Here is a 144,179-nt window from a genome sequence, read left to right as displayed (position 1 = left end):
TGCAAAGAATATAATCAATCTGATTTTGGTATTGACCACCTGGTGATGTCCTTGTGTAGAGTCTTCTCTTTTGATGTTGGAAGAGGGTTTGCTATGACCAGTGTGTTCTCTTGGCAAAACTTTGTTAGCCTTTGACCTGCTTCATTTTGTACTCCAAGGCCAAATTTGCCTGTTACTCCAGGTATCTCTTGACTTCCTACTTTTGCATTCCAGCCCCCTAAAATGAAAAGGACATCTTTTGGGGGTGTTAGTTCTAGAAGGTCTTATAGGTCTTCATAGAACCATTCAACTTCAGCTTCTTCAGCATTACTGGTTGGGGCATAGACTTGGATTACTGTGATACTGAATAATTTGCCTTGGAAACCAACAGAGATTATTCTGTTGTTTTTGAGATTGTATCCGAGTACTTCATTTCAGACTCTTTTGTGTGACTATGATGACTACTCCATTTCTTCTAAGGGATTCTTGCCCACAGTAGTAGATATAATGGTCATCTGAATTAAATTCACCCATTCCAGTCCATCTTAGTCTGCTGATTCCTAAAATGTTGATGTTCACTCCTGCCATCTCCTGTTTGACCACTTCCAATTTGCCTTGATTCATGGACCTTGATTGAGGACTCACGCATCCTCAAACAGATAATTGAGAATAATATTTAAACATCAAGGTCTTTTCTCCTAATCGTTTACACTCTGTTTATCAGTAGCTGACGTGCAGGTGCATTGTTTGATATATTAAAATTATCTTTATTAATAAATATAGTCTCTTCAGCAGAAAAAATTCTTTGAAAAGACTTAATGGGGGAAATAATGTAAGGTCAATTGGTATAGAAATGTTGAAACCAAGAGTAAAAAATAAATTGCTTCTACCATAAAATACTTATGTTTTTTAAAACTTTTGATGTAAATCTTTTCTGTACTTTTTATTTTCAAAAAGTAAGAATTTAAAATTCCAAAAATGTGCCGAAATGTTATCTCCTATATATGAATCAGCAGCCTAAGAGCTATAGAACCATATGCCCTTTAAATTCTTCATTTGTAAAACTTCAGCCAAATATAAATTTTTAACTTACTCTAATTTAAAATGTATTGGTAAACTTTTCTTTTAATATCATCCTGTCCATAGCTAGTATTCTTTATATATTATCTTATTCTATTAGGAAGAAATAAATATTCTCCATTTACAAAGAGGCAAAACAAGCCTGAAAAGAAATTTGATTGAGACCCTATAGCCTGAAAGCCAGGATCAGAGGTCAACACCTTGACATTTTCTAGTTCCATTTTCTTTTCTTGACATTATCTTCTGCCTCTTGGGTATGAATTAGGAAACATTATATTAGCACTGTTTGAAAATTAGGTTATAAATCTTAAATGTATTTTTCTTCTTTTCAGGAAAGGTTCCTGTGTTTCAGGACTTTTATAATTACTACTCCTTTTTCCTTAAATGCTCTCCTACCAGGTCTTGGACAGCCGCCCCCTTTGCGTCATTGAGCTGTGACTCTTCACAAAGAGGCATTCTTTGGTGGCACTGTTCTTTCTTTACCAGTCAGTTTCTATCCCACTTTTTTTTTTTCTTAATATTTATCATCATCCAAAAAATACATTATTTTAAAATGCTTTTATTTTTAGCTTCCATGATTAGAACATAAGGTCTTTAGTGATGGGTCTGTATCCTTCACGTCTGCAACAGTGATGTACATACCACATGCTCAGTAAAGACTTGTCTAATAACTAAATGGCTTTTTAAAATAAAATGATAAATGAATTTTATTTTGATACTTTGAAAATTTTTAAATGAAAACAATATGTTCTAATAAAAAATAAATTTTAAGAATAAATAAAAATAAAATTTAGAGAATTTGAAAGCAACAATATATAAACAATAAACTCCTTAGAAATCATGAATTTTAATTTTTTTTTTAAAAGGTAAGCATGTGCTCCAGCTCAGACTGAGCTGGGCAGTGCTCACTGGATGCTCCCATCCTGTAACCTCCTTCCTGCTGCTCCCCCTGCCCACCTCCTCCTCCCCTCGCTCCTTTCCTCCAGCTCAAGTTCCCTGTTGCCTGAACCCAGAGCTGAAATCTGATGGAACCACCGCAATGTTTGCTTCTAGATTCCTGGTTTCCCAGAAGATGAAATACCCAAGGCAGCACTGCTGATCAACCAAGGTAAAGATGGTCTGTTGAATAAATGATACTGTGACAACTGGTTGAAAGTGAAAAGTAAATGTGTTAGTCCAGGCTCCTCTGTCCCTGGGATTCTCTAGGCAAGAATACTGGAGAGGGTATCCATTCCCTTCTCCAGGGGATCTTCCAGGAGACCCCTCTTTGCAGGCAGATTCTTTACTGTATGAGCCAGCAAGGAATATTCAGGTGGAAATAATGAAACTGGAGGCCTGCCTCATACCATACAGAAAAAGTACTTCTAGGTAGATTAATATTTTTAAAACGTTGAAAACTCTTTTAAAAATATTAAGAAGATCTTTTGGACTTCAGGGTAGGTAAAGATTTCTGAAGACACAAAAAGTCCAGATTATACAAGAAGTGATTGAGAAACTAGATTACATTAAAAATTAAGAGTTTCTATTCACCAAATAATGCCATGAAGAAAACCCAGAAGACAAACCACAACCTTGAAAGACATATTTGCAAACACATTTAATCAACGAGCTTCTCTGGTGGCTCAGATGGTAAAGCGTCTGCCTGTGATAAGGAAGACCCGGGTTCGATCCCGGGGTTGGGAAAATCTCCTGGAGAAGGAAACGGCAACCCACTCCAGTACTCTTGCCTGGAGAATCCCATGGATGGAGGAGCCTAGTAGGCTACAGTCCATGGGTCGCAAAGAGTCGGACACGACAGAGCAACTTCACTTTCACTTTTCAATTAATATACAGAATATACAGAACTACAATAAGAAAACAGAAATAACTCAATAAAAAATGAGAAAATCAAGGACAGTCATTTCATTTCACCAAAGAGAGAACACCACTGAGCAGTAAGCAGGTGAGAAGCTGCTCACTCATCGGTAGTCAAGGAAATGCAAAAGAACAGGATGAGATGCTGTTTTTACATTCAGTTTAAAAGAGCTCTGACAATATGATTTTAACTACTTTGGAGAACAGAAATTATCATGTGAACTTGGACACATCGTAAGATATGTCTTTTCTCTTCAGGGTATTTACCCTAAAGAAATTTCTGCACATGTGTGCCGAGGGCAATGGACAAGGATTTTCTTTCTCAGCAGTGTTGTACAAGGTAAGCAAGACCCAAAGACAACCCAAATATCCATCTTTGGTAGGTGGTGTGTGCTTATACAGTGGAATAGTATCCTGCAATAAAAACGAACTCCAGTTCCAGGAAATGAAATGGATAAATCTCAAAGACATGTTGCTGCTGCTGCTGCTGCTGCTAAGTTGCTTCATTCATGTCTGACTCTATGTGACCCCATAGACGGCAACCCACCAGGCTCCTCCATCCATGGGATTTTCCAGGCAAGAGTACTGGAGTGGCATGCCATCGCCTTCTCCGCAAAGACATGTTAAGCAACATCAAAACACAAAAGGAAATATGAATCTCACCATGGAACACTGAAAAACATACAAACCAGCTATATTGTTAGGAATACAGAAGAAAGTATACCAAAAGCCAGAAAAAGATTATTGTAAAATCAGGTCACTGGTCACCTGTAAGGGAGGGAAGAGGTTAGTGCTAGAAAGGGTACACAGGGTGCTTTGGGGTCCTAGAAATCTTCTAATAATTTTTTTGTCTTGCTGGTATAAGGGATCTTAGTTCCCTGACCAGAGATTGAACCCACACCCGCTAGAGTGGAAGCACAGAGTCTTAACCACTGGACCACCAGGGAAGTCTCCATTCAGTGTTCTAATTCTTGACTTGGGAGGAAAAACAAGCTAGATTCTGTGTGTGCTAAAGGATAGCACACTGCTCACATTTCCTGGAGGAGACTTAGGTAGCCACACCTAGTTGTAAGGGAGGCTGGCTTTGTAGTCTAGCTGTCTGTGTCCACTGCTCCCACCCTCAGGTCCAGAACAGAACCTGACATTTGAGCAGACACCAGTCAAAATATGTTGAATGAATACTGGCTGTGTGACTCTGGATAAGTAAATCAACCTCTAAAGACATTTGTCCTGTCTCTTACTTAATGCCATGTGATTTTAAACACAGGTCATTATAAAACAACTCTCTGACTATAAATGTAGCATGTGCTCCGTGAAGAAAAATTTAATTGAAAAATTAAAATGAAGGCAACAGTTATCCTTAATGCCACCATCTCAAAGTTTTCACTGTTATACATTCTGATTTCTTTTTCTCCAGTCTTTGTTCTCCTTTTCTAAATTTATATTTATTTATTTGGCTATGCCGGGTCTTAGTTGTCGCATGCAGGATCTTCAGTCTTTGTTGCTGCACATGGGGTCTTTAGTTGCAGCATGTGGGATCTAGTTCCCTGATCAGGGATTGAACTTGGGCCCCTGCATTGGGAGCATGCAATCTTTAACTACTGGACCACCAGGGAAGTCGCTCCAGTCTTTTTCTATAGATACATCATAGATAGCATCATGCTCCTGCTGCTGCTAAGTCGCTTCAGTCATGTCCAACTCTGTTCGACCCCATAGATGGCAGCCCACCAGGCTCCCCCATCCCTGGGATTCTCCAGGCAAGAACATTGGAGTGGGTTGTCATTTCCTTCTCCAATGCATGAAAGTGAAAAGTGAAAGTGAAGTCGCTCAGTCATGTCTGACTCTTAGCGACCTCGTGAACTGCAGCCTACCAGGCTCCTCCGTCCATGGGATTTTCCAAGCAAGAGTACTGGAGTGGGGTGCCATTGCCTTCTCTGAGATAGCATCATACCCTAATTTTAAAAATTTGACGTGTTGCAAAAAAGAATTTGAAAAGAAAAATTGGAAGTCATCACTCATAATTTTCCTTCTTAGAAATACAATGTTTTCAAGTGTCCTAGGACTTAGAGATTGTTTTACTAAACCTTTTATTTTATCAATGAGGACACCTGAAGCAGAGAAGTTAAACCACCTGCCCAAGGTCACAATGTTAGTTATTAGTAAAACCTGATGCCTAATAATATTCTTCCCACCAACGTTTTGCTTTCCTTCATTAGTGGATCGTATTTTAAATAGACCACCCTCTAGTGCTATATTATTATGCAGTTTATTTCAGCCTATACTTCAGAAGTAAACAAAAAATTACTTATTAAAAAAAAAGAATAAAGGCACATTCATAGTCTTTCTCCAAAGATATTTGTTAAAATACATCATTACTAGCTTAGGCATCTTAAAAATTGCACTAATCAGTTCAGTTCAGTTCAGTCGCTCAGTCGTGTCCGACTCTTTGTGACCCCATGAATCGCAGCACGCCAGGCCTCCCTGTCCATCACCAACTCCTGGCGTTCACTCAGACTCACGTCCATCGAGTCAGTGATGCCATCCAGCCATCTCATCCTCTGTCGTCCCCTTCTCCTCCTGTCCCCAAATCTCTCCCAGGATCAGAGTCTTTTCTAGTGAGTTAACTCTTCACATGAGGTGGCCAAAGTACTGGAGTTTCAGCTTTAGCATCAGTCCTTCCAAAGAACTCCCAGGGATGATCTCCTTCAGAATGGACTGGTTGGATCTCCTTGCAGTCCAAGGGACTCTCAAGAGTCTTCTCCAACACCACAGTTCAAAAGCATCAATTCTTCGGCGCTCAGCCTTCTTCACAGTCCAACTCTCACATCCATATACATAACCACAGGAAAAACCATAGCCTTGACTAGTCAGACCTTAGTCGGCAAACTAATGTCTCTGCTTTTGAATATACTGTCTAGGTTGGTCATAACTTTTCTTCCAAGGAGTAAGCGTCTTTTAATTTCATGGCTGCAGTCACCATCTGCAGTGATTTTGGAGCCCCCCAAAATAAAGTCTGACACTGTTTCTACTGTTTCCCCATCTATTTCCCATGAAGTGATGGGACTGGATGCCATGATCTTCATTTTCTGAATGTTGAGCTTTAGGCCAACATTTTTACTCTCCTCTTTCACTTTCATCAAGAGGCTTTTTAGTTCCTCTTCACTTTCTGCCATAAGGGTGGTGTCAACTGCATATCTGAGGTGATTGATATTTCTCCCGGCAATCTTGATTCCAGCTTGTGTTTCTTCCAGTCCAGTGTTTATCATGATGTACTCTGCATATAAGCTAAATAAGCAGGGTGACAATATACAGCCTTGACATACTCCTTTTCCTGTTTGGAACCAGTCTGTTGTTCCATGTCCAGTTCTAACTACCGCTTCCTGACCTGCATACAGATTTCTCAAGAGGCAGGTCAGGTGGTCTGGTATTCCCATCTCTTTCACAATTTTCCACAGTTTCTTGTGATCACACAGTCAAAGGCTTTGCCATAGTCAATAAAGCAGAAGTAGATGTTTTTCTGGAACTCTCTTGCTTTTTCCATGATCCAGCGGATGTTGGCAATTAGATCTCTGGTTCCTCTGCCTTTTCTAAAACCGGCTTGAACATCAGAGAGTTCATGGTTCTCTTATTGCCAAAGCCTGGCTTAGAGAATTTTGAGCATTATGAAAAACAAAAAAAAAGCTTTAGGCAGAACCCTAAGATGTCAGATTTTTATTTTTCATCTTTCTTTTCTTGGATTTGAGACTTTAAAATCCAAACTTGAAAATACTGGTGTTCCTTTCTATTGTAGTTTATGCTTCCTTACCCCTAGTTCTGCCCCACCCTCACCAAAAGCAAAGCAAGTTCATTACAGAAAAATCAGAAAATCTAAATAAGGTAAAGAGGAATCACACATCCACACACACAAAGAGGAAACACACACACAAACAGGAAATGTGCGTGTACACACATATACATTTTCAATACAGATGCAAAGGCAGAGACTGACCCTGGCTGTGTGGGTCACACCCAGGCACCTGCTGGCCACACTACGGTTTGTAACTGACCTTGTGTTTTTAACGACCTCTCAAACAGGAACCTCTGGATGGCTCCAAACTTTTCTCCCCATAAACACCACAAAACAGGAACAACTTGCTTAAAGAAACAGAAACGACCCCACCTAAAGTTTCTGAAGAGATGGACAAAAATGCACACACACACACACACACCTGCCACCCTCCACTGAGGATATCACACAGAAATACAGACCCTCAGAAGCCCCAGCCTGGGCATATGGGTTTCCAACTGAATTGTCATCATATTCAAGGGGTTCTTAGATTAATGTTTTTCTAGGAACTGTGACGTGGGGAAGGTGGATTGGCACCCCAGCCCCAGCAGCCAGGCCCTCTGATGAGGCCCAGCACTCGCCCTTCCTCTGGCCAGTGAATCTGCCTGGCCAGAGCCAGGCTCAGCCACTGCGTAGCAAGGGCCTGGGGGCTGCCCTAGGAGGGGCTGTGAATATGTAGGAAGGGGTGGGTGAGAAGAGGGGATCCCATGTACCAAAGGGCATGAAGAGCCCTTGAGAAGAGAGGCCAGGGAAATGGGGTCACCAGAGGTGGGTTGGTCAATGTGTATGTTCCTGGGAGTCGGGGGAACTCAACCAGAGGGACAAGGCGGTGCAGGTGGTGGGGGGCTGTGGCCCGGAGATGGCACCCAGTCCTATGGAGGGTGGGGAGGAGGTCCGCCCAGAGGAGAGCATGGTTCTCCTGAGCAGGGGGTGTGGGGCTGCCCAGGAGTGGGGCACATTTTGACAGGCCTGGAATGGGAGAGATTTGAATGAGGTGGGTGGGGGATCTAGGTTGGGGTGGCGGCTGCACCCAGAAGTCAGTTTTAATGCTAACTAAAATGATGGTTCAAGCTGATTCCTGATGTTCAAGCTGGTTTTAGATAAGGCAGAGGAACCAGAGATCTAATTGCCAACATCCGCTGGATCATGGAAAAAGCAAGAGAGTTCCAGAAAAACATCTACTTCTGCTTTATTGACTATGGCAAAGCCTTTGACTGTGTGATCACAAGAAACTGTGGAAAATTGTGAAAGAGATGGGAATACCAGACCACCTGACCTGCCTCTTGAGAAATCTGTATGCAGGTCAGGAAGCGGTAGTTAGAACTGGACATGGAACAGACTGGTTCCAAACAGGAAAAGGAGTACATCAAGGCTGTATATTGTCACCCTGCTTATTAAACTTCTATGCAGAGTACATCATGAGAAACGCTGGACTGGAAGAAACACAAGCTGGAATCAAGATTGCCGGGAGAAATATCAATCACCTCAGATATGCAGTTGACACCACCCTTATGGCAGAAAGTGAAGAGGAACTAAAAAGCCTCTTGATGAAAGTGAAAGAGGAGAGTGAAAACGTTGGCCTAAAGCTCAACATTCAGAAAACGAAGATCATGGCATCCGGTCCCATCACTTCATGGGAAATAGATGGGGAAACAGTAGAAACAGTGTCAGACTTTATTTTGGGGGGCTCCAAAATCACTGCAGATGGTGACTGCAGCCATGAAATTAAAAGACGCTTACTCCTTGGAAGAAAAGTTATGACCAACCTAGACAGTATATTCAAAAGCGGAGACATTACTTTGCCGACTAAGGTCTGACTAGTCAAGGCTATGGTTTTTCCTGTGGTCTTGTGTGGATGTGAGAGTTGGACTGTGAAGAAGGCTGAGCGCTGAAGAATTGATGCTTTTGAACTATCGTGTTGGAGAAGACTCTTGAGAGTCCCTTGGACTGCAAGGAGATCCAACCAGTCCATTCTGAAGGAGAACAGCCCTGGGAGTTCTTTGGAAGGAATGATGCTAAAGCTGAAACTCCAGTACTTTGGCCACCTCACGCGAAGAGGTGACTCATTGGAAAAGACTCTGATGCTGGGAGGGATTTGGGGACAGGAGGAGAAGGGGACGACAGAGGATGAGATGGCTGGATGGCATCACTGACTCGATGGACCTGAATCTGAATGAACGCCAGGAGTTGGTGATGGACAGGGAGGCCTGGTGTGCTGTGATTCATGGGGTCGCAAGAGTCAGACACGACTGAGCGACTGAACTGAACTGAAAATGATGGTTGTACTAAATAAAAAGTGATATTTATATTTTTAATTAGTAATAAATATGGTTTACCATTCCTTGGTTTCTAGAAACTTTTCAGGATCTCTCATTCTCACAGTTTCCATAAGATGCTTGCAAATTTATTTTTACTTTGTTAGATAATAGACATATAAAGAAGGCAATTAATAAAAAGAAACCTACCCTCATTCCAAAAGTTTCATATTTTCCAAGTTTTAGGATTCTCAGTTAATCCCATTTCTTGAACCCCTTCATTCCCAGTCCCGGATATGAAAAATATATACTTGAGATTAAAAACCCTGTGCAAACTTTAATCTATTAGATAAACAAAACTAAATATTTCTCAAGCTCTTCTCTAACATAGACCTCCTATTATAATTTAATACAGGAGTACTTCTGGTCCAAGTGTTTTATCTTCATCTCAGTGACATCCCTTTAACAGAAACAGGAGTAGAGTTGTTTGCCTCTGTTTTATTTCTCATGTTTAAGGTTGCATCCAAAACTGACATAAATCTCCAGTTTTGTTTTCCTAAATCTCCAGTTTCTTCTTTATAAGAATGGCTAAGAACTACATTTACATAAACTGAGAATTCCCTGGCAGCCCAGTGGTTAGGACTCAGTGCTGTCACAGCCCATAGGCTGGGGTTTCATCCCAGGTCAAGATCCAGCAAGACATGTGGTGGGGCCAAAAGAAAAAAGAAAAGAACTACATTCACAAAACCCAAAACTCTAATAGCTACAGAGATGATGTACTAAATTTTAGTTGTAGGACAGGTAATATTTTATCTATTAGCTTACTAAGATCCACAATACTTTCAGAACTATTCCAGGTATCCAAGAACCTGGTTTAACGTAAAGAGAACCTTTTAAAATCAAAAGTACCTTCATAAGATAAGCAAGTAAGAAAACTTTAAAACTCTACTTCTACATTAAGTCAACACTCAGCAAATGAAAACTGGGCACTTACTACATATGAAGGCATTACTGACACCCTTTAAGACCCGGGAGATACTGAGATACCGTTTTGTTTTGTTTTGTTTTGTTTGGCCTGTGCTGCGCATTTTGTGGGATCTTAGTCCTCTGACGAGGGATTGAACCTAGGGCCTTGGCAGTGACAGCGCACAGTCCTAACCACTGGACCACCAGGGTATCCCCGATAAACTATTTATATAGCAATAACAATTAATTTTTTTTTACTATTAGAATAATTCTGTACTTTAACAAATACTCTTTAATCCAAAGATCATTCATCTATCTAATCTACAAATCATGTTTGGGAACGCATGTAACAATTAAAGATTTTAAAATTAAAAAAAATAAAAAATAAATTAAAAAATAAAAATAAAAAAAAAGAAAATAATGACAGAGGGTTTAAAATAGAAACCATGCCTACCAATCTCACTGATGCTTTTCAGCTCTTATCTCTTTAGATGTGAGAAAATCTCCATGATGTTCCCACCTCCTTAAGAGTTTTAACTGTCATTTAGAGAAAGTTATAAAGGAATCATTTATAAATTAATGGAATAATATGCATGATTATGAATTCTCTGACATTGTCAAGCATTTTCCATTTGCAATTAAAGTATATGGTTATCCCCACCAATTTTATTCTTAGGTATATACCCAAGAAAATTAAAAAATTATGTACAGAAAAAGTGGTACAAAAATGTTCAGAGTTGTATTATTCATTATAGCCCAAAAAGTGGAAATAACCTAAATGCCCATCAATTAATGAATGGATAAACAGAATGTAGTATATCCAAACAACAGAATATTATCCAGCCATAAAACAAGGAACGAAGTACTGAATGATACAACATGGGTGTATCTTGAAAACATTATGCTAAGTGAAAGAAACAAACAAAAAAGCCAAGTATTGTTTAATCCCACTTATAAGAAATGTCCAGAATAGATGAATCCATAGAAGCAGAAAGTAGATTAGTGTTTGCCAGGGGCTAGAGGAATGGGAAGTGAGTGCTAATGGTTATGTGGTTTCTTTTTAGGGTGATGTAAATGTTCTGAAATTATAAAGTGGCTATATAAGGTGAATATACAAAAACAACTGGATTGTGTACTTTAAAATGGTAAACTTTTTAGCATGAGAATTATATCTCAATAAAGCTGTAAAGTATATGGTGATTAAAACCTATGTTTTGAATTTATAAAAGACCATATTCTGCTAAAAGGTGATAGGGTCCAATAAACCTTGTATACCAATTATCCTGAAAATTTCTTTTGAACCAAAATCTTTGTTTCAAAATATCATTCTTACTATAGCTATAAAACAGAAAACAGAATTTTTTAAATGTAAATATATTTAAAAAATTAAAACACCTAAGAAATGCAATCTATACATATGAAAAAGTAAAATATTTATATGCATAGCAAGTAGTAGCAACATCATTCATAAGCAGCAGTTAGTGTTTATTTTCCCCATATTTTGGTTTAACACCATAGTGGTAGTTTATTCTTTTTAGGGAAATTGCATATGGTACATATAGCATATTATGAGTAAGTTATAGAAGACTGTGTAATTGGAAAATTAATTCCAAGTAACAATATTTCCTCTAAAAACACGTTTATTATCAAACAAATTATCCTTAACTAATGGACAATAAAATGTACCTATAATTTATTAAGTCCAAGATATATAGTTAATTTGCATAAAATTATATGTGGCATTTTAAAAACAACCTATTTCTAAAATATCAGTAATTCAGGCAATTGGGATTTCCACAGGAGATAAATTGCCATTAATTTCCTTTTTATGAAGAAAAGGTCTGTCTTAAGAACATTATAACTATGTTATTAAGAAATGCTACAGCACACTTTAAAAATCAAAATGGTGAAATATATGTATTAGGATACTCTTTTATGGGTACCAGCCCTATAGCAGCATTTCATATGATTTTAATCTAGTTAACCAGATTTCCAAGTAACTTGGGTTCTTCTTTACTAGAAGTACCTATCACATGTATAGTTAAGAATTTAAATTTCCATTATAAACGAGAAGCTACCACACTTACAGTGTAAATATATAAGAAATAAAGTACTTGGATAGCCTGGTACTTTATTAGAAATACATCTATTAACTCCACAGAAATGAATTTTACATGTACGCAAAATACTAAAAAATTCTGACTTGGGAGAAATGAAATAAAATACAGTGAATGGTTTTCTCTTTATCTCTAACTGCAAAAATCCCTTTTGCCTTTTTATTTGACCCGTCTCTATTCATGCAATGTAATGAACCCTCAAAATAATTTACATGTCTTTATACAGAATTCACATCTACATCAGTAAATGGCCAGTCCTTTTATATTTTCAGTGCCTTATCAAAATATGGTTAACAAAGTTTTTCATTCTATGAGGCAGGAAGATGTTTCCTAAGTACTTCTTTGGACGATGAGGATATAGTATCCGGGAAGGAAACCTCAAATTCTATTAGAAGGTCACCACGTTGGTCAGGATTTTTCGGGAATGGTAGCCCATATCCAATAATTCTTCGCCTCATTCCAGGTTTCACAATATCATTTATTGTCATAGGTATGGTTCTTCCATCCATGGTTGGCACATTAATTGAGCAGCCGCACAATGCCTAAAATGAACCAAATAATATTAACAAACTTCAAAATATAAAAGTCTAAACCAGCTGTAAAGAATGATTCTAAGGTAAAGTTTTAACCTCCAAAAGAATATCAATAATTTTAAGACTTTTTCCCCCATTAGAAAGTCCCTTCAGGACACACAAAATCAGATAGTTTACAAAAGAAGGAAAGGAGAAGGGGAAGAAAAGGAAAAGGAAAAAGGAAAAGAGGAAGAAAGAATGTCTTTCACATTGTCCTAGAATGAAATGAATTGTTTGAGGCTGCTATTACAACATTCAAGTTGCAAGGATGGAATGGGAGAAGAGAAGAGGGAGAAATTAAGAACCAGAAAGAAAAAGATAGGAGCAACTACATACTTCTCCAGAGTGAAAACGTTAGGACAATATATTCATTGTTTTAGTCAGTAAATATTTACTGAGTACCGTATATGCCATATATTTCTGCTAGATGCTGAACATATAGGACCATGAACACAGACCCTACCTCAAGGAATGCACAAAGAATTCAGAAGCAAACCAGTAATTATAACTTTACAGTATAAAGTTGTCAGAGAAGGATGTGTAGAATTCTTGTCTGAGACAAAGGGCACCCAATATACTCCCTTAGCTTCTGGGAATACAGATTGCTTGAGGTAAGCACTGGACCATTAGTAAGTGTTGAGGTAGAGCAAGGAACAGCAGTGTTCCATAGAGGACAACTCAGACAAAGACAGAGGTATACAAGATAATATATCAAACTTAGGGAAATGTATACACATGTATGGGTAGAAATTAGATTAAAAACAATCTGTTAGTTTAAGCTAAAGAGTTTAGACTTTATGGTAGATACTCTATGAAGTTATTTAAGAATTTTAAGCAGGGAACTGACATGGGCATATTTGCAGGATTATAATCCAATTTGAGAAACAGTGCCTAAAAGTAGAATAAATACAAACTAATGTATTAAAGCAGTACCCTCGTAACTTATTTTGTCTTTTAATGCCTTGTTTGTTATATAATTATTAACTCAAGTTAACAACTTTGGAAGAAATCTTATACATGGACTAAGGTAATGAGATTACAATGCAGATTTGACAAACTGCAAAAACAAAGTGCAGATAATCCATACTAGGTAGGCCTCATAGTATATAATCTCGTCAGCACTTAAAACTGGCATTTAAATTGTTAGTATAAATAACTAAACTTAGAAAATATTATCCACAAAAGAGGCAAAATAGTAGTACTACTTTAGAGGGTTCTTATGAAAATTGTAAGAATGCTTGTGTAGTAAACATTAATGTTTGCTACTATTTAGATAAATTCCCAAAGATTACCTGCATAATTCTGTTTGGTTTCAGAATCTGATATCCTACTAACTTACCTCTCGTAAACTAATTTTAGCAGTATAAATTATATTTGACCCATCCCTTTTGAATTTGGGGTGATCTTTATCTTTAATGACAAAAACAATGTCTGCTGGAATACTAGTTGGTGTTTCATCTCCTTCCCTTGGAAAAGTAATTTTGGTGCCTTCTTTCCACCCTTTTTTAATCTCGATGGTGAGAATTTTGTCCTCAGTTCTGTAACTCCTCCCATCAGGGTTTAACCTCTTCCGAGAAATCTTCATTCGTTTGGTACAACCACTATATATTTCTTCAAGTGATACTCTAAGTTCATGAATAACTGGAGGATCTTGTTTGAGGCGGGATGGCCCCACAGAATTCCTGTCTCTTGGATATCCATTCATGCTGAATCCAAAGGCGCCAAAAGGATCTCCATCTACTTCCATTTCATCAGAATCTCTACCACCACCCATCCGTCTTCCAAAGAAAATTTCAAAGGGGTTGGAACCTCCAAAAAATGCTGCAAATGTGGCATGAGGATCACCATGAAAGGTGTACCGGAAGGTACCTCCTTGTCCATCAGTACCTCCTGCTCCTCCTTTCAACCCTAAATGAGAAGATAAGCATGGTTAGAAAAATACTTACAACTCTTGAAAGTTAAACTTTTAAAAATTATATTACTCATAAACTTTGGCTAACTTCGGTTGCTACTTATTAATATTGGTCAGAAATGCCATTATAACTAAATACAAAACAGCCATATAACTACCAATCATTCCACCCTAAGTTAAATTTTTAGCTTTCAAATTCTTTCTCCAAATCCCCATCTTTAACAATAATTTATTTCCAACTCTTTGTTCCATGCAAAAAAAAGAAAATAAATAAAAATTGGAAACCTCTTATAAGCTGCTGGTTTGATGATCTAAAGTATATAAATTTAGGTTTTTAAAAAATGTCATTCAAGGGGTGGAGGGAGGGAAGGATTGGGAGTTTGGGATTAGCAGATGCAAACTACGATATATAGGATGGATAAACAACAAGGTCCTACTGTATAACACAGAAACTATATTCAATATCCTGTGACAAACCATAATGGAAAAGAATATGTACATGTATAACTGAATTACTTTGCTGCATAGCAGAAATTAATACAACATTGTAAATCAACTATATTTTAAATATAATTTTAAAAATAGCAAAGAAAAAAAAAGATGTCAATCAAAAGGTCTTCAGTAATCAATGCAAACAAAATATATAACCTAAATCTTTGAGCACCATCATTATCAGTGAACACAAATCAGTGATTAAAATGTCATATTCAAAATAACTATCTTTATTTCAAATCATCTTTCACTGCTTAAGAATTAAAATAGACCTCATTCATGGCAGAAAGGGAAAAAATTCCATTAACAAAATTTTAGACACTAAAATTACTATCCACATCCTAAATAATGAAATTTTTACCTAGGCATATCACATGATAGCATTAATTTCAACAGCATGTAAAAAGAAAACTGAAATCATGAGCTGTAAACCCTTTTGACCTGTAAGACCTTTGGGCTGGTTATTTTTGTCTATTATGGACAACCTGCTTCCTACACCAAGACTCTGATCCTGTTCCCTAAGACTCAACTAAGCAATTAGTAGTTCACAAGAAATAACATATTTGAAATAGCATTTTCTACTACATAGTGACGAAAGATTCTACTAAAACCTACAAAACAACAGTATAGTGATTTTCTAAGGGATCGACAGTGACAAGGATTTATATCATTACAGTCTCAGCAAAGTTTCTGGATGATCCTTATGGGTATTCCTGACCAAGGAGACAAGCAGGAACAGAACCTAAAAATTATAAAACTGTAAAAAAAAAAAAAAAAAAACACCAAGAGAATTAAACTAACAGGTTCAGATATGTTCATCAGTGAGTAATTTGAGGGCAGGAAATACATTTTATTCATTTTTGCACCGTTCATGCATACAGTTCTGAAAATGACGGCCACTCATGTTTGCTGAATAAAGGGAAGAACTAATTCTTAAAGTGTTCAAAAGAAACACTAAAATGTGTGCTCGGTATCAAGACAGAGAAAAGGCAGAAACAAAAACTATATAAAGTATAATTACACATACACATATGAGAAATTTAAGAGTAAAAAACTCTACTGAAGTCACTCAGCATGCTTTCCCAGAGAGTTTAAAATTTTTTATTCTATTTGGCATCTTTCACTCAGGATATGCCTTGTAGAAAACAATGACAAGGATAAGTAGGACAAGAACTTTTAACAAACAGCTCATTCAAAACTCCTTTCTCTAAATTTTAGTGGTATAGTTATAACTCCAAATGTTAAAAAAAGCTAGTGGCAGATTATTTTTTTTAATGATAGAATATGTGTATAACTCAAGGTCATTACCAATGTGATTAAACCAATACTAAATTATTTCAATCACTCCACTTTCACCCCACAGAGTATAACGATTTAACAGAGTTCATAAAGTAAACTGAGTAAACTAGCCTGCCCAACTGAACCCTTTACAAGACAAAATCTAAACGTTTTGGATGTGTAATGGATTCATGAAAAGAAAGAATTACATTTTGTTATTACATCATGGGTTTGGCTTTTCCCTAAAAGCCCTTTGCCAAAAATGGTAACTCAATCAGGATTACTGAGTCCCTGAGAAGATTCACACACTGTCTGAACTGACATTCATCAAAGATAACAAACAGCCTCCAATAAAGCTTTGACACTAAATAGTCAACTGTGTACTACTGTGACTGAGAAAATCCTACCAAAATTCACACTAATATAACATGAATTATTATGCAAGTATCACTTGCGCTGCCCAGCACTTGAACAAGCCTGTCATCAACTATACAGTCAACTTTTCACTACGTACATTTTGATTGCTCATGGAAAATTTTAGTATGCAGCTAGACTACCTATGCTATCCAAAATTTTTTCTAAACACCATCATCACTTCGTGTGAGCAAGAAATGTACCCCAGAGTCAACATTTACTTATGTTGTACCAAGACTGCTATTATTTAAAACACAAGCAACCAACCAATTTGCAATCAAAAAAAAAATTATGTGTCTGGGATATTATTCAAAACAACGATATCCATTTAATTAGTTGATTAAAGTTTATTAAAAGCAGCAGCACTGGAGAAAAATTAGGACCGCAAGGAAAAAAATTATATGACTTTAATAACTTCTTTTAAGGAGATCTAATATGTAAAACTGGAGAAGGCAATGGCACCCCACTCCAGTACTCTTGCCTGGAAAATCCCATGGACGGAGGAGCCTGGTAGGCTGCATTCCATAGGGTCGCTAAGAGTTGGACATGACTGAGCGACTTCACTTTCACTTTTCACTTTCATACATTGGAGAAGGAAATGGCAACCCACTCCAGTGTTCTTGCCTGGAGAATTCCAGGGACGGGGGAGCCTGGTGGGCTGCCATCTATGGGGTCGCACAGAGTTGGACACGACTGAAGCGACTTAGCAGCAGCAGCAATATGTAAAAATCCAAATTTATAACAACACTTAGAGTTAACGAGCACAATGAGATTCTTTAAAGTTTTGATTCATAGAAATCCAATTTACTTTTTAAAATATATAGTAGATTGTTAATTAACTATATAAAGAACAGAAGCAGCAAACTAGCATAAAGATTAATAGCTAGTATAAAGATTACTGTACTAAACACAGATTTGATTATATAAATACTATCTTTCAGTATTTAAATTTTAAGTTATTGAGTGAAACATAAACAATAAAAAAAGGAAGATATGAAGAGAAAGAAATGTTAGAAAACTAGGCTACTATAAGGATGTGTTACTGAAAATCTGTTTTTAAGTCTTTTAATATGAAATTCTGTTGACATTCACAGAACAATTCAGAACTAAACCTAAAACTTTGGAGGAGAAATTAGATCAAAATCCAATTTCAAGTTTCAGTAGTCCTGTTTTTTGTTTTCAAATTATTCAACTATGGAGAAATGTCTCTATTATAAAACAATTTTATTTATTCCATACTATAAAAGTAACCCATTGTAAATATACCATGGTCTTAGTCAAGTTATAGAACTGTGCACCCATCACCACAATCCAGTTATAAAACATTTCCATCAACCCAATGAGTATTTTCATTTCTATTTGGAGTTAATCCTTGCTACCACCTCTAGCTCTAGGCAACCACTGATCTGTTTTGTCTATAAATTTGCCTTTTCCATGCATTTCATATAAATGGAATAATAGAATATGTAGTCATTTACATATGACTTATAATGTTTGAGGTTATTTCATTTACAAAGCACGTTTCATTAACTCAGTCCTTTTAATTGCTAAGTTGTGTGTGTGTATACATATATACCACACTTCATTTATCCATTTACTAAAAGATGATACTTTCGGATATTTTCATTTGGGGCCATCACAAATGATGCTGCTATGAATACTCACGTACATGTCTTTGTGTGGACCTGTATTTTCATTTCTCTTTTATAGATTCCCAGGAGTGGAAATGCTGGGTCATATGGTAAATTTAAAACATCTCTTTTTTTATCCAGCTTTTTTAAAACCCAGCATTTAAAACTGTGGATATTAGACATTTTAAAAACACAAATATACTGGGATCGCTGGCTCTCTTAGGTCCTAAATATATAAATTTATCATGTTTAACTCATACAATTCTCAGTTCATGGTTTATTCCCACAGCTTCAGGTTGTAAAAGAGAATATAATAATTCAGGGGGAAAAGTGTACCAGGTAAATTAGCGTTTTGTTACTTCTAGAGAAACACAGAGGGCTATGCAACCAGGCCTGCAAGCACAAACAGATCAATGACAGGCAAAGAAATAAAAATATTTTTCCACGTTTTAACAGTATACTTAATGAGATATTTTGAATAAAGGATAAATAATTATAATGCTTTTCTGTAAAGGAAGAATAATTTCTAAAACATAATAAAATAACTTTCATTTTAACTGTATTTTAAAGTAATATAAGTAGAAAATAGTATTTCTGAATAATGTATTTCAATGCTTTAAAAAACTTAATTCTTCCCTCACTATTACTTCTATTGCTTGTATCAATTATCTAAAAGATTTGGGGTACATAGATGATCCTGTTTTAGTTTTTTAAAAATTCACTTCACTGATGACGCTCAGTAAAAATCAAACTGGAGAAATATAACTCAAGAAAAACACTATTAACAGGTAATGTTAGGCCGAGAAAAATGTATCATTTGGTGACATGAAAATTCTGAAGATAAATATCCTTAGAAACACTGAATCTTATGGTTTAGTTATAGACAGATTTGGGCTGTTAGTGAGGTGTGGATTAAATCAATGGATATTTGCTTTTTCATGGGAATTCATAGTGTTATACCATGTTTGTAGATTTACTTACAAAATAACTTCTTCAGAAAGAGTAGTATATAGCTAGTAGTATCTGAGAATCCTGCTTAGCTTTTGAGATGAAAGAAATCATAGTATTTTGAGTACAGCCATAAGGAACCAGCAGGACTGAACTGCCCACTACTTGCTTTTTTCAATCTTTACTTTGCAGGAACCTGACACTGCAGGTCCTCATAGCAGCAGAAACTGCAATTTGGGGCAACTCAGATCAAAAAGAAAAAGCATAACAAGAAGAAAAAAAAAAACCTCTATACAATTACCATAAATTTAACTTTTTAACTCAAAATACACAGTTACCACTTCAGTGTATTTTAAGATAGATTTTTAATTAGGGAAATTTAACACTAAATGCAATAAAGCAAAAAAAAAGTTTTCATAACTACAATGAATGATTTTAAAATAATATTTGGGGAAAAAATTAGTAATAACTTAATCCTGATATAAAAAATTGAAATTATAGAACTTATAAAAATTAAAATGTTCTTGTTGCTGTTAATTAGCAATTTTAAATCGTCTTACTTTACAGCTACATTTATATGGTGATGATGGACAATTTAAAATCCAGAATGATAAAAGGATAATCTTACATTTTACTCCCATTTACTATATTCAACTAGTTTCAGATCTCACAATCCAAGAAACAAAAGTGTGGCAGGGAGAGGAAAGGGAAGTTATCATGCCTTCCTCTACACCTAGATAGTAAAATTTCAAAAGAAATAATGTTATCTTAAAGTAAATCAGTCATTGTTCTAAGAAGGTGGCCATTTTAGGTCAAAAATTGCATTTCTGAGATCTCATTTTCTTGGCACACAATTAGTGTTTACAATTAAGCTAAAAACTTGTTCTGGTATTTTATGACATCAGGAAAATTCTTTCCTCTCCAGGCAGAATGCCAAAAACAACTACAGCTAAATGCCTGGGCCTTCGGCTTCTCAGAGAGAAGATTCTGTCTTGTTTAATCTTAACTAGCTTTGCCATAAGAAAAAAGGCAAAAAACTTCTTTTGCTTTCGTGAATAAAATATAAACTACCCAGAGTTTGAACTGCCAATCTTAAGATTTTAAATGACTGAAGAATCTTTATTGGCTCTGGCAGAAAATTCATTAGAAAAAAAAAAAAACAGGTTGCATAAGACTTTTGAAACAATTTCTTAATGAGTATGGGAATTTAAGGTTTCTTTTCAAATATAATGTTAACAGTACAAATCTAATGGCAGAACATATATGTTGCACAAAATGTCAAAATCCAAAAAAGGACAAACAAGTACATTTCATTCATAGCTATGTAACATTCATTCATATGATCAGGGATGAAATCTTGCTTTTATCCATTATCTGTCTTTCTACTTTTGAAATGTCAGAGAATTTAATAACCAGAAAGCTGATAGAGAAAAAAGAGAGACAGAAAGATATACACTGAACTCTTACCTTCCTCCCCAAACTGATCATATATTTCTCTCTTTTTAGGATCACTCAATACTTCATAAGCTTCTGCGACCTCTTTAAATTTTTCCTCTGCCTGAGGAGATTTGTTCTTGTCCGGATGAAATCTGAGGGCTTGTTTTCGGTAAGCCTTTTTAATATCTTCATCTGAAGCTCCTTTTTCAATTCCCAAAATGCAATAATAGTCTTTCCCCATTTCGAGTGCCTTGAAATGAACTTAGATTTCCCTTTGTGAAAGAAAACAGCGTCCCCAGTCTTAGCAATACAATTCTAAGAAAAATAAACCAAGCTGGGTATTTTAAAAGTTAAAGCAAATCAGCAATTCAGCTTCGCTGTCTTAAGACAGCAAGCAGACAGCGCCTCAGTATTTAATTCCTTCCCCAACGGCTCACTTACAGATAAATATACACTACACGGGAGACGGCCTCCTTCTAGATCCTCCCATTTTCACTACGTGTCTCTGCACTTTCTAGAACAGCAAATGCTACAGGACGTCACTTCCCCAGCTGCCTCTAGTACAGAGCTAGGTTTTCTCCTCCTCCACGATTAACTATTCATTTTCCTTCTGGCTCTACCATACTTGTTTCCTTTTTAAGAGGCCAAGTGGATTAAGAAACCAGTATTTCAGCATGGAATATCATAACTACACATTTACTTACTCCATTCTAAATGAAAAAGCAATAAAAAAATCATTATAGCCATTAAGTATCTTATTAAAATTAGATATATACAAATAAAAATACTTTAGTTATTTTAACTTCAAGTCATTCAAATTAAGATATACAGTATTAAAATATGGTTTACATTAAAATTGTCAAATAATGTGTCATTTTTGAAACTCCTAGGGTCTGCAACCAGAAATGCCAAGAATTTCACATTGTAAAAGGCTATATATCATAAGTATCAAAAGCAACATTTTAAAATAAGTAAAGGACTTAAATATGTCTTTAGCTCATGATTTTAATAAGTTTTGTGGGTTTTGTAGTATGCAAGAGTTAACAGTTCAGGCAGACTAATACTTGTGAAAGCTTCATATCTGATTTAGTCACTTCAACTAAAACAGAATGAGATCCGCCCTCCTCATTCCTAGGGTCACTATTTAAAGAATTTTTGTGTTGCTTCCGGAAAGACAGGAAAAAGTATCAGGTTTCAGGCAGTAAACACTCACGTTTAAGACTTTTAACTGGATCAGCTTAGAATCTGGATATGCTATTTACAAGGTATAATATGAGAAATTTTTTCTTCTTTTAAAAATACATTTTCCCTAATTATAAACACTCATTGAAGATTTTGGAAAACACAGAAAGAAAAAAGAAAAAAAGTTTTTAATCTTAAAAAACTTCCTATCTTATGACTTTAGGTAATTTCAATAAATGTCAGTATATTTCCTTCTAATTCTTTCTTTTCCTATGAATATTTATGGTTATTTTCTGTAGTTTTCTGTTTTTTATTTAAAAAAAAAAGTTTACATCATATATCATTTATACACTATTTTGATCCTGCTTTTCTAATATATATATATTTTGGATATTTATAAGAAATATTTTCAGTGTATATAACTCATCTTTTATCTTCTACATAGTTTCTTCATCTTTTCAAAGCTGTTCCTAGTTCTAATATTGGAAAGATGGATTGATAAGAAAATATCAAAAGAATTGCACAGAGCACTGTATTTAAATATCTTCTGTAAAATGAAAAGAAAAAAGAGCATTTATGAGAAAAACTAAATGTATATATATGTGTAGAGGATAATGAAAAGGCAATGATCACGTTAACCTTTAACAATATGGGAATGCCTACTCTATAAACCAAGCAGCCTTACGAAAATGATTCAGCAATTCTTTCATAATGTTCATCTTTGTGCATTTTAACAGCTAAGATTTACTATTTCTCAAAACTCTACTTTAAAAACACCTTGGTATAGAAAAGTATTATATCTATCTAGCCTACTTACAGGTTACAGAGGTTTGTAAGCTATTCAGCAAAAATTTTCAGTACCACCAAGGAATACTCCATGTCAAAAGATAGACTTTCCAAGTCCAAAAAACTTGGCGGAAAATGTTAAGATTAAAAGTCACCTTAAGACTCCTACTTTTTAGAGAAGCATATTGCAATTTGGAATCCAGTGCAAGGATCAGCACTGAGAGTAGAATAAAAATATAATAAAAATCATGTATTCTAGAATTAGTTTCTAAGAAAAGTCCATTAAATATTCATTATCAAAGAACACTGGTATAGCAGTATAAAAAGTATTAAATTGTTCTGGAGGGCAATTCTGGGAACTAAAAAAAACAAAACAGATTCTTATCTGATCCAATCATTTTCAGAGAGCTAGAAATATTATCAGGAATTGACATATTAAATGATTTCAGAAGCCAAAGACTACTAGATCTTTCACATTTCTGAAAGATGCATTACATATCAACAAATGGAAAGAAATCTGACTTATCACGCAGAGAGAAGGGTGATAAACGATTTTCATATTTTTTCAAATAGCATAAATAACAAAAGGATTAGAGTAGTAGTGTTGAAATGCAAGAATTTACCTCAACTTGGAATTCCAAGTTAATAAGGAGGCAATTATAAGACTTTAAATGAAAAAATTCTAACTAGGTTTTGTTAAAATAAGCAGTATAAATAATTCTTTCCAACATTTGGGAACGGTTTATTTAAAATGATTTTAGAAGCACTATAAATATCATACCTGGAATTTGTCCTTAGAAAATAATAAGAAAAATTATATATACAAATATACCCACAGCAATTACACACGAGGGTAATAAATCAATGTGGTCATTATTAAACTACATAGGACTTGAGAAACATTTTATTCTTACATTTACTTTTTCAGACTGAGTTGTCTCTTCTACCACTTAAGAGCTGAAAATCCATTACACAATCACTTTGAATTTTCTTCATCCAAGTTTGTTTGAGATGAATGTGGGCTGCTTTTTCTTTTGGGGGGGGGTGTGGTATAAGAGCAGTTGTTTCCCTGTAAATAATTATTATGACAAAATAGAGTGTGTAAAAGGAAAAGTAATGGCAGCCTGTAGGGTAAATGGAACAGAGATGTAAACAACATTCATTTAATAAATGTATTTTTAAAAGTAAAAATAAAAACCAAAAAAATTACATAATAAGTCTATTTGAAACACTTTAGAAATTACATAAATCATTGCTTATTTGATTTTATAGGTATGTGTATATGTGTTAGAAAACATGAAGAGAACAAAACTAACAAAAAGCATACATTTTTCCTTTAATTTCTTTAAGGATCTATTTTTAACAAAGATATGAAATTAGAATTTGTTTTTTTATTTTTACTTTTTTTATTTTACTTTTATTTTTACTACTCAAACATTGATGAGATTATTCCATGAAAACACAATTTTCTTCCTATTAAAAGAAAATTATAAACACTGAGATTCTTTAATGGTTGCAGTTTACAAGGTCAAGTTCTTATGCTAGGTAGAGGTCGTTCCTCTCTAACTGAAGGACAGTTTTTTAAATAAATTATTTTAATTTTTTCAACCAAATCATAAAACTTTAATTATTTTGCTTATAAAAGAATAGCAACAAAGCTTTTGTGCTTAATAATAAATCTGAGGGGAGCCAAGGGCCAGAATTAAGTAAATATTCTAATGACATTATATTTTATTTTTAATAGATTTAACAAAGTTCCCTTCTTGGAATTATAAGTACAGAGAAATTATAAATATGTTTAGATAATGAGAGCTAAAGGTAGTACTTTACCTACCAAAACAGTTTATAACTAATCATTCAACTGATACCATCTTTACCTTCTACTTTGGCTTTATTTATAGATGATAAGAAAACAAGTTTTATTTCTCCAACTCACAAACCATTTCAGTTTTTAGTAAATACAGAGAAAGACAGTATGCCTTCTAAAGTCTCAGATTAAAGTACTATTAAAATTTAGATCATCACTGAAATACTTGAAGACAAATGATTTCTAACAGTTTACTGATATTCCTGCTGAAAACTTCTATTAATATTTAATTATTTAATTCTTTAACTGGGTACATTCAAACCTGAAATTTCTCATCTAGTATTAATGTTAGTAAATTATGACTGCCATTCCCTGATGCTTCTTATCCAAGAATAAGTAAACCAAGTCTCTTTTATACCTTGTTAACAGTGTTTGAGATATTTGAATAGGGGCTATAAAATCTGCTAAGGTGCATCAGGGAATATTGATAGTGCAGTGGTTAAAAGCACAGACTCTGGACTTAGACTACCTGTATTAGAATCCTGGCGATACCACCTACTGGTTGTGTGGCCTTGGACTTAACCTCTCTGAGCCTCAAGTTTCCTTATCTGTAAAACAGGACTGATATTACTACTTACTTCAAAGGGCTGGGGGGAGGATTAAATGAAATAAATGTGTGATGTACTTAAATGTGACTGGCAAATAATGATGTCCATGGAAGTATTAGCTACTATTATGGTGACAGTGATCTTATCATATGAACTAGAAGAATTTTTTCCCAGAAAAATGATTACTATAACATGTGTACAATACCCTTATTTACAAGCACACGCATCCACTCACACAAAAGCTATCCAACTAAGAAGAAATGGCCTTTTCCAAATATTCCAGTTAATATTTTCTACTTACTCATCTTGACTATGTTTAAATTTTTAAATCATCTTAAATCATTATGCTGTTATAGGTGGCATTCATTGTGTTCAAATACACTGTATTTCAAATACAGTAATTAAGACAGTATGGTGCTGGTGAAAGAACAATAGATCAGAAAAGGCAAGCAGATCAATAAAACAGAATAGGGAGCCAAAAAATAGACTCATATAAATATAGTCAACTTATCTTTGACAAAGGAACAAAGGAAATACAAGAGAAAAAAAAATGTTTCACATAGTGTTTGAACCACTGGACACCCACTTGTAAAGAAATGAATCTAGATACAGACTTCATACCCTTCACAAAAAATAACTCAAAATGGATCACAGACCTAAATGGAAAATGATAAAACTCCTAGAATAGAGGAAAAAAATCTATATGACATTGGTTTTGGCAATGCTTTTTATTAAAAAATATGATAACAAAGGCACAGTTCATGAAAGAAATAGTTAATAGGATGGATTTCATTAAAATTAAAATTTTCTACTGAAAAAGACACTGATAGAAGGATGAAAAGACAAACCATAGACAGGAAGAAGGTATTTCAAAAGATATATCTAGTAAAGGATTGTTATCCAAAATACATAAATAACTCTCAAAACTCAACAATAAGAAAAGAAACAACTCAATTTAAAAGATTAGTTAACATTTTTCAGACCTTAACAAACACCTTAACACATATGTCATCAAAAAAGATATACAGATGGCAAATAAGCATATAAAAATGTGAAAGTCGCTCAGTTGTGTCTGACTCTTTGCAATCCCATGGACAGTCCATGGAATTCTCCAGGCCAGAATACTGGAGTGGGTAGCCTTTCCCTTCTCCAGGGGGACCTTCCCAACCCAAGGATCAAACCCAGGTCTCCCACATTGCAGGCAGATTCTTTACCAGCTGAGCCATAAGGGAAGCCCAAGAATACTGGAGTGGGTAGCCTATCCCTTCTCCAGTGGATCTTCCTGACTCAGGAATTAAACCGGGGTCTCCTGCATTGCAGGCGGACTCTTTACCTGAGCTATCAGGGAAGCCCTAAGCATATAAAGATGCTTCATAATGTACATCATCAGTTCAGTTCAGTCGCTCAGTCATGTCCAACTCTTTGTGACCCCATGAATTGCAGCACACCAGGCCTCCCTGTCCATCACCAACTCCCGGGGTTCACTCAGGCTCACGTCCATCGAGTCAGTGATGCCATCCAGCCATCTTATCCTCTGTTGTCCCCATTCTCCTCCTGCCCCCAGTCCCTCCCAGCATCAGAGTCTTTTCCAATGAGTCAACTCTTCACATGAGGTGGCCAAAGTATTGGAGTTTCAGTTTCAGCATCAGTTTCAGCTTCAGCATCAGTCCTTCCAATGAACACCAAAGGACTGATCTCCTTTAGGATGGACTGGTTGGATCTCCTTGCAGTCCAAGGGACTCTCAAGAGTCTTCTCCATCACCACAGTTCAAAAGCAACATCATCAGGGAAATGCAAATTAAAACAATAAAATACCATACACACCTATTAGAATGGCCAAAATTCAGAACTCTGGCAATACCAATGCTGGCATAGAATAGTTCCTCTCTTTCAGTGCCAGTAGGCATGTCTTCTACTTTGAAAGACGGTTTGGTGATTTCTTACAAAACTAAAATACATTTATTGTGTGATCTGGCAATCATGTTCCTTGGTATTCCTCCGAAGAGCTTAAAACCAATGTCCACACAAAAACCTGCACATGAATGTTTATAGCAGCTCTATTCATAATTGCCAAAACGTGGATGCAATGTCCTTCAGTAGGTAAATAAACTGTGGTAAAATTCCATTCAGACAATGGAACATTATTCAGCACTAAAAGAAATGATTTTCTCAAAATAAAATAAATTTAAAAATAAGAAAATTAAAAGAAATTATCCATCAAGCCATGTAAAAACATGGAGGAAACAAATGCATATTACTAAATGAAGAAGCCAGTCTGAAAAGGCTACATGCTATATATTATTTTCAAAAAGGTAAAACTATGAAGACAATAAAGAGATCAGCTGTTGCCAAGGGTTAGTGGGAAGGGAAGGATAAATAGGTGGGGTACAGAAGATTTTAAGGTGATGAAACTACTCAGTATGATACCGAATGGTAGGCACATGTCAATATATACATTTGTCCAAACTCACAGAATATACACCACCAAGAGTGAAACCTAATGTAAATTATGGACTCTGGGTGATAATACTTTATCAGTATAAATTCATCAGGCTACCCTGATAGCTCAGCTGGTAAAGAATCCACCTGTAATGCAGGAGACCCCGGTTCGATTCCTAGGTCAGGAAGACTGTCTGGAGAAGGGATAGGCTACCCACTCCAGTATTCTTGGGCTTCCCTGGTGGCTCAGTCAGTAAAGAATGCACCTGCAATGCAAGATTGAGACCTGGGTTTGATCCCTGGGTTGAGAAGATGCCCTGGAGGAGGGCATGGCAACCCACTCCAGTATTCATACCTAGAGAATCCCCATGGACAGAGGAGCCTGGCAAGCTATAGTCCATAGGGTCACAAAGAATTGGATACAACTAACTGACTAAGCACACACAGCATAAGTTCATCAGTTGTAAACATATGTTCCATCTAGTGGGAGATGTTGATAATGCAGGGGGGCGCTATGCATGTGTAGAGGCAGGAGGTATATGGGAAAATTCTGTATTTCTGTACCTTCCATTCAGTTGTGCTGTGAACCTAAAACTGACCTAAGAAAAGGAAGTTGTTATTTATAACAATTTAAAAATAACTGGATAAAAAGTTCAGTGTTTATTTTTTAAATATATATCTTTGATTTTAGAGTCAGATCTTTTCAGTCTTAATTTATGTTGCTGCTTCATATACTTCAATCATTCTATATTACTTGAAAGATGCCTTGAGAAAACTATTATCATTGAATTTTCAACTATTAGTGGACTAGCATAAAGGGACTACAAATGTCTAAAGAGTAAGTCAAATAATAAAGACCTTAAAAAAAAGAAAAGCAAAAATAAATAAAGACCTTCAAGTTGAAGTACAGCAGAAACCAACTAAAGTAATCAGAAACCACCTGTAAAGTAATCATCCTCCAATTAACAATTAAAAAAAAAAAAGAAAATAAAGACCTAAGGATTTCAATGCTTGGTTCCTACTCTCAGCTCTGCCATTTAATAGGTAATTTAGCAAGACATTTAATTTCTCTGAATTCCTGACAAAAGTTACTGTGAGAATCAGATAATATACACGAAAGCACTAAAATTTATACAATGACCTATATTTATCAATTGTTTTCATTATTTTAAGCTATACAAACTATTCTGCTACTACTTGGAGGTCTACTGACTAATCGTCTCTCTTCACTGAGGAAATTTTACTTAGTATAAAGCATTACAGTAACTACCAGAATCATCCCCAAAGAACTCAGGCATCCTCTAAGATCATGCCCCTTACCATGTTCCCTTTTCAGACCTTTATCTCTGAATTTTAGCCTCTTAATCAATGTTTTTTAAAAAAACTGTTCTATGTCTTCCCTTTAATAATAATTATATGTTTACAGTTTATCAAACACTACCATGTGCTTTCTCTTATGTAATCTATATACAGGCATACACATCTGATATTGAAACTAGTGGTAAGATTTCAAAGAGCTTTTTAATAGTTATCAATCTAATAGTGATTTAAGATATTTCTAACAACAGGTAAATAGACACTGTTCCAATATTAATATAAACAATATTATTGGGCTTCCCAGGTGGCATTAGTGATAAAAGAACCTGCCTGCCAATGCAGTAGACATTAGAAACTCAGGTTTGATCCTTGGGTTTGGAAGACGCCCTGGAGGAGGGCATGGCCACCTACTAAAGTATTCTTGCCTGAAGAATCCCATGGACAGAGGAGCCTGGCAGGCTACAGTCCATAGCATCACAAAGAGTCGAACACAACTGAAGCAACTTAGTAGGCACACGAGGAGTACTACTAGGCTGTGTCTGTTCTAATATTTGGCCCTCGTTTTAGATAATACCTAAATAATTACATATAATCAAACTACTGGCCATCTAATATATTTTACCTCTGCATTTTATACTTTCCTAAAATGCCTTCAAGCATTGAGGCATCATTATCATAGATTTCTTACAGCAAGCTGCTTGTGAGTTTGAAATTTGGATTCTATAATCTCATTCTTGTGGAATGAACATAAGTTATAATACCTAAAAATCTTGTCATGGTTATAAATGTAACTTTAGGAAAAAAATTAAAGTATTTTGAAAAGATTCATTTCTTACTACATCCCAGTTACAAAACAGAAAATTTAAACTAAAAGCAAGTATCTTTAAGACATTAAACAATCATCTACTTCAAATTGTTCTAGAAAGCCTGTTTTTTTTCCTTAACTCTAAATGTCCTTCTTTGGGTAATTACAGTAATTTGGACTCATATTTGGAATTAGATAGTCAACAGAAGTATTGGAGTGCCCATTTTATAGTATCTGATGGGTACTACACTTGTTTTCAAAGATGGATATGGGAATTCCCTAGTGCTCAGGTGGTTAAGAATCTGCCTGCCAATGCAGGTGACAGTTTTGATCCCTGGTCTGGGGAAGATTCCACATGCCCATGTGCTTATTAAGCCCATGTGCCCTAGAGCCTGTGCTTGGGAAAGAGAAGCTATTGCAGTGAGACACCCACACATGGAAACTAGATAGTAGTCCTTGCTCAATGAAACTAGAGAAAACCCAAGTTCAGCAATGGAGATCCAGTGCAACCAAAAATAAATTAATTTTTAAAAATCTAAGATTATAAAACAATAAATAAAAATTATACTAAAAATTTGGCACTAAGGTAGGTAGTAGCTTGACTAGAGGAAAAGCAGCAAGCCTGGGTATCATGCTTTAAAAGACATAATGCATTCAGAAGCTAATGGGCTGGTAAGGAATTCGTAATGACCTCTTCAATTGTTATTAAGAAGAGATGCATTCAGCTCTCATCATCTTTTCCATTTCCATTCCCCATGTACAAATCCGTACATATCTCAAGTCTACAGCTAGCAATCAAATTAAATAGTTTTGATACATAGACCATAAACAATTAAAAGCTAAATGGTGTGATGTAACTAAAACAGAAGTAAAGGGGCCCTTGAGGCATAGAAGAAAGAGCATCAGAGTTGGAATGAGAGAATTTGGTTCCAGTATTCTTAGTTGTGTTATTTAGTGTCTATACAAACTTCTGAAAAAATCAGGTATTATTCCCTTATTCTCCAAAATGAGTAACATCATCCACCTCACTAGACTGACATATAGAATGAGAAAATATGGAAAGGGCTTTTAAAAGGAAAACATTACACAAATATTAATTATATGCTCACTCTGGACAGAGTGGTGGGGATGAAAAAGAAAAAATGTTTCATTTTTCAGGGAAAAAAATGTGTTTCATAAAAATGTGAGCAGTATCTTGAAAGATTATTATAATTTAGAAAGAAAGGAAGGGGAAGGGTTTGTGATTTGGACCAAGAATTCAAAGCCCAGAAGAAAAAGCATAAAATTATTCATCAGATTAAATGATAAGATTTAGGAAGGCTCACTTTAAGAAGCTGACACAAAGTTGTTATGATCAGATTGTGAGAAAGTTTTAAATGTCAATTTTTTTACCTAATGACTGCTCCTTTATGACTGTCGTAATGACTGTTTCAAAAAGTGCTATTTCCATAGGTCTTTGAAGTAAACTTTGGGCTTCCCTTGTGGCTCAGCTGGTAAAGAATCCACCTGCAATGCGGGAGACCTGGGTTTGATCCCTGGAGAAAGGAAAGGCTACCCACTCCAGTATTCTGGCCTGGAGAATTCCATGGACTTCTCCATGGTACATGGGGTTGCAGAGTTGGACATGACTGAGCAACCTTCACTTTCACTTTGAAATAAACTATTTCAAACCTTGTTTCCTATCTTAAGTGTCAATTTACTTTGAAGCTAGTGAAATGACTTTTTTAGTTCTCTTAGTAAGTTAGTGAAATTATCTTAGTTCTCTTACTAAGGTAAAAAGTTTCATTAATATTTGTAAGCTTCCAAAAACACCAGGAAAAGATGTCAAACTAACATTAAAAGTTTGATAGGAACAAGAGACTTATCAATCATAATTCTCCTTGGACTACTGTCTATGCCACCTAAATTTCCCAGTATTTTAATCACTATAGTTATATTAGTAATCCCCAAGTTCTCAAATTTTGATTTTTCCAAGTTTTGATTCCATCATTGCTTTTTTACAATAGTTTTCCCAGCACAAAGCCCTATAATAGAATGTATCCATTCAAATTTACCACTTTAGCATTCTTTACCCAAAAAAAGACAATAAAATTTTAAAAAATTTAAGTATATACCCTTTAAAAAATAAATAAAATGGCTTTAATGTTTATTAAAAAAAAAAGTAGTGTTATCTGCAGACACTCAGGTATAAGAAATATTCCACACTTTTCAAGAAAGCATTTCCCTTTGGGAAATATAGAATTGATTTTATTCTGTGGTCATATTAAAATGTTTCCTAATAAAATAGCCCAATAATAACTTGCCCTTCTTTCCAACCCTCTTTTACAAGAAGTCACTGAAAAACTTACCACAGGGCTAGTGAATAGACAGCGGGCTAATCTCATACTTTCCTAATTTTTTAGCATTAAAGAGTTCTGGGACTTCCCTGGTGGTCTAGTGATTGGGACTATGCACTTTGACTGCAGGGAGCGTGGGTTCAATCCCTGGTTGAGGAACTGAGACCCACTTGCCACACAGTGCAGTCAAAAATTACAAAAAGAAGAATCAAAGTGTTCTGTACAGTATTTTTCAATACTGAATCAGAAAGTAAAAAAAGCTATAGAATTTCTTGGTCACTTTAAATGGGTCTTGTAAACCGGTATTTGATTATGTTGAAAGATCACATAATTTACAGCACTGCTGTCTAGCAGCGAGCTACAAATAAAGTGAGTTACAAATGAAAGCCACATATGTAATTAATAATTTTATAATCCACATTTTAATAAAAGAAATGTGAAATTTTAATATTTTAACTCAATAAATCTAAGATATACACTACAACATATAGTCAACATAAAAATTATCAATAAGATATTTTACAATTCTTTTTTGTTGTACTAAGTCTTCAGAATAATCCAGTGTGAATTTTACATTTATACAACATCTCAATTCAGCGAGCCACATTTCAGGTACTTTGCTTCACATGGCTAGTGGCTACTGTATTAGACAGTGTAGATCTGAGGTTTGTTCTAATTACCAGTGCTATGATCCAACTTTTCAGAAACCTTAACCTATGAACTTAAATATATCATATATACACATCTCTTACATGCACATTTGGGGAAAACAAAATCTGAACAGGTGAATACTAAAGAGAAGCTCATTTGGGGGAATTCCTCAGTGGTCCAGTGGTTAGGACTCTGCTTGGGGAACTAAAATTCCACAAGCCACACTGCATGGCCAAATAAAATTTAAAAATAAAAGTTTATTTTTACTTATAAAACAGTATCCCAGTGCTTCCAGTTGTATATTAATTGGCATAACACAGAGAAGATTATTATAGCCCTTGCCCAAGGAAACATGCATATTCATAAAACATTTTATATTTTTAAATAAGATAGGAGGGGAATTCCCTGGAATTCCAGTGGTTAGGAGTCTGAGCTTTTACTGCTAAGGGCCCAGGTTCATGGTTGGGAAAGTAGGATCCCACAAGCCACCCTGGCATGGCCCCCCCACAAAAAGATAAATATGTGAAGTGATGGATGTATCAATTAGAGGGGAGTAATAGTAATCCTTTCACAATGTATACATATATCAATTTTCACAATGTACACTTTAAATATCTTACAATATTGTCAATTATATCTCAATAAAGTTAAAAAGCAAAGCATCTCATTTTTCATCTACAAAAAAGGACTTTTTTGTGAGAATTTTTTCAAAGGAATACTTTACTTTTAGGATAAAGTAGTGGGAATTGTTCTGTTTACACATGCTCCCTCAGTATATGCTTTCACAATGTTAGAAGTAAAAGCAACACTGGGAAATGAGGAATTTATGAGATTTTTATTCTTTTCTAAAGTTTCTCCTCTCACAGGTAGCTAGGGAAGGCATCATAGTCACCTGGTAAACTTAATTGGCTGGTCAGAGAGGTAGTCTGTGGAAAAGTGAAACCAACAGCTCCTCAGGGTAAGACAAGCACTAGAAAAAAAAAAAGATGCAGCACAGAGGTAAGGCAGGAGAGGAGAGGATAAGCTGCTGCTCTGCCAAACTATTAGACTCTGGCAAGACTGCAATAAGCTTATTATTTGGCAAGTTTGTTTAGCTCTCCAACTGTTTATAACTCAATAAAATGATTTATTTTAAATTTAAAACAGTACCTAACCTTAACTACGAAATATCTTTATGTGCTGCATCTGTAAAGGCAGAAATAATTAAACCACTGCCACTGTGAAAACTAAAATATGATTCAAAGACTTCACTGAAACCTAGCAAATAGTACTAAAGACATGTATAAAATAAGCCAACCTATTCTATAGTATTCACCAACTGCTATAAAATTAGGCCGTTAATTGCCTAACTCCAAATACAATGAGCCCAAAGTACTGTAATTGCTTAAAGGAAGAAAAAGAAGTAGGATTTCAAGAATAATTTAATTTTAAATGGATTGGATTTAATGTTTGAGTTTTTAATATTTTAAAATACAGCCTTTTTATTTTCTAGGCTAAAGCAGCAAGTCAAGGCAACTGTTCAGTTCAGCTCAGTCACTCAGTCTTCTTGACTCTTTGCGACCCCATGGACTATAGCACGCCAGGCTTCCCTGTCCATCACCAACTCCCGGAGCCTACTCTGGCAACAGTTACTGAAATCAAAACAATTTTGGTCATGATCCCTCCCCTTACAAATATAAACATAAAATAGTACCTACTGTCTACTGCTGCTTTCCCCATACAGTAGCAGAGACTGTGGCCCATAAAACTTACTGTGTGGCCCTAAAGAGAAAATGTTTACCAACCCCTGCTTTATATAAATTATTCTTTGACTGGAGGCAGAGGGCAAGCTAAAACAGCAGTGAACACAATAAAAGCCTATTAAATCTAGCAAAATTTTTAAAATAACATACTTTTCACTATAAACACTTAGCTTATAAAATGTCAGCCTGGCGATGGTAAAATAAAACTTGTAAACTAAAATTCTCAACCTGGGCATGTTTGCTAAAGGGAACATATAAGAAAACTTAGGGTAGGGAGGTGAGATGTTTATCAGAAGAGGGACATGTATTTTAGAAGTTTCACAATACTTTAATAATCATACCTCTATATTGTCCAGCTTGATCTAACTCATCAATCCTAGCCATAAATGAAAAGTCAAATTTATGCTATCTCATTATTTACCATAGTTACATTCTATAAACCTGCATAACACTGAATTAGCAAATATTGAATCATTGCCCCTAAAGGAAATGCTACATTAAGTCAACTCATCAACACATAACCTTTTTTCATGTGTGTTCCTGTATAAAGACCGTTTATTACAAAACTGAACTCATGGTCAAATAGCACTTTAACTCCTACCTGAATGAAGCTTATTTTAACACATGTATTCCCTCCATAAGGCACATCACAGCTTTCTTGTGCTTAGTGGGAACATCAGCTAGCACTTCAGTACGACACTGAAATATCTCTTTAAACAGTAAAATTTTTTTTTAAAAAGCACAAAAATGCAAAAACACACTAAATACACTACAAAGACTTGTTCATGAGAGCTGAAATAAGGTTAAGGTCTTACTGGAAATCAGCTGTGAACAAAGACTCAATTTTTTTGCTGCTCTGCTCATGCACATGCACATGACCAGGAAAGCGCCCTGAGCACTAACTTCAGGGTTATAAATAAATTTTAGTGAGTGCTCAAACTGCAAGAATTGGTGGATAATGAAGGATCAACTGTGTAATGATGGACTACTACTGATAACTAAATTATGATCAGTTAAAAATTATTTTTAAGCAACAGCAAAATGAATACTACATAACCACCCAAAGTAATGTCTTTTATGTAATATTTCTTTAGTATGTATAAATCAAGTGATGTGTGTATGTGTGTGTATTTTCCTCTTCTCCACAGTCAGTTTAGTACTACTTTGAGATTCAATCTCTAATCGAGCAAATCAGACTCCCAACTTGGGTTAGGTTCCTCTGACCACAAGTTCCCACATTTTTCTCAGTATCTCTTTCACTTATCACAACTATGTAATCATCTGTTTGCCAAAACCCCACTCACTGGCTTATAGCCTCCTTAGAGTATTTGTTGTTTTTTTAAGAACAACTTCACTAGTATAAGGCCTTACTATATACTGCTGTTCAATTCACTTCTACTGAGCAAACAATTCAATGAAATGAGAAATCACAAGGACCTAAAGTATGAAGACTGTGATATAAAAAGACAAGTGGGTAAATCTGATAGAGGTAGAATACACACAATTTACCAACCAACTTTATATTGGGAATTTGGAAAGATTTTAGACTGCCCTGTTTTTCTCTTCTTCTTCTTTTTGGCCATGTGGCTTGCAGTATCCTCCCCAACCAGGGATTGAACCCAGGCACCATCTGTGAAAGCCCGGAATCATAACCATCAGGCCAAAGATGTGCAATGCTGGGCTACTAATGAACGTATAGAATATAGGAAGAGTAGATTTGAAGAAAAAGATAAGTTCCATTTAGTTGCCTATAACCCCTTCATCTATGCTACTTCTATACTTGGAAAATTTTATTGCCTGATAAAACTGGATTCCTAAGTACTAGCTGTGTTGGAATAATTTATTCCAACTATAATGTAAGATCATACAGAGCAATGTTTACTTTCTGACTCCCCAAAACCTGGCACAATATTTAATTGAATTTAATGTGGATGAAGATGTCCAGGAGACAGCTGGATATTCTAAACAGGCTTTTAGGAAAGAGGTCTTCGCTGGAGATAAAAATTTAGAAAAGATCATAACACAGGTGGTATTTTAAAAGATTAAAAGAATCACATTTGAGGGACTTCCCTGGTGGTCCTTGGTTAAGACTTCCCCATCCAATGTGTGGGGGGCGGGGGGGCAGGGTGCGGGTTCGATCCCTGGTCAGGGAGCTAAAATTCCATATGCTTCATGGCCAAAAAGCAAAACATAAACCCAAAGCAATACTGTAACAAATTCAATAAAGAGTTTAAAAATGGTCCACACCAAAAGAATCTTAAAAAAAAAAAAAGAATAACATTTGAAAGAATCAAACACAGAATGCTTTGGGATACCAGTATTTAGGGGACACATCAATAAAGAGGAGAAAATGAAAAACACTAAGAAGTCATACTCAGAGATCAACCAGGTGAGAGTAGTTATGGCAGACAGTGCTGATTATGAACCAAACAGCCATTCCTATCTTCTTCCTGGAAAACAGGTATCTAGCTTCCTCCAGAGCAATGAACCTTCGAGGAAGGTTGATGCCTCCCCCTGGCTCCTGGGGAATGACTAGTGGTTAGTCTAAGTCAATCATGTAATCACATTTCCTTTTGCCAGTGACTGGTGCACAGGTGGCCAATGAGATGCAAGGGAAATGCTCTGGGGGAGATTCTCTTCCCTATAAATAGATACCTACCCAAGAGAAAACCCAGCATTGCCTATCTGCTTTGGGATAATTAAAATATTGTACCTGCTATCTTACAACCCTGAAAGTAAACATCTGTGACACAGTGAGAATGCTAGAGTAAAAAGAAAGCAAGAGGCTGGGTTGCATCCCTGAACGAATATTGGAATCATCTATAACTGGCCTTATTGTTAAAAGAAAGTTACTTGGAGCTGAAAGCATTGTGATATCACTTGATATCACTGGTGTCCCAAAACCAAAAGAAGGACAGTGTTTCATGAAGGATAAAGAAAAGTCAACAAGGGTGACAGAAAAGTACTCACAAGAGTGAGAGCGATTTTGTTTTCAGTAGTTATAACTAATCATGGTAAGCACTCAGTCCTTAACTATGTGCAAGAATTATTCTAAAAACTTAATACATATGAACTGAACAGTAAGAGAGATATGAAATTGTAAATTTAAGCTTTTAAAGATAATCTGAGGGAAGAAGAGAGACTTGTAATAAAGTAGAGATAAGGAAGGTTTGGGGCTTCCAGGTGGCACAGAACCCGCCTGCCAATGCAGATATAAGAGACATGGGTTCAATCCCTGCCTTGGGAAGATATGCTGGAGAAGGGCATGGCAACCCACTCCAGTATTCTTGTCTGGAGAGTTCCTTGGATAGAGGAACCCAGCAGGCTGCAGTCCACTGGGTCACAAAAAGTCAGACACAACTGAAGCAACTTAGCAGCAACAGCACCAAATAAGTTAATTTTAAGATAGTAAAGAGAGGAAAAAAACAGGAAAATGAGAAATATAAAAATACACACAAATACGTAAGAAAAGAAATAATTGCCTAAGTAAAGTCTCAGAGGAGAGAGGAAGGTTTGAAATAGAGGAAACTGGAACAAACTCAGAAATAAAGGTCTGAGATTAAGAGAAAATAAATAAGGAAAAAAATTATAAATCTGAAGGCAAGAGGATTAGGACATCCACAACTAAGGAGCTAAGAATAAAAGTAGGGCATCTGATGCAGAATGATGGTTTGACACAGCAGTTATGGGAACTAGGAAGGAAACTAACCAGAAACATGTAAAGGATTACTAAGCCTCACTGAGGACCCAGCCAAAACCAGAAACCATAAGGTAAATCAACATTCATTTATTTCTTCATAAACATTTTAAGGATTTTCCATATGCCAAGGCACTTTCCTAGGTGTTGGGGATAAATTAAGAACAAAAATTCCTGCGTCATGTACTTTACATTCTAATGAAGGTATAATTTAAAATATTTTTTAAATACTATATGGAATATTAGATAACGGTAGGTACTAAGGAAAATAAAGTGGAAAAGGGAAATAAGGGAATTTAAATTTTAGATGAGGTGGCCATAAATGGCTTCACCAAGAAAATAACATTTGCACTCTGACCTAAAAGAAGGAAAGGGGAAAGCAATATAAATCTGGGGGTAGAACAAATATGGTAAAGGGAAATTTCAAGTACAAAAGCCTAGAAGTGAGGGAATGCCAGGAATCTTTGATGCTTGATTATTTAAGAATGGTGAGGCAGGGGATTTCCCTGGTGGGAACCCTGTGGAACCCTGTGGTCCAGTGGTTGAGAATCCATTGACCAGTGGGGAAGACAAGGGCTTGATCCCTGATCCGGGAAGATCCCACATGCCTCAGTGCAACTAAGCCTACGAGCCACAGCTACTGGGCCTGTGCACCTAGAGCGTGTGCTCTGCAACGAGAGAAGCCATCGCAATGAGAAGCCCGTACACCACAACTAGAGAGTAGCTCCCACTCACCACTAGAGAAAGTCTGCATGCAGCAATGAAGACCCAGCACAGCCAAAAATAAATAAATTAAAAACAATTAGGGGGTGGGAGTGGTGAAGGAGTTGGGAAATGGTCAGAGAAATAACAGATGCCTAGATGGTGTTGAGCCTTGCAGGTCACTAAAGACTTTGACTTGAATTGAGGGAAAGAAGCCATTGGAGAGTTTTATGCAGAAAAACAATAGGATTACTCTGGCTTCTAGAATGCAGAAGGACGGTAGGCAAGGATGGAAGACCAGTTAAGAATGTATTGCAATAACTGATTGCAAGTGATTTGGTCCATGATATAGTAGTGAAGGTCCTATTTTATTTATTTTAGAAGTAGAGTCAGGATTTTCTGGTGAATCAGATATGGAATGTAAGAGAAATCATAACGACTCCTAGGTTTTTCAGCTTCAGTAAATTAGAAGAACAGAATTGTTATTTACTAAAATAGTAAGATAGAAGAGCTAGATGAGGAAATTGGAGTTCAGTATAGGACATGTTAAGTTTAAGATGCCAGTTAAACATACAAATGGTAATGTCTAATAGGCAGCTGGATATGAGTTTGATATTCACAGGGCTTCCCTGGTGGCTCAGAGCTTAAAGCGTCTGCCTCCAATGCGGGAGACCTGGCTTCAATCCCTGGGTCGGGAAGATCCCCTGGAGAAAGAAATGGCAACCCACTCCAGTATTCTTGCCTGGAGAATCCCATGGATGGAGGAGCCTGGTAGGCTACAGTCCATGGGGTCGCAAAGAGTCGGACACGACTGAGCGACTTCACTTTCACTTTCATTGATATTCATAGAGGCAGTACGGAGGAAAGAAAAAAATCAGTAGAAATGAACTTTAAAATCGCAAGACTAAGGAGATTCTACTAGAGTGAATGTAGATAGCAAAAAAAAAAAAAAAAAAGGGTTCAAGTAGAGCCATAGATTTAAAAACATAGTATAGTACTAACAAAAACTATTACTAATAAGTTAGGGTCTCTCTCTTAGCCTCAGAAGATGCATCTCAATTATTCAAAGCTGAGTATGATACTTGCTAGAGTAAACCAGTGATTCCAATCTGATCGGCACAAGGTTAATCAGTCAGCATCTGGAAGGAGGTGGAGGTAGTAGAAAGGTCTCCTTGCTTTTATTATTTTAAAAAATTTTATTGGAATATAGTTACTGTACAATGTTGTATTAGTTTCTGCTGTTCAGCAAAGTGAATCAGCTATTTTGTTGTTGTTGTTCAGAAACCAAATCGTGTCCAACTCTTTGCTACCAGTGGATTGCCGCACGCCCGTCTTCCCTGTTCCCCACCATCTCCCAGAGTTGGAGAGCTATACATGTATGTATACATATATGTATATGTATACCCCTTTTTTGGATTTCCTTCCCATTTAGGTGACTACAGAGCACTGAGTAGAGTTCCCTGTGCTACACAGTAGGTTCTCATTATTTATCTACTTTATACATAGGATCAATAGTGTATGCATGTCAATCCCAATCTCCCAACTCATCCATCCCCTCTTCTCCCCCTTGGTATCCATGTTTGTTCTCTGTATCTGAGTCTCTACTTCTGCTTTGTGACTAAGATCATCCATACCAATTTTTTCAGTGGTTTCCTTGTTTTAAAGAGAAGAAACTTTTTTCCACTTTACAATCATGCCTGCATAACACTGGGAACTGTGACAACCATTATGCAATCATGAGGTGCACTAAGCCAAATGCTGTGGATGGCAGAGGGCAAAAATGAAAAAAATAAAAAATATATATATATGGATACCTCATATATTATTGAGCTGCTCAATCAACCAGCCCAAGAGTAACTCTGCATCTAAATTTTTTAGTTATTATTTAGTAAAGGTTTTCATTACTTACAGGCAATTGTATATGGTTACCATAATCTCATTTAATTTTCATAACAATCCTTAGAGCACAAAGAACAAAATGAGACTTGAAAAAGATTAAACATGGCCAGGTTAAATAACTTAACACATAGGTAACTAATGATGAATTGAAGCTTATCTAATTCCAAAATCTTTTTCAAGTGATTTAGAGTGGATTTTAAACAGTGGACATAACTGAAAGACAAAGGGCAATGGGAGTTGGGAATTCCTGGACTGCCAAATAAGACCAGGAGGTAACAGAGACTGAAAAAAAAGGGAAGTGTCAAAAGACAAGAAGAATGGAAAGAGTATGTTAGTAAAGAGTCTAAAATCATAAGACTTTTTAAGAGAATACTGGAATGGAAGGCTTTTATTGTTTGAGTGGTCTGGATGAAGATTAGATGTAGACTGTACTCATAGACTGTAGCTCTGAGTAGGAGGAAATTGCATTTTGAGTGGTCAAGGATTGAGTTATTAATATTTACTAGCATCTACTATGTGACGCATTATTTTCTGTACTTGGGATACAGTGATGACTAGACCCTGTGGAGCTCACATTATGGTATGAAACACTGACAACAAATAAACAACTAGAACTTTGGTGTGTACAGAGTTTTGGGCCCTAGAGTCAGAGGCACTCAGTGCTATCTGATTTTTTATGAAGTTCCCTGGCTTGCAACTGAGGCCTTTACTCAGAATTACAAACAGAACATTTTACTCAGGGTTACAAACAAAAAAACTTCTACCTCTGTTTCATTGACTATCTAAAGGCTTTGACTGTGTGGATCATAAGAAACTGTGGAAAGCTCTTAAAGAGATAGGAATACCAGACCATTTTACCTGTCTCCTCAGAAACCCGTATGTGGGTCAAGAAGCAACAGTTAGAACCCTATATGGAACACCTGACTCGTTCAGGATTGAGAAAGGCGTATGACAGGGCTGTCTGCTATCACCCTGTTAATTTAACCTATATGCTGAGCACATTAAGAGAAATGCTGGGCTGGATGAGTTTCAAGCGGGAATCAAGACAGGTGGGAAAAACAAGAACCTGACATGTGGATGATTCATGAAATCAGAAGACAACTGCTTCTTGACAGGAAAGCTATGACAAACCTAGACAGTGTGTTGAAAAGCAGAGACATCACTCTGCCGACAAAGGTCCATATAGTAAGGCTATGGTCTTCTCAGTGGTCACATATGGTTGTGAGAGCTGGACCATAAATAAAGGCGGCAGAGCACCAAAGAACTGATACCTTTGAACTGTGGTACTGGAGAAGATTCCTGAGAGTCCCTTGGACAGCATGATCAAACAGGTCAATCTTAACGGAAATTAACCCTGAATACTTATTGGAAAGACTGATGTTGAAGCTGAAGCTCCAGTATTTTGGTCACCTGATGCAAGAGCCAACTCATTGGATAAGTCCCTCATGATGGCAAAGACTGAGGGCAGAAGAAGAGAGTGTCAGAGGATGAAATGGCTGGATGGCATCACCGATGTAAGGAACATGAACTTCGGCAAATTTCAGGAGATGGGAGGGGCAGGGAGGCCTAGAGTGCTGCAGTCCATGGGATCGCAGAGTTGGACATGACTGCGCAACTGAACAACAACAACAAACAAAACACAAGAATTAAATGACAACCAGGATGACAAAGACTAGCAATTATGTAATTACTTAAAATAATTTTACATCCACTAGGAAATCAATACTTAAATAATGAATGATCTTATCTTCTCCCATCCTGACTCTGCAATACACTGCTTAATAAACTACAGTCTATTCTTTTCCATTCCTTCGAAGTTTTTTTTCTTTCTTTTTTTCTTTTGGCTGCGTCTCACTCCTATGGGATTTTAGTTCCCTGACCACAGATCTAACTCAGGCCCCCAGCAGTGAAGGCACCAAGTTCTAACCACTGCACAACCAGGGAATTCTCTTTTTCAGACTGATGTAAATAACTACCTACAAACAAATACAGAGTCCTTCCAAAGTGATTCACAGTTTCATTCAACATTCACTCACTAGAATAAGCTCCCTGAGGGTAAGGATATTGTCTATTTAGTTCACTACTGTATCTCTGACACCTAGAACAATGCCCAGCATTTTCACTAAACTGAATAAATGAATAGATTAATAAGTAGCCACTAGATGCCAGATGTTATATTCATCTCAAAAGTAAATAAGACATTTCCTGCCCTTAAAGAGTATACCATTTAAAGGTTCTAACTAAAATAAAATTTCTTGATCTTTACTTATATCAGAGTACAGTTTAAAAAGCAAGTTGTTAAGACTCAAAGTAGTATCTATCCTGGATAAAAGGAATTCACTGTAGACTTCATATGTTTTTAAATTTAGAAATAAACTACCCATTCTATCTTGAAAAGTTAGTATTTCTATCATTAGGTACTATATTATATAATGTTATAAAGAATATTATGGTTAAGTCACAGGAAAATAGTAATTTCAGATACTTTTGAAATTTGTATTCCTCATTTTCCTTCTCCAGTCTTCTTTAAAGTACATTTTTTAAAAAATGAAGTGAGAATATCAGTTAATATGAAGCAACATAAAAGAACAAACAGAATCAGAAGGCAAATTCCAAAGAGATCACTGCTATAAATAGAGATGTGGAAATGTCAGGACAGAGAAGCAAAGTTCCACTAAAAACAACAACATAATTGTATGCCAAATGAGTTTTATATCTCACACCCACACATCTTCAGTTAAGGACTTCACTGGCAAAGATTCTCCATCTTCTAATTATCTTAAAAAGTAAATGTGAGTAAAGGCAGATGTCCTAATTTTAAAAACCAAGATGTTTTTGGTTCTGCACAGATTCTTCTTTCCATTGTACCTAAAAAGCAGAAAACTTCTATCTGAAACTTAACCCAATCACTGCTGCTTCAAATGAGAAGTTATTTCGTGAAATAAGAAACACTGGACTAGGAATCTAGTCTTGCAATTAATTCTGTCACTTTGTACACAGCACTCAAGTAGTCTGAGTCACAATTTCCTCCACAATAAAATGAAAGAAATGGCCTAGATGATCCTCAACATCTTTCTAAGTTCTTAGAAAAAATTTAAGTGAAGATGCTGCTCAGCACTATTTAGCCTCAAGGGGCCCCAACATTCAGAATCATATTCAACAATTTGCTTTTAGCTCTAGCTTGGCAGGAAAATGATAAAAATAACTATTACACATAAAACTCAATTCAATAAGTATTTAGGCTTCTACCAGCAGAAAAGTGTAAGCCAGATGGGGCAAGCCAAAAAATAAGAGGCAGTCCTTGACCACAGCCCTCTCTTACACAGAGGGGAAACTAGATAGGATAAGATCTCTGAATTCAGAACATTTACTACAGTCACACTCCAGTGTTCTTGCCTGGAGAATCCCAGGGACAGGGGAGCCTGGACGCCTGCCGTCTATGGGGTCGCACAGAGTTGGACACAACTGAAGTGACTTAGCAGCAGCAGCAGCAGCAGCAGCAGCAGCAGCAGCAGCAGCAGCAGCTGGGGAAACAAATTTTAATTCAGCCTCCTCATGTAAATACTTATTAAATACTTTTTTGTATAAAAGTCAGTTTTCAAACTATGATAAACGTAAGAATCTAAGATGCTTTTTTTTTTGGCCATGCCCCGTGGCTTGTGGGATCTTAGTTCCCTAATCAGATATTGAACAGGCCTCTGGCAGTGACAATATCAAGTCCTAACCACTGGACTGTCAGAGAATTTCCTTAAGATGCTTACTTTTTAAAATGTGTATTTCCCAAAAATATAATTCACTAGGTCCAGGTGAGGCTCAGGTATCCACATTTTTCAAAAAGCTGATAGGGTTTAGAAACAGAAAATGTTTCTAGAGCTTGAATTCTTAAGATTATATGCCTGTAACGACCAGAGGGCAAATTGCAAGGCATTAAGAACAAGCAAAAGTCTGATGGAGCCCATAGACTTTATATTTCAGTGGTTCTCTAGTGTGGGCTGCACTTTAAAAATCAACATTTTTACAGTTTTTACAGATACAGATATAGACCAGTTAAATCAGAGTCTCTGGGAGTGGTAGTTGGGGCTCAGGCCTAACATTTAAAAAAAAAATCTCCTGTAATCAATTGCAGACAACCACTGAATTAAGGACAAGATCATTGGAATTGGTCCTGAAGAGTCTTACAGTCTAGTTAGTGATGTGTACTACAAACACATAACCCCCTTGAACAATATATTTGAAAAATAACACAGCATCATCAAATATACAGGTATATACATATACACACACACACACACCATAAAGCACTATGTTCTTTAGTAAGGTATATTACTAATACACCAATGCAATCAACAATACAGAAAAACAAACTTCTATAACATACAACACATTGGTTCTTTAAATTCTGTAAGTAATCTAAATATTTTTATTACCTTACATAAAGAGTTGCCTTTCCATGAAGAATTTTAGCCTATATCTTGATAAAAACTAACACAAATATTTAAAAATCCAAGTAAGAAATAACTTGTGACTCATACCCTAGAAATTATAGAGAGATATGTTTCATTACTTGACTTTTTTGTAATTCTTCTTTTTTTTCCAAGTCAGGCTGCCTAAGCCCTAACATTTATTAACATGTGATCTTGGGCAAGTTAGTTAACTCATCTATACCCCAGTAAAATGGAGATATTAATAGCACCTACCTCATAAAGCCATTGTACGGATAAATGAATTAAACATATGTAAAGCACTTAGAGGTGCCTTCCCAGGTAGCTCAGCAGTGAAAAATCTGCCTGCAATGCAGGAGACACAGCAGACGTGGGTTTGATCCCTAGATTGGGAAGGTCCCCTGGAGGAGGGCACGGCAACCCACTCCAGTATTCTTGCCTGGAGAATCCCATGGAATGAGGAGCCTGGTGGACTACTGTCCACAGGGTCACAAACAGTGGGGCATGACTGAAGTGACTGACCATGCACCCATGCAAAGCACTTAGAAGAGTGCCCAGTATACAGCACTTTAGAGTGTGTTCTGCAGTAAAGATACAGGAAAAGACATAGCCCTTAATATCATAAACCTTACAATATAGTGAAATTCTAAGTAAATAATAAATGATATTACCATGACATGGTATATGAGAACAAATAGGAATCCTTAAATTTTAAGAGTTTTATACAGGTTTTTTGGAAAAATGTAAAATTTTCAACAGACAACAGGAAATAAGAGGTGAGGAAGTCTTCCTGACAAAGAGAAAGATATGGGTAAAGGCCCAGGGGCTCTGCAGTTAAGAATAGGTGGGAATGACAGGGATGGTAAAAGGCTGGATTTATGGCAAATTAATGGTCATCAGCAAAATCCTAGAGGATCTGTCAATCCGCTAACAGCCTTTCAATCAAGACACTATTAAATCTGACATACAAATCAGAGAAGAAATTTCTAATAACTGAGGGTGAGATGATACTTCTGAAAAAGAAAACAAAAATCACTGTGTAAAAACATATGACTTTAAAAAAAAATTTTTTTTTACTTTTCAAAAACAGATTAAACTGTTCTCTTTTTAGTATGCTGGTAAAAGGAAGAAGTTATGTGACTTACCAAAGGGCACATGGGTTGGACTTGAGTCTAGATAGATCCTCTGGGACCAAGTCCAGAGTTCTTTTCACTACATGAAGCTGCCTCCAATTTCAGACACTAGTCAAAATGTGGTTCTCCTCAAAGTTCCCAAGTTACCTTTGTGTTAACAACCTTGTCCTTTAAAATAAAAGTATTTCCTGCTTCCATTCACACAGTCTGAAACAGTATCCTACAAACTCAATCAGAAAGGATACACAAGTCATTAAAACCAATATTCAAACACCCTGAAACAACATTAACCATCAGATACCTTAAAATAACACTGTGGACCACTTACTTCAGTTTGAATTGGCCACTTTCTTCCTCATATCTAACCTGGATCTGTTGTGATTGTGCACTGAGAAAGCACAGGCCTGGTTCAAATGACACAGAGAGTACAGGATGAAGTTATCAGATCCTTTTGGCTAAGAGCTTTTCGGATATAGGTGATGGATAATAAAAGTGAGGTGAGAAATCTAAAATTTTGCCACTCAAACACCTATCCAAAAAGCCATAAAAGGACTGTTTTTCTTCAGGAGCTATAAAAATCTGTTACTATTTCACACAGATTTACCAAATTCAATAGTGGAAAAACTTTTATAAGCTTAAAAACACTGAATTTGTTTCATTCTAAGCACAAAATATGAAATATTAATTTCTATGTTAAGACAGTGACTATAAAATATAATTCAGCTGAACAATTAGACAATCTCTTAAAGCACAATAAACAAGTTTTAGATTATTAGCTCTTATACACCCATTTTAAAGATGATTTACATTAGGCAAAGGAAAATGAACTTACTAAAGAAAAGTCTTATTTCATCAATTATAGTGAAATTATCTAGAGTTATAAGCAAAGTACAAATGAGTCCAAAGACTGAACAGATCCAGAACTAATTCACATATAACCAAATCAAAAGTCATTGGTTATAGTTTTCCACAAGTCAGTTGTATTTCAGGATCCTGGCTTTTACAAAAACTAAGATTTGAACATAGATGTTTAATCCAAAAAGTGTATAGAAGTTGCATACCATGGATCATCCTTTCCTAATTATGAAATGTGCTGATGTGTGTTCAGTGGCTTAAGGTCACCCAGGTAGTTAGTGATGAATGTAAGATTTAAACTCAGATGCATGCTAAATCACTTCAGTAGTATCTGACTCTTTGCAACCTCATGGACTCCATGCTGCCAGGCTCCTCTGTCCATGGGATTTTCCAGGCAAGTACACTGGAGTGGGCTGACATTTCCTACTCCAGGGGATCTTCCCGACTAAGGAACAGAACCCACGTCTCCTGTGTCCTCTGCACTGGCAGGCGGATTCTTTAACCACTGTGCCACCTGGGAAGCCCCAATTATGAAATACCAGAAGACAAATTCTACATTTAATAATGCCAATTTCCATTTGATAGTATTTCCTGGTTTCTGAAGAGCTCACAGAGATATCTCATTTGAGGATACCAACACAGATTATGATCCTTATGTAGATGAGAAATCTAAGATACAGAGGCTAAGTTCACTTGACCAAGATCACAGAGTCAACTAAAATGTGGAAGTGGATTTTTTTCAATATTCATTCATTCAACAAATATGTAAGCCTACATGTTAGGGACTAGTCAATGGTAGAGACAGACAAGGTCTTTACTACCCAGGAGTTAACATTCTAATAGAAGAGAAACAATAAACAAGTGAACACCTACAACATCATACAATTTTCAATCAATTCTATAAAGAGAACATGGTAATTGGAGAGCAACTGCAAAATGGCACAACCAGAGGTCAGAGATGGTCTAAGATGACATCTAAGCTGAGACCCAAATGACAAGGAGAATTCATCCATGTGAAGGTCCCTAAGAACATCTGAATCATCTGAAAGGTAAACGCAAATATAAAACCCTAGAGGCAGGAACGATCTTGGGCAGCCAGGTGGCTCAAGTGTTTCCTGATAGTAGCCTGATTATATGGAGCCCATAGGCCATTCCAGGGGATAGGATTTAAACATAGGTGAGACTATATGACTGATGTTTTAAATAAAGCTTTTAAGCTCCTATATGAAGAAACAATTATAATACAATCAGGTAGAGGCAACTTTGAGCTTCAAAAGTATTGTTAATGGTCTGTTTCTTGGAGACCCTTCTTGGAAAGAGGATGTACGGGTGCTTGTTACTTTTGAGAACTTATGTATATAACTACACAAGCTGGAATCAAGATTGCCGGGAGAAATATCAATAACCTCAGATATGCAGATGACACCACCCTTATGGCAGAAAGTGAAGAGGAACTAAGAAGCCTCTTGATGAAAGTGAAAGAAGAGAGCGAAAAAGTTGGCCTAAAGCTCAACATTCAGAAAACGAAGATCATGGCATCCGGTCCCATCACTTCATGGCAAATAGATGGGTAAACAGTAGAAACAGGGTCAGACTTTTTTGGGGGGGCTCCAGAATCACTGCAGATAGTGACTGCAGCCATGAAATTAAGACGCTTACTCCTTAGAAGAAAAGTTATGACCAACCTAGATAGCATACTCAAAAGCAGAGACATTACTTTGCCGACTAAGGTCCATCTAGTCAAGGCTATGGTTTTTCCTGTGGTCATGTATGGATGTGAGAGTTGGACTGTGAAGAAGGCTGAGTGCTGAAGAATTGATGCTTTTGAACTGTGGTGTTGAAGACTCTTGAGAGTCCCTTGGACTGCAAGGAGATCCAACCAGTCCATTCTGAAGGAGATCAGCCCTGGGATTTCTTTGGAAGGAATGATGCTAAAGCTGAAACTCCAGTACTTTGGCTACCTTATGAGAAGAGCTGACTCATTGGAAAAAACTCTGATGCTGGGAGGGATTAGGGGCAGGAGGAGAAGGGGATGACCGAGGATGAGATGGCTGGATGGCATCACGGACAAGATGGACATGAGTCTGAGTGAAATTCTGGGAGATGGTGATGAACACGAAGGCCTGGCATGCTGTGATTCATGGGGCCGCAAAGAGTCGGACGCAACTGAGCGACTGAACTGAACTGAACTGATATACTTCGCTATACAAAATCTCATAATTTCTAAAAGTAAATTGAAGAGATGTAAGGGTACAAGCAGAAAATCTAGAATGCTACTCTAACAGCCAGGACTGACTCAGGAGCAGTGGAGGTGAAAAGTAGTGGCATGTAGAATATACCTCTGAAGGATGGCAAATACATCTTCTTGATGGAAAATCACGGACAGCTATTAAGGCTGACCAGTGGTCAGGAAATGGCAACCCACTCCAGTGTTCTTGCCTGGAGAATCCCAGGGACAGGGGAGCCTGGGGGGCTGCCGTCTATGGGGTCGCACAGAGTCGGACAGGACTGAAGCGACTTAGCAGCAGCAGTGGTCCTTACTGTGGAGTGATTTTGCCTCCCAGGGGACAGCTACAGTATCTAGAGACATTTTTGGTTATCATAATTGGTATGGGGGGGTATGTGCTTCTGGCGTCCATGGGTAGAGGCCAAGGATTCCGCTAAACATGCTACAATGCACAGTAGTGCTACAAAGCAAAGCATCTAGTTATAAAGTGTCAACAGTGCTGAGGCTGAGAAATCCTGGTCTTGACTAATTTCAAATGGTTCCCATTCTAGAATATCCATACTTCCGGAAGACTTTACAAAAAAAAAAAAAAAAAAACTAGAAACGGAGGCCTTTACTTATTCATTTCACTTCAGTTCAGTCGCTCAGTCATATCTGACTCTTTGTGACCCCATGGACTACAGCACGCCAGGCCTCCCTGTCCATCACCAACTCCCAGAGTTCGCTCAAACTCATATCCATTGAGTCCATAATGCTATCCAACCATCTCATCCTCTGTCATCCCCTTCTCCTCCTGCCCTCAATCTTTCCTAGCATCAGGGTCTTTTCCAATGAGTCAGCTCTTCGCATCAGGTGGCCGAAGTACTGGAGCATCAGCTTTAGCATCAGTCCTTCGAATGAACCTCAGAACTGATCTCCTTTAGGATGGACTGGTTGGATCTCTTTGCACTCCAAGGGACTCTCAAGAGTCTTCTCCAACACCACAGTTCAAAAGCATCAATTCTTCAGCGCTCAGCCTTCTTCACAGTCCAACTCTCACATTCATACATGACTACTGGAAAAACCACAGCTTTGACTAGACAGACCTTTGTTGGCAAAGTAATATCTCTGCTTTTTAATATGCTGTCTAGGTTGGTCATAGCTTTTCTTCTAAGGAGAAAGCGCCTTTTAATTTCATGACTGCAGTCACCACCTGCAGTGATTTTGGAGCAAAAAATAAAAGTCTGACACTGTTTCCACTGTTTCCCCATCTATTTCCCATGAAGTGATGGGACCTGATGCCATGATTTTAGTTTTCTGTTGAACTTTAAGCCAATTTTTGCACTCTCCTCTTTCACTTTCATCAAGAGACTCTTTACTTCTTCGTCCTTTTCTGCCATAAGGGTGGTGGTGTCATCTCCATATCTGAGGTTATTGATATTTCTCCCGGCAATCTTAACCCCAGCTTGTGTTTCATCCAGCCCAGCGTTTCTCATGATGTACTCTGCATAAAAATTAAATAAGCAGGTGACAATATACAGCTTTGACTACTACTTTTCCTATTTGGAACCAGTCTGTTGTTCCATGTCCAGTTCTAACTGTTGCTTCCTGACCTGCATACAGGTTTCTCAAGAGGCAGGTCAGGTGGTCTGGTATTCCCATCTCTTTCAGAATTTTTCATAGTTTGTTGTGATCCACTCAGTCAAAGGTTTTGGCACAGTCAATAAAGCAGAAATAGATGTTTTAATATTTAGAGCTAACTAAAATTGTAGTATACATAAAATCTATCTCTTTGGAGGTAAATTATAGCCCTCTGTGACTATGTCAATAAGGACTTACTGGTGTATGCCTAATTAATAAACTATTAAAAAATCAATTACTGACTAATAAATGCCGTTTATTGGGCAGACTTTCTCAAAGAACCACTGAAGAAAGTCTATTTAGCAATACCACCCAACACTGCTTTTAGATTTTCTTTTTACCGGTAAGCTTAAATCTATAGCCCAACTCACGCACTGCTTTTCCAAATACAAATTTCCCCTATATCGAAATAGATGGCCATGCTGCACCCTGAAAAAGATAATCAGAGCTGTAAGATGGTAGGAAAAGCTAATAATAAGAGAATGATGGCCCACGTGTATCTGCGTGCATGTAACTGTTTCCAGGCAAAAGTACTGGAGTGGGTTGCCATTGCCTTCTCCGTAAAGGTCCGTATAGTCAAAGTTATGGTTTTTCCAGCAGCCATGTACGAATGTGAGAGCCGGACAATAAAAAAGAACTGATGCCTTCAGAACTGTGGTGCTGGAGAAGACTCCAGAGTCCCTTGGACAGTAAGGAGATCAAATCAGTCAATCCTAAAGGATATAATCCTGAATATTCATTGGAAGGACTGATGCTGAAGCTCCAATACTTTGGCCACCTGCTGCGAAGAGCTGACTCATTGGAAAAGACCCTGATGCTGGGAAAGACTGCAGGCAGAAGGGGATGACAGAGGATGAAATGGTTGGATGGCATCACCAACTCAATGGACATGAGTTTGAGCAAGCTCCTGAAGATAGTGACCCACAGGGAAGCCTGGCGTGCTGCAGGCCATGGGGTCGCAAAGAGTCAGACACGACTGAGAGACTAAACAAAAACTCTTTGAGAACTGATTCACTAAACACAAAATACCAAAGTTGGTAAAGTTCATTTTACCTCATTCTTTGTTACCTAAGCGGAAAAAATAGGGGCAGGGAGAGAAATGCAATCATTGTAATAGACTCCTAAAGCATTGTAATGTGTCTGAAACTATTACTAATGAGTCTAAACTACTACTACTATTGCAGTAAATTACATGTGACGATATGCTCCAAAAGGAAATTACCTGGTAACTGAAGATAACAGAAAATACGTAACAATACAACCTAGCTCCCAGATGACAATAAATTACATTTGAGTTCTCACAGGTTTGGGACACTATTTCTAAGAAGCCAAGAAGCCACAAAGAATTTCTGTCAAGAAATGGATGCTGTTCAACTATAAGGACCTCAATAAAACTGGCCATGGTTACATACGATATTAGGTTACCAAGTCCGGCGAAAACTACATTTTAGGAACAATCACATTCCTAAAAATTAAAGAAACGAGCAATCATATCGTCACAGCCTCATCCAAAATATTTACACAAAACCTTTGTAAAATCAACTTTAGAACTAAGGCCTCCAGCCTGAATTCACCCCCGCTTGTGATAAAACTCCAAACTGACAATCTAGAAGTAAAATACAGGGACACTTTACTACCCTGAAAATCAGGCCGCGTTGCCGCTAGGCCGGGCGGACGTTTTCGGCAGCATCACCTCGCGGCGGCCGGGGCGCGCTCTCTCCCAGGCGCACTCCCGGCCGCAGCGCTCTCGAGACACTATTGCGCCGCCGTTGCGCCTGTCGACGTCACCTGCTTCCCCAAGGATACAACAGAATGACCCTCGGTGGAAAATCCACCCACTCTACTCCCTGAGGCGGCGGCCAATAAGACACTACTCCTTTCCTCCGAGCTTTCAAAAATTAAAGCGAACCGCAGTCGCCCCGCGAGTCTCTACCCACCACCAAAGTGGGAAAACCGTACCACCTTAGCTCAAGGATGCACAAAGAGGCGGTGCCAAAGTAAACCCCATTCTCGCGAAATATAAAGACAATTCTCGCGATGTCTCCTCGCCTTTTTCTAGCCTCACCCCTCAAGCCCGCGCGTTGCCTCAAAACTTCGCGAGATTTTCTTCTCAGTCTCCGCCCCTTTACGGCACGATGGTCGCACAAGAATGCGATACAGGCTTGACGGCCGCCATTTTCTTTCTTTCTTAGCAGTTGGCTGAGAGGTCACTGGGAAGAATCGGTAGCGGCCACTGTAGTGTAGGCATGGCAGACTATTCAACAGTGCCTCCACCCTCCTCTGGCTCAGCCGGTGGCGGAGGCGGCGGCGGCGGTGGTGGGGGAGTTAACGATGCTTTCAAAGATGCACTGCAGAGAGCCCGGCAGGTAAGTCTGGACCGCGCGGCGGGATCCCGACAGCTCACGGTAATTGGCCGCTGGCTGAGTAGGCCGCTACTTCTTCGCGCGTTAGGAAGAGGAAAGAAGTGCCCTTCCGGCCTCTGAGATGTGAGAAGACTCACGTTTCTCCACGTTGGTAATACTGATTAGAAGCTGGAATTCGGGTTTTGTGTTCATAGTGTATGTGCCACTTTGAACCCCAACGCATGTTCTGCGAAGATGGCTTTAGGTTGTTCTCCCGCTTCTGCGGTACTCGCGCTTTTTTCTCCAAAGAGTTAGCATTTCCTTTTCTTCTGAGTGAACATCCACTTCCACGGGATAAAGCGCGCGTAGTTTTACACAATAGTATGGGAGCTTCTAGTAATGAGTTTGGGAAAGGACTAGGGTCCGTCTGTAGGAGCCATCGTAAGGGAAGGGACCTGTCATTAAAGCAGTCTTTAGAGCTTCCAGCCCATTCGAACTCTCCCGCAGTTAATCTTTCGGTATCATTCACTTTCACACATTGAAGGAAGAGAATTAAGGGAGCAGCAATATCCCGGGCTGGAATCCTTCCTCAGGGCGGGATTTACGCGTATTCTCTGGCTCCTTCCCTCTTCTCAAAATGGCTTCAGGTCCTTAATACCCGAAGTTTCAGTTTGAATCTGCCTCTCAGTTCAGAGTCGTAAACTGACCAAGGACTCTTTGTATTACGTAGGTGCGCACATTAGCCCTGAAGGCACTTCTTTCCCAAACGGCAGCTGTTGAAAAGAAGTAGTAACGTTGTGCTCTAGGATTTAATTTGTACTTTACCTTCATGTAATTTTCAAATGTATGATGTCGGTATGAACTTGTGTCTAAAGCAAAAGTAAGAATCTTTGTGACACGATGCTTATTAGATGCTAGACATTTTTGGAATACAGTGTTAAGCTAATGGTAATCAGAAATCAATTTTGTGGTATGTTTTGATAACATTAGGAGTTCACTTCGTTAACTTACTTTTTAACCCCTAGTTGGATTAAAGGATCATTTGACTCAGAATCCATAAAATCTGTAGTGATGTAGCATATCGGTCATATTTTAATAATGTGAACATATTGTAAGTAAAAATGTGCCTGTACTTGTTTATAATCAGAAATTTTCCAGGTAGTCAACAGGGGGTACCATTAACACTAATTATTCGATTTGTTTACCTAGTTTTTATTTACTGTTTCTGAACGTGTTTAAAATCGTGACTGAAACGTTAATATAATGACAGCAACCCTGTTAGAGGGGTTTTTAGAGAAGACTCAACCGGAATTAATTTATTCAAGCAGCGTATTGAATTAGTTTGTTCCATACACTATACTTCGATACTGGAGAATTTTTTGAATGTGTTAATTGGATTTTTTGCTTTCTAGGAAGCCATGATATAGTCAAAGAACCAAATGCAAAAGAGTAGTAGTATCTAATGCTTTCAAAACGTAGACAAGATTTAGGCACTGTTAATTCGTCCATTTGTTCTGTAAACATTTATAGAGTTCTGCTGTGAATCAGGTACTGTACACATCACAAGGGAGTGGGGTACCCTACTGCCAAAGGACTGATATTTTAAGCAAGGCATTAAAGAATGAGAGTTTGACCAGTGGATAAAGAAGCAGCATGCGCTAAGGTATGGGGGTTTGGGGGAATAGAGTGAAGTCGTTGAAGGATAGGGTTGGGTGGGGAAGGAGGGTGGAATATGACGTGAGAAAAAGTGAAGGTGGATACCAAGTTAGAATGCTTTCTTACCAAGTTAGAATGCTCTTTTAATATAGAAATTGTCCTCAAACTATGAATTTCTTGTCCTGCAATAGAGTTTACAAGTGTCTTTTCTGTGATTTGATTATTTCTGCAGAACTGATCTTAAATCTGATATTCTCAAGTTTAGCATTTGAGTTGAATTGCCCCTTTTCGTGGTATTTGAGAATGCTTCCATATATATTGGTTGTAGCTGCTTGTCTGATTATTCAGGTGTGGAGTATAGGGAAAGGTGTTTGGGTTGAAGGAACAAGTGAGGTTAATATTTGAAGTACTTTTTTCCTTATTTATATTAAATGGATTCTGAATTGTATTTCCAAAATCTCCATCTAACCTTAAGTTTCTTTTCTTTGTCCAGAGTATTATGCTATGTTCTTTGGAAGGAAGAGGTATAAGAACAGCTTATTGCCTTCAAAGAGCTACATACTGGTGGGAAATCTATTGGCATTTCAGCTGAACAGTTCTTTCTTATGCGGGAAAGCAGCACAAATGATTAGTGTCCCTGGACCCTATCTAGTTAAAGCTAGTAGCATTTACTCCAGCTGATTGTTGCCATCTGGCAGTGGAGCTCGGTCTTTTTTTCCAGAGAATTCTAATAGTTTTATTTTTAATGTGAAGTTTTCAGATCTGTGAGCTAAATCTAACACAAGGGCACTAAATTGCTTCTCTAGGGTTTCCAACGGTATAGTTTAGAAATTATATTTGGGTATTTCAAGCGCTATCTGTGGAGGGTGATATTGAAATTATTTGACTAGATATTTAGTGATCACACTGATAACAAGTTCTGTCCCTGAAACATTGGAAAATTAGTATATATCTACTTTTTTCCCCTTAAAGTTATATGAAGATAGAAGTAAATCTGAGGCCAAGTAGTAAGTAGATCGCAGGTTAAGCAAGATTATCAACCCTCATCACTTCCCCTCTAAACTATTAAATTAGTTGTTAGGTACTCAATTCTTTAAGTCTCTTCCTTGATAATTGTGAAAGTAATTCAGACTATTATGTTTGAATAAAAAGAAAAATTTATAAAATAGAACTCTTGGCTTTTTACTTACCATTATTCTCTTCAGCATTTGAGAGTTTTGTTTTGGGGGCTTTTTTTAGTAACATATTTTGAGATAGTATAGCAAAGCTTGATTATGATAATAAAGACTTGGGACTATAGAGAGGGGACAATATTAATAAAGTGGTAGCCTAGTACTATTTCTAGCCTCTTCACATTTCTAGTACATGGAAACAATCCATTAGGATCTTTCCCATAGTAGGTACTCAGTATTTATTAAATTGAATCAACAAATCTTTAATGAATTAGTGATGAAATTTTGTTTTGAAAATAATTGCATTCTTTCAAAATGTATGTCTTGGGCCAGTATAAATAAAAGGCTGTTAAAATTTTTGAACCAAACATTTGAAGTCTTGTGAACTCTGGATTATTGTTAAATTCTAGTGTGCTGACTTGTTCATAGTAACTGGCAATTTATATGCTACATATTAGGTCTCTGTGCTAAGCATATGTGTATTAATTCATTTAATTCCCACAATTATCCTATAAGGTAAGTGGAGAAACTATTTATCTCTTTTATACACAGAAGATGAATGAGGCACAAAATGCTTAAGGAAATTTGGCAAGGACACAAAGCAGTAAAACCAGAATTACCACTGACCCCAAATCACGGTTGGACCCCAAAGCCTAAGGAAGCATGTAGACTGAAACTTAGGAGATAGTCATTTGGGGCATTTAGGTAATTACTTCTGAAAGTCAATCTTTTGTGTGCTGTTGTTTGTGGTTTTATTGTTTTATTCTTGAAAATCAGGTGGTATGACTGAATCTCTTAAATTTTCTTTCAACTCCAAAATTCTTAGATTCTAGGAATAATCAATGAAGAAAGTTGGCAAATGCTAAAACAACGAAAATACAAAAAATATTTACCCTTTTGAGAAGTAAGGAGAGTCCAAATAGAACACTCGTATTTTTATTGTAAATTAAAATCAAAGAAGTTGCCTACACTTAGTTCTACTGGTCTCATAAGAATTTTATATAGCTAAAGGTTGAATTTTAAGGATTACTATTTCTCTTAAAGTAATCCTGTGACATAACCTAGCAAATATATATTTAACTGGTTGAATAGTAGTAATTTTACTAAAAGCTTTTCACTGACGTTTTCAGTGAAGGGGGCTTCCCAGGTGACACTAGTGGTAAAGAACCCACCTGCCAATGCAGGCGACGTGGGTTTGATCCCTGGGTCAGGAAGATCCCCTGGAGAAGGAAATGGCATCCCACTTCAGTATTCTTGCCTGGGAAATCCCATGGACAGAGAAGCCTGGTGGGCTATAGTCCATGGGGTTGCAAAGAGTTGAACAGGACCAAAGCATCTAAACACACACAATATTTTTGTATTGGTTTGGAATTTTTGAGATGGTGTTAACTGGTTCTTCTGAGTGAACTTAATGATCAGTTTTCATTTGGATATTTTAGAACTATCCAATAAATGGGAAGATATCCAATTAAGTATCCTTTTTCTATCCAGAAGTTACTTGGAGTTCAAGGAGTGCTGCTTTGCAAACTCAGAGTATTTATAAAAGTAATTGCAGAAGGTATTGCCAGCCTAAACTATTTCCCTCGTGTATATTGTTGTTTCTCAGACCTGAAGTACTTCCCTTAAATCAGTGCCCAGCAGCTAAGTTCCTTTGCAACATTTCAGATGGTCATTGCTTTAAAACTGAAGTGGAAAAGCAATTTTCAGGTGTGATGAGGAAAATTTTCAGAAATAATATTAATCAGATCAAATATATAAATATGCTTTTGAGAAAGTGAAAGATGATTAAGATAGCATCAAGAAATATATACCTGTTATCAAGCATTTTTTAATTTAATCCTAATATGCTTTGTAGTGGGTGTTTGCATTTACAGATGAGAAAAAGGGAAATCTGGGAACCCTAGGAAATATATTTGGTATGTGGGAACAGATAATGTAAGTATCAGGACTTATGTGATACATTTTGAATTCAGGTTGTTAAATACACTTATCCTTCACAGTTTTCTAGTTATAATGAAGCTTGAGGCACTTAGTTTAGTTCCACATCAAGATCTCTCTTTGGAAGAATTCCAGTCATCAAAAGTTTCATTTTCTCTTTAACTTTTATCATAGAAAATTTCAAACATACTCAAAATTCAAAGGATAGCGTCAGTGCATCACCCATCTTTGGTGACTACCCCTTTAGTAATTTCTGTGGCGCTCTGTAGAAATTGGAACTTCACCATTGACTTACTATGCCTCTTGAGATGTTTTTCAGTTATAAAATGATTATCTCATAAGCACTCTATCTCATAGAATTGTTGTGGTGATTCAGTGACAAAATGAGTATAAAACATTTATTACAGATAGACAGTTTGGTCTGTTGGCACTCAGCAATTTTAGTTCCATTTCCTTTTTCGTAGAAAAATGCCATAAATATCCCCTGGTTTTGCCTCACTTGTGAGGCTGGTATTTCTTATACGACGTTTGCCCCAGAATGTGGTTCTATAATAGATGTACAACTTCCCAGGTTTCCCCCACACCTCCACATTTCCTTAGAAAAAGATTGTCCAGAAGTATTATGCAAGTAACATATTTTAACTCAACATATCTAAAATGTTGCCATTTTATTGTATTCAGTATAAAAATTTGGGGGATGCTTTGTATTTGTTCCACAGTTTCACTACTTAGGGTGTCTTTTACACTTGAAGTACATCTCAGTTTGGACTAGACATATCAAATACTCGCTGACCAGATGTGACTGGTGTTTTACACCTTGTTAGACAGCATAACCTTAGCATCTCATATGCTGTTCTCTCTGTGCCAGCCAACACATGGTCACGGAGAAGATAGAATTAGGAGTCCGACTTTCCTCAAAGTTCTTTAGTCAGTCTTCTAAAGATTCCTAATTGATTAGTTCTTTGTTTTTATAGAGATACATCAGAAATTTTCAGGTAACTGTCTGAAGTTATTAATGATATAAATTGAATTATTTTGTCTATCAAGTTCATTTTCTTACATGATAGATATTTAGCATATGTGAGGAAATTTAGTTCTGAATAGTTAAAGCTATGATGTTGTCCTTGATGATGTGTTTTGTTTTTTAAGATTGCAGCAAAAATTGGAGGTGATGCTGGTACGTCACTGAATTCAAATGACTATGGTTATGGGGGACAAAAAAGACCTTTGGAAGATGGAGGTAAGTTGTAGCCATAAATATTTTAAATTGTTTTACATGGAGTTTAGTTGAAGTAATCTTTCAAGTGTTCTTTTTTTGAAACATTGCTTTTATCATAAGGTTCCTAAAATTGTAAGGGTTATATTGGCCTCAGAAGGAGAGGGGGTAAAAAGAGACCTAAACAAGGTAGGTAAAATTTGAGTTAACCAGCCAGTTTTGTCTTAGTAGAGAACATCATTTTCCCTCTTTTAGGATTGTGCCAGATTGATAGTTTGCACAGACAACTTGTTAATATACTGAAGTAAAAGTCTAGGAAACATTTCACTGGTTTTTCTCATCATACGTGAATTAATCTGAGATGCTATATTCTCATTACTTTGTTATTTTAGATTTCACTTTAAAGGTTGAAGTTGCTGTATAGTTTGCTACTTTTGTGTGTTGCAGGTTATACCATTGTTACCTTTTTGTTTGCTTTAGTACCTTGTTTTGTGTTTCAGGTTTAACTCAAAATGTGGCTTAAAACAGTAGATATACAGTGCTTTGTATTTTTTTAAAAAAACATAATTGTTGAAGCTTCTGAACTTAGAAGTCTGCACGTATTTTTTATTTTAGATTTGATGTATGAATTTTGATACATTTTCTTTTTGCCCATTTATTCTTTTTTAAAGGAGGATTCTGAATGAGCTTATAGAATGTATTTGTAGCTTTTGATCAGGAGTACTTGGTTTCCTTTTATTTAAGTGTCTTTCACATTTATAGTGAGGTTTTAATATACAAAAAAAAAATGAGCTAATGATGCTTCAGATGTTGTATGTAATGTATTCTTTTTATTTTATGTGTAGATGGCTCTTGGACAAGTCCGAGCAGTACAACACACTGGGAGGGAATGCCCTCTCCTTTTAAAGGCAGGAATTTTTATTTATTACCTGTGTTCAGTATGTAAACGTGAAATAAACCAGTGGATTCTTAAATGGACACAAATATTTCTTGGATTATGTGTCTGAATTTTTGCTGCACAACATTCTGATGTTTAATCATTTAAGTTTGAAGGGGGGAGGAGAATGTAGTACTTTGAGCTGTAGGTTGCCTATTCTAAGGTATGCATTGTATTCATGTGTGTAAAGGATGTAGATAAAGATGAAGTCATGTAGTTGTTGAGTTTCTGCTGAAGTTTATGCTGTGAAATGTTTGGTTAGGAACAGTAGAACAGTTTAGCTTGAGATTGCCTTGTAATGTGATTTTTTTTTTTTTTTACTTATTTTGCATAGCTTTGTGTTCATTGTCAGGTACACTCAGCTTTTGATATGTCAAAATTTCACATTTTGATAGGTTCTTTTCCTTCCAATCTTCAGTTCCTACAGTGGGAAGCATCATTAGACTTTAGCATGTGATGTTTTGCTAACTAATGGACTAAATACTTTGTTGTATCATTCTAAAGTGATTGACATACATTAAGGTCAGTGATTTGATTCAGTAAAAAAGAATTTTCTTTTAATGTCTGTGCATCTTTTAAACATGAAGAGCATGAAAGAAGTGTAGTTTTCTTTGTTTCGATTCCTAAGTGTTTGGGCTGAGTTTTGGTGGTTTTGGTTCAAATGATAAACCATACCCTCAGCTACTTCCATAAATGTTTATATTGGTGTTCTTGATTGGGTATGGGGGAGCTGAGTCTTATATTATTGGCAAAAAATTAAAAGACTCTTTAATTTTGCAGATCAGCCAGATGCTAAGAAAGTTGCTCCTCAAAATGATTGTAAGTATTTATTTTAAATTTGGTTAAAAACTAGATTTTGATAACAATTTTGTTCCTGTGTTTTATGGTATCTTTGAAGTTATTTGAAGGCCATAAATTTTTTTTGAATGAATTTATTTGTAAAGATACACCTTCTATCTTTATAATCTTCCACTTCTGTTACGGCAGTGTATATATTATAAGATTTGGTTGCTGAATCATTTTATGTATTCAATTTGTTTTATAACTCCCACTTTTTAATTGATAGATAGTTGTTATATTTTCCATTATGGTCTATCATTGGATATTGAATATAGTTCCCTGTACTGTACAGTAAGAACGTATTGCTTATCCATATATATGTATAGTTTGTATCTGCTAACCCCAACCTCTCATTCCATCCCTCCACCAACACCCCCCCTCCACCAATCACAAGTCTCTTCTCTGCCTATGAGTCTATTTCTTGGATAGATTCATTTGTGTCATGTTTTAGATTCCACATATAAGTGATATCATGTGGTATTTGTCTTTCTCTTTCTGACTTCATTTAGTACAATAATATCTAGTTGCATCCATGTTCCTGTGAATGGCAATATTTCATTCTTTTTTATGGTTAATAGTATTTCACTCTGTACATATACCATGTCTTCCTTTATCCATTCTTCTGTCATCGGACGTTTAAATTGTTTTCATGTCTTGGCTATTGTGAGTCGTGCTGCTGTGAACATAAGTGTTACAATTCCATTTCTTAATCTTGGCTTAACAACACTTGAAAAGGATATTTTTTAATGCTATTGCTAATAATGTCTGCCCTTTCACTGAGTTTCTTGCTGACTGTTGATTTAAGTATTCTGCGTAAAATTTTATTCTTTTCAAGATGTTGTCTTATGTCAGGGGAAAATTGTAGAATTGCTTTAAATGATGATATTGTTAAACATCTGTCAATTTAAATAAAATAATTTGTATTTCATTTAATTTTTTGGTAGCTTTTGGAACACAGTTACCACCAATGCATCAGCAGCAAAGGTATAGTAAAATAAAAGCTTTTCTAAGAGTATTTTGCAAGTTTTAGTTGAATTCAATGTGAAATATAACCAAGTTAGTATATAGTGAATATACATGTATGTATGTGTGTGTGAATCCTTTAAAGCCCTTGACTCAAATAGGTAATCGTGATGATCAGTTTTCTTTTTGAGTGAGATACATTTATACTTTGGAAGGATTGGTGGAATTAGCCACCCTTTGGAAAAACTAAAGTGATTAAAATAACTTAAAATGATACTTCTGAACTTCACCCCAACTGCTTTTTTAGCTACATAGGCCTCATATTTTGACTTTTGAGTATTTTAAGTGTGTGCCTACAAACTCAGTTTAAGCTCTTAGAAGCTGTTAGATTTCTATGTTTATTTTTATTTGTAAACAAATTATGTTTCTTTGAAGAAAATTGTTAGTTTCTGTCATTTCTTAGCAGGTCTGTAATGACTGAAGAATACAAAGTTCCAGATGGAATGGTTGGATTTAGTAAGTAATTTTTTTGAAGCTTTGAAAAGACATACTCAAAATACACTTTAAAACCTTCCAGCAAATAATTTTCTTTTTTCTCACTAGTAATTGGCAGAGGAGGTGAACAGATCTCACGCATACAACAGGAATCTGGATGTAAAATACAGATAGCTCCTGGTAATGTTACTCTCTTGCTGTAATTTTCAAAGTCACAAATAACTAGCATTTTTAAAGTTTTTAGTGAAAATGATGCTGTTACTGTTTTCTTGGCCTAAGATTTTTGTTTGTTTTTCATTGTAGACAGTGGTGGCCTTCCAGAAAGGTCTTGTATGTTAACAGGAACACCCGAGTCTGTCCAGTAAGTATGAAAATCATGTTCCAGTCCCTCCTTCCTGAAGGATGTTGTCCCTGCAGTTGAACCAACTTTTCTTCTGCAGTTACTTTTCCCCTTTTCTAGAAAATTTCTAATAGCACATAAACATGCTTTAAAAAAATCCCTTTATCTGAACATAAAACCATCTTTGAACCCCACATTTCTATTTTTCAGGTCTCTTTTGCTAAAAAATTGGAAAGGTGGTCACTGCTTGAATCTTCAGCCTTGACTTCTTTCTCTAAATTCCAGATGTATATATCCTGTTGCTTCCTCAGTATACATCTCAAAGTTTAGCTTGTTAAAAACAGAATCATTGTTTTTCCAGTCCATACTTCTACTTGTCTAATTCATCTCATTTCATTGTATGACAACTGTTCTAATACTTTATCTTTCTTTTATGATTCATTTATCCATAAGCAACTCTTGGTCATTTTATCTGTCATAATTTATTTAGAATTCAGCCTCTTCTTGCCACCTTCCATGTCACCTTATTTCTGGCACCATTTGCCTGTATTACCGCAAGGTGTTTCGGGTTTTTTGTTTTTTTTAGCTTTGTCTGATTATAGTACAGCCACACTGATCCTTTTAAAATGTGAGTCAGTTCATATACTACTTTGTTCAAAACCCTCTAATGCTTTCCCATTTACAGTAGATGTCAGTGTCTATCATGGCTCAGGTTCCCTTCCACCTTTCTCACTGCATATTTTGCTATTCTTACAGCTCACTCTGTTCTAGTAGCCTCTTTTCTGTTTAGCCTCTTCTCTATTTTTTCAGGACACCAAGAATGTTTCTCATTTGAATCCTTTGCATTTCCTAGTTCTCCCTGGGATGTTTTTCCCTCAGATGTTTTCATAGTCACTCCTGTACTTAATTCAGGTCTTGGCTTAAATGTCTCCTTATCAGTAAAGTTTTTGTTTATTTTCATTTATTTACTTTTTGATCACTACTGTGCAGCTGCCCGGATCTTAGTTGCTTGACCAGAAATTGGACTCATGCCCCACTGCAGTGGAAATGCAGAGTCCTAACTACTGGACTGCCAGGGAATTCCTCATTCATCTATTTTACATAAAATAGCATCCCTTCACACACACATACAATCTGTCCTTCTTATCTTGCTTTAATATTCTTTATAGCACTTAACAGATGAGTTTTTATTTAACCTTCTGTGTTTACTTATTTAATAAAGTTAAGCCACATCAAAAAATACCTTAACTGTTATTTCAGTGCTGTTACCCCAACCTAGAATAGTACCTGGCATATATAGTTGACATATTTAAATTATTTTTTAAATGAACAAATAAATTTTAACATGAGTAACCAAAGTAAAGTTTTAAAAATAAATGCATCATTTAATTTTTGGATGAATGAGCTTTATTCTGAGATAACTTTAGAAGTAGGGTATGTCTTCTTGGAAGTTTCATACTGTTCTCAAAAATATTGAAGATTATATATCTGGAAAATTTGTTGCATGGTTTCAGTTTTTTATATGGATGATATTTTCTTTGAATTTTTAAAATTTACTTTTAGGCCACCTAAATCTGAATTGGGATGGACGAAATACCTGATTATTTTGTATTGACTATTAATTTGTTAATAGATCAGCAAAACGGTTACTGGACCAGATTGTTGAAAAAGGAAGACCAGCCCCTGGCTTCCATCATGGTGATGGACCAGGAAATGCAGTTCAAGAAATCATGATTCCAGCTAGCAAAGCAGGATTAGTTATTGGAAAAGGGGGAGAGACTATTAAACAACTTCAGGTATTTACTGTGTAAAACTTTCTATTTTGAAGCCTGTTTCCTCCTCCTCCCGTTTTGTTAATATATCTGATTTCTATAATTAACAGGAACGGGCTGGAGTTAAAATGGTTATGATCCAAGATGGACCTCAGAATACTGGTGCTGACAAACCTCTTAGGATTACAGGAGACCCGTACAAAGTTCAAGTAAACTTAAGTTTATATTTTACAGAGGGGGATTTCGGTTGGATAGCAGTGGGTAAAATGTGTGAATAATTACAGTGTTTCGAGACACGCTTCCTAAATCGGGTAATTTTTTTTCTACTTTAGCAAGCCAAGGAGATGGTGTTAGAGTTAATTCGTGATCAAGGTGGTTTCAGAGAAGTTCGAAATGAGTATGGGTCAAGAATAGGAGGAAATGAAGGAATAGATGTAAGTAAAAATACCAATTCAGAAATGATTGCATGATAGTCCATAAATAAACTAGGATTTTTGCTGTTTTGTGTCACATAGCCTTCTCTAACATTGTATTGTCCCCTCCCCAACTTTTCAACTTAGAATCTTACAGTGTATTTTGTATCTTTTTAATCTCTTCTATATAAATATAGTGCTTCTGTGGTTTGCGGCCGATACATTTTTCAGGAAATGGCTTTCCTAATACTTAGTTTTCTTTGCATAAGGTTCCCATTCCAAGATTTGCTGTTGGCATTGTAATAGGAAGAAATGGAGAGATGATTAAAAAAATACAAAATGATGCTGGTGTTCGAATTCAGTTTAAGCCAGGTGAGTACTTACGTTTAATTTTCTAAGCATTGCTGGCAATTTCTTTTAACACTCATTAATTTAATGTTGAATTAATCCAATTTGGTTTCATTGTTTTAAAGATGATGGAACAACACCTGATAGAATAGCACAAATAACAGGACCTCCAGACAGATGTCAGCATGCTGCAGAAATTATTACAGACCTTCTTCGAAGTGTTCAGGTTTGATAGAATGTTAATATTTTCATTGTTTTGTTTTCATTAAAGAATATTTTCCTTCATTAAGTGTGGAAGTTCCCCTTCATAGTTTTTAAATCAAAATCTGTTTGATGAAACTTTATTAATTGCTGCTGCTGCTGCTGCTAAGTTGCTTCAGTCGTGTCCTACTCTGTGCAACCCCATAGACAGCAGCCCACCACTCTCCCCCGTATTAATTGCTAGGAAGTTTAAATTGCTTTAAGGTACACATCTTGGAGCAAGAGGACAGCTGCATAAGTGCACTAGTTTATTCACCACAGTAAAAAATAAAAGGTGATGGTGGTTTGTTGATTTGGGGGTGGATGGCGTCCCCTAGCTTCTCTAACTTTAAGATTTAGGAAAATGAAAGTTGAGGAAAATAGACACGCATTAATTTTATTGTGGAAAGAAGAGTTTCTGACTCTTCTGACTTTGTCTTTGCCCCCTTTAGGCTGGTAATCCTGGTGGACCTGGACCTGGTGGTCGAGGAAGAGGTAGAGGTCAAGGCAACTGGAACATGGGACCACCTGGTGGACTACAGGAATTTAATTTCATTGTCCCAACTGGGAAAACTGGATTAATAATAGGAAAAGGCAATGTATTTAAAACTATTAATGTATGGTTAAAAATTTAATGCTTATTCTGATTTTCTGGATGCTATTTCTGTTGCTATTGTAGATGAATAGCAATGATTTTTTTTGGCTGTATTTTAGTAGCAAAGTGTTCTTATGCTGCTATGTAACAGCTAAAGCCTAAATTAAGGGCCTTATATGTACTTAAATCTAGAGTGGGATTTGAATCACATTGGTTTCTAGAGAAGAGGCTCAGCAGTTTAATTATTAGTGTAAAAAACTTTTCTTCTCACCTGGAAAATGATTTGACTGTTTTCGTTTATTTTGCTGTTTCCTGACACGTTTTTAAATTTTTGACTTTTTAAGTCATTGTGTTAGCTCCTCATTGCTTATAAAAGCAATTTCTTTGAACCAAGTGTTGATATGATAATTCATTTTAAGGTTGGCTACAGGCATATTAAATTATGTGTTAAAACTTTAAAATGTATGATTATGATTGATTATATATTATATAAATTGATTTAAAGTGTAGAATAAATGGAAACTCCTAATAGCATCTTGGCAGATGGGATACTGTTCAAAACTTCCTTAATTGTAACCAGTTCCTTTTGAATAGCTCCACTTGTATCCTATGAATCTTTAAAGAAATTACTGTGTGTTGATTTTAGGGGGTGAAACCATAAAAAGCATAAGCCAACAGTCTGGTGCAAGAATAGAACTTCAGAGAAATCCTCCACCTAACGCAGATCCTAATATGAAGTTATTTACAATTCGTGGCACTCCACAGCAAATAGACTATGCTCGGCAACTCATAGAAGAAAAGATTGGTGTGAGTATGCTTTAAACTTCCTGTTGTTAGCACAGGTTCTATTAGTTAAATAAGACATTAATTCATACATTCCTATAAGAAAAATGTTAATTTCTACTCTAAAACTATAGATCCAATCACATAACAGATACCTAACAATATAGAAAAGATTGTCCAGCAGTAAAAAAAAAAAAAAAGTTATATAGTTACAGGTATTCAAAATCTTGTACTGGAGTGTGGGTAAATAAGACAAGATGACATTACTTGAGTTATAACATTAGGGTTAGTAGAGGGTTGTGAAAAATACTAAAAGGTATAGATAGTTAACCAGAAGTCACTATTATTAAGGACTTACTTGGTGACTGTTATTACTTCCTTACTATTTATTAAGGGCAACCTTGGTGAGGCAAAGAAGAATCAGATGCCTCCCCAGTCATTAAAGTAGAACTCTACATTATCCAATTATCCTATTTCTTAGACTGGCTCCAGACAGTCGTCTAGGGGAATTTGGAATGTAGACAGCTTGTGTGCTTTACATTTCGACACGTAACATATGATTGTAGTTCAGAATGTCTGCAGTAGGGCCCAGTGTCTAATTTTTAAGAATGTTCTAGGTGATCCTGATGCCTAACCGAGTTTGAAAATAATGAGGAAGTAGTGCTTTCAGTTCAGTTCAGTCACTCAGTCGTGTCCAACTCGTTGCAGCCCAATGAACTGCAGCACTTCAGGCCTCCCTGTCCATCACCAACTCCTAGAGTTTACTCAAACTCACGCCCATTGAGTCGGTGATGCCATCCAACCATCTTATCTTCTGTCATCCCCTTCTCCTGCTTTTAATCTTTCCCAGCATCAGGGTCTTTACCACTGAGTCAGTTCTTCCCATCTGGTGGCAAAATTCCATCAAAGTATTGGAGTTTCAGCTTCAGCATCAGTCCTTCCAATGAATATTCAGGACTGATCTCCTTTAGGATGGACTGGTTGGATCTCCTTGCAGTCCAAGCGACTCTCAAAAGTCTTCTCCAATACCACAGTTCAAAAGCATCAATTCTTCAGTGCTCAGCTTTCTTTATAGTCCAACTCTCACATCGTACTTGACTACTGGGAAAGCCATAACCTTGACTAGACAGACTTTTGTTGGCAAAGTAATGTCTCTGCTTTTTAATATGCTATCTATGTTGGTCATAACTTTTCTTCCAAGGAGCAAGCATCTTTTAATTTCATGGCTGCAGTCACCATCTGCAGTGGTTTTGGAGCCCCCCAAAATACTGCTTTACTATGTTTATTTTACTGTGAAGAATTAACATTGTGAGGGAGCTTCTTAATTTATTATTAATAATTGGAATATCTTAGGAAAATTCTCCTTGATGTTTGCCACACTCTGAATGAGGTGTTTCTCCATGCTTGGGAAAACAAAAATAGATGTAGAAAAGACATTTAAGAATACCTTAAAAATATACACAAATATTCTAAGTTGTCTGATAAGGAGAATAAGTGTAATTGTTCAAAAACATGAAGAAAATAATTGTTGGACTCAGTAATGGCAAGAATTGATGCCAGAAGAATGATTAGTGCTCCTTGGTTTTGGATTTAGCTATCATTAGCAAAATTAGGATTGCATTTAGATTGATGAACATATAAGACAGGTTGTTCTAGAAAAGCAGTTAAGAACATTGACTCCTGAGTCAAGCTGTCTAGGTTCAAAATACTGTCAGTCATTTACTGACTGCGTGATCTTGGAGGAAGATATTTACACTTTTTTTGCCTCTCGTTCTTCTGAAAGTGAGGATAATTATACTTACCTTATAGGGTTATAGGGATGCAATGTTTGAAGTATGTGTGTCTATCACTTAAAAGTGTGCCTGCCCTAGAAAATGTTGCTACTTTTTTTCCAGTAATCTTTTTTTTTTTTTTTTCTTTTACTCTTTGGAAAGGATAGGTTATGGCTAATAGAAGTGAGGGATAATGTTAATAAAGGGATTTTAAAAGTGATGAAGTTTAGCTTTATTGTGAGAAAATTGACAACCAAATATAGATTAAGCATTTTTGTCCAAATTGTGACATGGTGGGTACTAACAGTATTTTATTTTAGAGCAGGTGAATCTAGTTGTCCTTACAAGTTGGGTTATCAAAAAGGAATCAACTAAGCATTAGTAATTATGCTGTAACATGAAATGGATATGAAATAGTCTGTGACTTAACTAAATCAATTAAAAGGAAATCTTTGTTGTATTTAGAAAATTATGATAAAGGGTAAGGGAGAAAATGAAATTGTTGATTCAAAAGTGGTTCAGTGACAGAAGGGCTAGGAGAAAGGCTACTTTGTTGAAGAAGAACTTGCTAAATATTATTGGTTTAGTATTCATTATTGGTAAAGTATTCATCAGGCATTACACCATGTTGTTAAGATATTTCTCTGATTAATGTTAGAGTAGATGTAGAGTTGATGCAGAGAGAGAAGAGATAAAGAAAAGAACTTGATGTTTGGTAAGCTTCTGTGATTAAGATGATAAAGGAATAATGAGAGTAAGAATTGTACAAGGAAAGGGAAATAATGGAAAAGGGAGTAGTCTGAAAAGAGTAGAAGATAAATGTATCAGGTCTTTGCGGATGAAAGGTTATTTGACCTTTGAAATGTTTAACCTTTATTGTCTTTGTGATTTTTGTCTTTTTGCAGGGCCCAGTAAATCCTTTAGGGCCACCTGTACCCCATGGGCCCCATGGTGTCCCTGGCCCCCATGGGCCTCCTGGGCCTCCTGGACCAGGAACTCCAATGGGACCATATAACCCTGCACCTTATAATCCAGGACCGCCTGGCCCTGCTCCTCAGTAAGTTTTGAGTTTTGCTCTTGGCTTTTCCTCAAAAATTACAGATTTTGGTAAATTGTATTTTTAAATTGATTTCTGTCTTTTCAGTGGCCCTCCAGCCCCTTATGCTCCCCAAGGGTGGGGAAATGCATATCCACATTGGCAGCAACAAGCCCCTCCAGATCCAGGTAAAAGATGAGTATCATTTGATATAATCTGTGTTTCTGCTTGCCACTCCTGTTACATTCATTAGGTATTCCTAGTGTTGATTCTATATTATGTGCATTCTCTGCACTTGTTTCACTCCTTTAGCAGGAGTGTTAGCTTCTGGTTCTACTATAGCAAATAAGACTGTTGTGAATATGGTCTGTTTTCATGAGTCTTTTTCTACCTGCATTTGGCTTTCTTTGTTTCTAAAATGATGCAGCTGAATGCTAAAAGCCAAAGCTATAGGAAGAAGTACAGTGTGTTAGGTTTGAGATGCTAGTGCCATCAAATTGTGACATTATCCTTGAAAGAATAATGTACATTTGTTTACAAAATTATGTGAGTCAATTGAAGTGTTTAATACTTTGGCATTAAATTTATAGATTCTCAAATAAGATATGCAAGTTGTCTATTTTAGTATTCCTGATGAAACTTCATATATTAGTAAAAGTCAGGCCTGTATTAAATATCTGCATGTTGGAACTCTTAAAATTCATTTAGATAAAGATTTTTTCTGTTCAGATCTGGATTTATGCATTTGTTACATTTTATCCTATTCTTGAATCTTTTCCTACCCTGTAGTTTACTTTCCATTACAGTCAAAGAGAGAATTCATTGAAACCAGTAATTTTTATGATTCTTGTTTCTCACCTACTGTGTACCTTTTCACTGGAATAGTTTCAGGGAAGGTACTGAATTAAGGATTCCTTTTCATACTAGTGCATATATATATTTTAAAAAACAGCTAAATTGATTTGAATAAGATTATTTTAGTGAACTTTATTAAACATTTCTAGTATATGAGAGTGGTCCTGTATTTTAACATACCTTAATTTCATAGGAGGTATGCCTTTGGTACTCGGTAGAGAATCTACCTGCAATGCAGGAAACCTGGGTTCAACCCCTGGGTCAGGAACATCCCCTGGAGAAAGGAGTGGCAACTCAGTCCGATATTCTTGCCTGGAGAATTCCATGGACAGAGGAGCCTGGTGGACTACAGTCCATGGGGTCACATAGAGTCAGGCACTACTGAGTGACACACACTTTGATTTTTCATGCTCTTTGTAATGATAAGAGGTATGCGTTTTGGAATATGATGATACAACATGACAGCAAATAACCTCAAGTGTCACACATTCAAGAAGTGTGCTGACGTCTGAGTATGAGTAATGAATTTACATTCTGTAGCAGAAGAGGGTAGGTAGCAGAAGTGTTAGCAATACTGTGCTGTTAATAGAAGGACTTACCAGAAGAAAGGTCAAATATGATTTATTGTATAATAGTCTAAAAGTTAGTCGTTAAAGAATGGAAGAACTTTTCTTTCCCTCTTGTAAGCTAAGGCATGATGTTACTAAGCTGAGGAATCACACGACTGAAGAGACTGAGAAAATTAAGGGGCAGATTTATATTGGTTAACTTGAATCTGTAGGATTGCACCTATTTAGATGCTCTGTTCAGGTAAGTAGTAAGATTGAAAGAAATGATGGAAATAAGAAGTGGCCCCGACCAACACAACATCGTAAAGCACTTGTTCTCAAAAAAAAAAAAAACAAAACTGTAGCTCCTCATATACTCTTTATGCCTAGAAAGGTTGATGTCCTTGTATGAGGCCATGCCGTTGAAGTGAGAGTTGCTGATGAAGACCAAATATCAAAAATTATATATAACTTAATTTCCTGTTCATTCAAGCTACTGAAAAAAAAGATGGTTTATATGTTTGAATATCTCTGTATAGAAAGTAAAAGCGGATCTTCCTTTGCTCTGTTTAAAAAATAAGTGGTCTCTACTATAATCTCATTTTCCCACTTGGAGTAGTGGTGAAGTCACCACTCCTAAGAATTGGTATTACTGAATGTGGCTTTCAGTAGTGCCTTTGGGAAAGAAGTTACTTAACCATTTAGCTAAAAGATAGCATCTAGGGTTAGATATTGCTTGTAAAACCAAAGTATTTTATTTAAATGAAATTGTGATTTTGTGTTAAATACCCTGGTATTTTAATGTGGCCTTGTATTGACAATAAAGTCAGTATTCTCTATATTAAGTCTTCCTATAAAAAAATCAATGGATTATGAAAGATTTGTGTAGTAAGTCCCATAACTTTGACTTCAGAAGGTAAGAGACTTGAATAAGTCCTACTCTTACAACTTACTAATTATGGGATAGCAAGCAAGTTTTGAATCGTTCTAAGTCTGTTTTATCTATAAAATGATGAATGAATATTATATTGAATGAATTTAGTAAGTTCTTGGTATGTATTAGACTGGTTTTCATATGTGTAGACTGGTTTTCATATAGATATAGACTGATTAAGGAAATTACCAGGATTTTTCTTGAGGATATAAACTAATAAAGATATAGCATCCTGTGATACTCCCAAGTATAAAAGAATCAGTAAGAGGATTTCTATTTCTGACTGAAAAGTCCCATTCTGTTAATGCATCAGTTTTTTATGAAAAATTGAGTGAGGGTCAGTCAAGTGCAGAGGAAGCGTAACATGCTAAAAGGCCCAGATAAGAGCATGATGACTTGAAAAATACAGCCAGTTTACTGTGTTCAGACCTTGAGTGTTGGAAAGATACTGACAGCAGAGAGAGGCTGGAAAGGAAAGTAAAAGCCAGGGTGTCCAAATATCTTGGTAAAAACATTGAATGATATGCTGTCCTTAAAAATTTTATTAGTCCTAAAGATAGCAGGAAATAATTTCAAATAGGACAGTGACATCAAATTTATCTCTTAGGATAATCACTGGAATATGATGAGATGAGATACGGCTAATCTCAATTTCATTTTCCAAGATTTAATTGGCTCTTCATTGAAAGAAGATAGGATAGTTCATAGTTATAGAATAATTGTTTCTTGTATGGGCTAGTTCCTGAAAATTCTTCATAAGGACTGCTGTGCTTGAGGCAAACCTGGTTTAGGAAAACCACACAGGATAGTTTGAGACAAAGCATTGGATTTGAAATCAAAAGATCTTCATTCCTATCCCAACTTTGCCACAAGCTAAGTTTCTAGGAACTTATCTGAGCCTCAGTGTTCTAAAATAATATGGCAGTAAGAATAATAGAAGAATTTGGAAGTTTCCACCTACTATTTTTTAATGTCCAGTTAACTTGGAATTCTGTTTATTTGCTAGAGACAGGTGTGTGTGTGATTAATGACTGGATTTTAGATTCAAATGTATAACTTTTGTTTATTCTAGCTAAAACAGGAACGGACCCAAATTCAGCAGCTTGGGCTGCTTATTATGCTCACTATTATCAGCAACAAGCACAGCCACCACCTGCAGCTCCTGCTGGTGCACCAACTACAACCCAAACCAATGGACAAGGTAACTATGGTAACTAAAAAATTTATTTTTTATATAGAAAGTGAAAACTTGTGTTTGGAATTATATATGAAGTACATCAGTGTATAATACCCCCATATTTATAATACTCAGTTAATAGCTTAAGTAAGTAGCCTTCGGTTTTTAAAAACAAGTTACTTTGAGATAACTGTTAAACCAATAAAAGTTGTAAGATACATTACCAAGAATATCCAGATAACCTAGCTGTTAAATGTGTATCTCCCCTGTTTGTTCCGTTACCCTATCTTATATGTCCATATCTATTGTCATTAGTCTTTTTCAGAATCATTAAGACCAAAGTGTAGACTTAATGGCCCATTACTCTTAAGTACTCCTTTCTGTGTTTCTCAAAAAATACATGTAACCATCACACTGCATTCAAAATCAGTTAATCAACACTGATTCTTTTTACTATCCCAAGGCATAGCCCTTACTCCATTTCACTAATTGTTCCAACAATGTCTCACTAGTCAAAAATAATTCCTATCTTTTTCTTTGAAAAGAGTACAGACCTTTTGTGAGAGGCTTATGGGTTAACCATAGGTCCCTTCAACCTTTTCTCATGAAGATGAGGTCATGATCAGGGTTCCAGCTTACATACAATGTGGCAAGAATACTGCAAAAAAATGAATGAGGTCTGCCAAGGTTCTATAAAATCACCATTTTTCTCTTTGAAATTAATACTGTCTAGAGAGTTAGAGCAGCAGCAGGAGAGTTATACTGTGATTATACCACTGTCCTATTCTCTTTTTGGCAGGACAAGTGGGATAATTTTATTGTTTTCCTTAAAGACACAGTAGAAGTTTTACAATTTAGTTTGATTAGATGTAATTTATAATTTTAACTTTTTTTAAAAAAATGAGAACAAAAATAAAGAACTAGTACAAATTATAAAACTGCTAGAGCAAAGAGAAATTACCTTTCTGATCAAAACATAACAGCACAGCTAAACTTCCTTAGAAAACTTTCCAAGATTTCTCAGCTGAACTTAGGATTCTGTTCCTCATTGAAGGCCTTAGCCTTCATTGATAGTACCTACCTAATTCAATTACAAATATGATAATTTCTACTTCCATCATTTTTCTACATTTATTAGGTGGTATTTTACTATAAGAAAGAGGTTTCCTGTTCTATTTCTTTATGTCAGTATGGATTTAGTAGGTTATATTTTAAACTTAGCCAGATTGCCCTAGGATTGGCCAGTCAGGAGCACCTTCAAGATGGCTCCTGTATTCTTTTGACATGCCTGTCAGTTCTTTCAGCACTTTCCTGCTTTCTTGCACAATTAGATGCTTACTTTGTGCTTTTGGAGCTTCAGCCCTTGAATTAACCATTTTTCCAAGGAGCCCTGATGTTTTTTAGTAGATGATGATATTTAGAAGCTAGATAGTTGTGTTCGTTGCCACTGAGGTGTTATTGCTACTAGCTCCATACAGTGTGCAGAGCTAGGAAATGAATTTACATGCATGCATACCTGCTGCTGCTAAGTCAGTTCAGTCATGTCCGACTCTGTGTTACCCCAGAGACGGCAGCTCACCAGGCTCCCCATCCCTGGGATTCTCCAGGCAAGAACACTGGAGTAGGTTGCCATTTCCTTCTCCAGTGCATGAAAGTGAAAAGTGAAAGTGAAGTCTCTCAGTTGTGCCCAACTCTTAGTGACCCCATGGACTGCAGCCTACCAGGCTCCTCCATCCATGGGATTTTCCAGGCAAGAGTGCTGGAGTGGGGTGCCATTGCCTTCTCCCTGCATACATATAAAAATACATAAATATCCATATGTGTATATATTTTTTAAACTGTACATTCATATAACCTGCAATTCTATTCTAAGACTTGAAAGTTTTTTCCTAGCTTTTCTATTTTCCATGCTTATACATGGTGAAAGACCTGGTGTCTTCAGTGTGTTTTCTTATTTGACCCATGAATTTACTTATATGCTCAGTGTAACTACTCTTCTAAATAGATAGACCATCTCTCTGCCCACTATCTCTGTTCCCCCAGAATCCTGGGTGGGTCTTTGGCACCAGCAAGGATGCCACTACCACACAGCATTTCCCTCTTCTCATTCCCCATGACAGACTACTCCCAACTCCTCTCACACATACACACAACAACCCCAGCAGGGCCAGAATTGCTTTCTAAAAACCTTAATCATAATTTTTTTATGTATTTCTTGAATAAGGAGATCAGCAGAATCCAGCTCCAGCTGGACAGGTTGATTATACCAAGGCTTGGGAAGAGTACTACAAGAAAATGGGTATGTTCTACATTTTATTTTTTATGCATTTTATTAAAATATTCAGTAAATACCACGCTAAAAGGTTAAAGGTTTTGATAAAAAGCATGTTTTTTCCATGGTTTTAATACTTTGGACTTCTTTCATCCAGTAATTAAAAATCTTGACGTGTAGAAGGATACATTCCAAAATCGCTGAACTCTCAGAAGTATCATGGTCGTTACAAATCATTGTTTAAATTATGGTTAAGAAACTATATTTCTAAACACATTTATCAGCCACTTACTAATTGAAACTAAAATATGGAGCACCAAGCAATAATTGGTTGTGTGCAGTGTTATTTTTTGCTGCAAAATAAACAGATACAGAAGTGACCTACAGTGATAAAGGCAGTTAATTAAATAACATTTGCTTATATGAAAAAAAACAGTCACCTAGAATTGCTATCTTCATTCAATAAACATAGAACGTGTATTACATGCTAAGCATAGAAATAGATGCTGAGAATGTTATTGTGGGCATAACACCTAGGAGTTCTGCCCTTCTGGTTATTATATTCTAATGGAGAGTACAGTTGTTAATAAAAGTACTTTGCAAATACTATATCAGTGGTTCCCTGTCCCCTCCCTTACCCATGGGGGATATGTTCGAAGTACTTCCCCTCATGGATTCCTGAAAGTGCAGATTGTCCTGAGCTCTATATATCTACTATGCTTTTTTCCTATTATAAGGTTTATTAATTAGGCACAGTAAGAGAGTAACAACATTAATAAAATAGAACAATTAGAGTATATTGAGTGAAAGTGAACATGAATGACCTCTGTCTCAAAATACCTTGTCCAAATTTAATGCCTTTTTCGTCTTAACCAACCATATGTCACACACTGTAACTATGTGTCACATACTGTAGCCGTAACTTGGATTTTGAGGAGTGACAGGAAAACTTGGAATTTGTTTTTGCCACAGTTTAATAGATTTGTTCTTCCTGTAGATCTTAGCAACCTCAGCATACAATTTTTTTCTTATTAAATAGATAACTTTTTACCTTTTCACTTAAAGGAAAAGCCTTTTTGTCATATCCCAATTGCCAGCATCACTCTCCTCTTGCAGTTTAGGGCCATTATTAAGTAAAATAAAGGTTGCTTGGACACACAAGCACTGCAATACCAGGATAGTCAACATTATATAAACAAGATGGCTGCTGAGTGACTATTGGGTGGAATATGCCAGGTAAAGGGACCGCATGAGATTTCATCTTGCTATTCAGGATGATGTGCAGTCTCAAACTTATGAATTGTTTATTTAATATTTTCAGGTCACAGTTGACTTTAGGTCACTTCACTGCAGAAAACAAAACCATGAATGGGGTGGTGTGGGGGCTACTGTCTGTTCACTGACACATGTACAGATTGGGAAATAAGTCACACAACTACACAGTGGTGGAACCAGACTTTGGAACTCTTTAAGGCCCAAGTTCCGAACCTTCTCCTAAGTTTGCATTTTGCAGGGACTATTTCATATCCAATGATGTACTTCTGGATAGATCTGGCTGTTTCTCGTGTGCTTATTCTCTTAGTCATTTAAAATTAAATGACAAGCTAATCATAAACTTGCCCATTCTGCACTGATATTGAAAGTATCTATTGGTGGTAGGTTCATCATAAAATAACAGCTTATTTGTGATTGATTCTCAGTGTAAATTTCAGGGTTATTTGCCAAAGAATATCTGCCATTTTTCACAGAAAAAAATTTCCAGAATGGTGATTCTATTAATCTTTATGTAAAAGTACATAAAACTGGTGATAAGACTGTTTTACACAGCTAATTTGTATTTTTAAAAAAAGAAAAATAATTTCTCCTGTTAGAAAGGCTTTCTAGAAAAGTTGCTGTATGTTATTCCTGAGATTGTAACAAATTCATTAATTTATGTTTTTGTGGCCCAGCTTATCTCAGGCAGACCTACAACAACTAAAACTCTGCAAAAAGAAATTTTAAAAATACTTCAAGACAGAATACTGTAATTAGGGTGATCACACAACTTACTGCCCAGATTGGGATACTGTTGAGAATAACTGGGAATGCTGTTAGTAATCTTTCCTTAACAGCATAGTGGTCGTGACCTGTGGTTATTCTAGCTTTTATGAAGTAGCATCATTACTAAAAGTTAAAGAGTTGTATTTTCACAATGGGCAGTATGCTTTATATGATCCCTACATTAATATTGAAATTGGGTAAAAACAAACCCTGTTGGTAGACTTAGGTATTTAATAAAGTCACGTGTTACTCACCTAAACTGTGTTGTATAATCTGCAAGATCTAACCATTCAAATGTTTATTTTTAAGGGTAGACATTTCACTTTGCCTTTTTAAAAGTTGTTTGTGTTCTTTTCCCTGCTGACTGCTGTATAAAATTGTAATTATAGAGGTAGTCTGCTGGTCTGTCTTGAAACCTTTGTGGGAAAAGGTGGTATAGAAATAACTTAAAACACTATGTTTGACTGAAGATCCTCCTTAACCCTTGCCTTCTTTTCACTTGTTATTTTTCTGTAGCGCTGCAAGTATAAGCTGTTAATTTTATGAGCAAAGTGAACTGGTTGAATGATTCCCCTCAAATGTAAATCTTAAATAATGTTAGGTGATCTTTAATGATAGCTGCTGCTGTTTCTGCTAAGTCGCTTCAGTCATGTCCAACTCTGTGCGACCCGGTAGACGACAGCCCGCCAGACTCCTCCTGGGATTCTCCAGGCAAGAATACTGGAGTGGGTTGCCATTTCCTTCTCCAATGCATGAATGCATGCTAAGGCGCTTTAGGCGTGTCCAACTCTGTGAAACCTCATGGACAGCAGCCCACCAGGCGCCTCTGTCCACAGGACTCTCTTGGCAAGAACACTGGAGTAGGTTGCCATTTCCTTCTCCCTTAATGATAGCTACAGGGTCTATTTTTCCTGTGGAAGTTCTCTTTTGTTTTGGATATTGTTTTGGTATATGATTGATTGCTTAACCACTTGGATTTCTTCGAAGTGCATTGCTTGTCCTTAAGACCTTTTTAGGATAACTACAAATAAGAGACCTTAAAGGATAAAACTAATCAGTTGAATCTTTGATGTTTTTAAATAGGAGGGAAAGAGTACTAGAATACCAGGGAGAGACAATGATCTTTATCTCCAAATCAACTCCTTTATTTGTAGAGATTTTTACTCTTCCAAGTGGCAGAGGTAGGATTTCCTAGGACTCTGAATGTCCTGTTTCCATCCAGTGCCCTTGTCACCATACTAGGAGAACTGTCCCAGACTTTGAAGCCTTTTCAGCTTTTTCTGTTAAGAAAATCCACAATAACACTGTAGGTTTTTCAGTTTGCTTATTAGTAAATAGACCTCTGTTGAAAACAGACAAGTTGTTTTTAACTTAGTTTTCTAAGACAATTCTAAATTACCTGCAATTAGCACAAAGAAAACTTAGGAGAGAAATTCTTAAAGATGAGATTCTTGAGGGTTACTGACAGAAACTAAGAAATTCATATTGCTGCCATATAAGGAATGACAGTAATCTGGATGTGTGTGCTTTTGAAGCTAGAATGAAAGGAAACTTTCTCAGAAGTAAACTCCCTAAAGAGAAACAGGGCTTCAAAATAGAGATATAGGAAGTTTCCATTTGAAAGAGAGTAAGTGATGACATTTGGGGATAAGTTTGACTTCAGGGAGGCCCTTTTAATGTTAAGCACTGATATGGTGAACTCTGAACCCTTAGTATATGATACCTTAAGCCTTTAAAAGAGCCAGGAGAGAGTGGTTGTGAGAAAGATAAAGGTGTCTGAGGATGGAATCTATTCAAGCAGAACTGTCTTAATCTGTAATAGAATGTTGCATGTGAACTCTAGGGTGGTAAGTCTTATCTCTGGAATGAAATGAAATTAAGATTTCATACATTGTCAAGTTATATATAAATGTTAAGTAATGTTCTACTGAAGTATAAACTAAACTGTCTCACGTCAAAACAGTTTTGGAACTGAGGAAAAGAATAAAGGGGACAAGTTAAGTACATACCTTTCCAAAGGGCAAGAGGCTAGAGGAATGGAAGATCCAAAACATAAATAGATTAGACGGGAAAAGTTCTTTCCCTACTTTTCAGCTGAGCAAAAAGAAGCGTGTTTGCCCTTCATATAGGAGTGGAATGAATTTTTCTACAGATGCTTTCAAGATTGGAGTGTCAGATGTTGATGACTTAACCAGGTGTTTATGTTTCTTGGAATTTAACATGTTTACTTTCAGGTTTACAGGAATATTTGAGTTTGGGGGTGTTTCAGTGAACATTTGAGTTTGATATTTTCTTGATATGTCTCCATGATACTGTAGTTTTTTTCCTCTCTAAAAATGAGTATCTTTTAGTGAAGTTTAGTTCTGTTTTTAAACCTGAAGTGGACGTTGTTGTTGCCTTAAATAAATTTGGCCTCAAGTCAGAAGGCTTTCCAGTGGGCAGCTGGTTTAAAAAAAAAAAAAATTGTGTGGTTTTTTATTCTTAGTACCAGGATATTTGGCAGTTGTCTAAATACTGAAACTGGTTTTAGATTTACTTGAATTGTGTCTCATAAAATCAAAATATTAAATTCATTTCCTAAAAGGAGTATGGAAAATGAAAGTATGATAATTTTGTTAAGAGAATGTAGAATTTCTCTGTGCTGCTGCCTGTATAAGTAGGGGGAGTTTCTTATGTATTTTAAGTCATACATCTTCAATTTTTATTTCCTCAGTTGCTTTTATTCTTTAACCAATTTTGTGATGATAATAGACTATTTTCTAAAACTGCCTTGGTGGCACATCTAACAAACATAAAGCGGCTTTCTCTGAGTATTTTTTGTCTGGCTGCCATAACGTCATAAAGTCAAATGAGTTACAAAATAAATAAAATTCTGTTCAAATAAAGAACTTAAATAGGAAAAATTATGTTCTCTTTCTCCCCAACTTTTAATTTTTTTAATACCTTCAGAAAGTTGGAAAACCAGTACAGCGAACACCTATATGTATATTTTCTGTCCAGACTCACCATTTTCAAAAAGTTTGTCATACGTACTTTGTGTATATATACTTGTTTTGGTGCCTGAGCCATTTCAAAGTAAGTTGCAAGCTGTTGCTCTAAATCAATTTTTAATAATATTTAAGTTTCCCTGGTTGTCAGAAAAAAATGCCTTGTAGCTACTTGTGTGTAAGAGATGGATGGGGTTGTCTTTTTTTTTTTTTTTAATGCAGAGCCCTCTCAAGTTTCATGTATTACATTTGATTATGTTTCTTTAGTCTCTTAATTCAGGAAAGTCACCTAGAAAAAAGACCTCTTTCTGAAAGCTCTTGAGCCTTGTGTTTCATTGATTTTGTTTTATTAAAAGATATCTTGAAGATTAGTGTTACACATAGTTTATAGGTTACTAATCTGGAAACAACAAATCTTGGCCAGATCTTAAAATAATAGCTTTTAACTGGGTTTTTGTTTCTCAAGAAATATTCTTTCTCTTCATTGAAGATTTTCGTTTTATTTTAAAACTTGTAGTGTAACAAATCTGAATGGAGAAGAAAACTACCAAAAATAGTGGTCCATTCATTCCCCCGAACATAACCATTGGGGAACAGTGGACTGCATGTTTCAGACTCAATTTAGAATATGAACAGTTTATAAAAACTGTGACTGAATCAAGAAACTATGTAGATAGTTTTGTTTTTTATTAAAGAGTAATGCTAAAGAACTGAAAGTTATGATAGTATGGCAAAAAGAAACTAAAGAGCATTTGGATTTTTAAATTACAGAGTAGTTTTTTGACACTAAGAAATATGAAAAATAGAACAGGAGCAATTCTGACCCTCTGTGCTTTTGTCTTTATAACCTGTACTTACAGTGGATATAATTTTGTATTAAAATTTAGGGGGTTTTTTTTAGGTCAACAAGGGCAGACACAAGATTATTCAAAGGCTTGGGAGGAATATTACAAGAAGCAAGGTATTGTTTTTATTAGAAATGAGATTCTTTGGGGCTTTTAATTGTGGTTACAGCAACAAAGTTGTTCTGTTTTCTCAAAAGGTCAAGCAGTTCCTGCTCCTACTGGTGCTCCACCAGGTGGTCAGCCAGATTATAGTGCAGCCTGGGCTGAGTACTATAGACAACAAGCAGCCTACTATGCCCAGACAAGTCCCCAGGGAATGCCACAGCATCCTCCAGCACCTCAGGTATAATAAGTTTGCTAATGTGCTGATTTCAACTTCAGTCATGTTCTATGCATGTTTACTTTTGTCTGGGATTCTGTTTGCCTTTTAAATTTTTATCTGGCAAAACTATAAATGAAGTACTGTGATATATTGTTTTGGGTTTTTTGTTTGGTTTTTTATAATGCTTTCTGGCATCTGAGTGCTGAATATTTCTATAATGCCTTTGATTTTAAAAATAAACTTTTTTCCCCCAGGGATTTGCAAATCATGCAAGAAGCCACCATCATTTATATTAACCAGTTTTTCTTTCTTAGAGGATTCACTCCTGAGTTAGCTCCATTTAAAGGATTTTCTTTAACTTTTTGTGTATTTCTTATGTATCTCTTCTGCACAGGGCCAATAATAAGAAGTGGACAATACAGTATTTGCTTCATTGTGTGGGGGAAAAAAACCTTTGTTAAATATATGGATGCAGACGGCTTGATGAAGATCTTAATTTTGTTTTTGGTTTAAATAGTGTTTTTCCTTTCTTTCTTTCTTCCTTTCTTTTTTCTTTTTTTTTGAAAATGTACAAAATATCTATCACTACTGATAGGAGGTTAATATTTCTGTGTAGAAATGAAAATTGGTTTGTTTTTAGTATTTAGTGTAGATGTACACATTCCAGCAAATGTATTTGCAACTATTATGTGGTTAATGCTTTGTGATATAAATGTACTTTTTTCAATGTATACTTTCACTTTTAAAATGCCTGTTTTGTGCTTTACAATAAATGATATGAAACCTCCTGTGTCGGTAAGTTGGATATGTGGGTATTTAAAGAATTCATAATTTCTTAGTAATGATAAATTAAGATACATATACACAAATATATAAGCTTTCCCCATGAAATATTAATTTGAGTTTTTAAACACTGGCATGTTTTCTTCCCCCTTGCAGTATAGTAGTAGATTGAAGGATCTTTTCCATTTATTGTATTTGGCTGTTTTCAGCACAAGTAATCCTGATATCTTCATTTTTTTCCTTCTGTTTGATTAAAAACTGCATGTGTGTACAATGATCTTTTGGCATACTTCCATTGCATTAACAGTGAAATTTCCTTTTATACATGACCACTGTTTCAGACCTGTACTGCTGCTATAACAGTTAACCTTTCTGTTTTTAATTTGATAATTACTTGATTTCCAAGACTGTTTCAGCATAACTAATTTTAAACAGTTTTGAAATAGTAAATATGAGTAGTCTATAATAAGAACAGTTTTTTTTTTTTTTCATGTAAAGGAGCTCTTGCAAGGTATGCAATATTAGTGTGTTTCTTTCTAAATGTAGGGTAGAAAAAGTGAATAGTATGCAAAAAGTATAGCTACAGTGCATCTGCCATTGAAACATTATTGCGGTATGAAAATGTTTGAGCTATTTTTTCCTTTTTTTTTTTTTTTTCCTTTTTGCAGTATAGATAAGCTTTGTTTTGTAAATGCACAAGTCCAATCATTGAATCAACTTAATTTTTTTATGTACTTGAAATCATTTTATTACTCTATAACACTCATGCTGAAGTTCTGATATTTTGTTGAAATCCATTGTTTTACTCTTTGCATATTTGTTGGCTCTTTGCATATTAATATATTAGACTACATGCAAATACAGTCTGTCTTGCCATTGTCTGTTGAAGTGCAGGTTTGATCCAGCCAGTATAGAACTAGCTCTGTAGGGGTGAGGAGGACTGTGCTGTGTATCATCCTTGATTGTGTTCCTTCAAGGAGCATTGCACTGTAAGTACATCAGAATGACAAATTGATGAACTGCAACAGTATCTTTTTGTCAATGTTCCACATAATGCAAATGCCATACTTTGTTTGAATATTATGTTGGAATACAGTGCTTATATCTTGGAAACCATAACTGCTTCTTAATTTAACATAGAATATTCATAGGTCTGTATTTTTTTTAAGTGAGCTTAATGGGTAAGTATTTTTGATATGCTTTAGCTATAGCTAAAGAAAACTCATCATTAACAAAGTTGAATAGTATTACTCATTGGTGCTCCTAAAATATATTGCTTTTCGGTGTAAAATAATGCATATCTTATATATTAATATGAAAGACTTGAAATGTATCAGACAGGGTGGTTTTCAGTTTGCAATATTAAGCAATGTAGTGGTTTTAATACCATTTCCTAAATATATATACTAGCTCTTTCGTTGGTAGGGGAGCACCATTTGTTGTTCTGAATATACTATAAAAGGAAGATGTACAGGACATGAATGTTGAGATTATTTATAGGGTAGAAAATAGCGGTACAGTTCATTGTAGCTATTTTGAAATGTTTTTGACTATCTTATAGAACCTAGAGTGACTTCTTCCCTTGCCCTTATTTAGATATGGATATGTAGTTCTAGTTTGAAGTTTTAATAGTTAAGGAGTTATCTGTTTAAGAGTAGGGTATTGATGTGAACAGTTTCAGTATTTTGCATGATACTGTTTTATAGATGACCTTTTAGGAAAGTGGTGCATTTATTAATTAAACTGAAGAGAGAGTTTTCAGTTGGATTCAGTATCATAACTCACGAATTGGAGGCTGTTGATTTTGATTCATTTAAGGTTTAAAATCTTTATTAATTGCAAACAGTGCAATTATTTATACTTCACAGTGCCTTCCCAGACCTTCCACCTTAGGTTCTGCTGCAAAAAGCAACAGGTAAGCACAACCTAAGGACATATATAAATAAATATTTCAGTACATTAATGTTGTCCCTGTGAGGTTTTTGTGGTTGTGTATTCAAAAGCAATCTGCTACTGCTTCCCCAAAATGTATTTTGTTATTTATGCTACCATTTCAGTGGAAAGTCTGTAAGTTGTTCAAACAACTGTTTACTTTTCTAGGTGATGTTTTTATTTTGATTTTTCTTTTTATTAAAACAAGAAAATTATGAGTAGATTGCTGCTGTAATTAAACTACATCCAAACTTTTTATAATCTTTTCCCTAATGTAGAGAAATTGTTAGGATTTTAAAAGGAAAGTTACATAGTTCTCAAGGTTTAGGAGATAAGTTGGTCAAAAACTTCAACAGCCTTCACAGTCTGTTTATGATTGACAAGACATTTTCTTTGCTCTCCAAAGCTATGGAGTCTTTACTTTTTTTCTTGTTCTTGAACTATAGCAATTCAGTAAGGGCGTTATGGGTCAGAGTTTTATTATGACCTTTTTTCCTTAAGACAACTCAGTTTTCCTAACTCTTTACTTATATACACAAGAAATACTGGCAGTATGTTTGATAAAAGGCATGTGCATCAGTGAAATGTTAACTGTATAGCAAATAACCTTTCATAATCTATATAGCAACCAATATTTTTCTGATTTATAATACTTTAATAACTTGACGCTGCATTTATTTTATTTTTTGCCAGTTTTAAATGTTTGTGTGTTCTTGTAGATAATTTTAACTGGTAAATATTTTGAGTTAAGATGAATGTATTAAAGCAGCATCATATCAGTTTTGTTTATTCGATTTCTAAAATGTGCTGATCCTTTTAAAACTCCTGCTTATCTTTGCAACAAAGAAAAATATTCAAAAATACTGCCTTCATTTTCACACACAGTGCTGAAGATGCTGCAAGCACCAAATCATAGCTCATAAAATCAGGTCCTGAGATAGTTACCCATAAAGAGGAATCCTTTGAGTGTATGCCATTGGTGAGCCGATGAGCATGGACCATAGAAGGGCTCAATGTAGAAGGTAAAATTGGCAAATCGTAACTGAGAAAAATGAAATGTTTTCCCATACGTAATATGATACAGGGTGTACTGTACCTGCTTTTGATCACTTTTCATTTTAAAGTGCTATTCACTTGATCTTAAATGTTCCATGAAATGTTAAATTTTGAAAGTTATATATAGTTATTGCACCACATTTATGTGTGTGTATATGTGTTTTAATACTCAATAATACTCAATGTTAAAATTGATAATATAAAGGAGCTCTTTGAACTTTAAGAGCCTGTCAAGTTTTGCTTAGTTGTAGTTTGCATTTTTATAAAAGAAAATACATATGAATGCTAATAGATATTGGGGCATTGTTTCTATCTCATGAGAATTTTTTTATTCATTAGCATAAGCCTTCATTGATACTGCAGGCATTTTTTAAATGGCGCTAATCTTAACCTTGAAATAAATGGAAAGCAGAAAAGGTGAGCCAGTTGATTTGAATGCAGTGGTGTTAGGAGTGGTAGAGACAATGTTTGGCTTGAAATTGATTTATTTAGCACTTAAACTTGACAATATGTTTTTGTTTTTAAGATTTCATAGTGTGGTGATAATTAGAATTCTTATAGTTTGATGTTTCTCTTAGAAATGGGAAGTATACTTTTATTTTTAATAAATGAAAATGGTTTTAATACTAAAATTAGTCATTTAATACTAGTTGTTTATGAGCATTGTAAAATATATTCTTAGACAAATACCTGAGTAGTTAATTTACAGGAGTGGGTTTGTGTAGGAGTAAACAATACCTTAAGAGGAAGATAGGAATATATTCAGAAGTGAAAATGTTTGTTTGAATACTCTTGCCAGGAGAACCACTTCTACCTGCAAAGTTATGTTCTTTAGAATAAGGTTGTAGAAATTACTAGTTAATGAAGATGTCTTTTTATTTTCTGAAAATTCTGCCTCACTTTAAAATGTATTATAACAATACCTAAAGATAATTTTGATTCTGAAAATAACCTTATTTTTTGTTTCGTCATGTGAGTTTTCTTGCCACAGTATAAACTTCTGAGGGATTTTTTTTAAAACTGGTGCTTTTAAGAAAGCAAATATGTCCCAGGATTTTATTTTCTTCAGTGATACCCCTTATAGGAACTCATAAATGTATTTGCACATATATATATTTTTTCTTATGCATGCTCAATGCATTTTCGTCCTGAGAAAAGTGTTCTCTACAGAAACTACCCGTGTAAAAAGAAGATTGGCTTAAAATGGCTACTGTGATGGGAACAGTGTCTTAGGGAGATGCAGCTTGGACTTGAGGTAAATTGAATACTTTACAAACTGTGGTTTAGTTTGTTTTAATACCATTGTATGTAAAGGGGTACATGATTGCTGTAATTTTGTATTGATTATGGTTTCCTCAATAAAGAAAATAAATGTACATTGGTGAATATTATAAAAGAGTGTTTGTCTCTTTTCTTAAATACAGAAGTGACTTTATTATGGGTTTACATTGTAAAATAAAATTGTTTTCCAGAAAACTAAAATATAAAACAACTTGATAATAGAACATGATAGCTAATTATTTACAAACTCACTTTAAAAACTCAAAATTGATGATTGTGCCATTTTCCCCTACATCTAATTAATTCTCTTAGATCTGAAAATCTTTGATTATGTTTTCTTCTGCATGAACTATTAATACAAAGTTTTCTCATTAAAATATAATATGCTCAGGAAAGTCACAACATAAATTTGCTTTTTATAAGCTGAATATATATTACACAGATTTGAAAAATACATGTTTGATATTCCCAACATTCCGTATTGGGCAGTGGTATCCATCAGATTTGCTCTGACAGTTGTTCCTTAAAAGTCTTCTAATTCTTGTTTTGTGTTCTCTCTGCATAGAGGGAGAAACGACAACCCTTCCCCCTCATCTCTCTGCTCCAGAAAGACTTTGAAATTACAACAACCAAAATGATACACTACTGAGGGGAAAAGCCCACTTAAATTGATAGGTTCCAAATTCACTAACTCATCTATTTCAGACTAATTTTAGGTGTGACTAGTTCATAAATGATAATCTTTTCATGCAAAATGTGTCCTGTTTACAATTTCTTTAAAACTTAATGCTGTAAACATGAAAAATACACAGCGTTTGTAATAGGTTCAGATAGAATAATTGAGTGAATTCCCCCCTTTGCCCCATTAAATTACACATTAACTTACACTGCAAAATGGGGTGATGAATCTGGTGCTCTTTTGGAAAGGAAAAAGGTATTTTTTAGATGAGCTTGTTTTTTGAAGACTGTTAGGGAAAGGAATAAGAAGTCAACACAGTGGCACTTCCAGTTTCCTTTTTTGGCCCCGCCACAGAAAAGATGGATGTAGTAAGAAAGTCGGAGAGAGAGGGTGTGTTCCAGGGAGAGGGAAGGGGACCTAGTAGTCGTCAGCTAAAAAAGAGAAGAAGAAAAATGATTTTTTTTTTTTTTTAAGAAAAATATTTTTAAATAGAATGAAAGTTCTAGATTCAAAGAGTGATTAATTCTTACTTTCAATGGTAAGAATACAGGTACTAGCTGCAGATCCTTTGCTGTTCACTGCTTTACACATATACTCTCCTTCATCTTCTGGGAAAGTTTCTGGTAAATAAAGGCAATAAGTTTCTCCTCTTTCAATATATTGATAGTCTTCTCCATCCTGCAATATTTCTCCTTCAAACCACCATGTAATTTCTGGTTTGGGTTCTCCTGTTACTTTAACAGTAAATCTAACTGGCTCACTGTCTACAACCGATGTGTTTCTTAGAGGCTTCTTAAACCATGGAGCTCCTGATCTGGTTTGCTCTTCATCTTCAATGGTAGACCCATTCACGGTGCTACCCTCTTCTTCCTCCTCCTCTTCTCGTTTCTGTATTAAAATAAATGCATTCAGGTTGGCATTTATACTGTAGTCATGTTTTCAGGACAGTGATTTAGTAATAGCATTTGGAGGTAGATATATTCCGCCCCCCCCAAGTAAAGAACATGTAAGTGTGCTTACTATAAAGTGTGTTTTACATTAACATGTCACTGATTTGAAAGCTATTAAAATGTGTTTTTAATCCCCCTTAAATTTCATTGTTTTTCAGAAATCATCTTTGGAAAAGAAAGGATATGAAAGCCTGGTACCTTTTGTAGTGCTGCATCAATTTCCTTTTGTTCAAACTGCATGCGTAGGAACTTTTGCTCTTCAATTCTTCTTTGTTCTTCTTCTTCTCTTGCTTTAGCCATACGTTCAAATCTAGCTTTCATATTCACTTTATGAGTAAATGGAGCCTCACTTTTTTTTGCAGGCTTAACATCAACATCTTCCTCCTTTACAAAAAGGGGCCAAGAGTAAGAATTGTTTACTTTCTAAAAACCAACAAGAACTAAAATGTTAATAGTTTCGAAGATGCCTAGGCACAAGAAAATTAACATGTTTGGGTTATGCCATTTGCTACACTGCAGACTGTCCCCCAGTTTAGGAAAGATGAAAGTTCACTTGTGAAATACTCTTTAACAGTTGAAATTGTTCTCCCAGTGTAAATATCGCACATTGTCTCTGGAGTCCTAGTGTATTTTATTTGCCCGACCAAATCTCAGTGCTTGTTAATAGTACTGAGTAAAGAAAAGGATGAGGAAATCATACACTACTAACAATTATTAAAATACTTTCATAAGAGTCTCCACATAACTCTTTACCCTACTACATAGTACAGAAATGCAGTTTTGTTACTTTCCACTTGATGAGTTCTTCCTCACCCTTTTGTAAAAATAACTGAGATGAATTCCATCCAGTAAATAATTTATCAATAAGCAATGACAGAAGAATGTTTACAGGTAGAATAAAATAGGAAGACAACTGTTGAAAGAGGCAATGACTGAAACTTGGGGAAACTGAGGAAATATAGTTCTGTGTCAGTTTATTTAGGGGTAAGAGTTGGAAGCCATGAAAATAAAGGGGTAATATAAGAGTAGAATTTGAACTGTCAGGTAGTGCGTCTGTAAAACCAGTTTGGTGATGAGAAGGTCACTCACCTTTGAGGGCAGTTTTAGTAGAATGGGGTCTTGTGAGTATAGTTAACCCATGGTTTCAAAAATATCTTGGTTGTAGTTGACTCTTGGTCTCTAAACTACTTAGACTCTTGTGAGTTTATCTAGAAATCTCACCATTTGTATTTCAAAGTACTATGAGGAAATTACTTCCAGATGTCCTATGCAACCAAATAAAATTTTGAAATAAGCTATAAAATAATTGCCTGTATAAGAAAAATAATTGGTTCATCAATGTTTTATAGTTTGAAGTGTTGCACCACAGCTCCAATGAATGTAGAAGTTAAAAGTAAGTTGGGCTGTTTTCCTGGTTCTCCGGAATCCAGTTTTTATTTGATACTGGAAAATGCTAGGCTGTCAGACATAATTAGAGACTTGATGGGTAAATTCTGTTGTTCATGCCATTATTTAGCCTTCAGTTGATAAACATACCAGACTACCACTATTGCTAATGAATTTTATTAATATGATTGTTTCCTGTTAGATTTAAAAGATAGGGTAAAAAATACATGTTAAACAATGGTATGCTTGTTTAAGAAGCAAATGAAAAAACTGATGTTTTATCTCAACAGACTTTTCTGAGACATACATGGAAAGAAAAATGGACCTCTGTTCACACTGAATGTTTAATGTTATTCTTTGCTTAACAAATCTTCAAGATAGTGTATTTCAGCAAGTATAACAACTACTATTCCGACTAAATCCCTCCCTCTTAACTTGCCTTCTAGATTTTTGTATAAAGATTTGTGTAAACTCATAAATTTTACTTAAGTGGTTACCTAAAACCTGCCTTTAGAAAATAAATTTTAAGTAAAAGTTAACTTGGAGAAAGTTTATGAATAGTCTTACAGTTATTAAGTACAGTTGCCTTTCCTTGAATCCCTGTAAAGCCAGGTTAGAAGTTTTAACAGGAAATGGATCTACTGAGAATTAGGTTATAAATGGAATGATCTTTGTTCTTTAGGTGCATTCTTCGTACGGTATTGGTACCAGCATGTCGCACAGAGTCAGACACGAATGAAGTGACTTAGTAGCAGCAGCAGTAGCAGCAGCAGCATGTGGATATTACAGGCAGTACAATTAAGCAGTGAATTTGGGATAAAATGTAAAGAATGGTTCTGGAGAATCTAACTAGAAAATTAAACACGCCTATTAGGCAGTTAAGTGATTTATGTACCAAATGTTGGTACAGTTAAGGGCTACAGGAGCTGGGATGGAATTATTAGATTAGGTAAGTTTACATGAATGAGTTAGGCCTTGAAAGATGTCTGGAATATAAAGAAGGCATTTTCTAAAGAAGGAAACCTGAAACGATCAGATAGAAGGGACAAGTCCTACCCTGGAAGTTGACTCGACTCTGCCAAAACTATGCTAATACAATATTTCAGTGACCCTTAGTTTATTGAGATAAGAATGTCAGGTTCCTGACAGAAAACTCAACTCAGGACATCCTCATGGGTTAGAGAGTCAGCCAGGTCCTAATCTTACGTCCCTCTATACAAGAGAGCCAGTAACAGCATTAAAGCAAGCAACCACCAGCATCATTTCTTTTATTCTTACCTACAAATTTTATAGGGCTAGGTGTGACTGCTCTGAGGTTTCACTACATTTAACCAGAAATGAAGGGGGGCAAGTGCATTCTGATTTAAATTCTTTACTTTCTGTGATTTATCTCTAAGGAATCACCTAATCTTGTGGCCCATCCATCCACTGAATGTTCGTGTTTTCCAGGATTTTATTGATCTGACAACTATTAACCCTTTCAAGATGGCTGTATCTACATCTGTACTTTCAAATAGTATCCAGAAAAGTTACAGTCTTTAGCTCCTGCCTCTTAATTGAGCTCAATACCTGTGTTTCAGACTGACATTACCTGTCCAAATATAGCTCAAACTTCACAGGTCCAAAAAAATTTGTTCATCCACCCCTCCTCTCCAGACTTCCTGAATTCTCTGTATCTAGTTTCCCAAGTAATCTTGAAGAAATGTTAGCCTTCTCAGCAACCACCTGTCTGTAACTCAGTTTTTCTCCCTTGCCCCCAACTTCATTACCCTGTCCCAGTTCATCCTTCCACGACCCCAGGATTCTTTAAGCTAGCTTTTTATACTCTGTCCTAAAACTGATTACTAACATTGTTCCTAAATCAGTGCCTGCAAGGTTAAGAAGGCCCTTCAGTTAACAACTCCTAGTTTTACAACCTTTTATCCTATCACCTATAATTGAAACTATTTTCCACTTCACCATGTGACTTTACTTCCCAGTCATTATTTTACACTCCTACACCTGTCAGATGATTCTAAACACATTTGAGCCAGGACTCATGCAGGTTTATTTGCCAGTGTAGCCCCGGTGTCCAGAACAGTCCCTGGAACTTAGTAGGCTTTCAAATAATTCTTTAATGCATGAATCCAAAACCATCTTTAGCTTCAACATGATCATGCAATGAAGATGCCTATTTGATAATATCATTCCATGTTTTAAAAATCCCTTTGGTGCACCCCAATAAAGTTGTTTACCATGGCATCTAAGATGGGTCATCTTGCTGGTGCTTGTGTCTTCATTACCTTGTGCTGTGCTCGCATTCTCCCTGTCTCGATGAACTGCTTATAGTTCTGGAGTTTGCCCATAGTTTCATCATTTTTATTCAACAATCTCTGAATGCCCTCCCAAATTTTCACACTTGTATTATAGTTGAATATTTGGTGAGAATGAATTTTTAGAAGAGTATGTGTTAGATACAACAAAATGGCAATTCTGACAATAAGCTTTCCAGATCTTATTTAAACCAATATTCATATCATGGAACTAGTCCTTAAACTGGAAGGGACATTATGGTCATCTAGTGAGTACCTCCTAATTTTACATGTGAATGTGAAGTCACTCAGTCCTGTCTGACTCCCTGACCCCATGGACTGTAGCCTGTCAGGCTCCTCAGTCCATGCAATTTTCCACGCAAGAGTACTGGAGTGGGTTGCCAGAGGTACTTCAAATTCACATCACCTGAATTTTTATTCAGGCTCTGATCCTGAATGATTTAGCATGACTGAGCAGATCTCATAGGCTTTGTTGGCCTCATCTTTAAGTAGGTATGAATAATCCCTAGAGTTTAACTCAAATATACACTGGTTCCTACTGATTCAAAGTAAAAACTTGTGCCAATAAATATTTACTTTTGAGCTATTTTTGCTAGAGTGAACCATTTGATGTTCACTATAGGCTCTCATTCTCTCTGTTCCAAAGTCATTTTGGAATAATACTAGAATAGCGAAATCTGTGATTTTGCTCTTTATTAATTCCCAGATTATTATATACTCTGATGGTTAATTGTAAGTACCAACACATTTCGAAGTCATTGTTACTTCTGTTAAATTCATCATCACTATTGTATTACGACTTAAATATAAAACTATATATACATATATACCTCATGAAAGTTTTCTGCTTCTCTCTCTTTAATTTCAAGGTCAATCGCTCTTCTTCTTGCTCGTTCTTCTTCTATCTTTTTCTGAATTTCTTTTTCAGACAATTGTCCAATTTTTTCAAACTTGCTTTTTAAATTTTTAGCTTGAATAGAACCACTCCTTTTCAATTTGATTAATTCTTCATATTCCCTGCTCAGTTCAAAGGTTTCATTTTCTTCCTCTTCCTACAAAAAAATTAAGATTTTTATATATTAAATACCATAAGATGAGTTTGTACTTAAGTTATCCAGAAAGTTCACTATTTCTTATTCGAAACCAAAACTAAATGTTATAAGTAACTTTTCCCCTAAACACTATGCCTAAATTTACTAATTAAAAGTAGTGCTACAAATTTCAGACTTCAGATAACATCTTACTTTATTTAAAATACTACTTAACTAGAGACTATGCCTGAAAAGCTTATTAATATTCTATTATAACCTGCTAAAACTAAAATAGGCATATGAGGATTAACTTTTATGAGAAATTGTAGAGGAATCTTTTAGGGGGAGGTAAATTAAATTTTTAAAAATCACTGGGCTAAGAAGTTCTAATTCTGACTCTGATACTGTGTCGCCTTTTGCCTGGTCTCAGTCCACTGGACATGATTTTTTTCATCTCTATATAGAGCCACAGTATCTCTAAAAATTACTCCCGCCTTTGATTTGATGATAGTCAAATATCACTCAATACTCTGAATTAAGCATTTCTACAGATACACTTACATTTTGCTACATATCACTTGTATTCTCTATATTCTGCCAAGAAAGATAAGGACTCAGTGAAAATCAGGCTCCAGTTCTTTATACCATTGTATCTTGAATACTTTTTATTCAAGTTTTCCCTTTGCTTTTCACAAAATATTGTATATTTCACAAATATAAAGTATTTGTATACTTCTTACACTAAATCCTAATGGAGGAGTAGAATATTCCAGTTATTCCTGGTACACTTCTAGGGAAGACCTAGAGTTCCAGGCAGAGAAATAAAAAGGTGGGACTGGAGTTTGGGTAGGGGCGAATGGTATGCAGGGAGAGTTACAGTGGATGATGTTGACATGAGGCTTAATTTTTTGATTCAACAAAAGGGAGAAAGTTTATTCCTCATACTACCTCCACATTTTGGTCTATCTGGGAGAAAATGAGCAACTCCTAAAATAGAAATTAACAGTTATGACATTGTATCATATCACAGTGGTTCCCAGGTAGCTGATCAAAATTAATGGTTGACTAATCAGTTACAATCTGAGTAATCTTGAAATTGGCTTTCTACTTGATTGAAAACTCCCAGACAGCAGAGTAGCACCAGAATGTCCAACAGTTAACTTGCCATATATTAATTAGATTACTTCTCAATAGTATACTAAAATTCTAGTTTTACCTCATTTTTCTAGACAGACAATTCATTTTCAGCTTCCTTTATAAAATAAATCCTATTACTTTTTTTTTTATTCCAAGGCTAGACCTTGCAGTATTTTCCTGTAGCATATTCACTGTATTTTCTTATTAACTATATATACAGCACTTGTAGCCTCTTGGTCGATTTGGGCAAGGAAGTAAATATCCCTACAGGTCAACTGCTCCAACCCATGACAGAGTCAGCTTCAAAGAGACTGCAACCTCTGTGAAGGAACCCACTCAGTTCCTAGATCAGGAGCTGGCAAGAAGTCCCCCCAGAGTCAGTTAAACATGCCATTACACTACCAGTCCTACTTGAGTTGGGGTGCTCGCCTCACCCCAAGCAATGGGGTTGTGCATGCATCCTAGAATGCTGCTTGTGTTGCTGCTGTGGCCCGTTGCGCAGCCAGAAGCCTAAGGTGACAGTAGAATGCTGGCCTCCTCCCTCACTCTCCCCTCTAACTGCTTGGCCATCTAGATGGAGCAAAGAGGTGTCCAGCAGTAGGAAGAAGGTTAAACAGGGTTTTGCGGCATCAGGAGGTAGAAGAGGTGCCAAGAGCCCACCATAGACACAAGCAGAGAGACATCATGAGGAGTGGTTGAGGCAAGGCTCCAAGACTAGTGCAGGCTCCACTGTCCAACTGCTTTTATTTATAACACGGAGATTCAAAGATAAACTCTAAATTTCAGAGACAACCTCAGAACACTAAGTCCTAAGTGTGACCCTTCTGAGTCTGGAGTCCTATGTGGGCACAAGCTGCTGTAGAGTCTATAATACAGGCATACCTTGAGAATATTGTGAATTCAATTCTAGACCATCATAATAAACATCTTAATAAAGTGAGTCACATGAATTTTTTGGTTTCCCAGTGCATACACTATACTATAGTCTATTAAGTGTGCAATAGCATTATGTCTAGAAAAAACAAAGTACATAACCTAAAACATTGCTAAAAATGCTAATCTGAGCCTTCAGTGAGTCGTAATCTTTTTGCTGTTGGATATTCTTGCCTCAGTGTTGATGGCTGCTGACTGATCAGAGTGGTAATTGCTGAAGGCTGGAGTGGCTGTGGCAATTTCTTAAAATAAGACAACAATGAAGTGTGCTGCAACAATTGACTGTTTCTTTTGTGAATCGTGTCTCTAGCTTACAATGCTCTTTGATATCATTTTGCCCACAGTAGAATGTTTTTCAAAATTTGAGTCAATCTAAAAACTGCTAGTACTTTATCAACTAAGTTTATTCAGTATTCTAAACACTTTGTCGTCATTTTAACAATTTTCACAGCACCTTCACCAGGAGTAGCTTCCATCTAAAGAAACCACTTTCTTTGCTCACCCATATGAAGCAACTCCTCATTCATTAAAGTTTCATCATGAGATTTCAGCAATTCATTCCTATCCTCAGAGACCACTTCTAATTCGTGTTCCCTTGCTGTTTCCACATCTACAGTCACTTCCTTCACTGATCTTGAACCCCTCAGAGTCATCCATGGAGTTGAAATCAACTTTTCCTAAACTCTTTTGAATTTGATGTTTTGACTTCTTTCTTCCCACGAATCATGAATATTCGTAATGGCACCTGGAATGTTGAATCCTTTTCAGAAGATTTTCAATTGGTTTTGTCCATATTCATTGGAGCAATCACCATGAGCTCAGTTCAGCTCAGTCGTGTCCGACTCTGCAACCCCATGGACTACAGCACGCCAGGCTTCCCTGTCTGTCACCAACTCCCGGAACCTACTCAAACTCATGTCCGTCGCGTTGGTGATGCCATTCAACCATCTCATCCTCTGTTGTCACCCTTCTCCTCCCGCCTTCAATCTTTCCCAGCATCAGGGTCTTTTCCAATGAGTCAGTTCTTCACATCAGGTGGCCAAAGTACTGGAGTTTCAGCTTCAGCATCAGTCCTTCCAAATGATATTCAGGACTGATTTCCTTTAGGACTGACTTGATGCATCTCCTTGCAGTCCAAGGGACTCTCAAGAGTCTTCTCCAACACCACAGATCAAAAGCATCAATTCTTTGGCACTCAGCTTTCTTTATACTCCACATCTCAGATCCATACACGACTACTGGAAACACCATAGCTTTGACTAGATGGACCTTAGTTGGTAAAGTAATGTCTCTGCTTTTTAATATGCTGTCTAGGTTGGTCATAGCTTTCCTTCCAAGGAGCAAACGCCTTTTAATTTCATGGCTGCAGTCACCATCTGAAGTGATTTTGGAGGCCAAAAAATTAAGTCTGACACTGTTTCCCCATCTATTTGCCATGAATTGATGGAACCGGATACCATGATCTTTGTTTACTGAATGTTGAGTTCTAACAACTTTTTCACTCTCCTCTTTCACTTTCATCAAGAGGCTCTTTAGTTCTTCCCTTTCTGCCATAAGGGTGTTGTCATCTGCATATCTGAGGTTATTGATATTTTTCCCGGCAAACTTGATTCCAGCTATGCTTCATCCAGCCCAGCATTTCTCATGATGTACTCTGCATATAAGTTAAATAAGCAGGGTGACAATATATAGCCTTGACGTACTCCTTTCCTGATTTGGAACCAGTCTGTTGTTCCATGTCCAGTTCTAACTATTGCTTCTTGACCTGCATACAGATTTCTCAGGAGACAGGTCAGGTGGTCTGGTATTCCCATCTCTTTCAGAATTTTCCAGTTTATTGTGATCCACGTAATCAAAGGCTTTAGCATAGTCAATAAAGCAGAAGTAGATGTTTTTCTGGAATTCTCTTGCTTTTTTGATGATCCAGCAAATGTTGGCAATTTGATCTCTGGTTCCTCTGCCTTTTCTAAATCCAGCTTGAACATCTGGAAGTTCATGGTTCACATAATGTTGAAGCCTGGCTTGGAGAATTTTGAGCATTACTTTACTAGCGTGTGAGATAAGTGCAATTGTGTGGTAGTTTGAACATTCTTTGGCATTGCCTTTCTTTGGGATTGGAATGAAAACTGACCTTTTCCAGTCCTGTGGTGACTGCTGAGTTTTCCAAATTTGCTGGCATATTGAGAGCAGCACTTTCACAGCATCATCTTTTAGGATTTGAAATGGCTCAACTGGAATTCCATCACCTCCACTAGCTTTGTTTGTAGTGATGCTTCCTAAGGCCCACTTGACTTCACATTCCAGGATGTCTGGCTCTAGGTGAGTGATCACCCCATTGTGATTATCTGGGTCATGAAGGTCTTTTTTGTACAAAACAAAGCAGGTCAAAGGCTAACAGAGTTTTGCCAAGAGAACACACTGGTCATTGCAAACACCCTCTTCCAACAACACAAGAGAAGACTCTACACATGGACATCACCAGATGGTCAATACTGAAATCAGATTGATTATGTTCTTTGCAGCCAAAGATGGAGAAGCTCTATACAGTCAGCAAAAACAAGACTGGGATCTGACTGTGGCTCAGAACATGAACTCCCTATTGCCAAATTCAGACTTAAACTGAAGAAAGTAGGGAAAACCATTAGACCATTCAGATATGACCTAAATCAAATCCCTTACGATTATACAGTGGAAGTAACAAATTGATTCAAGGGATTAGATCTGATAGAGTGCCTGAAAAACTATGGATGGAGGTTTGTGACACTGTACAGGAGGCAGGGATCAAGACCATCCCCAAGAAAGCGAAATGCAGAAAGGCAAATTGGTTGTCTGACAAGGCCTTACTGAGAAAAGAAGAGACACAGAGGGCAAAGGAGAAAAGGTAAGACACACCTATTTGAATGTAGAGTTCCAAAGAATAGCAAGGAGAGGTAAGAAAGCCTTCCTCAATAATCAATGCAAAGAAGTAGAGGAAAACAATAGAATGAGAAAGACTAGAGATCGCTTCAAGAAAATTAGAGATAGCAAGGAACATTTCATGCAAAGATGAGCACAATAAAGGACAGAAATGCTATGGACATAACAGAAGCAGAAGATATTAAGAGGTGGCAAGAATACACAGAACTATAAAAAAGAAAAGAAAAGATCATCATGGCAGCTGAAGCCTTACAAAATTTATTTCTTCAATAATAAGACTTGAAAGTAGAAATTACTGCTTGGCCTATGGGCTGCAGAATGGATGTTGTGCCAGTAGGCATGAAAACAACAATATCATCACACATCTCCATGACCAGGTGTACTGTCAATGAGCAATAATATTTTAAAAGGAATCTTTTTTTCTGAGCAGTAGGTCTTAACAACGGGCTTAATATTCAGTAAACAATGTTGTCAACAGGTGTGCTATCATCTAGGCTTCATTGTTCCATTTATAGGGCATACGAAGAGTAGATTTAGCATAATTCTTAAGAGTCCTAGGATTTTCAGAATGGTAAATGAGTACTGGTTTCAACTTAAAGTCACCAGCTATTTTAGCCCCTAACAAGAGAGTCAGCCTGTCCTTTGAAGCTTCAAAGCCAGGCAATGACTTCTCCTCTCTAGCTAAGGAAGTCCTAGATGGCATCCTCTTCCAATATAAGCCTGTTTGCCTATATTGAAAATCTAATTTTTAGTGTAGCCACCTTCATTAATTATCTTTGATCTTCTGGATAACTTGCTGCAGCCTCTACAACAGCACTTGCTGATTCACCTTGCACTTGTTATGTTATGGAGATGGTTTCTTTCCTTAAACTTCAAGAACCAACCTCTACTAGCTTCAGACTTTTCTTCAGTTTCTTCATCTGTCACTCTTCATAGAATTGAAGAGAGTTAGGGCTTTGCCCTGGATTAGGCTTTGGCTTAAAGGAATGTTGTGGTTCATTTGGCCTTTTAGCCAGACCACTAAAACTTTCTCCATGACAGTAAGGCTGTTCAACTTTGCTATCATTCTTGTATTCACTGGAGTAGCACTTTTAATTTTCTGCAATAATTTTTCCTTTGCATTCACATCTTGGTTAACCATTTGGCACAAGAGGTCTAGATTTCAGCCTATCTCAGCTTTCAACATGCATTCCTCACTAAGCTTAATCATTTCTAGCTTTTAAAGTGAGACAAGTCACTTCTCAACCAAGCATAAAGTGAAAGTCATGAGACTCTCACTTGAATACTTAGAGGCCATTAATTGGCCTACTTTCAGTACTTTTGTGTAATGAAATAGGCCCAAGGAGAGGGGAAGCCAGTAAGTGGCACAGTCAGAACATAATACATTTATCGATTAAGTTCATCATCTGATATGGGTGCAGTTTGTGGTGGCCCAAACAATTACAATAGTAACAACAAAGGTCACTGATCACACACCACTACAACATATATAATAATAATGAAAAAGTCTGAAATATTGCGAGAAGTACCAAAATGTTATACAGAGACACAAAGTGAGCAAATGTTGGAAAAATGGGTCCACTGACTTGCTCCATGCAGGGTTGCCACAGACTTAATTTGTTAAAAAACACAGTATCTGTAAAGTGCAATCAAGTGAAGCACAATGAAATGGAGTATGCCTGTAAAATGATTCAAAGACTTGCCAAACTGATGTTCCTATTAGCATCCATGGCACTCTTGTAGGTTTTTCTGATGATCAGTTTAATTCTGTTTCAAGGAAAATAAGTATAGATGGGTATATTAAGCACTCTGGAACAACAGTTCTCAATCATGGTGTAATCACAACTGTGAGGTATATAGGAAGAAATATTTACTTAAGTATTGATGTAACATCTCAGTCACTTGGAATTATATATTTTTCAAACTAGCAAGCAGGAGTAGAGTTATAGCAGGCTGGAAAGGTACACTCAACTATGCTAAAACTTATCCAAGTGCCTCATAGGAGTGTCCTTTATGTGAATAATACTTAGAAAGTTGTTATAAGGTAATGTATGTGAAATACTTAGATTAATAAATATTTGTGGGATATAAATGGATATTTCTTAAAATCTTACCTCTCCCATTTCTTGTCTCAGTTGTTCAAATTCCTGTTTTTCCATCTCTAGTTTATGTTTCCGCTCCTCCTCTGTTCGTCGTCTTTCTTCTTCCATTTTTTGTTTTAATAATTCTTCAAAATTAATTTCCAGTTTTCCCGGTATAAGAGATTCTTGAGAGATTGTTTTATATATCTCTGGGGTGTCATCATCTACTACCTATTTAAAATAATTCTTTTATCACTTTTGCCAGAATTATACATACTAAAAAGGGAATATCTCTTGAATAGAAAGATTTCACATTGAACTAAAAACCAAAAATTCTCTTTAAAAATATAAAACAAATTATTAGAAAACATAAGACTAAAGTATTTTGTAGTAACAGAGAAAATGGTGATCATCTAGTCTCCATTCCAATGAATACAAATAAATACTCTGACTTTTACTATGAGTAATTTGAATTAGGGGCTTCCCAGGGGCACAGTGGTAAAAGAATCCACCTGCCAGTGCAGGAGATGCAAGAGATGAGGGTTCAATCCCCTGGATGGGGAAGACCCCTGGAGGAGATGGCAACTCACTCCAGTATTCTTGCCTGGAGACTCCCATGGACAGAGGAGCCTGGCAGGTTACAGTCCACAGCATCACAAAGAGTCGGACTCAACTGAAAGACTGAGCACACAATTTGAATTAGACATTAAGATGTTCTAGCAACAACAAAAATTTTCATTAAAAAAGTTTAAAAGATGTTCTAATATTGGGAAAACTTTTTAATTGGATTAAAAATGAACCTCTGGACTTCCCTGGTGGTCCAGTGGCTGGGACTCCATGCTCCCAATGTGGGGGGCCTACCTAGGTTTGATTCATGGTCAGGGAACTAGATCCCACATGCCATAACTAAAATCACACATGCTACAACAAAGAGCAAAGATCTCACATGCCCTAACTAGCTCTTGGCACAGTCAAATAAATAAATTTTTTAAAAAGTAAAATGAACCTCAATTCTGGTAATTAAAATAGAGTGTTTCAGTTAAATCATGGTTTTAACTGAATGAGTTATCATTATAATCCCTTCATAATCAGGCAATAATCACTTAATGCTGTGATTTTATTATACTGATTTATTTCCTGTCAGGCTAATTAAAAATAAATAGTTAATACTTACAACTGCCTAAGCACTTTACATGTATTGACTTATTTCTCTGTAACCATATGAAGTAGGTGTTACTAATATCCCCATTTAATAGATGAGGAAACTAAGGCAATAAAAAGTAACTTGTCCAAAGTCAATACAAATACTATATGGAAAAGATAAGATCCAAAACTTTAGAAGTCTAACAACATTATAAATAACTACCTTTTCGTAATTTTATAAATTACATGTCTAACTGCCATTTAGTTGCAATTTAGTTGCAACTGTGGACAAGTTACATAGCCTCTTTAGATCTGAGTTTCCTTATCTGCGACAACTTTCATTGAATTGTCATGAGAATCACATAAAGTTTCGAAACACTGCAGTGTGCCTGACACCACGGTAAGCTTCCAAATAGCAGTTTTATTATTACAGTATCATTGTATTCCGGCAGTCTCTAAACTGCAAATAAAAACTCTGCTTTTAAGTCACTGACTTGCAATACACTTTGCATGACAAGAAATTACCTAATTCTATTCCCTGAAAGTACATACATAAACCTCTCATTTAAATTATGTCCCTGTGGTTGAACTAGACACTTGAATAAGAAAAAACAAATGGTAATTATTTATTTGTTCCAAGTTTTATAAATGACAGGCTTTACCACAAAACCAGTTCAACTCAGAAACAATGCTTACATAGTTTTACAATCTACATATTACCCCCCAAATTTTTTAATAATATATGAGCTACTTGAGCTATAATATGGACTGATGCTGAAGCTGAAGCTCCAGGATTTTGGTCATCTGATCCAAACAGATGACTCACTGGAAAAGTCCCTGATGCTGGGAAAGATTGAGGGCAGAAGGAGAAGAGGGTATCAGAGGATGAGATGGCTGGGTGGCATCACTGATGCAGTGAACATGAACTTGGGCAAACTCCTGGAGATGGTATGGGACAGGGAGACCTGGCGTGCTGCAGTCCACGGGGTCGCAGAGTCGGACACGACTTGGGCAACTGAACAACAACAATGAAATGACAATACTTGGTCCTAGATAAGAAAACCACATAAACAAAGGAAAAAGTTTCTCGTTCCTAATACAGAAATGTCTCTAGGAAACTAGAGTTTTGGTTTAATGACATTTTCCTTCCCTGCACTTTTTGCACTTTTCTCACTAGTACATCATGATAAAAGAGAGTTTTGGCCTAAAAATCTGCCCCAGGCCAGGACTAGATTTCTTAATCTTCACAGCTACTTCTCAGCTAGCGCTTCTGAACCAGCTTGTTCTCTAAAAATTAAGTGCTTTCACAATTTTGTAGGGGTGCTTTCACAATGTTTATAGGGTTTCTGTGTAGAAACCATTTGTGAATCAAGGATTACCTAATAATATACATAAAAGTTTTAACATCACTTATTCCACAAGCATTTTAGGAAGTTTGTTACACTAGAATGCATCGTGCCATGTACTCAGTGTGGTCTCAGCCTCACTGAGTGAGGAAGGCAGTCACAAGCAACAAGAATACAGCACTACTGCTACGCTGGGGGAACACAAAATGCTTTAAGAGTACATGAAAGGAACCCTTTCTGGAACTTGTACTATCAGGAAAGGCTTCCAGAGGAAATGGAATATATTAATAGGAGAGAGCAGAGCACAGGGAAAGGAGAGGGATAACGTGTTTCATACAGTATTTATGAAGTTCCAGAGATCAGAGCATAGCATTGTGAAGAAATGGAAAGAAATTTAGTATGTCTGGAACAAACATGGCAGATTAACGAAGAATCAACAAATGAAACGAGAAAATACTAGGGCAAGATTGTAAAGAAATTTGTTTTAAAATTGTAGTGTTTGGATTTTTGCTTTAATGGAAGTAGAAAAATTTTAAGCAAAGTAGTAACATAATCAAATTCACATTTTCTTTTAAAGAACAGTTCAGTTCAGTTGCTCAGTCGTGTCCGATTCTTTTCGACCCCATGGACTACATGCAGCACGCCAGGCCTCCTATCCATCACCAACTCCCAGAATTCACACCAACTCATGTCCATTGTGTCAGTGATGCCATCCAACCATCTCATCCTCTGTCGTCCCATCTTCTTCCACCTTCAATCTTTCGCAGCAACAGGGTCTTTTCAAATGAGTCAGCTCTATTCATCAGGTGGCCAAAGTACTGGAGTTTCAGCTTCAACATCAGTCCTTCCAATGAACACTCAGGACTGATTTGCTTTAGGATGGACTGGGTGGATCTCCTTGAAGTCCAAGGGACTCTCAAGAGTCTTCTCCAACACCACAGTTCAAAAGCATCAATTCTTTGGTGCTCAGCTTTCTTTACAGTCCAACTTTCACATCCATACATGACTAATGGAAAAACCATTGCTGACAAAGTAACATCTCTGGTTTTTAATATGCTGTCTAGGTTGGTCATAAGTTTCCTGCCAAGGAGTAAGTTTCTTTTCATTTCATGGCTGCAGTCATCATCTGCAGTGATTTTGGAGCCCCCAAAAATAAAGTCTGCCACTGTTTCCCCTGTTTCCCCATCTATCTGCCATGAAGTGATGGGACTTGATGCCATGATCGTAGTTTTTAGAATGTTGAGTTTTAAGCCAACTTTTTCACTCTCCTCTTTACTTTCATCAAGAGGCTCTTTAGTTCTTCTTCCCTGCCATAGGGGTGTTGTCATCTGCATATCTGGGGTTATTGGTATTTCTCCTGGCAATCTTGATTCCAGCTTGTGCTTCATCCAGCTAGCATTTCACATGACATACTCTGCATATAAGTTAAATAAGCAGGGTGACAACATACAGCCTTGACGTACTCCTTTTCCTATTTGGAACCAGTCTGTTGTTCCATGTCCAGTTCTAACTGTTGGTTCCTGACCTGCATATAGGTTTCTCAAGAGGCAGATCAGGTGGTCTGGTATGCCCATCTCTTTCAGAATTTTCCAGTTTATTGTCATCCACACAGTCAAAGGCTTTGGCATAATCAATAAAACAGGAATAGATGTTTTGCTGAAATTCTCTTGCTCTTTTGATGATCCAGCAGATGTTGGCAATTTGATCTCTGGTTCCTCTGCCTTTTCTAAATCCAGCTTGAACATCTGGAAGTTCACGGTTCATGTACTGTTGAAGCCTAGCTTGGAGAATTTTGAGTATTATTTTACTAGTGTGTAAGATGAGTGTACTCCCTGAGTGAACTCCCAGAGTTGGTGATGGACAGGGAGGCCTGGCGTGCTGCAATTCATGGGGTTGCAAAGAGTCGGACACGACTGAGCAACTAAACTGAACTGAACTGAACTGAAGATGAGTGCAACTGTGCAATAGTTTGAGCATTCTTTGGCATTGCCTTTCTTTGGGATTGGAATGAAAACTGACCTTTTCCAGTCTTGTGGCCACTGCTGAGTTTTAGAAATTTGCAGGCATATTGAGTACAGCACTTTCACAGCATCATCTTTTAGGATCTGAAATAGCTCAACAGGAATTCCATCACCTCCACTAGCTTTGTTCATAGTAATGCTTCCTAAGGCCCACTTGACTTCACATTCCAGGATGTCTGGCTCTAGGTGAGTGATCACATCATCATGATTATCTGGGTCGTGAAGATCTTTTTTGTACAGTTCTTCTGTGTATTCTTGCCACCTCTTCTTAATATCTTCTGCTTCTGTTAGGTCCCTACCATTTCTGTCCTTTATTGAGCCCATCTTTGCATGAAATGTTTCCTTGGTATCTCTAATTTTCTTGAAGCGATCTCTAGTCTTTCCCACTCTATTGTTTTCCTCCACTTCTTTGCACTGATCACTGAAGAAGGCTTTCTTATCCCTCCTCGCTATTCTTTGAAACTCTGCATTCAGATGGGTATATCTTTCCTTTTCTCCTTTGCTTTTTGCTTCTCTTCTTTTCACAGCTATTTGTAAGGCCTCCTCAGACAGCCATTTTGCTTTTTTGCATTTCCTTTTCTTGGGGATGGTCTTGATCCCTGTCTCCTGTGCAATGTCATGAACCTCTGTCCATTGTTTCATCAGGAGAATTCTCCTGGCTTTATGGGCTTCCCTGGTGGCTCAGATGGTAAAGAGTCTGCCTGCAGTGTGGGAGACCTGGGTTCAATTCCTGGGTCAGGAAGATCTCCTGGAGAAGGAAATGGCAACCCACTCCAGTATTCTTGCCTGGAAAATCCCATGGATGGAGGATCCTGGCAGGCTACAGTCCAGGGGTTGCAATGAGTTGGACACAACTGAGTGACTTCACTTTCTTTCTTTCTTTCTTTCTTTCCTGGCTTTATAGGAAAGAATAGATTATAGGCAACAAAGCAAATTAATTAGGAGTTGGCCTGAGGCAAGGGGTAACAGCGACCTGCATTATAGTAGTAACAGTAGGAAGTGCTGGGAAAGATTGAAGTCAAAAGGAGAAGAGGGTGGCAGAGGATGAGATGGTTAGATAGCATCACTGACTCAATGGAAATGAATCTAAGCAAACTCTGGGAGATGGTGAAGGGTAGGGAAGGCTGGTGTGCTACAGTCCAGAGTCTCAATGAGTCATACAATACATAGCAACTAAACAACAGTGGGAAATGGGGGAATTTTAATAGTGATATACAGGAAAGGAGATTTAGTGAGTGATTGGATATGAGGCACAAATGAGAGGTGAACTGCTTAAGGTTCTCAGGTCTGATTTAAGCATCTGTGTGTATAATGATGTTTTTCTGGAACTCTCTTGCTTTTTCCATGATCCAGCAAATGTTGGCAATTTGATCTCTGGTTCCTCTGCCTTTTCTAAAACCAGCTTGAACATCTGGGAGTTCACAGTTCACGTATCACTGAAGCCTGGCTTAGATAATTTTGAGCATTACTTTACTAGCGTGTGCTGCTGTTTCTGCGGCTAAGTCGCTTCAGTCGTGTCCGACTCTGTGTGACCCCATAGATGGCAGCCCACCAGGCTCCCCTGTCCCTGGGATTCTCCAGGCAAGAACACGAGTGGGTTGCCATTTCCTTCTCCAATGCATGAAAGTGAAAAGTAAAAGTGAAGTCATTCAGTCGTGTCCGACTCTTAGCGACCCCATGGACTGCAGCCTACCAGGCTCCTCCGTCCATGGGATTTTCCAGGCAAGAGTACTGGATTGGGGTGCCATTGCCTTCTCTGCTAGCGTGTGAGATGAGTGCAATTGTGCGGTAGTTTGAGCATTCTTTGGCATTGCCTTTCTTTGGGATTGGAATGAGGCCAAAAAACACTTGGAATATGTGTCTGAAGCTCACCCAGACATAGGAAGAAAACCAGGTCATGATATGACTAAAGCAAATGAAAATGTTTCAAGAAGGTTGTGCAGCATTCACATGTCAATGTACTTAAAAATAGAGTTTGTCAGATAATTGTATATTTACAAACATTAAAATGGTATAAGAAGTATAATTTTATAGCAGAGTTAAGTTGGGTAGCAATATCCAGAGTGATGATAAGCATTTTGGAGAGTTAAATAATTGTGATTAAATGGCTTTGGTCATTTAATGTATCCTGATGGGATGGAACTTGGAAAGAAACGAGGGAAGGAAAGAAGGAGTGAGGAAGGGAAGGGGGAAATCCGGCTAGGGAGAAGAGAATGGAGAGAATGGAAGGGAAGGTGGGGGTAGGAACCCCCCTCCCTCCTAGCTTAGATACTTAGTTCTAGAAAACACACCTTCTCAGAGAAGGAAGATAATATATACTAGGCAGAGCAATTTAACCTTTTCAACATGATACTGAAGCAAACATCGTTAACTGATGGTATTATGCCATAGGAGACTTTTAAAAACTTATATGCTGTCCCTACTTTTGGCACAACTTCCAGAAATAATAGGGTATTCCCCACAGTTGAATGCTTTCCCCTAACATACTCTAAAAAGCTGAATCCCAATGGCCACCTGTATTCACATTCTGTCTTACCATGCTTCTCCTTGCCTCAGCAAATGCCTTCTTTTCTTCCTCTATTCTTCTTCTGGCATCTTCTTCTGCTTTCCTTTTTTCATCTTCTCTCCTTTGTCTTTCTATTTCTTCAAAACTGAGCTTGAGTTTACCAGGGCGGTACCCTTTAAAAATGTTTTCTGTGTCTTGGTTTTCCTCCTCTTCATTTACCTAACCAACAAACAACTCATTATTAAGAACTGAGATTCATCAAAGACAGGAATGAATTATCAATCAAAAGGCATAGATTCAGTCACCTCACATAGGGGACAAAAATCTCCTGCCTTTATATGATTCAAAAAATATGAATCTAATATTTCATCTACTATTCTAATTTATATTAGATTAATATTCTAATTCTGGAATAATCTAATATTCAAAAATATGAATCTAATATGATTCAAAAAATCCAAGCTGGAAAAATTAGGGGTTATTTAAAAGTGTGTGTATGCACTTTCATTGAGGTTCAAGTATACACACACAGTCTCTTAGACAATAAAGTCATTCTCTAATTTTCATGGATTTTTTTTTTTTACTATGAACTGTGGTAATTAAATGGGTAAAATATCTGGAGCTATTTTATATACAATTCAAATTTAATGATTTTATAATTAAAACTACTGAACCGATAATACAAATTAATTAGATGCTCATTTAAATTTATGATTTAATTAATTAATGATATTACTATGTCTTTTCACTACATTGACCACCAGTGATATCTAAAATGTGTAGATATCCAACTATAACTGCCCAAAAGTAACAACATTTTCGAACAAAATATCTAGAAAATTAAAATTTTGGAGGTATAGTCCTTAGAACATCATTATTTAAAGTTGATCAAGAAAGTCTGAAAGCTTAAAAAATTATATATGTTCCATTCTTCGGTTCTTGCAATGAGATTTGGAATCAGTGTTTTCTTATTTCAGTTTTATTTTTTGTTGGTAAATCTGTTACTATAATAGCAGTTAATGATTTTAAAGTGCTATTGGGAGTTCCCTGGTGGTCCAGTGGTTAGGATTCTACACTTCCATTGCGTGGTGCACAGGTTCAATCCTGGTCAAGGAACTAGGATCCTGCAAGCTCCACTTCATGGTCAAAAAAATAAAAATTAGAAAATAAAAATAAATAAAAAATAATGCACTTCTTATATGCTAGATGCTAATTGCTTTCTGTGTTAACTCATTTAATGATTTAAGAAGTAGGCCCAATTATTTTCACCATTTTACAAATGAGGAAAGATATAGAGAGGTTAAATAACTTGTCCATGGATACATATTTAATAAATGTTAGATATATGAATCCAGGCAGTCCAGCTCCAAAGTCCATGTTCTTAACCACTTAGATTGTATACATTTATACACACGTATATGTTCACTCTGTGTGTGTGTGTGTGTGTGTATACACACATTGACACTAAGTGTATACTTATGATTAGACTTGAAAGTGTGCTGCACCATGCTATTAAACACACTGCAGGCTGAACTAACAAAGAGCTGAATAATTATTCTGCTGAATAAATATTTTGTATGTTTGCAACAAATTTATAAAAATTTGGAGAATATTAGATAAAATATCCCAAAATGAAAACTAGAACATAATATAGATGCATGTTATATATGGAATATATATACAGTTTCAAAATCAGACCCTTCTACATAGAAGATCTCCTTAAATTTATAGTAATGAACCTTTCCAAATCCAGCTACCTCCCTTAATATTGAATGCTTTACAGATAACATTTTTATAATATTATACATATAATTTATATAATATTGCAATATACATTATATATAATTATGTATTTTATAATTATGTATTATAATCCACATATATAAATGTTACATATACATCAGTTTGTTTTACCATTTGCCGCCTTGCTTCTTCAAAAGCACGCCTCTCTTCTTCTAAACGTTTTCTTGCTTCCTCCTCAGCTTGCTTCCTTCGGTTTTCTTGTCTTTGTCTTTCCAATTCTTCAAAAGTCAGTTTCAGTTTTCCAGAAGAAAGTGATTCTTTTTTTGCCTCACTTTCTGGTTCATCATCCTAAGAAAACATAATGAAAACCTACCCGTTAATCATAAAAGGATATGATTTGACTCAACTTAACTTTTTATTTGTTCTTAAAAAAAAATTACCATGACCAATGAAAGACACTTTGCTTCCTTGAGAGATCGGCGTTGCTCTTCACATCTTATTCTTTTATCTTCTTCATACTTGACCCTTTCCTTCTCTTCTCGTTCTTTTTCTATATCTTCAAAATTCTTTTTTATTTTTCCAGATGTTTTGTGTGATTTGACAGGTACCACTGTTACAAGCAGTGACTCATCTCCTTCCTAATTTATAAAATAGGTGATTAGCATATTTCTTTGAAATTAAAATTTAGATTCCATGGGACATTACTTACATCATTGGTGGATTTCATTACATTGCTATCAATGCTATGAAGAATAAAAATAGTTTTTACAGATTTCTATTAAATAGCTCTTTCTCTGAATTCATTGTACATTATGAATTAATCTTACTGAAATCCATTGCTGACAAGGTTCAAGAAGCATCCTTTTTCCTAGAAGATGGTGTTAATACAGTGTTCAGATAAAACCATGTGACATTATCTGAATTTCGCTATCATGCACTCATCCCGCAAAAGGTAATATGCATGTGAGCACACTCTCAATCAATTTGATGGTGGATAGATTCAGTGTAAACACACAAGAAAGCTTTCTGCATTTGGCTTTTCTCTCCATGTAAGTTTTTAAATACTTAATAAAACCAACATTTAGCGAGGAAAAAAAAACCAGTATTTCCAAGTGATCCAGAAAACATTTATATTATAGACAAAACTTTGGCATTTGGTCCTATTCACATTTGAAATTCATTTTAATTAGTTCTTTTACATCATCTATTACTGCCTCCAAACTTTTTTCAAAAACTAAGTGAATTATAATTTGTAACACATGCCCCTGAAGTAAAACTGCTTCCAATTTATTTGTCTGTACTTCTAGGCACACGATCAAATTGATTGATCTATAACTTTGTATGTTAGATTAGAAGAGATCTAAAACTGTTGTGGTTGTTGAACATTCCTTCATGGTAATAGATACTGTACTCTCTGCTAGTATGTAATAACCAAAACAAACTTTCAGGAACTCTGAGGAAAGAAGACAAATGATGAAAAGAAAACTGCGTTTTTCAACATTAGCTTTCAACAGTCTCAACTATTAGTAACAGTTCAAGAAATATATAGTCTTGGCAGAGTATTTCAAACTCAGACTTGTGCCTCCACTTGAACCATGAGAGCAAAAACATACTTTTCTCCAAAAACACTAAGCTATAGTGTTTGAAAGTGCAAAAGTATGACATTGCTTTGCAAAATATTTTTGTCCTTTTTCTTGTTGCTATATTCATAATAAAACTCTTTTAATTTTTTAATTGAAAGATTATTTGTGAACCAGATAATTTTAGGTGAATGTTTCATTAAAGGAAATGTCCATTTACCTCTGGTGCTGATTCAGTTTCCGTATTGTTTATGTCCTCAATCTATTGAATAAGAATTTCATATCATTACATTACATCAGATTTCTGCGTTTTGCTTTAAACATATAACTGAAAAGTAATTTAGTTGTGATTTATGGTAAATTTTCAAAATTTAGAATTTTGGAAGTATTTTTGTGTAGCTCCAAGTTAGCCAATTATGTCCTTTACCTTCTATTATTTTTTGCATTTTGATATCAATATCTTGGGAACAGTATATTAAGAAAAAATTAAAATAAAGCCTACCTTTTAATTCTGGAATTTGAATAACGGACCAAGTTCTTACAACATGGCTGTGAGCTTACAACCAACAGTTATTAAATAAACAAGCAATTTAAACTGAAGTACAGAAGCATTTCTCCATTCTCTGACACAATGAAAGGAAAACCTACCATTAGCAACCATCATAACTATATTTTATAATATGGCCAAAATATAACTGACACAATAATAAAGTGCAGTGAAAGGTATAGGCTTTCACATGTCTAGTTTAGGAGGAAAAACAATCATAACTGTTTATTGTATATTTTGACCAGATCTATATAGGAAAGGCCCTCATTCCAAAGAAGGGAGCTCCATTTGGCCAATAAGGTTAGCAGGCTAATGTACATAACAGAGTGAGAAATGACAGAAACATGATTTAAATAGCACAGTGTTTGAAGTCTCAGAAAAAAGAAACATAAACAATGGGAAAATGAAAAACTTAGAAAGTAAAAATTCAAACTGTTTATTGTTTTAATTTGATTTCTAACACCAGTGAAAGAATCTGGAAGTAGTCTGTTCCTCACTCAGGCTAAGGGAATTCAGCTGTACCTTGCTCATACTAGGCTGGTTTAATCCCTGTTCTCTCATCATCCCTCTTTTCTACAGTCTCTGTCAAGGGAGAAATTACTCATTTTATTAGATATCAAATTTCTTGAAAAATAAATTATTCTGAACAAATTGTTTTTTAAAAATAAATCTATTGTATATTTTAATAATTTATTTTAAATAGTTTTGTTCAGAATAATTTGCTTTGTTATGGAATTATCTATTATACTGATTTGCTGTGTAAATGATGAAACTTTTATTGAATGATAAATGATACTATGAAAAATTTTAGTAGATCTATAATAAAATAATTATAAAATTATTTCCCTTCAAAAGAGTGATAATAATTACTCTACAATTTGTGTTAATCTCAATAAAAAGTTCTAGGAGGTATGGTGAGAAGTGAGAAATTGAGAGCATAGGGGAAAAAAATTTAAATTTTTTAACCCCAGATTTCTTTTTCTTGGTGCTACCACCTTTTCAGATTTTTATTAGCTTGCAATAGATAATAAACTATTGTGTTGGCCAAAAAATTCATTTGGGTTTTTCTGTAAGCTGGCTCTAGTAGCATTTAGTTGCCTTTAACTTCATTTGAAACAATTCTGTTAGATTGTATTGTGACAGTTGTCATATCTGTGTGCACTTAAAAAAACTTACCAAAATTGGTGAATTTCATGCAGCCATTTTAATATTGAAGGTGGAATAAAAAAATGCTTTATTATTTTGAGAAAGGTAAAAACACAACTGAAATGCACAAAAGTCTTGTGCAGTGCATGGAGAAGGTGCTGACTGATGGAACGTGTCAAAAGTGGTTGTCAAAGTTTTGTGCTGGAGATTTCTTGCTGGATGATACTCCATGATTAGGTAGACCAGTTAAAGTTGATAGTGATCAAATCAAGACATTAACTGAGAACAATCAATCTTATACCACGAGTGAGATATTTGACATATTCAAAATATCCAAATCAAGCACTGAAAATAATTTATACCAGCTTGGTTATGTTAACTGCTTTGATGTTTGGGTTCCACATAAACAACAACAAAATTTTCTTGATTATATTTCCGAATGTGATTCTCTACTTAAACATAATGAAAATGTTCCATTTTAAAAACAGATTTTGACAAGCAAAGAAAAATGGATACTGTACAATAATGTGGAATGGAAGAGATTCATGGGGCAAGCAAAATGAACCACCACCAACCACACCAAAGGCCAGGCTTCCTTCCAAAGAAGGTGATGTTGTATATATTGTGGGACTGGAAGAGAGTCCTCTATCATAAGCTCCTTCTGGAAAACCAAACAATTAATTCCAACAAGTACTGCTCCCAATTAAACCAACTGAAAGTAGCACTCCATGAAAACCATCTGGAATTAATCAACAGAAAATGCATAATCTTCCGTCAAGATAACACAAGACTCCATGTTTTTTTGATGACCAGGCAAAAACTGTTACAGCTTGGCTAGGAAGTTCTGATTCATCCACCATATTCACCAGCTGTTGCACCTTCAGATTTCCATTTATTTTGGTTTTTAAAAAGTTATCTTAATGGAAAAAACTTCAGTTCCCTGAAAGACTGTAAAAGGTACCTGCAATAGTTGTTTGATCAAAAAGATATAAAGTTTTGGGAAGATGGAATTATGAAGTTGCCTGAGAAATGTAGTGGAATGAAATAGTGAATAGGTTGTTCAATAAAGTTCTTGGTGAAAATGAGAAATGTGTCTTTTCTTTATACTTTGAAACTGAAGGAACTTTTTGGCCAACCCAATATATTTGGAGGAGTTTTCCTTTGTTTGGTTTTTTGTTTGTTTGTTTGTTTTTGCTTTCTTCTTTGCTCATTTTAAACCATTATCAAAACAACAAAAGATAGAATTTTTTTTTCATTGGGTTTCAACAAACAAGGAAAAAGATGAATTTGCCTAAGCATTCATGGTCTCAGTATATTCACAGAGAACTGAAACATTCAGTTTGATTATAGTGCTAGTTTTCAGAAGCTACCATGGAAGAGTTGCTTCCCAACTCTTTCTTTTGATTCATGGGGAAAAAAACTCCTTTTGCCCCTTCCCAAATCAATTTCCTTGCTCCCTTTTCTCTTTAACAGCTTAGTCTCCCACCAATAACATCTCTTTTTCTACTTTCATAGATGTTAACCTTGTCCATCAAAATACCCTAGAAGATAACTAGACTATACCAAATTAAGATCTCCCCCAAATTTTATTGGTGTTTGATTCCAACATGCTATATACAAAATATTTCTATTTTTAATCCATCATAATAAGAAGGGGACGGCAGAGGATGAGATAGTTGGATGGCATCACCAACTCAATGGACATGAGTTTGAGCAAGCTCCAGGAGATGATGAAGGACAGGGAAGCCTGGTGTGCTGCAGTCCATGGGGTTGCAAGGAGCTGGACATGACTGAACAACAAAAATAATCTAGAATCTCAGAACTGGTAATTATTTCAAACATTACTCAGCTACTCGTCTGACTCAAAAATCCTATCCATAGTAAAGGACTTGTACAAGATGATTTTTCATTAAGACTCTTCTTAACTACCTATATCATGCTTTACTTCTTATATTCAAAGATAGATTAAATTTTATTAGATTTGAGTGGAAAATGTACTTAATTAGGTTTTAAAATTAGATTTCCCATATTTACAAAATGAAATTACTATTAATAGTTTATATTGCTCTACCTACATATTCTCAAATAATAGGCTAAAATTTTTATTAACCAAGATTCTCTTGCCATACAGTATCTATGATTACTAAAATGGTTCTTTATCATGATTAGCTTTTTCCATTTCTTTCTGAGTACCCTATGTCTTCATCAGATTCAAATTCACATCTTCAACACATACATAGTTCTTTGTGAAACCACTGCCTGCATATTCAGTTCATGGGGTTGTAGTGGGTCTCAAAGTCTAGTGTGTAATCAATGCTTCTTGGAAAAGAACACAAGATTTAAAAGAAGTAGACTAACCCCACGTGTATACTCATTATTTCCTGCCAAGCACCATATATTTTAATTATATATTTTACTATAATTTTATTACCTTCTTTTACAATTTGTATTATAAATATAATTACATATAGTGATATGTTTTATATTTATAACATATAACCTAAAATGTTCATTTTTAAATAATTGTGCTCCCTTTTGAAATTTCATTTCAAAATGAATCCTAATCTTTGATGACTGGAGGTGGCAGAGGTAAAGTATACCATTCTCTTTTTACACAAAGAGATACAAAGTGATAAAACATAGAAAATCCCAATTCTTTTCTATAATTTCATCTGGCATATATCATTATTTGCCACCATACAAATGGCTACTTGGGCCATAAAAGTGGTTATCCGCAAAGTCAGAGAAAATAAATTTCCTTGACATGCAAATATGGCATATGCTTTGCCTTCTTTGTCATTTTTCTGTTTGTTTTGGGGATTTTTATTTGTTTGTTTGGCCATGCTGTACAGCTTGTAGGATCTTAGTTCCTTGACCAAGGATTGAACCTGGACTCCCAGCAGAGAAAGTACTGAGTCCTAATCACTGGACTGCCAGGGAAGTCCCTGTTACTTTTTTTCAGAAAAGTTGTAGGAACTGAAAGAAGCATAGACACTTAAAGCAAAGGCAAAAAGGAGCCAAGTACAACCTCACAATAAAAATGGTTATGAAAGAGACAATATACTGCGAACATTATGTTAGGATAATTGTTAAAATGTTGATAAGAGAAGGGAAAACTAAAATGGTTTCATGATATTTTATTTATATGTACTACTATTTAGATGAAATATTCATTTATAGCCCACTTACTTTATACCAGGCACTGTCCTAAATGCTTCCATTTATTAACTCATATAATCTTAATAAAACTCTGAGAGATAAACACCATTATTGTACTAGTTTAGTTTCACTAAAATCAGTATATTAATCATCTCTTTTGATCGTACAATGTAGACAAGGTTAAAGCACATAAGAAATATAACAGTCTTCTGGTGTTTTTTTCAACTCTATGACTACAGATCATTTATAATATAAAACAAATATCAATATATTAGAGAAATTTTTGTGAACTGATCAGTTCCTTACTTAATAAAATGTTCATTTTGACTATTAGAATTTCAAGTTTCTACATCATTACAATCATTAGTCATTTTGAGAGATTAACTTTTTCTGGAACTTAGATCAGATTCTTGAGTATTTTAAAATCTTTACCAGCCTCTTAGTTCTCATCTTTTGAGCAGAAAATACATGGGAATTTTAAGTTCATTAAGAGATTCTATAAAATCATAGTAATAATGTCTTTCTTCTGGTTTGTTCTTCATGGCTATGGGCATCAGGAATGGCTATGTAAAGGACATGACTGTCACACGTATCTCCCCTCTCCTACTACCATCCCCAACTTGCTAATAATACCATGATTGAATAAAATGTGACTTAATTTTGTTACATGTTACAAATAATTGAGTAGGAAGATATTCTAATTAAGCCTTAGTGCTTGATAATAACCAGCAAGTATTTTTGATTGCTATTAAAAGATCAGCATTTTGTTACATCTGGATAATTTATGTGTGAATTTGCCTTATTTTTTGTAAAATTTTCTAATGTGTCAAGAAAAATATGGAATGTGGACAGAATAAGACAATATATAACAAAAGTCATCTCGGTACTCAACCTTGAAATAGACACATTCTGCCCTTATCCTTCTAGGCATTCGATATTAATATTATGCTTAAGACCTTACTTTCATGCTAGCTACTATTTAATAGGTTTATGTTATAATGAAACACTTTGATTAGGCAACATCCTGGTTAGTTTTACTCTGTACAATTAGTTTCTGAAGCAAATACTGACAATATCTATTGTATACCTGCTCGGCCCTTCTTGCTAATTCACGTTGTATCTTCCTCTTCTCTAAAAGATCCTGCTCAATTCGGCGTTTTCGTTCCTCCTCCGTCCTCTTCCTTTGTTCCTCTTGTCTTTGTTTCTCCATTTCAGCAAATTTACCTTTAACAGTTCCTAAGAAAATATGAAACAAGTTTGACATTTTGTTTTGTTTCTTTGTTTGCAGTTTTATTTACAGTTTACCCCTCAAGTGGCTTACCTGTTAGCTTTGGGACATAAGCCTTTTCTACTTTAGAAGATACCTCTTCTTCATCATCAGAAGCAAGCATTTCTTTAATCTAGATGGGTAAATAAATTAACATGAACATGTCCAAACTTCAGACTAAATCATATTATATGCAGAGTTTGAAATTAGCTTATAAATGCAGAAAATATTTTAAATACAGTTACTATGAAATGTGGTTAATGTGAATAATAAATAAAATGTAAATTTAAATGATGAAAATGAATATTTGCACAAGAATAAAATAAAAATAAAATAAAATAACCTCCTGCTTTCTCCTGTTCCATTCTCTCTCTCTAATATATTGTTCTTTTCTTCTTTGCTTTTCTTCTCTAGATCTCCTTTGATTTCTTTCTTCCCTTGCTCTCTGCATGGCTTCAAACTTATCCTTTACATCACCCTTGCCAAGTTTTGGCACATAGGTTTTTGGTATAGGTTTAGATGAAGAAAGCAGAATCTTCATTAGAAGAAAATAAAGAGAAGAAAGTTAAAAAAAATAAGAAAGGAAGAAATTAGGTAAAGATAGATCAGAATAAGCAATATAAGAAATATTTATCAAAACAGAATATAGAAATGAGTTTGAAACCTTTATTTGTATAAGAATCAGATTAGATACCTTCTAAAATCTAAGTATGAAAGATGATATTACAGAAAATATGAGAGTAAAAATGTTAATAATATATTGCAAGGAAGTCCCATTTTGTATGTGTTCCACTGAAGCTGAACGCTGGAAAAATATAAACTTTGAAGACTGGATTCCAATTCAAAACAACCTGTATTCTACTGACCTATTTCATTACTAAAGATTCAGATTTTACATTACTTCCTTTAAAGATACCCAGTCTAATTTTAATAAGTTAGATAAGTTGAAAACATAGCAAAAAGCTTAAGCCTAATTTACATATTAATTTTCTTGCTTGTTTCTGTATCTAATACGAGGAAAATTGAAGAGCCTTTGCTTCTCATTTGTGGTGGAGGTGAGCCATGGTCTTTGTGCACAACCAGTGATTTTTGTTGTTACTACTGCTATGCTGCCCATCTAGAACTTCTTTAAGCCAACACTGAAAATACATGAGAATGCTGTATCATTCCAAGTAGGATGTGCTCTAAGGAGAAAATTCCCAAATGACAAACAAGCTTTCCAAAGAAGGAGGAATCTGTTAAAAGATTGGAGCAACTGGTTTCCTCCATTTTGAAACCAGGAAAGCAAATTATTTTCATCTTTTTGAAAATTACGCTGATCTCTGAAAGAAGTTTCAGTAAATAAAACTTCATCACCTCAGAACACCAAACTCCTTCTCCTAGTTATAATGGCAAATTGATTAATCTGTGGCATACACAGCCTCTATTTTATTTTCTACTTATGGTGTCATTGATTTCTCATAAGAGTATATGTCAATTCTGCTTTTTTTTAATACTGAAAAAACAACTTCTAAGATTTGTCAGTATATTATGTTAAAATTTACTCAAGATGCTAGCCATCACATCCACTTTATCATCACACACAAAATTTTATAATCATGCTTCCTAGATAAGAATCCAAATGAAAATACTGAGACCAGCCTGTGAATTTTATCTCTTCTTATGTCTTACATCTTGACACTATGTTACTATGAACTTCTGTGGATGACCTTTCCACCAGCTGCCCTTCCAGCAGTTGTGTAGTCAACGCTATGATTCCCCCATTTTTTAACTTATAAGTTAAAAAGCTTACCTCAGCCTTTTGGGAAATATCATTCATGTTTGCTCTATGTGGTCTTGGGGTGATTATGAAGCTTTGTAATTTTTTGCACCTGAAAAAAAATATTAGTATTGAGTAAGAATTTTTGATGACTTAATTTTTAATGTGCTATATAAATATTTTTATAAAGAGAAATAGCACATTTATTACCCATTAAAAAATAATGACATAATCTAAGCACATAATTAATTATAGTAACTCTCAGTTCTTTCCCCAAGATTTAGGGTATAGAAGGTATAAGGTGCACGGTGTTAAAAAAATCTTTGTAAGTTAATAACCCAAAATAGTTTAATGAATGTATCGAGTTCCTGTGCAAAGAATTTATATTGTTACTGGATGTGTATTAGTCTATAATTATCAACGAGGTCAAGGTGGTTGATCACATTATTTGGATCTTCTAAGTCTTTACTAAAAAATATTTGTTTTGGTCTAGTTCTTAACCTATATGGAATTGTCTATTCCTTTAATTCTGTCATTTTTATTTCATGTAATTTCAAACTTTTAACAATGCATATGCATGTGTGTGTGTGTGTATATATGCCATTCCCCTTTTCTGCCTACGTCTGTATTGATTGAATATTTTTTAGAATTTTATTTTAATCTATCAGCTTTAAATTTTTAATTTTTAAAAAATTCGAAGGTATAATAGACATACAGTAGGCTATACTTTTTGAAAGTGCACAGTTCAATAAGTTCTGACATATGTATATACCCAGGACACTATCAGCACAATCAAGATATATATAGGGATTCCCCGGTGGTCCAGTGGTTAGAACTCAATACTCTCACTGTCGTGGCCTGTGTTCAATCACTGGTTAGGAAACTGAGATCCCAGAAGCCACACAGTACAGCCAAAAAAAGAAAGAAAAAAACTGAATATATACTTACACCCAAAAGTATCTCAGATCTCCTTAACCTCCCTTTTCTTTCAGCTGTTCCCACCTCCATTCCTAGGCAAATAATGCTTTCTGTCATGTGTAGATTAGTTTAAGTTTTCTATGAAAGGAGTCATACAAGCATGTACTCTACTGTTCAGCTTCTTTCACCATGCATAATTATTTTGAGATTCATCCATGTCATTGCATATATCAAAAGTTCATTTCTTTTTATTACTGAATAATATTCCATTGTATGAATATACCAGAGTTAACCACTGTTAATCATTCATCTGCGGATGGACATTTAAGTTGTTTCCAATTACTATTACAAATAAAGCTGGTATGAATATTCACATACAAGTCCGTGTGTGGACATACGCTTTTTTATTTCTCTTGGGTAAATAAATGAAGTATAATGGCTAGGCCTTATGGTAAATGTATGTTCAACTTTTTAAAGAACTGCCAAACTGTTTTCTAAATGCCGGTACTATTTTATCTTCCCACCAATATGAGAGCTATACTTTCTCTGCATCTTTGTCAACACTTGGTATAGTCTTCTTAATTTCAGACATTCTAAGTGTATGCAGTGACATCATATTATGGTATTAATTAACATTCCCTGATACCTAATGATATTGAACATCTTTTCATATATCTCTTTTCTATCTGTAAATATTCTTTTATGAAAGTGTCTATTTAAATCTTTTGCCCATTTTATTGTTGTTCAGTTGCTAAGTCCGGTCTGACTCTTTGCAGTCCCATGAACTACAGCACGCCAAGCTTCCTCATCCTTCACTTTGAGAGTTTGCTTAAACTCATGTCCATTGAGTCGGTGATGCCATCCAACCATCTCATCCTCTGTTTCCCACCTCTCCTCTTGCCCTCAATCTTTCCCTGCATCAGAGTCTTTTCCAATCAGTTGGTTCTTTTCATCAGGTGGCCTAAGTATTTCTGTGTCTGTGAGATAATTATGTTTTCTTAATCTTCATTATGGTGAACTACATTAATTTTCTTTCAAATGTTAAAGAGACTTTATATTCCCAGGATAAAATTCATCATGCATTATCCTTTAACATACTGATAATTTGATTAAAACTTTTGAGAAGTTTTGCATCCATGTTTATAGAACATATTCGTCTGCAGATTTTTTTTTCTTATAATGTCTGTTTTTGTTAACAGAGTAATACTGCTCTCATAGAATGAGTTGAGAAGTATTTCCTTTTCTTTAATTTTCCCTAAGAAATTTCCTCCATTTCTTTATGTTTCATGCAGAATTGGTATTAGTTTTTCCTTAAATATTTGCTAGAACTTCCCAGTGAAGCCTTCTAGGGCTAAAGTTTTCTTTTGTGGCAGAAGAAAATATGATACGAGGGAGGTGGACATGATTCCATGTAATTATTAACAAGTTCTTAACTTCGGTCATTTAGTAGATCAGTGAGTGCTTACTATATTATTAATAATAACTGCCCAATAAAAGTAGGTCATGCATGAATGAGAGTGTCATTAACCAAGGTTTGAGTAATCTATGCGCCTGAGATAAAAATAACAAACAGCTCTAGTTCTGCTCTCTTACCTGAGCCATTCTATTATATCTAGAGTTACCTATTAGATATTTCTTCCTGTGTAACTAACAAAACCTAGTCTTCATTGTCATAGCTTCTCAAGTTTCAGAGTTATTTATGGTTCATTCTTCTTCTATATCTCCTAATTTTAACAGATTATCACAATTTGTTAATGTTACTTTCAAATTTGTTCTTATATGTTAAGTACTTCACTATTTTCACTGCTCCAGTATTAATACAGCCTTCATCACCTCACAGTTTGATTACTACAATTTGATAATCAGACCTAAATCTAAATTCCAACTCTGTTGCTTCCTAGTTAGGATTAGGTAACATATGTTATCTCAAGAATAATGCCTTACATTATTAGGTATCAATAATTTTGACTGATTTCATTACTCATGATCTCCCTTACCCTTTTCAGCAAAAACGAATTCCCTGCCAGTGAGCATATATTAACATGTTATTTGTGCAATTTAAAATAGTAATACAAAAGGGCATGATGAAAATTTGTGCAATCTCATGAGATTATAAGGACTGATCATTTTAGCTGAATTAATTGAACAGTGGGAAGTCTTTTTATCCTGGTGAAATTAAATAAAATTGTGTGGCTTGTTGATACTGTCAATAGTAATCCTGGAGAATAAATGGATCAGTTAACCCTTGTCACCTAGTTAAAAAAAAAATCAAATTAAATTTTGACCTCTTTATAGATTCAGAATAAAATATTGATTTTTAAAATTTAGTATGAACAAAACCACTTAAAATAGTTTTTTAAAGTGTCATTTCAATATTCTGAGCTCTCATTTTGAAAGTGTGAAAATTTGAATAGTACTAATGTTAACATTATTGCTTAAAATATGAGCAAACTATCCTTTGCTGACAGTTTACTCTGTTCTGAGCTTTGAGGATAAAAAAATTGTAGCAAAATAAGTTTATTAGCTTTTGTTTTTTAAGGCGTAAATTACAAACCAGTAGGACCCATATGTCTTTCATAGTTTTTGGTTGAACAAAAAAAAAATTCAAAATCAAGCAGATAAATATTTGTAGGATTTATAGATAATTTTTAAAAGACATTACATTGCCTGGTAGAAACAGTAGCAGGATTCCATTGCTAACTCTGTTGTCTTTCTGTGCTAAACCAGGGTTAAAGGTATAAATTTGACCACATTTGGTTTGTTAATTATACAGGAAAAAATTCTGTTCCACAGTCATTGACTGCATTGTATTCTCTCACTGGTACTACTGTACTATCTCACTAGCACTGTCTCACTAGTACATCCTTTTATCACAATATGAATAATTTATGATGATAATAATCCAAGCTAATAGTTATTGAGCCTTTACTGTGTGCCAGGTAATATACCAGCTGGTTAACAATCATTATTTCATTTATTTTCCACAATAATCCTTTGAAGTGAATACTATTATCAAACCCTATCTCAAAAAACTTTCCAAACTCAGTCATTTAAAATTTCTTAAAATATTAATATGAGAAAAATGTCTTGGAGTTTCTCTAGCAGGATTTGAAGTCTTATGGAAATTGTTACAGAAAATGAGACTTAGAAAAGTCAAGTAACTTGCCAAAGACCACACAAATAATGAGTGGTGGACAAAGGGGACAGAGGTTGGCAGTGTGACTACTGAGTCTGCACTCTTACCCATTGTATTATGCTGATGCCAAGAAAGCAGCACAACTGCTTTGTGTGATGGGGATGAGGGGAATACCAACCAGCTTATAAGCTTTGACTTTCTTGTGTAATCAACAGAGCCTTTAATCCAATTATTTGAGAACCACAATTCCAGCAGTAGAAATATGTCAGAAGCTGAAAAGACATGATTAATGGTATTCTCTACATTTAGTGAATTTGTAATCTTTAGCTGGCAAATAATAGCAGAATACGGTGCTGGATAAATTGAGAAACAGGTATTTTTCCCTATGAGAGCATCTCAGAGTTTTTATTTAAGTAGCTTATTTCCTTTTAAAGTGATACAGGCTAACAGTTATTCTCTTGACGTTAAGCAGAACACAGACTGAGGTTGCGAAATTATTCGCAGGTACTGAATGAAATGCTGCTATCTCAGCTGGTTGCGGTTTAGAATTCATTTAGTAAACTCATTCATGTGGGATGAAGTCAGGGGCCGTTTGGGCTCTGATTTTTAAAGCGCCCAAGTCAGCAACATGCAAGCATGACTGCTGCAACTAATGACAATGAAGAATCCAGAAACAATATTCACATGTATGTTATTCTCTTGATTAAGGAACACATGGATATATTCTATCATTCTGCTAAATTGCCAAAAGTACAAAAGGCTTCTACATTTTTATCTAACAGAACATTATTTAACAGTGTACTCCAAATTCCCTTTTATTTGTTTACTGATTGACAATTTTGATTTTATGAAAACTTTTTATTTTTTTAATGCCGTGGTTGCTTAGTTGTTAAGTAGTGTCCAACTGTTTGTGACCCCATGGACTGTAGCCTGCCAGGATCCTCTGTCCATGTGATTTCCAAGGCAAGAATACTGGAGTGGGTTGCCATTTCCTTCTCCAGGGGCTCCTCCTGACCCAGAGGTCGAACCCACATCTCCTACACGGGCAGGCACTGGCAGTTGGACTCTACCGCTGAACCACCGGGCTGCAGCCAGGTCTTAGTTGCAGTACACAGAATCTTTTATTTGTGTTGCAGCATGCAGGTTCTTTAGTTAAGGCATATAGGATCTAGTTCTTTGATCAGGGATCAAACTCAGGGCCCTTGCAGTGGGAATGTGGAGTCTTACCCACTGGACCACCAGGGAAGTCCTATGAAAACTTTTTAAAGTATTAATTGACTCCAACAAAGTCATGACAAGGACTCTATGAAGCATTTAAAAATTAGCTGAATGTCACACATTTTAGTGAATCTCAACACTAAACCATAAATCCATCAAGGAAATCCCTGCGAAAGGGAGTCACAGACACTGAACTTTAGTCAAGGAATGGTGCCATAGTGCTCTCTAACTTGCAGCTGAAAATGTTTCAGTTTCCGTAGATCCTCTTCTTTCTCTCTCTCCATCCTCACTCTACAAGCCTGAAATACTCATGCCCTTCCTACCAGACAGACACAGTCACCTTCGTGCATGCTAAGTCACTTCAGTCCTGTCTGACTCTTCGTGACCCCATGTATGTAGCCTGCCAGGCTCCTCTGCTCATAAGATTCTCCAGGCAAGAATACTAGAGTGGCTTGCCATTTCCTTCTCTAGGGGATCTTCCCCACCCAGCGATCAAACCCAAGTCTCATGATGTTTCCTGCATTGGCAGGTGGATTCTTTACCACTAGCGCCACCTGGGAAGTAGCCTTCAACCCTGACAAAACTACCTCCTTTTCTGTCAGCCAACTAGGGACTGTGCTGTGGACTAAGTTTCTCAATATATGAATGATTGTAATTATATGTGGTAGAATGAGTATTATGAAATTAAAATTTAAAAACAAATAACATGTACAGTTTCAATCTTGTCATAACATTTCATAAGCTTTCTCATACAAAAGCTTACAGATTTGTGTATTTTTTTAATTGGACAAAAGTTTCATACAAATATAATATGAAATCTGTCAAAATTTTCTCCTAGAATTTTTGATGCTTAAGGACCTTGGTAGAATTCAGAATTATAAATATATCCTAATGATTATATCTCACTTAATTGTTGATTTTTCAAATATATGGCAACAAAGATGGTGGGAATTTCCTGGTAGTCCAGTGGCTAGGACTCAGCACTTTTACTGCCAGGGGCCCAAGTTTGATCTCTGGGTGGGGAACTAACATTACATAAGCTGTGCAGTGCGTGTGGCCAGAAAAGCAAAATCAAAAGACAACGATGGAAGAAATACTGGAATTAGAGCCTGAAAACTTCGATGAGGTCATTTATTAGATGTATGGTCTTGGGAAAGCCAGCTAAATTCTGTGAACTTCCATTTTACATGTAAATTAGGCATAATAATGTTTTTCTTTTTATGAAGTGAAGTGAAAGTCACTCAGTCGTATCCGACTCTTTTTGACCCCATGGACTATACAGTCCGTGGAATTCTCCAGGCCAGAATACTGGAGTAGGTAGCCTTTCCCTTCTCCAGGGGATCTTCCCAACCCAGGGATCAAACCCAGGTCTCCTGCATTGCGGGCAGATTCTTTACCAGCTGAGCCATAAGGGAAGCCCAAGATTACCAGAGTGGGTAGCCTATCCCTTCTCCAGCCTATCCCTTCCCAACCCAGGAATTGAACTTAAGTCTCCTGCATTGCAGGTGGGTTCTTTACCAACTGAGCTATCAGGGAAGCCCTTTTCTCTATATGCATACATGCTAAGTCTCTTCAGTCATGTCTGATTCTTTGCAACACTGTGGACTGTAGCCCACCAGGCTCCTCTGTCCATATGGATTCTCCCGGCAAGAACACTGGAGTCTGTTGCCTGGCTCTCCTCCAGGGGATCTTTCCAACCCAGGGATCCGACCTCATCTCTTACATCTCCTACAATGGCATGCAGGCTCCTTCCCACTAGCAAATAAAATGTACAGCTTCTACCTTCTGAACTTCACTGCTGCATCTGACACTCTGTCACTTCTTTATTCTGAAATCCTTCTCACTTGGCTCATGATACCATTTCTCTCCCTGTTCCTTCATGTCTCTAACCACTCCTTCTCTTTTGAGGGTTTCTTTGCCTCTTTACACTTCCTCAGTGTTGTTTGCCCCCATGTTTCAGCCTTTGCCCTTTTCTTCTCTCTCTACACTTTTATTTCAGTGAGTTAATACACTTTGGTAGTTTACCTCTCTGGTTTCATCTTTCTCCATTCTTCCCTCCCACTCTATCACATGTCCTGAAATACTGGCCCACCTGAGCCTTTACACAGCTAGCTCCCTCAGCCTATTCTACTCATTCTCTTAGCTAACTCCTACTAATCCTTTAGTTCTGAAACTAAAGGATTTCTCCAGGAAGCCTTCCTTGACTCATGAGACTGGGTTAGATGGTTCTCTAGTGTGTGTTACAATAGCACTCCCATGCTCACCCTAATTACGGCATTTGCCACAATATAAGTTACCGAACATGGCTGCCCATGCAGGAGACAGAAGAAATGTGGGTTCAATCCCTGGGTCAAGAAGATTACCTGGAAGAGGAAATGGCATCCCACTCCAGTATTCTTGCTGGGACAACCCCATGGACAGAGGAGAGAGGAGGCTACAGTCCATGGAGTTGCAAAGTCAGACATGACGTGAGCATTCTGGGCAGTGATAGAGGATGAGATGGTTGGATGGCATCACTGACTCAATGGCTTGAATTTAAGCAAATTCTGGGAGACGGTGAAGGACAGGGAAGCATGGTGGGCTGCAGTCTGTGGGATCGTAAAGAGTTGGACATGACTTAGCAATTGAACAATCACAACAACCAGGCACTTTCTTGACTACCTCCTCTACCAGAAAGTAAGGTCTTTGAGAGTACAGACTGTATTTTATATACCATTGTATCCACAGTATTTAGCATGTGCTGATATATAGAAGACATATAATAATTATTTACTGAATAAGTAAATCCTGCCAACTTACAGAGGAAGCACTTTATATGCTGAGATATAATGTGTGACTCTCATTATGGTTAACATTATGTGGGACTACAATATAAATAGAACACACCATTCATTACACAAATATTTATTAAGCAACTCTTATGTGCCAGGCACTCTGCCAGGTGTTGAGAAATGTAGCACTGAACAGACAGACACTCTCCCTATTCTCATGTTATTAATAGTCTCCTGGCCAAAACTCTGAACAAAAGCCTTGGAACAGGATTTTTAATGGTCCAGCCCACTATGCTATCTGTAGACTCAGGTAAGATTCTAACATCAACCATACCTGATACAGAATTGCAGACAGCAGACACCATACCCCAACCTTCCCACGAGATGCCTGAGGTCAGTGACTTCCATTCTCAGTCCACATTTTGCTCTTCTCTTACTTCCACCTGGGCCTTCATCTGTACATTTGGTAAACTTTATGTTCCTTTTATACAATACAGAGGATTGATTCCTTTCTAGTGCCTAGCTCCATGCCTGCTAATTAATAAACTATAATTTAAAATAAATCCCCAAAGCCATCATGAAAAGGTTTTCAATATCTATGTAGTAACCATCAAAATGAAGAACTCTAAAAGATCCCATTCCTTTGACTCAATTTTTAATTCCCTTAATAAACTATGCTGCTAAGTCACTTCAGTTGTGTCCGACTCTGCGACCCCATAGACGGCAGCCTACCAGGCTCTCCTGTCCCTGGGATTCTCCAGGCAAGAACACTGGAGTGGGTTGCCATTTCCTTCTCCAAAGCATGAAAGTAAAAAGTGAAAGTGAAGTCGCCCAGTCGTGTCCGACTCTTCACAACCCCATGGACTGCAGCCTACCAGGCTCCTCTGTCCATGGGATTTTCCAGGCAAGAGTACTGGAGTGGGGTGCCATTGCCTTCTCTGAAACTGTCTATACTACATTTTAAAATTTGCTATTGAATATTTCCAAAAGATTTTCAAATTAATCTTTTGGAAACATATTCTCAAATTCCAAATATCCATTCAATCTTTGATCATTTTATCATCTCCCACTTTCATGCTTTCTACATATATTATTAGTTAACATATAGATGAGTTTCACCTACTTGTCTATAAACTTATGTGAAATTTGCTGCTATATTTGTTGCTTTATAGCACAGAGTTCCCAGGCCCTCCTTCAACTTCACATAATAATCCTTACTAGAAATATTCATATATATTTATTATTCATGTGGATCATTATCGTTATGATTAATAAACTTACAAAATGAGAAACTATAAAATTCAAAGTATTCACTTTAATAGTTTTTCTCTCCTTCAGAATGCTGATAAACCTCTTTGAATTATTAAAACTTTTCAATTGGTACCAGAATCCAAAGTGATAAGGACACAAAGTTACCTCGGTTGCTATAGGAAAACTTATTAAACACAATTTCTTCAAAGTTCTTAACTGGCACATATAATCAGAATAATGATTTTAAGTACCGGTTACATATTGTAAAATAAAGTTTCAAAAGCTCCAGAGTGGGACATCCTTGACAGCCTAGTGGTTAGGACTCTGTGCTGCCAATGCAGGTGGCTTGGGGCTCGGATTCGGTCCCTAGTAGGGGAACTAGGATCCCATACGCTAAGCGGTCAAAAAAAAATTCAGAGTAACTTCCAACCCCAATTATTTTGATTTCTAATAACGTGACAGCTTGCCGTTCTTTCTACCTTCACCAACTTGGCTACTACCTTCTCTGCCACTCTGTACTCTTTAGTCTATGACTCCAGCTCTGAGGATGTTAACTACGTAAGACCAGAACTAAAATTCTTATCTGGGCTTCCTAGGCCCTTTTGCAGGTTCCCTTAGCCTCTCTGATTTACCTTGTCTTCTCCCATTCCTTCAGCCTCCCACCTTGACACATATAGTCAATGACTGTGTCTACCTCTGAGAGATTTGTTTTCTCCCTGTAGTGCATGTAGTATCTTAGTTCCCCGCCAGGGATGGAACCTGTGCCTACTGCGGTGGAAGCTCAGAGTCCCACCCACTGGACTGCAGCGAATTCCCTCCAGGAAAATTCTTAAGCCACTTCCTTACCAGTGAAGTATTTTCCCAAACAAACAATGGTGGTTTTCTGCATTTCACACCAAGAAGGGACTTTTTTGCTTTCAGTCTCTGACATCTCAAAATGTGCTTAGATTTTTCTAGATATATCTAGATTTTCTGGTTTCCAGATGCATCTGGCATAAGTTAAAAATTTTATATTAAACATATCCAACATATTAGTCTATCTTCTTTAACTTTTATTATTTCAGGAATATAGTGAAAGCAACTAATATAATCAAACCTCATACACCCACCACTAAGCTTCAACAAGTATTCGCTTCTTCCATTGTCTTCACCAAACAATCTATTTCATTTAGTTTGTCCAACATCTATTTCAGCATAATGCACAATACTTTACAGATGCTCTAAATCCTACTCCAGCTGCACTTGCCACATTCTAGGCACTACGCAGTGCATCCTCCTAACACCTCAGAATTATGCCCAGAATCAAATCCCATAATTCCTGCCTTTGATTCTTTCTTGGGAAGACTTTAAAGTAACCACTCAGACAAAACTGGTTACTTCTCATTTGAGGAAGTCATTAATAAAATGAAGTTACATATATCAACAAAATGTAAGAATTTTTTAAAAGTTATAATAAATTAGAGGAAAGACCTGGTTTTTCTACATTATATAAAGGAGGAGAGTGGAAACTAACAACTGAATCCCTGTTATGTGCCATATACTAGGTGGTTTGCATGTTATTTCATAAACTTAGAGGTGATACATATGATAGAGTCAGAAATAATTGGGAAATGAAAAATTAGCTAAAATGAATAAATATGTACTTATTAATTAATTCAAAAACATTTATTAAACATCTTTCTACAATGTGCTAGACAGTATAAGGCACTACATATACAAAGATGAGTGTAGAATAAAATATTTCTTTTCAGGGAGCTCATAGACCACATGGGATGACAGACAATAACCAAGAAAATATACAAAGGCCCAATGTACAGGCCTGCTAATGAGGAGCTCAGAAAGCTTTTGTTTATATAGATTATATCTACAGATATCAATGTATTAAAAATTAAAAGAGAATTTTCAAATATATACTTGTCATGGGAAATAATAACAAACTTATTATACATCAACATACACATATTTTATGAAAAAAAATGTATTTTCCAAAATAAAAATACTTAGGAGAATGACATGATTTTATATGTTTGTGTATCTTTTTAATATCTGGCCTAAAAAAAGATAGCTATATTCTCATATCTACTTCTGTCTTCAAAGTATTGTGATATGTTGTTTTGACTGAAGTATATAAAGAAAGCATGGCCTCATACAGATATGTAGTTATAAAAAGAAAGGCCTATGGGTCCTTGAAGGGTCTTGGGGCCTCCCAAGGATTCTAAAACCATATTCTGAGATTTGTTGAATTATAGGAAAAATATTCTATCAAATCACACCAGTTTTAATTCAAAACAAGAAAGTAGTTTGAGTGGGCACTCTCTGTCTGTATTCTAGAATACTAAATGAGGATTAGTTTAACAACGTAATTCTTACACACAGTAACCTAAATACCAAGGGATTTTATATCTGGAATCTCACAGACTTTCCCTAATCTAGTACTAAGTGACTTCTCTTGTCTGAGCAGGCAGACGTAAGGTCTTTAGCCACCGTAAGGGAGCAACAGCAGCACAACAATTAGGCCCCACTGTACTTTTCTAAATGTCTAAGATCTCAGGCCAGCCAGATGGACTGTTATCAGAAGCAAGAGAAAACAATGGCCTAAGGATAAGGTTGAACATGTGATTCATCAACAAGTTTGGTCATAATAAAGGGACGATGAATAATAAAGGGAGTTAATTCCAGGTGGCACTAGTGGTTAAGAATCTGCCTGCCAATGTAGAAGACACAAGAGACTCAGGTTCAATCCTGGGTTTGATCCCTGGGTTAGGAAGCTCCCCTGGAAAAGGAAAGTGGCAACCCACTATGGTAATCTTGCCTGAAAAATTCCATGGACAAGAGGAACCTGGCAGGCGACAGTCCATGGGGTTGTAAAGAGTTGGACACGACTGAGTGACCAAGAACAGCACACAGAAGGGATTTAAGAATGCCACCCCAGCATATTAAGTGCTGATGTTAAAGGAAGACAACTGAGTATCCAGCATAGGGTTCTGAGGGAATACTGCCGTCTTACTATAGCCTGTCTGTGATCTATCAAAAGCGCATTTTTTTCAAACTTGACAGATTAGACCCGTATTTATAACATAGTATTTTTATGAGGAAAACTCACTGTGTACCACGAATTATGCCTTGGTGATGGTATACAAAATTTTTGTGACAGCCTTTGAAATCAATTAGTTTTGTTAGGAAAAATAGATGGGGCCACAACTAATTATAATACAAAGTAGTAAGCATATATAATAGCAGGATATGTACAGAGCTATAGAAATATGGAAAAGTCATGGAAAAGATCATGGTGGGGTTAAGTAGGAGGTGGGGTTTAAAGCAGATTACACAGTGATAAATGGTGACATTTGATGGAGACACTGAAGGATAAGAGGACTTCACAAAGTAGAAAGGAGAGTAAGGGCATCTAGGCAAAAGGAGCAACATGAACAAAAACACCCATGCCTGATAGCCCACTGAAAATTGGGGGAGCTATGAGTTGTCCAGAGAATGTATGGTAAAACTAGAAAGACAGACTGGACACAGAGTGGAAAGATTCCGAAATGCCAGGCTAAGAAAAAGTTTAGACTTGATCCTACAGTCAATGGGAACCAGCAAAGGATTTTTAAAGCAAACATGTGACTTAATGATACATGTATTCTAGAAAAGAAAAAAACAGACTGATAGCAGTGTAGAAAATTGGAGTAAAATGAGGGAAGACTACAGGGAGAAAGACAAGTACAATGATCTTGGCAAGAAAAGATAAGGGCCTAAATTAAGATGGTAGCATTAGGAATGAAAAGTCAGAAAAGATATTTTAGAAATAGGATTGACCAGACGTGGTAACCCATTCATTCATTTATCTAAGAAGTATTTATTAAGCTCCAACTATATGCCAGAGATGATCCTAGGCTGTGAAGAAATGAAAGTGAACAAAAAGACAACGTCCCTTCCTCCAGGGAAGGGGGCTGTCTTGGGAGCATTATTGCAAAAATTTTGACCAAATTAGATTTGGAGGGTAGAGGTGAGGAGAGAAAGGAAGGAATTGGTTCAAGGTTTTTATTTTGAGTGAATGGATGAACAGGGTTACCATTAAAAGCATGTTTAAGGGGTAAAAAAAATGAGTTCAGCTTTGAACAGGTTTTACTATCTGTCAGAATTACATTAGGGGTCTTGTTATACATATACTAAGAATTATGAATTTTTAGAGCTTATTCACTAAAGACCTTAAAGACCAATTAGTCAAAGCCATTCATTTACCATAAGAAAAAACAGGAGGTTCAAAATGATTCAGTGACTAATTCAAGGTTGCAAACTGTTCAGCAGCACAACAAGGAACTAGACTCCAAGTTTCTTGACTTCTAGTCAACTACTTATTTCACTCTACCATTCTACATTTTTATCTAAAAGTACTTGAAATATATATACATGAATTGTATATATCACTGCAGATGGTGATTGCAGCCATGAAATTAAAAGACGCTTACTCCTTGGAAGGAAAGTTATGACCAACCTAGATAGCATATTAAAAAGCAGAGACATTACTTTGCCAACAAAGGTCCGTCTAGTCAAGGCTATGGTTTTTCCTGTGCTCATTTATGGATGTGAGAGTTGGACTATTAAGAAAGCTGAGTGCCAAAGAATTGATGCTTTTGAGAAAACTCTTGAGAGTCCCATGGACTGCAAGGAGATCCAACCAGTCCATTTTAAAGGAGATCAGTCCCGGGTATTCTTTGAAAGGAATGATGCTAAAGCTGAAACTCCAGTACTTTGGCCATCTCATGCGAAGAGTTGACTCATTGGAAAAGACTCTGATGCTGGGAGGGATTGGGGGCATGAGGAGAAGGGGAAGACAGAGGATGAGATGGCTGGATGGCATCACCGACTTGATGGACATGAGTTTGGGTAAACTCTGGGAGTTGGTGATGGACAGGGAGGCCTGGTGTGCTGCAATTCATGGGGTTGCAAAGAGTCGGACACGACTGAGCGACTGAACTGAACTGAACTGATGTGCTTAGTTGCTCAGTCCTGTCTGACTCTTTGTGACCCTATGGACTATAGCTTGCACTGCAAGCAGATTCTTTACCGCTGAGCCACCAGGAAAGCCCGTATATATGAATACAAACAAATATACTAATGTTGGTATCAACTGGCATAGCAATTAATGAGGTAGACCAGGAAGTTTTTTAAGATGACTTAATAGCTTAATAAAATGTGTTTCAAAAATATACTTTGGGGCTGTTATACTAAGGTATAGAACTCAAACTTTGAAATAATATGAAAGTTTCAAAGTAGAATATAATATTAAGTATAACAGATCATCTTAAAATATGCATGCTAATGTTCTCATTCTAAAATTTCACTGGACCTGTTTGACCTCTAAATGTTCTAAATTTAGTTACTTTATTTGATTTTTATATGTGTAATTAAAATATTTCAAGATAGAAAATAATGCAAGACTTAAGAATTTTAAATCACAGCTCTGTATCATTTACAATAACTGTTTCATCATGTGAAAGTATTATCTCCTTTCTCAAGGAGAACAGACCTGACAAGAAGTGACAGGTTTAAATCTGCATTTCATTAAATACAAGTAAATTCTTTGTCTTAACTTTTAAGAAGGTTATAGACAGAACACTTACCTATATACTAGAAGTAAATGTTAAATCTCACCTCTTTATAGAACAAACAACATTGTTTCCAGCTTCATAAAATGTGAGCCTAAATTTTTATCAGTTTCTACTTGTACAAGAAATATAAATTTATGTAACCTTATTACATTTAATGAAGGTTGTAACCTTCTACTTTGAAAATTATATTAAACATTATAAACCTCATTACAGTTCAAAAATATGAAACTAGATCCTATTCTACCTACTTAAAATAGTGAGTTTTTTCCTCCTACCAATATATAATTCCTCACTGATAATCAACAATCTTTTTTTTTTTTTTTTTTTTTGCTTTGGCTGCTTCTTTCATTTTGTTTTTTCCTTTTTAATTTATTTTTTAAATTGAAGTGCAGTTGATTCACAGTGTTGTGCCAATCTCTGCTGTATAGCCTAGTGACGCAGTTATACACATTTACACATTTTTAAAGATTCTTTCCCATTATGATTTATCATAGGATATTCAATACAGTTCCCTGTGCTATTCATTAGGCCCTTGCTGTTTATCCATTCTAAATGTAATAGTTCGTATCTACCAGCTCCAAACTCCTAGTCCTTCCCTCTCCCTACCCACCTCTCCCTTGGCAATCACAAGTCTGTTTCTGTGTCTGTGAATCCATTTCTCTTTCGTAGATAGGTTCATTTGTGCCATATTTTAGATTCCACATGTAAGTGATATCATATGACATGTCTGTCTCTTTCTGACTGACTTAGTATGATAATCTCGGTTGCAGTCATACCAACAATCTTATTTTCAACTTGCCTCGTCATTCTTCTATATTAATATATAATACTTTGCACTTGTATGACTGTGTGGAATATTTTTCAAAGAGCATTCATCACACTCTGAGTCCCTGAAGGGAAAAACTGTGCTCTACTCCATTTTTTATCTTTAGTGTCTCACATAGCAACTAGGACACAGTACAAAGTCAGTTCACATTTGAGCTAGCGGATGAATAACTAAGAGATACCAGAAAAGTATCTGATCCAAAATGAGCCCAAATAAAACTCCTGTATTATATCTCTAAAAGGAAAGCTGGTGATGAGGATACATGAATGAGTAAATGAACAAACAAACAAAATTGTAGAGAATAAAATTAGATGGAATCAGTTTACATTAAGCTAGGTATCATGAAAAACCAGATGTGGGATTCCCAAGCAAATGGATGTGGTGATTTCTGGAGCAGACTGGAATTCCTCAACCCTCTTCAAGCGGAAGATGGCCTTTCAACGAGGGACACAACTGGGAATGGAAAGACCCAGGCCTCTGGCTCCAAACAAGTCGGTAGGGCAGTGAAGTAAAATAGTAGTAAACTTCACTTTATGACCAGTGTGGAAGGGTTGCTAAAACTCTCCTAAAGACTTCTAAGATGGGGAAGACGTAGGATTATTTAACAGTTCCTAGGAAAGAGTTCTTTCCCAGAAGTATCTCCCCTATACTTTCTAAAATCCCATCAGTTAAAATATTCTGTTTTAGTTCTCAATACATGGTTCCTTTCAGTTCAACTGACACTAGCAATTAGTGTCAATGACAGTTAACCTCTCCTTCCCAGCTCCATGATTACATTATTTAAGAGAAGGATGCTAATCAAAATATATCTATAGCATTTAAAGTCCAGCTTCCTAATGCCAAGTCCAGCAGACTTTCTATCATATCATGGCTTCAGACTTACCCTAATACTTAGATCAGGGCCCTGCATATTCAAGTGTCTATGGTCAGGTAATGTAAGTTAATGTTATGCAATATAACTGACAAGTAATGTATATCAGTGATGACTGGTTATCAAACAATAGGGGATGGTGGAGACTGTTAAGAGGAGAGCGTGTTGTGTGCCCTGTCTGAGAAGGGAGTCACTACTTAGTTTCAGAGTATCCCTGCTATGCAGAAATGTGGGCCAGTTTTGCTGAGACCTTTCAAATTCAAGAGAGGCTGAAAATCCATATTTCAATATAAAATGTACAATTTTGAAACATGCTTGTGGCTAAAAGTGGCTTTCTGGCTCCCAGTTTGTAGACCCTGATCTAAATAAACAAGCAGCATTAAGAAAATACAGAGAGACAGGGGTGGGGGCTGTTTTGCCTAGAAAGAGGGAGGCAGAGCGAAAAGGAAGGAAATGGCAGGAAAGAAGGCCAGAAAGAAAGGCAAAGTCAAATTTCACCAACCTCAAATGGGTCCAGGCATCAAGAAGTTATGGTTTCTCAAGTATCTACTTAAGTCATTAAAGCCTAAATGTCCATTCTGTTAATCACATGCCTAAATTTCCAAAGTAGCAGCATTTTGATTCATCCCTCTTGTTAAGTGTGCTGATGGGGTCATCCTTCAAAATTAGACCCAGGGGCCAGGTTTGGGCAGGGAGGCTCTTGCCAACCAGCCTTGTAGAGACATTGCCTGCCTCCTCCACTGCCTTGCAGGGTGTAGCAACATCAGACTAGCAATCAGGACAGTAAATCCCAGGGTTTGTGTAAGGGGCTGTATGGTGATGACTCTGTTGGTTTACACTTCTAACAGAAGCCCATATAATCTAAAATCAAACTGCCTGTATCAAGACAAAAAATTTTTTTCACCAACCTCAAAACCTGGCCTAGGGACCCCAAACTGTCTTCTAAGTGGAGAACAAAAAGGAAGAGATGACAAAATAAATAAATAAATAAAGAAGGGGGAAAAAAGAACCAACTATTGAACACTTACTAGATGGCAGATACTGCACCAATGCTTTCACATAGGTACTTCCACTGAGATGTGGCATTGTGAGGGGAAAACTCCTATTTGTGGAGAGAAGGGGGAACTATATCAAAGTACTAACAGTTTATGTGTCAGACGATGACAGCCCCCTTTTCAGTTCCCCACAATTTTTAACCATAAATATAACATAGTTGTATTAATTTTCTAATAAAAAAACAAATTTGACTGGATAAAAATTCATCCATCTTACCACAGAGAAAGTATATTACCATGCAATGTGAAGGATGTGCTCAGTCATATCTGACTCTTTGCAACACTTTGGCCTGTAACCCTGCAGGTTCCTCCATGCATGGGATTTTTCAGGCAAGAATACTACAGTGGATTACCATTTCCTCCTCCAGGGGACCTTCCTGACCTGGGGATTGAACCTGTGTCTCCTGTATTTCCTGCACTGAAGGTGGATTATTTTACCTGCTGAGCCATCCAGGAAGACCCATACTATCATAGTCAAGCCAAACCATGCACTGAGTATTTAAATAGATGAAGAAAATATAACAACTCCAAGTGTGTATAAATATGGAATCTTGACAAATGATAAAATCAGAAGGAAGAGAACATAAAAGAAGCCATACAGGTGATGTAGACCACAGATAGTTTAAATAAGAACAGAAATATGTGAAATTACTAAGAATGGTATAGGTCATTTTCCCTCTTAATTATAAAGTTGACTACTAAGATGTTTTGTGTGTCTGGCCAGCATAAGATAAAATGCACAGAGTCTTCTTTTCTATAAAAATACCCAGACATCTGCCCGTCTGTTACATACTTTTCTGCATTTACTGTAATACATTGTTTTCTTTCTTTTAGGCATGTATTTTTACTTACACAATATTTTTATTTGCTTTTGCGTGTGTGTTTGTGCACTCAGTCGTGTCTCTTTGTGACCCCATGGACTATAGCCTGCCAGGCTCTTCTGTCCATGAAATTTTCCAGGTAAGAATACTGGAGTGGGTTGCCATTTCCTTCTCTAGGGAATCTTCCCCACCTAGGGATCAAACCTACATCTCTTGTGTCTCCTGTACTGCAGGAGGATTCTTCAGTGTTGAGCCACCAGTGTGAAAGTGAAAGTTGCTCAATTGAGTTCAACTCTTTGGGACCCCATGGACTATACAGTCCATGGAATTATCCAGGCCAGAATACTGGAGTGGGTAGCTCTTCTCTTCTCCAGGGGATCTTCCTGACCCAGGGGTCGAACCCACGTCTTCCTCATTGCAGGCGGATTGTTTACCAGCTGAGCCATGGGGGAAGCCCTTATTTCCCTTAATGAGTTTCAAAGATAACAGTAGGGGTTTTTCCCCCCTAAATGAAATAGTATCTCATTTCAGGCCACTTGGGTTCTAAGCAATCTAAATTCCCAATTGTGTGTGCATGTGCTCAGTCATGTCCGACTCTTTGCGACCCCATGGACTGTAGCCCACCAGGCTCCTCTGTCCATGAAATTTTCCAGGCAAGAATACTGGAGTGGGTTGCCATTTCCTACTGCAGGGGATCTTCTCCATCCAGGGATCAAATCCATATCTCTTGCCTTTCCTGTGCTACAGGCAGATTTTTACCGCTGAGCCACCAGGGAAGCTCTTAAATTGCCAATTAATCTCACCCAAATATACATACCCAGTTTTTATTCTGTTCACAAGTGAAACCCTAACCCAAATACCTCAAATGTAATTTCAGGGGAAAAATACTGTTCAAAAACCTAGATAATGCATTCCTTTGTTGATGCTAAATATAGTCATCTCAAGATGACATACATTTTAACAATGATCAGTCATACATATCAAATTTTCAAAAATAGCACAGATTTTCAGGTGAGCAGGAAAAATTGCTATTCTCTACATTCAGTTTAAAATGGATTTAAAAGTGTGTCCCTTTCATGAAAATGGAATTACATCAATACTGTATTAAGGTAAACTGGATTTTAAAGAATCTTGTGGTTTTTACTTTGGGCTCCTTAAGGGAATCACTGCTGATAAAATACAGAATTGTCCACATTTTTCTTTAAAATATTCCAGTTAAAAATACAAAATATGTTTAAAAATAGGAGGCTAATAGCTGTGAGGATCTTAATTAATTACATTAAATAATGAAAGTTTATTTATACTAAGTATGTGTGTGTGCTCAGTCCTGCCAGACTCTTTGGGACTCCATGCAGTCCTGCCAGGCTCCTCACTTCATGGGATCCTTCAGGGAGGAATACTGGAGTGGGCTGCCATGCCCTCCTCCAGGAGATCTTCCCCCTCAAGGATCGAACCTGAGTTTCCTGCCTCTCCTGCATTGGCAGGTGGGCTCTTTACCACTGAGCCGCTGGGCAAGCCTTATTACTAAATATACCTCCGCAAAAAAATAAAACAAAACAAACCTTGTCCCTCAATTTAATTGATTGTTCACTTTTCCACCCTACTGGACTTCAAAACTGAAAAGAATTTCAGAGACTTATGTGTATTCTGCGTTTTCTTATGGCAGAAATTTTACCTGTAAAAGGATTATCGGGGGAAAGTAACGCAATTCATTCAATGACTGACGGGTGACTAAGACGGTATAAATACTTAAGTTGACTTAAGCATGCTACCCAACACATAGTTATGCTGTGACTCGAAGACCCGTGGGCCCACACATGAATTCATTAACAAAATTTAGCTGGTGAATGATGCTCCAGTTTCTTCGCTCATGGAACTGCTTTCTTTCTTATTATGGCTTATTTCTTTTCTCTACCTGCCTCCTACCCAATGACAGACATTTTGTTAGGACATAGCCTTATGCTATTTTTATCTTGTTCTCCTTCTGTCCTCTCTCTCTCTCTCTTCCCCTCACCCCGCTTTCCAACTCTTTGTTCATTCTGGACCTTAAATAAATATGAAATGAAGCCATCAACGAACCTCTGAACTTGGCTATTTTCTTTACAAAAGCCATTAATAATAATTTTTTTTTCAGCATTTGTACAGCGTTTCACAGTTTACAAACAGCTGGAATGGCTCGGCGTTTTTAAAGAGCATACAGTCAAGGGAGGTCTCAAGAGATGATTCCATCACTCATTCCAAGTTCAGCTCTAGCTGCAACTCCCAACATCCGACCTCGGACAGAATCGCGAAAAACTAGTTTGGAGGGAGGGGGCAGATGACGGGTAGTTAAATCACATCTCACTCCCCAGCCTCCCACTGGGACAGATGGGGAGTGATTTCTCTTAAAAACAGCAGGCAGTGCCGGCGGACAAGGAGACAGCGCCGGGGGCACGTGGTGGGGAAGGACGCGGCACTTTACCTGCCGGGCCCACTGGGACCGAGCAAGGGGTCGGGAGCCCGCTCCACTTGCAGAGGATCACTGCCGGAGGATCACTGCCTGCGGGACCCAGAAAGCTCCCGAAACTGCATACATAGGGCGCAAGCTAAGCTGAGCTGCGGAGCTGGGCAGGGATGTCGCGGCCAGAATCTGCCCAAGGCCGGTGACCGCGGAGAGACAGCCAGGCCGCCCCGGCCCGCCCCACGCCGCGCGGAGCCGGGGGATGCGGCTCCAAGGGCCGGTTCGCTCGCGCCGGGGACCAGCACATCTACACAGCTGGATGGACCCCGGCCAGGAGCCGCGGCGCGCGTCCCCGCAGACCCCGCCAGTCGCCCAAGGGGAGCCGACGGCTCGATCTCGGCCGCCCCAGTCCCACGTCCCCCCGACTCCTCTCACCCTCCTCAAGCCAGCGACACGCGAAGGTCCAGGGTGCGCGCGAGGAAGCTGTGCGCGTCGGGCGCCGGGGTGTGGGCAGGGGTCCGGGTGCTCCAGCCGCCGCTCCAGCCGCTGCGATCTCTCTGGCCGCCGCCGCCGCCGCCCGCTCCAACAGCAAGTTTCCATAAAAGTCCTGGTGCGCAGCCTGTTCCCGCATTCCAGGCGGGCCCAGCGCCGGCTGCAGCTGTTCCAAAACACGAGGCCAGCTCCCCCAACCCCCGCCTCCGCCGTATCGCCCGGAGAGGGGTGGAGAGTCGAGCAGGAAGGCGGGCGAGGGGGGCGGTGGCTGCCAACTTTCCGCCGGGACCTGTCGGTCGCCCGACTCTGGATCCCGGAGCAGACCCCCTCCCTCGGTCCACCTCCGCGTCCCGGCGGGCTCCGGGGAAAGGAGGCTGCCTCCCCGGTGAGGAACGGGAGCTACTGGAGTGGGATTCGGAAACAGGCTGCAGCTGCCTTCCCTCTACCCACTAACGGTTTCCTCTAGGGCCTGCTTCTCAGCTGAGCTATCGGTTCTGGGGTCTAAGTGGCCAAATCACTACCTCATCTTCATTCAAAGCGTCGCCCCTCGGCCAACTTTCCTTTTACTGTTGAGAGCAGAGAGCAGCAGAGCGGGGACCACTTCATCTGTCTGTTGCTCTCCTTCTCTCGGTGCTGGTCTTTCACTCTCAACAGGATGGTTGATAGAGGAAAGTGGACGAAAGAGAGGATGCGAAAGAGGAGCAGACGGGGAGGAGGAAGCATAAAAAGAAATCAGATTTACATAACATTCCAGTTTTCCTTAACAGAGGGCAAATCATCTCTGGTCTTTCTAAATCCACATTAAGGCATCTTGCAAATATTAGCACCAGCTAATTGAATATTAGAACTAGATTGAATATTTTCAATCTGGACCACCAGTCTGTCAATTAAAGCCATCAGACAGTCCATATTAAAACCTGAAATACTTATTAAATGGGGACATTTTCCTGGTGGGGGAGATCTTCAAGTCTTCACTGCATGCATAAGATGAATATCAATTTAATGAATGAATAAACAAAATTGAACTAGCATCTACACAAACCAGGGACAACCACCTCCAACTTCTAGCGCTGGACTCAGGTTACATTTTCAGAGATGTTGAAAAGGCCTTCTGGTCTTAACTATAACCTTCTTTCTCCACCCCATCCCTATACACTATTTACTCAGATGGCAATTCTTTTAAGAGGTATAAGCCATTCATTCTTAAATTACAGAAAAGTTCTAGATTGGTTAAAAAAAAACACAGCTATTTAAACTTATTCTCTTGCTCCCTTCAATACTATCACCCTGACCTTCTTCGATTCATGGAATTTTCTGTGGTCACTCTAGTTGCCCGGCCTTTGCACAAGCTGTTCCCCCTGTATGAAATTCTCTTTCCCTAGACTCTTCACCTACCTAAATTCAACACATGCTTTTGCTATCTGCTTATATGTTGCTTTCTCAGAGCAGTCTTCCTTTTACCCCAATCTGCATCAGTCCCTGGGCTTTCAATGTGGCTCACTGATAAAGAATCCACCCACAATGTGGGAGAAACAGGACTGATCCCTGGGTCAGGAAGATCCCCTGGAGGAGGAAATGAAAACCCACTCTAGTATTCTTGCCTGGAAAATTCCATGGACAGGACTCTGGGCTGCAGTCCATGGGATCACAGAGTTGGACACAACAGCATGCATGCACGTATCAGTCCCATTACAAATTCTTATTCCACTCTTCCTCCCTACACTTACCAATTTATAATTACACTTTTATAATTATGATTTAAAGAAGTGAGTAGAAACTCTCCTAAAGGATCTACTCAGCAGATTCACCAGACACAACAAAGCTCTTCATTCTATAAACTTTGCTAGCTGCCCACAGCATGCAAAGCTGTGTCTTCTCCCCTCGATTCATCATTCATTCACTCAACAAATATTTAGTTCTACTTAGGATATACCAGTCACAAAACAAAAAGCCCTGCCATCATATGACATATATTCTAGTGGAAGAGGACAGACAATAAGCAGATAAACAGCTTAGTAATAAGCAATAGAGATAAAGCAGAGCAGAAAAGTAGGAAATGCTGGGAATGGAATGGCTAGATATTATCCCTTTGGATAAGAGTTTAGAGAAAGCCTCATATGAGAAAAGCCTATGAGCCATGTAAGTATCTGGAGATCTCTGGGAAAAGATTGGTCCAGGAGGAAGTGCAAAGGCCCCCATGAAGGATGCTATCTGACATATTCTAGAAAGAACAAGAAGGCCATGTGAGTGAATCTAAGTAGTTCAGTTCAGTTCAGTCACTCAGCGGTGTCTGACTCTTTGTGACCCCATGAATTGCAGCATGCCAGGCCTCCCTGTCCATCACCAACTCCCAGAGTCCGCCCAAACTCATGTCCATTGAGTAGGTACTGCTGCCCAACCATCCTATCCTCTGTTGTCCCCTTCTCCTGCCCTCAATCTTTCCCAGTATCAGGGTCTTTTCAAATGAGTCAGCTCTTCGCATCAGATGGCCAAAGTATTGAAGTTTCAGCTTCATAATCAGTCCTTCCAATGAACACTCAGGACTGACCTCCTTTAGGATGGACTGCTTAGATCTCTTTGCAGTCCAAGGGACTCTCAAGAGTTTTCTCCAACACTACAGCTCAAAAGCATCAATTCTTCTGTGCTCAGTTTTCTTTATAGTCCAACTCTCACATCCATACATGACCACTGGAAAAACCATAGCCTTGACTAGACGGACCTTTGTTAACAAAGTAATGTCTCTGCTTTTGAATATGCTATCTAGGTTGGTCATAACTTTTCTTCCAAGGAGTAAGTGTTTTAATTTCATGGCTGCAATCACCATCTGCAGTGATTTTAGAGGCCAGAAAAATAAAGTCTGACACTGTTTCCCCATCTCTTTGCCATGAAGTGATGGGACCAGATGCCATGATCTTTGTTTTCTGAATGCTGAGCTTTAAGCCAACGTTTTCACTTTCCTCTTTCATCAAGAGGCTCTTTAGTTCCTCTTTACTTTCTGCCATAAGGGTGGTATCATCTGCATATCTGAGGTTATTGATATTTCTCCCAGCAATCTTGATTCCAGCTTGTGCTTCTTCCAGCCCAGCATATAAGTTAAATAAGCATGGTGACAATATACAGCCTTGACATATTCCTTTTCCTATTTGGAACCAGTCTGTTGTTCCATGTCCAGTTCTAACTGTTGCTTCCTGACCTGCATACAGGTTTCTCAAGAGGCAGGTCAGGTGGTCTGGTATGCCCATCTCTTTCAGAATTTTCCACAGTTTATTGTGAGCTACACAGTCAAAGGCTTTGGCATAGTCAATAAAGCAGAAATAGATGTTTTTCTGGCACTCTCTTGCTTTTTCCATGATCCAGAGTATGTTGGCAATTTGATCTCTGGTTCCTCTGCCTTTTCTAAAACCAGCTTGAACATCTGGAAGTTCATGGTTCACATATTGCTGAAGCCTGGCTTGGAGAACTTTAAGCATCACTTTGCTAGCGTGTGAGATGAGTGCAACTGTGCAGTAGTTTGAGCATTCTTTGGCACTGCCTTTCTTTGGAGTTGGAATGAAAACTGACCTTTCCCAGTCCTGTGGCCACTGCTGAGTTTTCCAAATTTGCTGGCATATTGAGTGCAGCACTTTCACAGGATCATCTTTCTAGCTAAGTAGGCAAAGGGTGAAATAATACCAAGTGGAGTGGGGCAGGAGACTGATTGTGAGAAACCTTTTTCACATTGTAAGGACTTTGGCTTTTACTCTGAGTAAGATGGGTGACCATTGGTAGATTGTGAACAAAGCAGTGACATGATGTGATGTATTTTTAACATGTTCAGTCTGGCTGAAGTGAAGTGAAAGTCGCTCAGTCGTATCCAACTCTTTGCGACCCCATGGACTATACTGTCCGTGGAATTCTCCAGGCCAGAATACGAGAGTGGGTAGCCTTTCCCTTCTCCAGGGGATATTCCCAACCCAGGAATCAAACCCAGGTCTCCTGCATTGCAGGCAGATTCTTTACCAGTTGAGCCACCAGGGAAGCCCAAGAATACTGGAATGGGTAGCCTATCCCTTCTCCACCGGATCTTCCTGACCCAGGAGTTGAACTGGAGTCTCCTGCATTTATTGCCAGTGGATTCTTTACCAGCTGAGCCACAAGAGAAGTCCTCAGTCTGGCTGGTGTACTGCAAATACACTAAAATGAAGCAAGGAGACCAATTAGGAGACTTTCAAAATAATCGTGATGACAGAC

At 36.6% G+C, this 144,179-nt stretch overlaps 3 protein-coding genes and 1 long non-coding RNA gene across 33 annotated transcripts; 1 reads left to right on the top strand and 3 right to left on the bottom strand.

The window, feature by feature from the left end:
• On the bottom strand, positions 10,681-21,289 carry DNAJB4 (DnaJ heat shock protein family (Hsp40) member B4). Its single transcript, XM_005678199.3, has 3 exons — positions 20,792-21,289; positions 13,989-14,557; positions 10,681-12,619 (listed from the first exon to the last, which is right to left on the bottom strand). The coding sequence occupies exons 1-3, from the start codon at positions 21,000-21,002 to the stop codon at positions 12,386-12,388; spliced, it is 1,014 nt and encodes a 337-aa protein (XP_005678256.1). The 5' UTR covers positions 21,003-21,289; the 3' UTR covers positions 10,681-12,385.
• LOC108635570 lies at positions 23,605-47,511 on the bottom strand. Of its 2 annotated transcripts, none has more exons than XR_001917823.1 (3): positions 46,636-47,511; positions 46,320-46,534; positions 23,605-23,798 (listed from the first exon to the last, which is right to left on the bottom strand). It is a non-coding gene; the product is annotated as an uncharacterized LOC108635570 (long non-coding RNA). The 2 variants fall into 2 exon arrangements; XR_001917824.1 differs by lacking the exon at positions 23,605-23,798 and adding an exon at positions 44,210-44,256.
• On the top strand, positions 53,062-87,883 carry FUBP1 (far upstream element binding protein 1). 23 transcript variants are annotated; one of them, XR_309901.3, is made up of 24 exons: positions 53,150-53,375; positions 59,267-59,357; positions 60,179-60,241; positions 61,051-61,089; positions 62,055-62,094; positions 62,537-62,589; positions 62,677-62,748; positions 62,872-62,929; positions 64,542-64,704; positions 64,791-64,889; positions 65,013-65,114; positions 65,363-65,465; positions 65,567-65,667; positions 66,134-66,275; positions 66,923-67,083; positions 69,737-69,888; positions 69,976-70,055; positions 73,277-73,414; positions 75,606-75,680; positions 81,582-81,641; positions 81,723-81,868; positions 83,520-83,619; positions 84,499-84,545; positions 85,448-87,883. XR_309901.3 is itself a non-coding variant. In XM_005678208.3 (22 exons), exons 1-22 carry the CDS (start codon positions 53,256-53,258, stop codon positions 82,141-82,143), a joined length of 2,097 nt encoding a protein of 698 aa, XP_005678265.1. In that variant the 5' UTR covers positions 53,149-53,255; the 3' UTR covers positions 82,144-82,235. The 23 variants fall into 23 exon arrangements, 19 of the variants coding, with proteins under 19 accessions (XP_005678273.1, XP_005678278.1, XP_005678279.1 ...); XR_309900.3 differs by having other exon boundaries at positions 83,520-84,545; XR_001295498.2 differs by having other exon boundaries at positions 84,499-87,007.
• NEXN (nexilin F-actin binding protein) lies at positions 87,914-139,993 on the bottom strand. Of its 7 annotated transcripts, XM_018045658.1 has the most exons (14): positions 139,893-139,993; positions 118,575-118,653; positions 117,126-117,317; positions 116,837-116,915; positions 116,603-116,751; positions 110,884-110,925; positions 109,524-109,721; positions 109,255-109,431; positions 107,371-107,559; positions 100,358-100,555; positions 93,057-93,278; positions 88,727-88,912; positions 88,109-88,466; positions 87,969-88,009 (listed from the first exon to the last, which is right to left on the bottom strand). In XM_018045658.1, exons 2-14 carry the CDS (start codon positions 118,599-118,601, stop codon positions 87,996-87,998), a joined length of 2,031 nt encoding a protein of 676 aa, XP_017901147.1. In that variant the 5' UTR covers positions 118,602-118,653; positions 139,893-139,993; the 3' UTR covers positions 87,969-87,995. The 7 variants fall into 7 exon arrangements, with proteins under 7 accessions (XP_017901148.1, XP_005678257.1, XP_017901151.1 ...); XM_018045659.1 differs by lacking the exon at positions 110,884-110,925 and having other exon boundaries at positions 87,914-88,009; XM_005678200.3 differs by lacking the exon at positions 139,893-139,993 and having other exon boundaries at positions 87,914-88,009; positions 118,575-118,647.

This window comes from Capra hircus, chromosome 3, assembly GCF_001704415.2.
Source record: "Capra hircus breed San Clemente chromosome 3, ASM170441v1, whole genome shotgun sequence".
NCBI lineage: Eukaryota > Metazoa > Chordata > Mammalia > Artiodactyla > Bovidae > Capra > Capra hircus.
The sequence above is the reverse complement of the archived record's forward strand: the minus strand, read 5'-3'. Positions and strand labels throughout refer to the sequence as shown.

Excerpts from the sequence above, each read along its gene's own strand:
- DNAJB4 (XM_005678199.3), bottom strand. The coding sequence starts at position 21,002 with ATGGGGAAAGACTATTATTGCATTTTGGGAATTGAAAAAGGAGCTTCA. Across the intron at positions 14,558-20,791 it reads TGATCAGTTTGGGGAGGAAG|GGTTGAAAGGAGGAGCAGGA; the intron begins GTAAGAGTTCAG and ends CTTCTCATTTAG. Across the intron at positions 12,620-13,988 it reads CTAAAATTAGTTTACGAGAG|GCATTGTGCGGCTGCTCAAT; the intron begins GTAAGTTAGTAG and ends GGTTCATTTTAG.
- FUBP1 (XM_005678206.3), top strand. The coding sequence starts at position 53,256 with ATGGCAGACTATTCAACAGTGCCTCCACCCTCCTCTGGCTCAGCCGGT. Across the intron at positions 65,466-65,566 it reads TCGAATTCAGTTTAAGCCAG|ATGATGGAACAACACCTGAT; the intron begins GTGAGTACTTAC and ends ATTGTTTTAAAG. Across the intron at positions 69,889-69,975 it reads CCGCCTGGCCCTGCTCCTCA|TGGCCCTCCAGCCCCTTATG; the intron begins GTAAGTTTTGAG and ends CTGTCTTTTCAG.
- NEXN (XM_018045658.1), bottom strand. The coding sequence starts at position 118,601 with ATGAATGATATTTCCCAAAAGGCTGAG. Across the intron at positions 117,318-118,574 it reads ATATTTCCCAAAAGGCTGAG|ATTCTGCTTTCTTCATCTAA; the intron begins GTAAGCTTTTTA and ends CTTCTAATGAAG. Across the intron at positions 88,913-93,056 it reads AAGCAGAAAACTTTCATGAG|GAGGAAGATGTTGATGTTAA; the intron begins GTATATATGTAT and ends CTTTTTGTAAAG.